At 43.5% G+C, this 125,000-nt stretch overlaps 9 protein-coding genes and 1 long non-coding RNA gene across 15 annotated transcripts in view; 3 read left to right on the top strand and 7 right to left on the bottom strand.

Annotated features, from left to right (window-relative positions):
* The window catches only part of tnnc1a (troponin C type 1a (slow)), a 3,727-nt gene extending 247 nt beyond the window's left edge, over positions 1-3,480 (bottom strand). The window contains exons 1-6 of the mRNA XM_035644972.2: positions 3,333-3,480; positions 1,686-1,716; positions 1,447-1,593; positions 871-985; positions 558-694; positions 1-436 (exon numbers count right to left, since the gene is read on the bottom strand). The exon at positions 1-436 is cut by the window's left edge and continues 247 nt beyond it. Of these exons, the coding sequence (XP_035500865.1) occupies positions 405-436; positions 558-694; positions 871-985; positions 1,447-1,593; positions 1,686-1,716; positions 3,333-3,356 (486 nt within the window). The 5' untranslated portion in view covers positions 3,357-3,480 and the 3' untranslated portion in view covers positions 1-404. The remainder of the gene's footprint in view (positions 437-557; positions 695-870; positions 986-1,446; positions 1,594-1,685; positions 1,717-3,332) is intronic.
* A 15,270-nt stretch (positions 3,481-18,750) lies between these two features.
* On the top strand, positions 18,751-28,597 carry LOC118316785 (sodium- and chloride-dependent GABA transporter 1-like). Its single transcript, XM_035644971.2, has 15 exons — positions 18,751-19,134; positions 20,151-20,648; positions 20,811-20,942; positions 21,062-21,162; positions 21,319-21,428; positions 21,610-21,742; positions 22,709-22,843; positions 22,937-23,040; positions 23,636-23,760; positions 23,900-24,012; positions 25,072-25,203; positions 25,449-25,551; positions 25,830-25,930; positions 26,101-26,268; positions 26,393-28,597. The coding sequence occupies exons 2-15, from the start codon at positions 20,417-20,419 to the stop codon at positions 26,852-26,854; spliced, it is 2,151 nt and encodes a 716-aa protein (XP_035500864.2). The 5' UTR covers positions 18,751-19,134; positions 20,151-20,416; the 3' UTR covers positions 26,855-28,597.
* Positions 25,256-41,402, bottom strand: LOC118316787. The gene is made up of 4 exons (XR_007030483.1): positions 41,251-41,402; positions 32,548-32,635; positions 25,665-25,962; positions 25,256-25,572 (listed from the first exon to the last, which is right to left on the bottom strand). It is a non-coding gene; the product is annotated as an uncharacterized LOC118316787 (long non-coding RNA).
* Positions 41,403-43,100: 1,698 nt separating this feature from the next.
* On the bottom strand, positions 43,101-47,675 carry LOC118316784 (transcription cofactor vestigial-like protein 4). 2 transcript variants are annotated; one of them, XM_035644970.2, is made up of 6 exons: positions 47,523-47,675; positions 46,813-46,971; positions 45,523-45,688; positions 45,232-45,439; positions 44,437-44,545; positions 43,101-44,246 (listed from the first exon to the last, which is right to left on the bottom strand). In XM_035644970.2, exons 2-6 carry the CDS (start codon positions 46,892-46,894, stop codon positions 44,047-44,049), a joined length of 765 nt encoding a protein of 254 aa, XP_035500863.1. In that variant the 5' UTR covers positions 46,895-46,971; positions 47,523-47,675; the 3' UTR covers positions 43,101-44,046. The 2 variants fall into 2 exon arrangements, with proteins under 2 accessions (XP_035500863.1, XP_035500862.1); XM_035644969.2 differs by having other exon boundaries at positions 47,461-47,619.
* Positions 47,676-49,901: 2,226 nt separating this feature from the next.
* On the top strand, positions 49,902-60,393 carry syn2a (synapsin IIa). The gene is made up of 11 exons (XM_035646263.2): positions 49,902-50,516; positions 55,330-55,387; positions 55,888-55,979; positions 56,137-56,293; positions 56,392-56,481; positions 56,605-56,667; positions 56,796-56,938; positions 57,020-57,094; positions 57,180-57,282; positions 57,399-57,545; positions 58,177-60,393. Exons 1-11 carry the CDS (start codon positions 50,161-50,163, stop codon positions 58,309-58,311), a joined length of 1,419 nt encoding a protein of 472 aa, XP_035502156.2. The 5' UTR covers positions 49,902-50,160; the 3' UTR covers positions 58,312-60,393.
* A 3,984-nt stretch (positions 60,394-64,377) lies between these two features.
* Positions 64,378-78,458, bottom strand: raf1a (Raf-1 proto-oncogene, serine/threonine kinase a). 3 transcript variants are annotated; one of them, XM_047331056.1, is made up of 18 exons: positions 77,935-78,458; positions 77,480-77,652; positions 75,102-75,328; positions 74,870-74,982; positions 74,352-74,454; positions 74,094-74,251; positions 73,809-73,898; positions 72,296-72,449; positions 71,134-71,158; positions 70,243-70,358; positions 70,011-70,128; positions 69,780-69,864; positions 69,452-69,628; positions 69,309-69,355; positions 68,474-68,592; positions 68,249-68,380; positions 66,189-66,323; positions 64,378-65,611 (listed from the first exon to the last, which is right to left on the bottom strand). In XM_047331056.1, exons 3-18 carry the CDS (start codon positions 75,300-75,302, stop codon positions 65,471-65,473), a joined length of 1,914 nt encoding a protein of 637 aa, XP_047187012.1. In that variant the 5' UTR covers positions 75,303-75,328; positions 77,480-77,652; positions 77,935-78,458; the 3' UTR covers positions 64,378-65,470. The 3 variants fall into 3 exon arrangements, with proteins under 3 accessions (XP_047187012.1, XP_035501062.1, XP_047187013.1); XM_035645169.2 differs by lacking the exon at positions 77,480-77,652 and having other exon boundaries at positions 77,935-78,457; XM_047331057.1 differs by lacking the exons at positions 77,480-77,652; positions 77,935-78,458 and adding an exon at positions 71,331-71,450 and having other exon boundaries at positions 75,102-75,317.
* Positions 78,459-80,637: 2,179 nt separating this feature from the next.
* Positions 80,638-84,294, bottom strand: LOC118316363 (matrix metalloproteinase-19-like). The gene is made up of 9 exons (XM_035644111.2): positions 84,165-84,294; positions 83,466-83,554; positions 83,220-83,350; positions 82,920-83,132; positions 82,476-82,721; positions 82,298-82,390; positions 82,046-82,210; positions 81,777-81,904; positions 80,638-81,689 (listed from the first exon to the last, which is right to left on the bottom strand). Exons 1-9 carry the CDS (start codon positions 84,279-84,281, stop codon positions 81,450-81,452), a joined length of 1,422 nt encoding a protein of 473 aa, XP_035500004.2. The 5' UTR covers positions 84,282-84,294; the 3' UTR covers positions 80,638-81,449.
* A 2,040-nt stretch (positions 84,295-86,334) lies between these two features.
* Positions 86,335-89,652, bottom strand: pym1 (PYM homolog 1, exon junction complex associated factor). The gene is made up of 3 exons (XM_035644110.2): positions 89,328-89,652; positions 87,736-87,829; positions 86,335-87,325 (listed from the first exon to the last, which is right to left on the bottom strand). Exons 1-3 carry the CDS (start codon positions 89,356-89,358, stop codon positions 86,830-86,832), a joined length of 621 nt encoding a protein of 206 aa, XP_035500003.2. The 5' UTR covers positions 89,359-89,652; the 3' UTR covers positions 86,335-86,829.
* A 2,093-nt stretch (positions 89,653-91,745) lies between these two features.
* On the top strand, positions 91,746-106,709 carry spats2 (spermatogenesis associated serine rich 2). Of its 2 annotated transcripts, XM_035644109.2 has the most exons (14): positions 91,746-91,917; positions 92,640-92,785; positions 94,585-94,879; positions 96,154-96,233; positions 96,848-96,956; positions 97,550-97,599; positions 97,762-97,990; positions 98,896-99,075; positions 99,177-99,312; positions 101,078-101,136; positions 102,449-102,558; positions 102,688-102,790; positions 102,890-103,032; positions 103,119-106,709. In XM_035644109.2, the coding sequence occupies exons 3-14, from the start codon at positions 94,855-94,857 to the stop codon at positions 103,407-103,409; spliced, it is 1,515 nt and encodes a 504-aa protein (XP_035500002.2). In that variant the 5' UTR covers positions 91,746-91,917; positions 92,640-92,785; positions 94,585-94,854; the 3' UTR covers positions 103,410-106,709. The 2 variants fall into 2 exon arrangements, with proteins under 2 accessions (XP_035500002.2, XP_035500000.2); XM_035644107.2 differs by lacking the exon at positions 92,640-92,785.
* A 748-nt stretch (positions 106,710-107,457) lies between these two features.
* On the bottom strand, positions 107,458-120,696 carry pan2 (poly(A) specific ribonuclease subunit PAN2). 2 transcript variants are annotated; one of them, XM_035644106.2, is made up of 26 exons: positions 120,544-120,696; positions 119,764-120,072; positions 119,481-119,650; positions 118,636-118,756; positions 118,459-118,536; positions 118,080-118,350; positions 117,434-117,779; positions 115,240-115,336; positions 114,183-114,302; positions 113,970-114,089; positions 113,733-113,861; positions 113,414-113,613; positions 112,449-112,597; positions 112,241-112,347; positions 112,051-112,149; positions 111,861-111,952; positions 111,266-111,410; positions 111,037-111,174; positions 110,858-110,917; positions 110,659-110,749; positions 110,404-110,561; positions 109,668-109,811; positions 109,285-109,464; positions 109,102-109,195; positions 107,856-108,050; positions 107,458-107,735 (listed from the first exon to the last, which is right to left on the bottom strand). In XM_035644106.2, the coding sequence occupies exons 2-26, from the start codon at positions 120,049-120,051 to the stop codon at positions 107,701-107,703; spliced, it is 3,627 nt and encodes a 1,208-aa protein (XP_035499999.1). In that variant the 5' UTR covers positions 120,052-120,072; positions 120,544-120,696; the 3' UTR covers positions 107,458-107,700. The 2 variants fall into 2 exon arrangements, with proteins under 2 accessions (XP_035499999.1, XP_035499998.1); XM_035644105.2 differs by having other exon boundaries at positions 107,844-108,050.
* Between the last annotated feature and the right edge of the window lie 4,304 nt (positions 120,697-125,000).

Raw genomic sequence — 125,000 nt, forward strand, 5'->3', positions numbered from 1 at the left:
GGGCGCGCTCTGCTCCGTGCGCTCGTACGTTTTTCTTTTCTCCCTCCGCAAAGCTGAAAGTGTAAACTGGGCTGCGACTCTTCAGACGCAAGGGATTAGCCGGAAAACAAAAAAAACGTGGATATCGGAAAGCATTTACTGCGTCGTCCCCTCTGGAAAAAAACCATACGTCACGTTTGGATACATTCACACCGATTCAGTACACGGGGGGGGGGGGGGGGGGGGGGGGGGGGGTCACAATCTGTATTTACAACGATGCAAGAGATGGGAGAAAAATACAGGGACGTTCAGGTACATTAGTATTTGACCAGATCTTTGCAAAGTCGTTGCCGAGGGATCTCTGACTGTTCCTCCCCGCAGGCGACCGGTGAGAGGAACAGCAACGCTCCGGGTCTTCTCTCGTTTTACTCCACTCCTTTCATGAACTCCAAGAACTCTGCGGAAGGAAGGGAGACACACGGTCAGAGACACTTTGACACTTGGCCCCCGTCGAGTCGAGCGCCGCCCGGGGACTGTTTCCCACTCTGTCAGCAGCAAGCCGCTGGGTCGCTTCTCACCGTCGTAGTCGATTTTGCCGTCGTTGTTCTTGTCCCCGTCCTTCATCAGCTCCTCGATGTCGTCCTCGGTTATCGCCTCTCCGGTGGACTCCAGCATCATCTTCAACTCGTCCAGGTCGATGTAGCCGTCGGCGTTCCTGAGAGAGCAGGTCGCAGACGGCGACAGTGGAGGAGGAAGTCACTGATAATATCCTGATGGGAGGACGGTTGGCTTGTGCCTGGATGCTGCGATACTATGTGCACTCTGCTCCCCAGGGCGTCAACTCTTACAAGACATTGAGGACAAACGGTATTTTTCGTAAACGGAACTCACTTGTCGAACATGCGGAAAAGCTCGGCCAGTTCCTCCTCCGTCTTCCCTTTGCTGTCGTCCTTCATGCACCGCACCATCATGACCAGGAACTCGTCGAAGTCCACCGTGCCGCTTCCTGCAACGCGCACAAGGTCATTTTCCTGCAAATGACTCATTCGTTGACCCCGGAAGCCACGGGGCGGCATTTGAATCCAAACAAACACAAATGACGTTCGATTAGCACGTTTAATAATCACAAATATGCCTGTAATTTACATGAGCCGGACGTGTCTCTGTACCGTTTACACCCATACGCATGAGCCTCATCTAAACAAATCCAAGATGCACATTTCTCTTAATATTTCCTCCTCACATCAACATGAGAAATTCAAGATGACTCGAACATCATGTGACATGTTTTTCCTCTCTGACTCAGCCGCACGCGTCCCGTCTCATATTTAAGAATTGCATTCGACCACGTGGCGTTCAGAGGGGTTTGAACCACACAGCGTGTCGGGCGTCTGTGGGGATGAAGAGGTCGGCAGCGTTCAATCAATCCTTTTCCGTTTTTCTTTGTGCGGCGGCGTTTCCATTTACCGTCCTCGTCCACCTCGTCGATCATCTCCTGCAGCTCCTCCGGTGTGGGATTCTGGCCCAGCATCCTCATCACCTTCCCCAGCTCCTTGGTGCTGATGCATCCGTCCTCGGCGTCCTGCACGAAGATGTCGAAGGCGGCCTTGAACTCTGCGCCGCGACGCCGCACAGAGACGCACAGTTAGGAGATATAAGGGATTGAAGTTCAAATGGAGGTGTGCACGTGTGAACTCTGAACTGACCGTTCTTCTGCTCGTCCGTCAGCTGCTCCACCTGTTGAAAGAGACAGTTCAACAGAGTTGGCACATTGTGATGTGTGTAAGTGTCAAATATTAAGTGTCAGGTCACGTTTTTATGTGTATTTCTGTATATGGAGTGACACTGTGGAATTCACCGGGCAAAGACTTTAAATGTTGCTAGACTATTTCTCAATTCTACAAGATTTTCACAAAGAAGATAATAACGACACAGTGAGTACGTACGTATGGAGCAATAATTAAGTTATGATGATTGCTACCGATTAAATATAATTGTATAAAATTATAATTGTTTTGCTACTGAATTGCACAGAAATCAAAAAAACGGGGACGGACATCTGCATTTATGTTATCCATATGAAATTATTATGAAATGAAATCACGAGTTTAAATTTACTTGGGCTCAAAAAAGAGTCAAAGCTACAAAATATGTACCGATTTATTTTTTGGAAACTTGCTTGTGATATCTTTGAATTGTAAAGTTGTGAACCAGCCTCTGTTTTTGCATCATCTCTTATCTGTTTGTTTATTTATTAATATGTATGTCCCCGGGGCCCCGACTGGGCCCTCCCCGAGAAAACACACGGGCGCCCATACATCATGTGAGCGGAGCCAGTAAGAGGAGGAGTTAAAAATAAAGCGACAGGAGGATCAGGAACCGCAGATAAAGGGACACAATACTCAGTGTTTTAAATTAGCATAGCTGTGGATCGGGCCCAACAATGGAACGGTAATCCTGGAAAAGCTGCCACGAATGAGAGAGGGAGACAGGTGCTTATGTAAGAGTTATTGTCTGTCATCCGCCATAAATTAAACTCACAACACATGCAGACAGCGCACTCATAAACACACTCCTCTGGTGATGATATGAAAGAAGAAGAAGAAAAAAAGAAAAACAACTTGTCAAAGGCAAAGCTGAGTAATAAACATTCCTGTGTGTTTTCACTGTCTCGGCTGCGGAGCAACGGAAAGAGAAGAGCCAGCTGAGCGTCGGGGCGGAGGTGGACAGACAGACTCTGGATCTCTGGCTCATAGATAATGCTGGAATTCAGCCCGGGGGGCCTTGGGGGGGCCGAGGGAGGGGGGGGGGGGGCTTTATCTAAACCTGAAGCCCTTCTCTGGCACCAGAGAGCCACGGACGCAGAGGCGTCTCAGCAACTGGCCAAAATTAGTCATGTTGAAGTGGGGAGCGTTCCATTTGAAGTCACCGAGAAGAACGAGGCGGCATTCTGATCAGGGGCCCGATGCGCTTGTCATCGGGGTCGACCCCCTGACCTGGCCCCCGTCGGCCCTCACAGGACCGAAAGGCACGAGGACGACGAGAGACAAATATGGTGTCGAGGCCCTTTTGACATCGGCTGGTGATGGAGGATGATGTGCGGGGATTTGTCAGCCACGCCAGCAATGTCACACGTCAGACGAACCAGCTAATGAGGAACTCTTTTATATATGTACGACAGGAATACACACACAATATTCACTATAACACCCACTTATAATAGGATGGAATAACAAACACACAGTCTTATGCTGTATAAATCAACACGCTGAATGTTAGAGGTTATGGTTCACCCATCCCCCCAGAACACAACAGATTCACTCCACACACAGGTTTTTTTCCGGACGACGTACCGCTGCCTTGTAGATGTCGTTCATGTTGGAGGCTCGTCCGCTGCCGGTCCCGACGGCGTCCTGGCACAGAGGGAGGAGGTACTGTCCGGATCAGGGCAGGACACTGGCCTCATCCTGACACGGTTTTATAGCGAGAGCCCCTGAGCCTCTGTCTTGGCCCCGCCCCCGGCCCCCGGCCCCCGGCCCCCGGCCCCGGGCCCCCCACCACTGTTTGTGCCTCAGCGTGTGTCCCACCGATGTGTCTGTGTATGTGTGTCATTTGGCCAATCTGTCACAATCACCGGGCTCAGATAAAAAATGTGGCAGCTCTTAGGGGGCATACTTCAGAGAGGAATGATGTGAGGGGGGCGTGTGTGGCGAGGCCTAACCCCCGGGGAGGGGGCTATGGAGACACTCAACATTCCTGCAGACCTGGACCAGAGACACAAGAGGGCTCAGGAGCGTGTGTCTGTGTGTAGGTGTGTGTGTGTGTGTGTGTGTGTGTGTGTGTGTGTGTGTGTGTGTGGCCAGGATGGGAGACCACATGTAGAGAGAGAGAGAGAGAGAGAGAGAGAGAGAGAGAGAGGTGTGAGGTGTGTCAAAGGCCTGATTTGATAACACGCTATAAATGCATGTACAGTATGTACACGTGTGTATTATGGACTTTTCGCGTCAAGCGTTTTAAGTGATCATGAGCAGGAGAGTAAGTCTATAAGTGAGGGTTCCGTTTTCCATTTGACAAATAATAAAAAAAAACGAGAAAACAACCCGGAAACTGGAACGGAGCTATTATTAATACTGTATATACTTCTCACTGTAATGGAAGCGAATGGGATTTTCTTTTCTTTTTTTTTATAGTACTGAAGATGACATCAGTGATCAGCTGATCACTGGAAACACCCCTGACCTCTCCCTCATGAACCACTGAGCTAGAAACCAGCACCGCCAAGTGTGTTTGTGAGGAAAAGAATTTGATCAAAGTCTAAAATATTCAGTCAAATGAGCATCAAACACAAAATTCCATTCACCTCCATCGTATTGGTTTGACGTATAAGAGTTGACCGACTACCGGCCTGGCGACGATATTCACCATTTGTATGCGAATTTGCCGATAAGATCATTTCATATCAAAACGTGCCACTTTGTCTCTGATGCAGTCACGACTCTCTGGACTTCATCGACGTCCCGTCCACGTGGGTTTGATCAACCTCATAATTCTGCTGCTGACAGCTCCCTGCTCTTTGTGTGGCCAGGTCATGTTGAAAGGTTAAACATCTGCTTCAGGGCATTTTGAATCACTTATTCTTCTTTATTTGAACTTTATTAAACTTCAGGAAACTATTTTTATTTATTTGTTTGTTTGTTCCCTTGTTCAACTTCATAATAATGCTGCTGATAGGGATCAGGTCGTGTTAAACGGCTGCGCGAATCAAACAAACAAGTTCTGTGTTAAGAGTTTGTGTTTCTAAATGTTGACGCCTTTGGACACTTTTTTTTTTCACTGCAGACAAATATCTGTTTCAAAATACCAGTTAGATTAGTAATAATCGATATCGGTATCGGCCCCGAGTGTCAAAACCATTAAATCCTGTTAGAGGTGATTCTTGTCATCGGGGTGAACATAACCCTTTTATGATTGTTTCCAAATATTTCGCTGCACAAAGTACAGTACCCCCCCCCCCCCCCCCACACACACACACACACACATACACATACACATACACATAAACACACACACACACACACACACAATGATTCACCCTGGTTCTTATTGCTTCAGCACTTGGTGTGAAACACCCACGCGTGGACAGCAGAGGGCGCTGTTCGCTACACGTGCACTGGGTGGAAATGTGTTGCCTCAGGATATTCGATTTATCAACAGTGGGGAAGGTGAGAAATCTGGGTCAAACTAACTAAACACTCGCAGACACGTTTAAATTGAATTCTCTCTTTTTTGAACAGTGCAAGACTTTAAAAAAAAATATATTAATCACTTGACACACGCTCACACACGTGTTCTCACACACACACACGCGCACACACACACACACACACACACACACACACACACACACCGTGGCAGGCATTCCAAGTGACGAGTGATCATGCTGATTTATAATGGGATGCTAATGGGGACTGGCACAGATGACAAGCATCATACAGACACACAGAGAGAGAGAGAGAGAGAGGAAGCAGCTCACGCTCAGCAGCAACATACATGTTCCCCTCTCACACACACACACAAACACACACACACACACAAAGACAAAGACCTCACGTGCGTGCACATCAGTCACGTGCACCAATTGAACCTTTAGTGGGAAGTGGACAGGTGGTCAGGTGGTGGTGGGGAGGAGGGGGGGTCATGGGCTGGAGGTAGTTTTCTGTTGTCCTTGTGTGTTTTCTCTGTCATTTGTCAAGATTTCGTAACACCGGGACACACGGAGGATGCTGCTGCTGCTGCTGCTGCTGCTGCTGCTGCTGCTGGAAGCAGGGAGACAAGGGGAATGAGTCGTCATCAGTGGCATCGTCTCCCATCAGCTGAAACCCAAAGCCTGGTCATGGCTGGAGTGCAGTGTCTTGTGGCTGCCAAGGAGTGACGAGCAGCTCCGCAGGAGGTGCTAGACTCTGATGTAGAGCGCGCACGCACACACACACACACACAAACACACACACACACACACACACAAACACACACACACACACACACGCACACACACACACACACACACACACACACACACGTGGCACGCACACACACACACACACACACATGGCACGCACACACACACACACATGGCACGCACACACACACACACACACACACACACACATGGCACGCACATCAAAGAAAGCTATATGGAGTGCTGTTTCATTGGAGCTCTTCAGCCAATTTCCCCTTACAGGGTGTTGGGGGGAGGGGGGGGGCTGACGAAAGAGCCAACCATCTCTCCTCCACACGAGCGCAATCAGACGCCGCATCTCAAATCCACAATTCAGCGCACACCGCTTTTTGAGGGGTTGCCATAGAAACTCTGCTGGGTTGTAGCGGACGGAGAACGAGAGGAGAGAGGAGATGAGAGCGGGGGGCTACTCCCCCCCCCCCCCCCCGCCCTCCACCTCCCTCTCCACCTCCTCTGCCGCCACATTTTGTCCTCAAGAGTGACTGTCTTATTTTTTTTATCCAGTTTTGGCGTCTTACACACGTACGTACGTGTAGAGACAGCGCAGTTGAATAACACACGTGGGTGAGTGTGTGTGTGTGTGTGTAGAAGCCGTTCATGCAACATCAACAGAAATCCACAAGTCTAAACACTGTGGAGCACATTTAACCAGGTCATATCCAATGTCTTGAAGTTACACATTCCCATTCATGTGACTGACTTCAGGCGTCATGTAAACACGTAGCCATCACCAACCCCAGTCTGTTTTTGTTCTATCCTGCAGAATAAAAAAACCATCCTATATACATTCCGAGCGTGCGGCGTGTCGGAACGCCCCCGAGGGGCCGAAAGACCATCTCACGCCGCCGCTTCCGCATCAGCTCCACTACGTTCGCGGGGATCCACTGACACCACGTACGACGTGTCGGTTGGAACACGGGTGTGATACAGTGATCGGGGTTGACGTGCAGCTGAGCTCGGAGCAGAGGTCCTGTGCTCTCTCCTCCTCCTCCTCCTCCTCTTCCTCCTCTTGTGTCCTCACCTCCTTGATTGCTGAGGGGAGGAGGGGGAGCTGAGCCTTGTCAGCCCCCTTTTCTTATTCTCTCTATTCTTTCCTCCCTTCTTCTCATCTCTCTCTCTCTCTCTGGCTCCTTTCATTGATGACCAACCTGTCAGCAGCTCCTGCTGTGGATCTCCCCCCCTCTATGAAAGCACCCCTGTCCCAGCGAGTGCCCCAGGAGACATTTGTCTTGCATCACTTGACGACGTCTAACCCAAATTGACTGGTTTGTCTTTTGGAGATGAGGCGGAGAGAATAGTCCTCTTCTTCTTCTCCGCCGTGCTTCACTGCGCCCAGCGCAGTGGCTCCTCTCTGGGAGTCTTTGGCGGCGAGGCCCGTCGCGCAGTTCTCCCATACATCAGCGCTCTAATGAGCCAGTGGCCACATTAGCCGCAGCGACGATAAAGCGCCGCGCCACTTACTTTCTGCCAGGGGGCAGCGTTTTCCAGTCCACTGGACCACCACGTTCCCTTACCACCCTTTTTCTACCCAAAGCCACAACCCTCCCCAACACCAACCAACAAAGTTAGATAGATAGATGATAGATGATAGATGATAGATAGATGATAGATGATAGATGATAGATGATAGATAGATGATAGATGATAGATGATAGATGATAGATGATAGATAGATGATAGATAGATAGATAGATAGATAGATAGATAGATAGATAGATAGATAGATAGATAGATAGATAGATAGATGATAGATAGATGATAGATGATAGATGATAGATAGATAGATAGATAGATAGATGATAGATAGATAGATAGATGATAGATAGATGATAGATGATAGATGATAGATAGATGATAGATAGATAGATAGATAGATAGATAGATAGATGATAGATAGATGATAGATAGATGATAGATGATAGATGATAGATGATAGATGATAGATAGATGATAGATGATAGATGATAGATAGATGATAGATAGATAGATAGATAGATAGATAGATAGATAGATGATAGATAGATAGATGATAGATGATAGATGATAGATGATAGATGATAGATGATGGATGATGGATGATGGATGATAGATAGATGATAGATAGATGATAGATGATAGATGATAGATAGATGATAGATAGATAGATAGATAGATAGATAGATAGATAGATGATAGATAGATGATAGATGATAGATGATAGATGATGGATGATGGATAGATGATAGATAGATGATAGATAGATAGATCAGCAGTTACTGATATTTATGTTTTCCAAAAGGAAGAATCCAGCAGGTCAATCCAGTGAAATACTTTATTTCCATTCGTCTTACTTGATGAATTATCACGAATGTTTGTGTTATTTCGTGGTTCCGCGGGAGAATCCCCGTCTTCTGTTTTTTAGTTTGACTAATAGTTGACCAATAACGACTGAGGCCTGCTTCAAAACCAACGACGTTCCCGTCGGATTAACTTTGTGTTAGTGCTCATTAACCGCTGACGGCCTGCTGACATACAGAAGTCATACGGTGGATACACGTGCGTGATAAACATAATACCAGTCAAACCTCTGCATGAACGGTGTCACTCTGAGCAGTTGCTGACATCAGCACTAATGTCGAAGCACCGCTGTGTCTAAGCATACAGCAGATATATGACGTGCAGCCTCTTGTTTGTCACAGACCAGGTATGAACCCCCCCCCCCCCCACACACACACACACACACGCTACTGTATTCTACTGTACTTTTCTGGTCCGGGTATTTGCTCTTGGCCGGCGATGGTCTGTATTCTGTGTGTCGAGTCCAAGAGAAAAAATGTTTTGAAAATGAAACGGGGAAGAGAGTCGGAGCCTCAAACAGACTGTGAGCAACTCGAGCTACACACACACACACACACACACACACACCGATTTTAGTCTGCCGCAATCACGAGTATGGGATGCAACGGAAATTGATAACGTGATTTCATTGGGTTTTGGCGTTCAGACTCGAGATCTGAGGCGCACACGCCTGTCTTCCACGGGAACATGTGGCTCGTACAGGAGTGATGGAATATGGCAGAACCCTGATGGGATGCTTAATCTTTCATACTGCTCATTACGGTTTCAATCAAGCGGCTACAGAGTAAAAACTGTGGAGGAGGCCGAAGCCTCTGTGAGGCTGTGGGTGCAGAAGTATACAGTTTTATTTGTCGCACACAAATCCTGCAAAACTGTCTGTGGGGCGACCGTCCTCCAGAGGCTCATTCACAAGATGAAATCCGTTGGTCCTGCAGACAGACTGTGTCTTTCCCTCTCTCTCCTGCGCACACGTGCAAATACACTCGCACGGACAAACTGTCACAAACACAAGCCTGACACACACGCACAGTCGCCGAATGCCCCCGCGTTCCGCCGCGTTAAGGTTGCAGTGAATTCGGGCCAAAAGGGGGGGAAAAACCAAACACCTTTGCATCCGTCTGCAGAGCTGAAGTCCGGCCTCGGGCCGACCGGGCTCCGGTGAAGTGTGCTGTGATTTGACAAGGCCAGTGACGAGAGGCACTGTAAATATCCGGCTGTCATGTGAGTCACTTCGTGGCCTCGAGGAAGCAAACGAAAGGTCAACGTTCTTTTTTCCCCCCGATGCCATTGCCGACAACTAAATGAAGCGACTTCATCTCTTTTTTTTTGCTCGTGCATCTGTTCCATCTTTGAATGGAGATGGATAACGCGTTGCGTCGATCGTCTCGTACGCCGCGGCGAGCCATGCGTACGCACAGACACACAAAACACAAACTCAGTCACTAGTTATAAGGAAAAAAAAAAAAAAAATATATATATATATATATATATATATGTGTCGGCAGACAGTTAGCATTAGCAGTTAGCATCCACGAGAGGACGGCAGGTGTGTCGGCAGACAGTTGGCGTTAGCAGTTAGCATCCACGAGAGGATGGCAGGTGTGTCGGAAGACAGTTAGCGTTAGCATTAGCAGTTAGCATCCACGAGAGGTGGGCAGGTGTGTTGGCAGACAGTTGCCGTTAGCAGTTAGCATCCACGAGAGGACGGCAGGAGTGTCGGCAGACAGTTAGCGATAGCATTAGCAGTTAGCATCCACGAGAGGACGGCAGGTGTTTCGGCAGACGGTCGGGGCGTTAGCATTAGCGGTTAGCATCCACGGGAGGACAGCAGGTGTGTCAGCAGCGGTTAGTGTTAGCATTAGCAGTTGGTGAAAGTTTTATGGCTGAATCTCGCCGATGTTGCCGCTCAGCTGTCTTGTTGTGCACATTCTTCCACCGGTCGACCTAAAGCACGAGCAGCTGTGGTGGGCGGGGACTGTGTTATTTGCATATCGTGAATATTCATAGTCTATATGACTTTATATTTCATTTCATAAAATCCATCTCTTCGTACTTGTGCTGTTTCTTTTTTCTCAAGATTTTACTACATCACCCTTCAAAACGAAAGAACGATGCAGCCTTGCTGTGAACAACCAACTGTAACCCATTTGGAAGAAACATGCCTCTGATACAATTACAGTGGCCGTGTAATGAGTGAAACAGGATTTTCCATTTTAATTACAATGTGCTTCTAGCAGCCGCGTGGTCGTGCGTTAATTACTGAACCGTAGCGCAGGCACAGGGACCCTGAGGGCTCCGGAGACCCCAGAGGCGGATCCTCATGAATAAAGTGAACATTTCTTACTGGAAAGGCAGAAAGCTCAGAGAAAAGTATGGATGTCAGATTATCTCTTTCTTTTTTCTTTTTTTTGCTATTATCTGTCCTTCCACTTTGTTATATGGAGTCAGATCTAAACATTTGATTGACAAGTTGTGCAGCTGAGGCTGATCCCTCATGACTTTGGGGGTTTCCTGACATGTTGATATTTTGCGTTTGGTGTGAATGATGAAATGAATGTCGGCTGACTTCCATTCATATGCGTCAGTTTCAGGGACGTACTGTAGTCGGCTTATTGTGCGCGTTGGCTCGCTGTCGTACTGTGACGTCGTGTCGTCCATGTTATCAGTAAATGCCCACAGACTGTAAAAAAAGATGGCTGACGTGACAGCTCCTCAAATGGAGGTATGCCTGCGACCGAGAACACGATAAGGACGAGCTCATTCATTGGTTCAATGCGTGTTGCACACGTCTCCTGGAATTTCAAAGATGGCGAGCAACAACGTAACGTTTTCTTTGATTATACACTTTTAAAGCTTTTAAATGCTGAGTTTCATTTGTTTAGGGGTGTGTTGTGGTTATGGTAAGGGTTGAGGTTATGGTTGTGGTTAGGGTAAGGGTTCATTGTCATTGTACACTAAATTTAACATCAACGACAACTTCTTTCTGAACCTATCAAAATGAACAATATCTTAGTTTTAAAAACAAATAAGCACCACAGTAAAAACCACATCCACCGCTCTTCTATCGCTTTTCCGCCACATATTAATATCTGCCACCGACGGAGGACGAGGCGGAAACTCCGGAGCTGAAGGTGCCGACGGAAAACGACAAAGAAGAAGAAGAGTGTACAACCAATCACGTTGCGATCTCTTAGCTGTTTGTGGCCTCAACCATATAGCTCAAAGTGAAGCCAAATCATCATGATCGCCCCCTGGTGGCCGGCTGCAGTATATGTCATACGCACCGCCCCCTCAATGTTAGCAGATGGTTTCTGTCATTTGAGGTAGTTCTCATCACACTGATGAATGTGTAGATTTTGCTTATTTCAGACCATCGCTGTTGACACTGACCGGACTGAAGGTGCCGGTGACCACAACCGTCATTTTCCTTGTAATAATAGGCAACTACTGAAGCTCTTCTCCAGGACGTAGAGGGGGCTGAAGAAGTGGTCTGGGATGGATTAAAGCTGACGTCAACGGCGAAAATGCAAATGCACTTCTCCCAAGCTTTATGTAAAAATGTCTGAATTGGGAGCTTAGTTGGGGAATTTCGTCCACACGCTCTAACCCATTCCCGTCAGTGCTGGAAGGATTGCGGGGTTTCACTGATGGGTTTGGACGACCAGCTCCCTTCAGCTTTGAAGCCGATAAACCTTTTAAAAACCATGACAAATATTCTCCTGCAATTTTGCCTGAGGGAAAAGGCACAGAACTGAAATAGGTAGCAGGCGCATAGCATAGGAAATATGAAAATTTGCTCCATCTACCCTCCAACTCCCCCACCGCACAGCACAAGTTTTCATTTTCAAAGGCTGTGGTGCTCGCTCTTCTACCGAGCGATTTCAAAAACTCATTAATCTTAAAATGGTTCTGCGTCAGTATGGCGGCTAATAAGATCCAATAATGTCAAAGCAAAAGGAGGCAGCATTTCTTCGCGCGACCTCCGTGTCAGCGGCAGACGAGGCCGCGTGGCACCGGTCCGGCAGCGAGGGGCGAGACGTCCAGTCAGTTTCCATAGTGATGTGGTAGGATGGAGGGGGATTAACAGGGGCAGTGTGGTGAGAAAGGTTTCTGTCAAAGCTCCATGTCGTCGTCTTCGTCGCGGTGATGATGATGCTGACGACGGACTCCTGCAGTCTTCTACTCAGGTGTCAAATATTTGACGAGGCCGTTGTACACAGCGACGTACAGTACGAGCCGAGTGCAAACCTCGACGCCACATCCCACCAGACCGACTCGTTTCAAATTCAATTAGAAATAAAACAATTTTTATTTAATTTAAGAGCTGAGCCAGACATACTTTATACAAAAGTGTGTAGAAGTGGTAATGTATCAAACTTCTCCAGATTATATACTGTGTGGATTATTCTGCCTTTTTATTTGCACTGTTAAGTTAAACATTCTCATCACTTTTGCTATTGATTATTTCAAGCTATGATTTTAAAAGTGATTTCCCAGTAAATTTTTCCCATTTAGTAAAATAATCAAATTTTCCCCACCAGCGATCATAAATGTGATTATTGTGGATAAACTGCTTTAATCCTATTAAATATATATATATATATATATATATATATATATATATATATATATATATATATATATTTAAAATCTATTAGTCTGTCACAATTTCATAAGGACTCGTTGGAGCACTTCCATCAGAAAATTTAATTATGGCGAAAATTTCTATTCATCATTCGAGAATTCGGACCTTTGATGTACAGTTTTAGGAAGTTACTTCGCTGAGTTACTTTTCAGAAATATTCAAGTTATCTCAAATATCGTCATACGATGTAGAAAACATTAGAAACTAAAGACCAAATAGAATGAATCCATCTGAATTAATCATCATTAATCATTGATCATAATCTTTCTTTTTTCTTTCTTTTTTAAACCTAAGTAAAGTAAATTATTCTAATTGATGTATGAAAATGCTAAAGCATTTGTGTTGATGTACGTTGTATTAAACTGTTTTCTCCTGTTGAACTTCAGGTTCATATGAAAATATTCATGTTACACATCTGTGTAATGTCGTCGACACTTACAACCTTACATTATGAATCTGTGTCATCGTGAAAGAGAGTCTGTGGTGTTGAGTTTATGATTATCTTGATTTATATGATCAATTATTTAGAATGTTGGTGAACATACCAATAAGTTTGTGCACTTTTCCTTGTAACTAACTATAATTCTATAAATGTTTGAGGCATCAACTCCAATGTCTGAATAAATATGCCATATATTTCATGTAGTTAACATACAAATGTCTACTTTTTCTTTAAATTATTCATTTGAACTTTTGGAAAAATATTAACGTATACATTAAAGTTACATAAACAGTTGTGTATATATTTATACATATAAAGATTGGAAATATTACTAGAATGTTAATGTAAAATATTATAAAACGTATTCTGTGTGTGCTTCCTTTGTGTGTAGTGTGTGTGCACACATGCAAACATTTGTGTGTGACGGTGCAGTTTGAACATCTGTATATATGACTTAAAGCAGAGGCCTTATTAAAGTGTTTGCTCATTCTCCATATTGATATCAACAATAACAGGTTTTGTCTATGAACCAGTGTCCATTTTTTAAATGTTAGTAGCAGCCATTTGTAGCTGCTATTGCTCGAATACAACCAGATGCACAGTTTGAAGATAATTCATTTCCAAAGGGTTTTGACATGCGTTCGTATACGTTGGCATGTATTTTCCTTCGCAGCCTGCAGGAGAAAAAAAAACGCTTTGACCCTCAGAAGCCTAATCTGCACCATTAATGGACTTTTCTGTAGAAGTTAATTAACCGTTTTCAGTGATAGCAGCGCAGCAATCCCAGCGGAGAGGCCAGAGAAGGAGTGGGGTGGGGGGGCGGGGGGGAGACCGATTATGCTGTTGCCTAGCAACACATGTACAAAAAAAAATTTGAAAGCGATTTAGTGCCCCCCCCCCCCCACCCATACTGGTTTATCACAGAGGTCATATGTTGACTAAATGCACAACCGTGTACTGGCTGTCACACACCTGGGGGGGGGGGGGGGGGCGCACCTGTACCCGCCAGACATGTTCAATGTCTCATAAATCACGGATGTGCTGTTGGAACGACATTTGTGTAGAATGGGCTGGCAAACAGAGATGGGGGGGGGGGGGGGGGGGGGGGGGCTCCTCCACTGCAGATGTAGGATTTAACTTCTTTGCATAGTTGATCCCTTCAGGAGGGTAAAAAAAAAAAAAAAAAAACTCACAGAGGAGAGAAACAGAGCAAATGCTCCATAAATTTGGGAGATGATTCACTCAGCATTCCTGAAATATCCTTGTCAGTCCACCTCTACGGGTTCCTTCGGCCCACCACATTCACTCTGCTATTCACTGCACGCAAATAACATCTCGCTGTTGTTTGTTTGAAAAACTGTCCTCTCAGCTTGTTTTGTACCTGAATTGAATTGAATTGAGTGTGTGTGTGTGTGTGTGAGCGAGAGAGAGAGAGAGAGAGAGAGAGAGAGAGATGTATGGAGGCAGAAAGGGAGAGAGAGTCGAGACACAGTCGCTGAGACGACGCTCACTTCACAGCAATTTAGGTCATGCTAAACAAACGCTACGCCAAAGAAGCCGAAGACAAACAGGAGAGCATTCAGCCTGTAAACGCCTGCAGTATCTGCACGATCTTCACAGTTCAGAGGGACTCACGCTCAAATGTACAGGTTCATAAAGCAACATGCAGGCGAATGTCTCAGGTGTCTCTGTCCAGGTGTGTGTGTGTGTGTGTGTGTGTGTGGATCCATGTCATCCATCATCCCCGCTGCAGGAGGGAGGCAGAATATATGATGTGAATGCTTCAAGGAAATGTTGAGTGAGAGGTTATTAGGTTATGTTTTACCCCAGGTGAAACACGAGCATCACAATCTCTCCCTGCATCCGCGAGCGGTGCATCACCGCAGCGATATTATACGCTACAGTCAAGTCGAGGAAAAATGTACAGCGGCAGCAGCAATCTGATGAAAACACAGAGCAGAGCAGTATCTGTCTGACACCACCTAATATTTGAAATACCTCGTTGGAGACTTCCCTCCTGTCAAAACAAGGGTTTTTTATAATGTTGCTTTCACTTGATTTGTATTTGCAGTAACCACATTTTTCCCGAAAAGGTTGGAAGATTGGGGCAATATTTTCTTCTGTTACATCATATCACTATAACATAATCACGTCTTTGTGATCCGCATCAGTTCTCCGAGTGCAGTCTCATGCTATAAGTTGCTGTTATTCATATGATTGCGTTAAAGATTCATTGTCACTGTAGATAAGCCGGCGATCCCCAACCATGACATGTTTACAATAAAAAAAAATGGGGGATGTGTACACAATTTCAGCAAAGGGAGCAAAAAAAACAAGCCTGTAATGAGATGAATAAAATATGTGAATTTCTTATGATTAGCATACTTATGACTAATCATGATGCTAATCAGTTTCACTGTGTGTGCACGAGTTGCAGACACGGTGTTGAGAGATGTGAGTTCATGAAAATGCATCGGAGAAAATGTTCACAGACGTTAAGAAGAAAAAAACATAAATTCAAGGTAGGTTCATGAAAGAAGGAAAAGAAATGGACAGATTCATAAAGATTCATCACCTTCAGGATCATATTTCAACACAAGACTACAGATGATTTCCATTTTTTAAATCTGATTCAATCATTAATTTTTTTTTATATTGCAGGTGATTAATTCAAAAACATATGTATATGTATTGGTTCAATTTATCATTTTGTCTGGTGACCAGGTATGAGACTCAAAGAAACTCAATCTTTTGGTCACTACTGATAGGCCTCGTCACGATAACTAGTTTTTTAGTGGCACGATATATATTGTCCCAGAAATGATTGCGATGAACAATATTATCGTCATTATTTTGATACTGAATCGTGCGGGTCCTACACGAGTTGTGTCGCTGCTGAGAGAAATGTGATGCAAAGTCTAATAAGGACTTGTGTTTTGACTCAAAACAATGCAAGCAATTTGAAGAAAAATATGAAGAAATCCATATTTTCTGACATTTTATAGACCAACCAGTAATTGATTAATCATACGACGAGAACATATGAGAGCTCGGAAGCAGCGAGACTTTGCTTGAATGTTGTCGACGCCCATTCTTATGTCAACAAACATGCACAATGCTTGTTATTGAGGTCAATTAAAATGATTGAGTTCATAATTATGCATCGCGCGATAAGTCAATAACGTAATAATCGTGACAGGCCTAACTGCCCTTATATTCTAATTGAACTTCTCCACCGATTTCTTAAATAATGAAGAAATATTTGCTTTGATTCTACTGTATATAAAAAAATGCAATAATACCCTACTCCCTGAATTTAAAATTTAAAAAAAACAAACTAAAATGAGCACTTGAATTTGTTTTTTCCCTTTTTGACAAACGTACTCACTTCATGGTTGAATGCACTTTTTGTAAGTTATTGCTAAACTAATTAGTTGCAACAGTTAATCGATTAGTAATCGATTACTAAATTAATCGCCAACTATTTTGACAATCGATTAATCGGTTCAAGTCGTTTTTATGAAAAAAAAACCTTGATTCTCTTCTTAAATGTGAATATTTTCTGGTTTCTCTGCTCCTCTATGACAGTACACTGAATATGTTTGGTGTTGTGGACAAATAAAACATCATTTTGGAGTTTGGGGAAACACGATTGGCATTTTTCACCATTTCATGGACCAAACAACCAATCGATCGAATCATTAAATAATCGACATATTGATCAATTATGACAATGAGTAGTTAGTTGCAGCCCTAAAATGTATGTAATGTGTGTGTGTGCATACTGTATTGCATTGGACACAAGAATCCAAAATACAAGCTCCATCCTCAAAAATGAAGATGACCGAGCGTTTGCGTTGAAAACGGAGGCAGTGAGCCGAAGCGAAGCCGAGCTGTGGGGGTCAGGAGGTCAGACATGTCACCAGCCCGTTGGACTCGCCCGTGTGCCGCGCTCCAGCAGCAGGTGGGTATAAATATGTGCCGTGTTTCACACCCCAGCAGTGTCCCGCAGGGGGGACGGGGACGGGGACGGCGGGCCCCCCAGATGGGATCTTTCTTTTTAAATGCTGCATTTCATGTGTGCCATATCATTTAGTAGGTTAGTTCACCCCTCATTGGTTCACCATCTGCTGCCCTGTGTGAGGAGGAGGAGGAGGAGGAACTGTTCACACTGGAGTCTCCTGGTCTCAGAGCTTCTCACAGCACAAAGTCAAACATTGCACCGGTCCACCTCAACTCATTGACATTTAAAAAAATAAATAAAAAAATGAAGATATATATATATATATATATATATATATATATATATGTGTGTAAACTGTCCATCTATATGATTTCAAGCAGCAGCCAGCACACGTACACACACACACACACACACACACACACACACACACACACACACACACACACACGTGGAGGAGGTTTGACAACAAAACTACAAGCATGGAGACAAACTCCAAAGCCCCACAGATGAAGTTCATCTCTGTGGAATGAAGAAAATAAAAAACAGCTGAGCGGAAGAAAAACCTGTTGCCAAATATTAAGAAGTACATCGAACAAGTGGGCCTATTTATAGCAGAGGAATCACTTACCTGAGGTGACGAGCTGCTCCTCAAGGCATTTGCAGATCTTTGTCTCGCACTTTCTTTAGAAAAAAAGACGAAGAAGAAGAAGAAGAAGAGGGGAAAAAAATCCTTCTACCCGTTTGTAGTCCGCGAGTTTATTCTCCTCACATCATCACCCTCCATTGGTGGAAGACCGTCGGGGCTTTGGACGATTTGACAGAGGAGTTGGAAGATGTTCCCTCCCTTCATTGACGAGCTCCCCACAATCAGTCAGATTTGCAGACAGGCGGCTGATGGACTGATGTACACAGCCACAATGTGCTGCTTAATATTTCCCCCTCCATATGTTTCCATTTTCGACAATACATGTTATAACTGGTGGCGGTGGTGGGGGGGAGGAGGGGTGTTCTATTTTTTTTTAATCTTTTTTTTTAGGTCTGGGTGGGGGCAGCAGCAGCAGAGAGAATCCCCAAAAAATGTAAGCAGTTTGATTCTTAAAGTGTCTATGGGGGATTTTAAAAAAATCCTGAAAAAGACTTTATGTAAAATAAATAGAGGAAAATATTGTGGAATGGAAATCCTACAAAAAAAAAATCTACAAAACTTCGTTGGTCTCGTGGCGAGAAAGAAGTGCACCTCATTTTTGATATTTATCATGTAATAAGTAGATTGCGACGTCAGTGCAGCCTATAGATGAAGAGGAGGAAGAGGAGGAAGAGGAGGAGGAGGAGGGGGGCGACGACTTTGAGATGACATTGAGGCTGTAGATGCGAGTTGAGTCTCTGGGTTGTTGATGTTCCACAGTCGCACAAGGCGAAGCGGCTGTTGCCCGTGTTGATTCAGCCTCCTCCTCCTCCTCCTCCTCTTCCTCACTCACTCACTCACTCCTCCTCCTCCTCCTCCTCCTCCTGGTCTTCAGCACTGCTCCCCGCTGGACAGCTCCTGCTTGGACAACATCTACCGCTGCGAGTCTTCTTCTTCTCCTCCTCCCTCTTCTTTTTTTTAATGGAAGTAAAAATCCGTTTATGCTCCGAGATACGCGGGGAGTTTACAACTTCGTCCACGGGAGGATCAATCCACGCACCCCTCGTCTCGGGCTCTGCGGCGGGCAGCGTCCACGATCCCCGGCGGAGCGGATCGCACATCCATTGTGAGTGGGAGAGAAGAAAACACACACACAACTGCTGCTGAATCCTGGCGTCTGTCTGTGCGTGTGCAGCGAGTGTGTGGTTCATTGATTGAATTGTTAAATGAGACATGTCAATATGTTGCTGTGGGTCTGAAGGTGAGCGCTGCACCTATAGATATGGTCAATGTATACACACACACACACACATATATATATATATATACATGTACATGTTATACAGTCAATTAAATGCAGGGTTGATGAGTTGGTGGTTCTACTGGATGGTGCAAAATGTGGAGAGCTGCTCCCGTGCGTCGGGCTGCCAGTCGAGGAGCCATTCGGCGCAGCTCGGCGCGTAAAGCTTTTACGCATTGGACGTCCCTTTGTCTCCACTGTGCGTTATTTTCTGTGTTCCAGTTTGTTTGAGACCCTCTCTTGTGTGTGTGTCCCCCGCTGCTTTGATGCTGTGCGTGTGTGCGTGTGTGTGTGTGGATAGGAAGTATTTGGAGGGGGGAGGGGGGGTTCTGCAGGTGGTAACTGGTGGATTTCGTTATGCTTAATTTCTCATATTCTGCTTTTAGCGCTACACGGTGCGTCTCGCACTTGAGGTGCACGTCTTGAAAACCCAGTTATTTGTCTTAAAGTTTGATTTCTCGTTTTCATTTATTCCTGTATATTGGAGTGCAGACTTTGATTGGGGCTGGTTGTGTGTGTGTGTGTGTGCGTGCGTCGATCTGCTTTCATTTACGCATAATCTTTCTCGTAGTTATGTCCAGCGTGACTTTGCCATCGATAGGTTTTCTTTTGGTGTGATGTCAATAAAATGTTGTCAGGGAGCCGAATGCTCACGAAACCTCTTCAGTCTGAGTTATTACATTTTTATTTTTTTTTTAAATGCACATTTTAAAAGTGTGACTTGAATTGAATTGTGTGGAGGAACATTGTTGTCCATATATTTGCTTCCACAACAACAACAACAACAACGCACATTCTCAGAGAAACCGACCAATGTTGCTCTATATTCACGATTCCTGCAGGTTGACGGCGGAGCGGCGAGCCCGCGTGTGCGCGCGCACGGGCGTCATCTCCAGACACTCGTGTGTCCAGAGGTTATAAGGCTCTTGAAAAAAAAAAAGCAGGGAGGAGGGGGGGGGGGGGGAGAGACAAAACAACAAAAAAAAAGACCGTGAAGCTGCTGTCTACGTGGACCGGTGCTGAAGCATCCTCGCGTCCGACGGCCACCAGGACCCTCTCCTCCTCCTCCTCCTCCTCCTCCTCCTCCTGCTGCGCCAAACCCAAAGCCATGGCGACGAACGGCACCAAGGCGGACGGAGCCGCCACGGAGCTGAACGAGGTGGCGGCCAACAGCGACAAGCCCACGTCGCTGGACGTGAAGCCCGAGAAGCAGAAGAAGGATCTGCCCGACAGGGAGACATGGGCGGGAAAATTTGACTTCCTCCTGTCGTGCGTGGGTTACGCAATTGGACTTGGCAACGTGTGGAGGTTTCCGTATCTGTGTGGGAAGAACGGCGGAGGTAAATGCTATTCTCTTTGCAGATAAAAATGACACTTCTCCAGGATGCAACGTATATATGTGTGCAGCCAGCTGTGCATGATGTTATGGGGTGGCGTGGTGCTGATGTGGTCCATCGGTGTATAGTTTCCATTCTGATATTCTACTCTCGTCCACCACGCAGGAGCCTTCTTGATTCCTTACTTTTTGACCCTCATATTTGCCGGGGTCCCCTTGTTTCTACTGGAGACCGCCCTCGGACAATACACCTCCATTGGAGGGCTTGGTGTGTGGAAGCTGGCTCCTATGTTTAAAGGTATATATCCATAATCTTGGAAATCTATATATCAATCCCAGGCACCTTTAAACTATTTTGCAACAAATCCATACGGGAACATTTCCTTAAAATGGTTTATTTGTGTGTGTGTGTGACAGGTGTGGGCCTTGCAGCCGCCGTCCTCTCCTTCTGGCTTAACATTTACTACATTGTTATCATTAGTTGGGCCATTTACTACCTGTACAACTCCTTCACCAGTGTAAGTAGTGATCACCCAGAATAAATAAACCAGCGTAGGGTCAAGGTTGCTCTATCTTTACGAAGCATGTGGAACCTGTCAGAAACCTGTTTGTACTTTGAATCCCTAAAGTTTGGTTTTTAAAGATAACGTGTCCTTTTCTTGTTTTTTTTCCAGCAACTTCCATGGAGCTCGTGTAACAACGCATGGAACACAGAGAAGTGTTACACCAACTACTCCATCATAGACACCACCAACCTCACCAGCTCAGTGGTGGAGTTCTGGGAGTAAGACATTGACTTGGCTTTTCTGTTGCTTTAACGACTGTGTTCTGAATGCATCGCAGGGATTCGTGCTCGTTTCCCCTCCAGTGTGTGTGTGTGTGTGTGTGTGTGTGTGTGTGTGTGTGTGTGTGTGTGTGTGTGTGTGTATAATAGACTTATTGTCCACTCGCTCTGACTTGTATAGGCGCAACGTTCATGAAATGACCGATGGCTTGGAAAAACCAGGCCAGCTTCGAGTGCCACTGGCAATAACTCTGGCCATCGCCTGGGTCCTTGTGTACTTCTGCATCTGGAAAGGCGTTGGCTGGACGGGGAAGGTAAGAGGCCCCGGCTCTGGATACACGCAAAGTCCTGATCCGTATGCGACAGCTAATATCATCTCATCGATCAACATCATTTTTAGATTGTAGTCAGCGTCGTTCAGATTGATTTCAAAATAAGAGAGGCGACATCAAACGCTCTCGTGTTCACTAATCCTGTCCTCTCCCCTCGTGGCGGTTTTGCCTTCTAATTCCAATTCTCCTGACGCGCGCGTTCATACCGAGTGCGGATCCGCGATAGGAGGAGCGACAGACCGCCACACTGCAATCTGGGGTTTTTTTTTGTCCTCGCTCCCTCCACTTGGAGCAGTTTCCCTCCCTCGTGGTGCCACATTTCGAAAAGTGGACTGCGTCACGTGACCATGGCTAATAAAATTTGTCTTGGTTCCAAACATCCCCCCCCATCCCCCCCTGCACAGTTTGCTCACAAATTTGCTCGAACTGTGTCATAAATGCACAGAGACAGAGAGACGGAGCTTTAGTCTCTTCATCCCTTTTATTTATTTGTCTGGAAGAGAAAAAAAAACATCGAGAGGCCGACCAATAGGGATTTTTGGGGGCATATGCCGATATCGATATTTGGCAGTACAAGATTCCCGATACCGATACGTCGGCCAATAGATATAATTTTACATTCGTCAACAATTTACAAAATGCCATTTTCAAACCCTTCATGACAAAGACATGTAATTGAGGCTGGGTTTTTTAGTTTAACCATGAACTTTATCATATATAACTATAAATTGAAAGGAAAAATACAACCAAATACATCGAACTTATAACAAACAGACTAAAGCCCGACCGATATATCGGTTGGCCGATAATATTGGCCGATATTATCTGCCAACCGATATATCGGTCGGGCTCTAGTCTGAATATTGGCTGGATTAATTCATTAGCAAAATTTTTTAAGATGCAATATGTGTGTCATCCTGCTCGATAACCATCTCGCGCTCTCCATAGGTGGTTTACTTCTCGGCCACGTATCCCTACTTCATGCTGTTCATCCTCTTCATCCGCGGGGTGACTCTACCCGGAGCTAGTGACGGAATTCTGTTCTACATCACCCCCAACTTTGAGAAACTCAAAGAGTCCGAGGTAACAATATGTCATTATGCTGAATCCTACATCTAGCAGGTACGCAGGTCGGCCTTCGCGCAGCTAAACCGCTCCTTTCTCTTTCTCCGTCAGGTCTGGCTGGATGCAGCCACCCAGATCTTTTTCTCCTATGGATTGGGACTGGGGTCTCTCATCGCTCTGGGCAGTTATAACCCGTTCAAAAACAACGTTTACAGGTGAGACTGGTGATTGATCGCCAGTGGGAGATCATCTACGACAGTGAGCAGAGAATCGTGTCAATTGTAATATTGTAAAAAAAAAAAAAAAAAAGGGGCAGTGAAGTAATTAGCTGCATTTTCATACGTGTATATTCAGGACAATATTAAAGGATCTTATTAACGTGAAATGCTGGCTTGAATATGAGGAGAAGGCCGTTTGTTGCAGGCAGTGTGCACACTGGGGAGAAAAAAGAAACTACAAGGATTGCGAAAACCTGAGTGTTTTTTCCCTCTCTCCTAGAAGCCTCGTGGTTCTAGGTCACATAAACAATCGGTTATAAAAAAATAAAAAAAATACATTCATTTCTGTGTGCTGGTCTCAAAATGGATCTATCTTCTCGTCGTATATATGAGGAGTTCATTATTGGATACGAGTTCTTAAATGAAATCCGTTTATGTCTGACATAAACAATAAAATTGTGTGTTTTTTTACTGGACATGTGATATGATCAAAAGGAAATAATTCGTGGCGATGGCTCCTCCGCATCTCAGTCTCTCCCGTGTCAACTTAAATCTCTGACCACAGCCGCCTGTTTTATATCCCCCCCCCCAGAGACTCTATCATCGTGTGCTGCATCAACTCGTGCACCAGCATGTTCGCTGGCTTTGTGATCTTCTCCATTGTCGGCTTCATGGCACACGTGACAAAGAAAGACATCGCCGACGTGGCAGCTTCGGGTAACCACAGATTCTTTTTGTTCTTCTTCTGTGATTAACAAAGAAGGTGCACTGTCATTAACACTGACTGCCATGTGATAATCAGAGGTGCTGCGAGAATGAAAACCTGACGAAATATGATTTTTTTTTTACCATCCAGGTCCTGGCTTGGCCTTCCTGGCCTACCCGGAGGCCGTGACCAAGTTGCCCATGTCTCCTCTCTGGGCCATTCTGTTCTTCTCCATGTTGCTCATGCTGGGGATAGACAGCCAGGTAAGCTCGCTCGTGGGCTATGACCTCAATATTCAAATGTAGGTACTAGGCGCGTATCACATGCAGCATCACCCCTGCTCTCTGCATGATAAGCATGCAATTTGCTTCTTGTGCACAGATATAGCTGAGCTTTGACACCAGCTGTCAGCTCTTCTTAATGCAACTCTATCACCTCCGTGTTCCCCCCCCCCCCCCCCCCCCCCCGCAGGTTTTCTGTGTCTGCGTTTGATATTTGGCTTGGAATAAGGCCACGGAGACTAAAAAAGAAAAAGACATATGCTCGTGGCAGTGCACTGGCTACGACCACCACCAGCAGCGCTTCAAATTAACAGGCGTAAATCATAATGATCTTTATGGGTTTTCTAATTCGTACCGCATGGCGCAGCGACAATGCATTGGAATCAGATGAGGTGTGACACCAACGATGAGATGTTTTTATTAAATAGCTGCTTTGGTCTTTTCCAAGATCACGTTGAGGTTTTTTTGTCCCCATTGTTTGAGACATGAGTTGTGTCATGTTTTATCGTCAGTCAGACTGATCACACAAAGACTACATCCATGTAGAGATGTTCACACACCTCTACATGCTAAAGTAAAACAATAAGTAAATATACTAGAGCTGCAACAGTTCATCGATTAATCGATTAGTAATCGACTAGTAAATTAACCGCCAACTATTTTAATAATCGATTAATCGGTTCAAGTTGTTTTTATGAAAAAAAAGAAAAAGGCAAAAACCTCTGATTTCAGCTTCTTACATGTGGATATTTTCTGGTTTCTTTTCTCCTCCGTGACAGTAAACTGAATATCTATGGTGTGTGGAAAAAAACCAAAACCATAATCTTGAGGGTTTTGGGGAACAAACATTTTTAACTATTTCATGAACCAAACAACTGACTGATAAATCGAGAAAATAGTCGAAAGATAAATCGATAATTAAAATAATCGTTAATTGCAGCCGTAAAATATAAAAATACTACATCACATAAAAAAGCAGCGGCAAAAAAAATCCACATTCCTGAATGCTAACGCGGTTTTTCATTCATTCTGCACCTTCAGTTCTGCACCGTCGAAGGCTTCATCACCGCTCTGGTGGACGAGTTTCCCCGAGCTCTGAGGGGCAGACGAGAGATCTTCATCGCCGTCGTCTGTCTGGTGTCCTATGTGATCGGACTGTCAAACATCACGCAGGTACGGCAGAGCCGCTCCTCCACCACTCCCGGTGACTGTGAACCAAAAGAAGGACGAAGCAAACGCAGGAACTATGTGATTAGAAGATACAAGTAAAAATAATACATGCATCTGTATGTCCTGGGCAAGACCCAATTTTAAACTCTGGACCACTTCTTCCTTGCTTTTTGGCAACTGTTACATTTACAGAGTATCTTATGCTGCATTCTGCACATTTGTCTAATCATTTTTTTTTTCTGAAACAGGGTGGCATCTATGTGTTCAAACTGTTTGACTACTACTCTGCCAGTGGAATGTGTCTGCTCTTCTTGGTCTTCTTTGAATGCATCTCCATATCCTGGTTCTACGGTGTGTATCGTCAACGTTTACCTGAATAGAGCAAAAGTGAAAATGATGAGAAAATTGGTGAAATGTTGTTTTTTCACATATGAATAAGATTTTTTTTTAAATGCCACACCTACCCAGAGATATTTTGTGTGGCTTCAAAACGCTGTTCAAGCCTTCAAGGTCGCGAGCACTCGTGTGTTCCGCCTCGCCGTCCTCATCGCCATGCGTGGCGGACCAGCGGACAAATTGAAATAAATTGGATATGAATATTTCGATCACGGACTCATCTTGTCTCGCAGGTGTGAACAAGTTCTACGACAACATCGAGGAGATGATCGGCTACCGGCCTTGTATATGGTGGAAGATGTGCTGGGTCGTGTTCACCCCTGTCATCGTCGGTGTGAGTCCTTGCGATCTGACGCAACAGTACATCTAAATGTCGTGACATGACAAATGAAACAAATAAATCAAAGTCAATATTAGCTGCCCGCAGCCACGTCGTGGCCCGAGACAGCGCTGTTCGGAGTCGGCGGTGTCAGGATGCATTAAAGCGTCTCGTGTCTCCCACAGGGGGTGTTCTTGTTCAGCGCCATACAAATGGTTCCTCTCACCCTGGGAACCTATGTGTTCCCAGCCTGGGGTCAGGGAGTGGGCTGGCTCATGTCGCTGTCCTCCATGATTCTTATACCAGGGTACATGATCTACATGTATCTGGGACTCAAGGGCACTTACAAAGAGGTAAGGAGCCTCGTACAGTAAGCGAGCACCGCAGGCCTTCGCTCGCTCGTGTTGCCATTTTTTCCAAATCTATTCCGGGTCTCCGATGTCATTTCGTTTGTGCTTTGCTTCTCCCCCCCAAAAGCGACTTCGGATAATGCTGCGGCCTCCTGCGGTCGCCAGGCGACCTCAAGAGAACGGACCCGAGCAGCTGGTGGAAACCAACACCGCCAACCTATCCAGTCCAGCCGATCCCGCCAGCGCCGCCAGCCCGGCTCCCGCCGACGCCGCCAGCCCCGCCAGCCCGGCTCCAGTCGCCGCCATCAGCCCCGTGACGCCGGCTAACCCAGCTCCTCCCCCAGCAAATCCAGCGGTCGCCGCCGCCAGCCCAGTGAACCCGGCGACTAGTCCCACCACCATCACCACCACCACCACCACCACCGCCGCCGCCGCCTCCACGACCAGTCCAGTAAATCCCACCGCCACCACCACGACTGTTAGTCCAACTAGTCCGCCGCCCAACGCAGCAAGCCCGACGGAGCCCGCTAACCCCTCGAACCCAACGAGCCCCACCTCTAACCTGACCAATGCCGAGGCCAATGTGTAGACAACGAAGAAAAACCCACATGGAGCGTGTAGACAAAAAAAAAAGAGAACATTGCAAAAGGACTTCCAAGATTTTAATTGACCCACCTACCTCCAGGGGCGATATGTAATCAAAACACAGATCTTCAAACCATGTCAAATTTTTCTGCATTTGTATTTGTTGCTTTGCATTCTGAAAACAACATGAAAGACTGTTGGTCACAAATACAACCATAAATCTGAGTTTCAAAAAAAGTAATTGTAAACTTACTGTGTAATACTGTGAGAAAAGAAGAGGAAGAAAAAAAAAAATACCCCACAGAGATATAGATTAGAAATTTGTCGAGTATCTTCATGAATCCAGTAAATACTGTGTGAATATAAGTAGATGAAGTAGTGAGCGAAAAATTGACACCACTGAAGAACGCAAAGGGGATGGCGTCGATTCTGTTGTGGATGTTTACTGAACCTCACACAGTTGTCCCTTTTCCAAATGTTGCACTCTGTGAGGTACAAAACCACCGGGCGCCCGGCGGATGACGAGCTCTGAGAGAGAACAAAGCCAATGAGAAGTTCACGATTAAGAGCTCTGCAGCAATCCAGTAATTGTTGAAAAAAGATATTGTCTGCGTGTGAGAGAGAGACTGTTAATTTTTTGTATTACTTTTTCCTTTCTTTTTTTTTCAGTAAAAAAAAAGAAGAAAAAAAGAAGAGAAAACTTTTATGTGATCAAAGCATTTTTAGAATTATTTTTAGGATGTTTTATACTATACGTGTTTGTGATGGAGGACCAAAATCAAATGAGGCAGACAGAAGCAAAAACTATGCCGTTTAGTGTTCGGTTGGTAAAAGCACAGGGTACAAAGAAGTACACACAAAAAAAAAAAAAGACGAAGAAGAAGAAAAAAAGCACAGGGTTAGAAAAGTGATTTTACGAAAACTTGGACGATCCCTTAATGCTGACGAGTCAATCCTGTTTACGTTTTGCATGCATTCCTCAGGAACTATCAGTGAAAACAAATCTGAAACGTCTCCTGACAAAAAAAAACTAAAACTGAGAAAGGCCTTAAGCCAATGCGCAGATTCCAACTAAGCCATAGTCTGTTTACACGACTGGGCACAAGTATGAAAATACCACTTTTTATGCGAGCACACACACATACATACACACACACACACACACACACACACAAAAAAACCTGGACCAACTCTGTGTCGAAGTACAGTCATCATTATTTTCCTTTTATGTGTGATGATCAGTTATAGTTTGATCAACATGTAACTCAGCAATACATATGTAGATGTATAAGTGCAGGCCAGTAAGCAAGTGGCCTGTTTCCTGTTTTCCGTTATTGTCTTTGCTTTACTAGTGAAAAGCACAAAGCTTTAATTCCCCCCCCCCGCCCAGACGTTTGCCATCGTGTGTTAGGACAACGTTAGTTTGCTTCTACGGCAGCTACTGTGAAAAGCATCGGGTCGAGCAGAACACGTTCACTTCGGAAAAGCAACAACAACGCGAGCGAAGGTGTGAAAATGGCTACTGCAGTTCATGTCCTGTGAATTTTGTATAAAGTTACTCTACCGCAGTTTTCTCTGGAACTGTTGTCGTAAAAACTGTACCGTGTAAAACGTGTAACTGTGAATGTCTGTAATACATTGGAAGTTATTGTCTAAATGTTGAAGAAAAAAAAAAAATGGAGTTGCTGTTTTCTGCAATAATATTTTGACCGAGAAGCTAAAGCACATATCTTACAGAAGTATAAGAGATGACGACGATGACAATGAAGATATCGACGACTATATTAAAAATAGAAACTATGTCTAGTAAAAAAAAAAACAACAATATTGTTTTGTATATTTTTAACTGTCTCACTGCCTAATGTAAAACATATAAACATGATATGTATCTAAATGGTGTCACATGATAAAGCACGATTGTTATGTTATACAAACAGAAAAAGACTGGAAAAAATAAAGAATTATAGAAAGTATTTAAAAAAAACAATACATGCCTGGCAATGTGTCCCTTACAAGCGCGTGTGTTTAGTGTAACGGCACTGTGCTCTTTTCAACACGTAGAAATGAGGTCGTCCCCAATGATCCTATCAAAAGATGGATGCCGCGCTCCGTCCTCCTGCAGTGATTGGCTATTATCTCCCTGTTGTTGTCCATTAAAGTATTTCTACCTCACATAATATACAAAAAATGTGAGAAACAATAAAACTACACATAGGTGGAAAGAAACTGTAGCATAGCTAGGATATGTCTTTGTGTGGTCGACTGAGGCCAAGTGGGACGTGTAAAAAATGAAACAGAACTCGAGCATGAGGGTAAAAAAAAAAAAAGAAAGATGTAAACACCACAGTAAAATAGTTTTTTTTAGAATAACATCAAAAGGGAATGAGAGAAAAAGCGTCTGAAGCTTTTTTTTTTACTTGTGGTTTATGAAGTGTCAGAAACACAAGCTGATAGAGAGGCTTCGACAAACAAGAAAAAACATCGGCACAAAACAGCTCCCGCCCCGGGGCCTGGCGTGCCCGCCCCATCTCCCCAACCTCTTATGGCTCTGTGTGTACTTCTGTGTGTACTTCTGTGTGTACTTCTGTGTGCGCGCGTGTGTGTGTGTGTGCGCGCGCCTGCATCTTCTCCCCCACCTCCTGCAGTCGCTGCCTCCATTAGCTTCCAGTGTGATAAAAGAGACAGCACCCGCTGACACCACCACAATGACTCGCCGTGGATAAAAGAATGAGATGTCCCCTCTCGTAGCTCGTGGCGAGCTCTGTGTGTGTGTGTGTGTGTGTGTGTGTGTGTGTGTGTGTGTCTAGAGAGGGAGAGGGAGAGAGGTTAGGGACAGAAAGCTATATGTTGGAGTGAACTGGGGTTTGAATAATGCCCCTAATGGCAGCTCATATTAACTTGCCCCTGATGGATGACTTACTCGCCTCCCCTCTATTCCCACTTGTGTAATTTAGCATCATTACCTATGAAAACCAGTCGCCACAGAAACAAACGGATGTGCTGCGGCCACAGGAGCCATAGATCATGATTATTTTGGGGGGGGACACGACGAGGGAGTTCTATATTAGCTGGGAGCCATCGAGCACACAGCACAATCAGGGTGCAGATGTTTTCAGTGGCTCCAGCAGTAATAGACTGAACCTCTTCATTTTCTCATTACCAACATTTTTTTTTATTTTCATACAATGAACATAAATCCACATTTTATGCTTCAAATTGTTATTATTCTATTTCAAAAACTGACCTATTTAACTGACACTTCCTGTGTCTCATTGAATTCTGTGAATATACGGTGTTGTGTGACCCGATTAAGGAATTTCAGCTTCATGTCCACTCCGTATATCTTTTGACACTGATAATTCTTGCCTCCGTAATACTTTGTTAATTTGGATAAATGACGATAGCAGAGGGTGGTGCGGGATGTTTGGACGATCCGTCAGTGTTTTGTGTGTGTGTGTGTGTGTGTGTGTGTGTGTGTGTGTGTGTGTGTGTGAGTGTGTGAGTGTGTGTCGACCCTGATGACAGCACTGAAGATGAGGGATGTGAGGAGGGGGATGTATGTCAATAAACCTGACCATAAACTGACACTGCATTATGCATCAGCACTGTCCAAAGCTACTTGATATAGATTAGAATGAGTGAACATGACACAGTTTTTTCCCCCCTCCCTCTCTCTCCCTCCCTCGTGAGAGAGAGTCTCAGCTCCCATTTTGTGGCCAGATCGGACCAAGGGGATATCGTTTGGTGTTTCTTGGCGCTCTCTGTCGCGAGCGCCTATTTTTAAAGTAAAAAAAACAAAAGTGCCGGCGGTGTGGCCGCCGGAGAGGACACTGAAGAGGCAAACTGGTGATCCATGATGCTTTTATGAAGGGATGACAGAACGCCACCGCTTATAAAACTCACACGGGCTGCAGTGATTAATCCTCAAAGGCCACTTTGAGCAAGAAGAAGAAAAAAAGAATTCTGCCGTGAAGATGAAACGGCTGATAATTATGTTTTATACTTTCTCAGTTTTTTTAACCCCAGGGCCAAAAGGATTCTTCTTGATCACAACGCACATTATGTGGGTTTATGTTGTCGCGGGTCACCGATCCTGGCATATTTCTGATGTGGATTTTCTGTGATCATTCGGGACATTTTTTCTCTTCTTTCCTTTACCCTCCTCTGAGGAAATTCGGTTTCGCCCCAGACTTCTGTCTGAGGTACACTCGCCCCGAGAATTCAAAGCAAATACATTAATGAATAACTAATCTTTGCAGATGCATGAATCTACATATCAATGTAATCAGAGGATGTTGTGTGCTTGGCTATTTCCAGCGGAGGGCTGAGAGGATGTCAAGCATGCAAAGCTTCTCTGCATATATGCTAATTTGGCCCCCCCCTTTTTTTTTTCCAATCTGAATATGAACCGTGCTGAAACTCGCTTTGTGTACCAGTTCACTTTCCAAGGGGACCAAAGAGTCTTTTCTTCTTTTTCTTTTGCACATGCACACAGAACTATGCAGCACACACGTGTACACGTATACGCCGTGCAGCTGGGTTGAGATCTGAGGGGAATGGGTGCACGCTGGGACACGTAAAAAAATATCCTGGATTCCCAGGGATTCTTTTTTGCCGTTTGATGATATGTTCTTGTGACACAGCAAAAAATATTGCAGTTGAATCAGGCAGCAGCGACAGCTCGCAGGCAGTGCAGTGCAGAGCGGAGCGGAGCGGAGCATACGATTTCTGTACACATGCAAATATATACGCCGGTGGAGGAGGTTACCCATGTCACAAATCCTCAGGGCTCGACACGCTCACTGTGGGAATATCTATGGGTTCAAATTAACAGATCTCCTTCTTTTGGAAATTATACCGACCCTTCCAAAAGGGGGCTTTCATTTACAGTACATGTGACCCTCCCCCCCCCAAACTCTGCCTGTGTTGGAGCTCGTAAACCTTTACAGCAGCATATGAAGAAACCTGCACCAGCTAGTGTCAAAATGTAAGCATTGTTATAATAAAGCATCATATTTCTACTGTTTAAATTTCTACTGTTTAAATTTCTACTGTTTAAATTTCTCTTATGCTATATATTCATTTAGCCGAGGCTTTTTGTCCAAAGCGACTCACAGTAAGTGCATTCAACCATGAAGATATGACCCAAAAAATGTATCAAATAGGCAAAATATGGCTTCAAGTGCTCCATTAGTGTGCACCCCACGAACATATGCACCTTAAACTGTAACAGCCGCTGTACATTTAAGCCATCTTATTAATAATATATACCTCGATGCCACAATACACCTCACATTATATTTTTGTTATAGCTATCTGCCCTGAATATTTGCACTGATGCTGGCATCTTTTGAATTTGTACAGTTGTTTGCCTTCATTTTTATGTGTACAGTTATTTGCTTTTGTTGTTGTTGTTTTTGTCTCGTTTCTATTTTGTGTGTACAGCTACCCTATGTGGCCTTGAATTGCTCCTCGGGGACAAATAAAGTTTCTTGAATTGAATTGAATTAGTGCTCTTCTGTACAAACAATGTTTTTTCTTTTAATAATGCACACGGGCAAAAACAACAATTTTAAAATTAAGGAATGTTGTCTTTTGTTAAGCAACGGTGATTGAGATGAGTCTATGTGCACGTGAGAGTCAATTTAAAGTCACAATGAAGAGAACAACTTGATTCGATCAAGGTGACTCTCCTACCTTCGGTCTGAACTCTGTCCCGTCGTGTGCCAGAGGTTTACGGGTCGAGTCGTGGTCGAACACTGAACGTGAATCAGGGCCGAGGAAACTGGGGAAGTGAAATACACGAGAATAGAATCAGGGTACAGACAATTTCAAGAAAAGAAACAGTCGTATTCTCTACATCCCTAATATCTGTGAGTATAGTAGAGCCCGACCAATATTATCGGCCAACAGATATGTGCCTTTAAATCTGCATTAATGTTTTACAATTTGGGTTAAATAAATGATTATTTTCTGAATTCAAGTTCTGTATATTTGGTTGTATTTGTGTTTTCTTTGTATTTATAGTAATGTATGAGAAAGTTTACGGCTAAACTAAAATATCAAGCATCAATTACATTTCTTTTTCATACAGGTTTGATGATGACATCTTAGGAATCGGCCTCAGTAATCTTGTACTCCCTAATATCGATATTGTCATTGGCCCCATGAAATCCATATCGTAGTATATATACTGGGCGTATGTTTCACTATTATCAAAGGCAGTTCATTTTAGGACCGAATGGCTCCATAGCAAACTTCTGCCAAGGAGATGAAATTCCACATGGTGAGCAGGCGGACATTTTGCTGAGCCTGGATGTCACGCACAAGTGGTGGGAGGGGGATGGGAAAGGGCGGCGTGGATGATCTTGTGCCCTGATATGAGGCCAGTGGGGGGAATAGGCTCGATCTGCAATGAAGCTCCTCTAATGGCCTCCTCCTGGATTCCCCGGCCCAAAGGGTTTCAGGCCCTGCGCTCCACCGCGGGCCTCTTCCTGCTGGAGTTCAGGTCCTGTGGGACTTTGACAATAGTTGACAAATGATTTTTTTTCTGCTGTTGCTTACACAGAAACGACAACGGGAGAAGAAAAGAACAATATTCCTGTGTGAGTGTGTAGAAACAGGAGCAGGGAGATTTTTAAGTAAACATCTGCATCTTCAATAGAATTTTTTTCACCTCAGGGTCTTGCCCAGATTATTGGAAACAGGAAGTGAGGTGGACAGTGAGCAGGTGATTAAGGAAGTGGCTGATCCTAAACTATTTGTCATTTCACTTCGAAATAACCTTTAACAGAATCTATATTGGAAATGGACAGCGTGACTGTGAAATTATTTGTGTTTCGTAAATAGATAGAGTTTTTTACGCAAAGCAGATGATGATTTGATTATTATTTTACATGCAAACAGTTGTATGTGACCGAGTGACCTCCACGCGTGCTCCGCATGCACCATCCTTCCCGTCGCATGACATTTTCACTCGTGCCAGTTTTGCCCTTGACTGCACATTTTGACCGTGCGGAACAAGACGCGGATAATTAAGGCCGACCCACATGCATAAATACCGGCTTCCCCTCAAATAGGAACTGAAAACTGAGGGGGAGGAGAAAAAAACACACAAGACGAGGTACGGGGCACAGACATCGGACATTTCCGAGGCCTGTTGTTGAGATGCACTTTACTCTTTGTGACACACTGGAGAAAACACATGGGAAACTTTTATAGAAGCACTGTCACATGCGAACAAACTCATTCATTCCCTTGTCTGCCTCACTCCACACACACACACACACACACACACACACACACACACACACACACACACACACACACACACACACACACACACACACACACACACACACACACACACACACACACACACACACACACACACACACACACACACACACACACACACACACGATGATTAAGAGGTCGGAGGGCCTTCAGGACACGCTTTGACTCGTGGGCTGCACTGAGTCATAGCTATGATTTGCTGCATGCTTTCTATTCTGATCCGTCAGAGGTTCGGAAACTGTGCTCACTGATGAGTGAGTCCGACCGGGCAGAGCCACGGTGTCCTGACGTGTCTGCGTCCCCTCGTCGGCCTCCGGCCCCTGAGCGCTGCTCTCTCCATCCCCCCTCCCTGAGCTGAACAGTGACAGGTACGACACCGGAGAGCAGCATGCAGGGGTCGACGAGGTCAAGGCAGAGACCATTTTTCCAAGTGTTACCTCACAAACACACACGTGAATGACAGGAGCTGTTTCAGCAGCACCGAATGCACGTGTTGACATTAAGTGTGTTCCAATATTGATTAAATTAGATCAAAACATTTTTTCCCATGATATTAATCTAAATATCGGGTTAAATCATGGAGGAAATTCAAGTCCATATTCTGAAGGTCTAGGAGGCAGAGTGTTGTGGCTGGACTGAAGTCGCCGTGGCCCGTCGAAGGGACCTAATGTGGCGTGGGACACGTCGCACCCCATCACTCCGCCTCGCAGATGACCGGCCGCTTACGTTTCGCCTGCGTTGCGCCACTGGATCCCGAACCAGACACTGTCAGGTGTGATAACGGTCCGAGCACCCAAACCCACTGTGAAGCCTTGCCCTCTCCCATTCCCCCACGATTCGTCTGATGCCGCAGCCACGCGGCTGTGCACCTACTGCAAACATGTGCCGTGTCCTAAAGATGCTTTTTATTCCTGGTTCACCTGCACATCCCCCCGCAGCCCCCAGGCCTGACGGCCAGAGATAACCCTGCCAACGCTCGGCTCCACCAGCGAAACCACTCTCCCATCGCCGGGTCGGGGTTCTAACGCAGATAAGGACGGCTGCTGATCGCAGCTCTTTGGGAGGGAATCAAATACTTCTACATCAGCTGAGAGGGGGCGCCGAGACAGCCAGTGCACAATGCATGCGATATGTATATAACCCACATGCACCAAATATAACTCGTGTCATTTGGATTATTACAACACCACTGTAGTTCCCCCACCCCACTCCTTTGGGAGCATTTATTTTCCCTCAACTCCAAAAGGGCTCGTAGCTTTTTGCTGTGTACTTTTTAAAAGTCACTGTCTGCACTCGGCACTGGAGGTGAATGTTCCCGCAGCACACACTCATTATTTCAATCCTCACAAGGCTGTGGACAGGCCCTGACACTCTGACAGCATTCGATGCTCTCTCGCTCATTCTATCTCTCTATCTCATCACTTCTTCCACTTGATGGAGACCTTTGGGTTTTGTTTATGTGGATAACAGGGGATCGGTTCTCCCTGTGAACATTTAGTCATATTAGGTTATTTTTGTAACGGTGGTTATTTGAGCAGAAACCCTTCATCACAAATGCATCAGTTCTGTTTTGAAGAGCATTTTTACAAATTTAATCTCTGTCACATTCTTGATTTTTCTTTTGCACCTGGGTTGAACTTCCCCACACTATATAAATATATGAGCGTACATCATGAAAAGGCATGAGCTCCGGAAACCTGAAACATCTTTATCATTCACGTTGAACCACCCATCATCCCCCCCGTTTGCTCTTCTTGAAGGGAGGGGGGGAGCTGAAGCAGATAATAACACAGTCTACTGTACAGTCTCTGGGTGCTGAAAGTCTGATGAAGCGACGTGATGGTGGAGGAAGAGGAAGAGGGGGAAAAAAATCAACAAGGAGCAATTTTTTTTTTCTGTGCTGGTTTGTTCTCTTTGATCTGGAGTGCAGTAAAAAAAAAAAAAAGAGGAGGGAATTATGTAACGTCTTCAGCACACACATGGCCGACTGTGTGACTGCCAAACACACGGGAGGGGTGGTGGTGGTGGTGGTGGTGGTGGGGGGGGGGGGGGCGAGAGGGTGGTGGGGGGCTGTTGTGGCAAATGGGGGGAGGCAGACAGACAAGAGGAAAAGAGATAGGGGGGCAACGGGAAGACAGAAGTAAATGGACGTGAGAGGAAAAACATGCTCATACTATTGGTGTTGGGTCACTTTCCTTATTAAGGCTGCTCAGTCGGGCGGCAGTAACGCAGAGCCTCGTAATGAGACATGAGAATGCCCCTTAGTGACGGTTCAAACATGTATCCTCTGCTCACTGTCTCAACAAACATTTGAATAATTATATGGGATCCGGACCGTGTATGGGGGGGGGGAATATGCAGGAAATATTAGCCCCATCATTTTTTATGATGTCCTAATTGGAAGCGATTCATGATCTCCGAAGGAACAAACAGTTCATTCTGCCGTGGAGCAGATGGCCCCTTTAAATCAATCATTTACACACAAAAAAATCAATCAATAATATATCAAATGAAATGATTCTCAAGCCAACGGCCGCATCACCGGTTGTGTGCCATGCGCGGTAACAGACTACCCAGGGCCCAAGGGTGAGGGGCCCCCTGGAAAGCCTGGAATTAAAAGTTTTTTAGTTTGTAAGAAGTGTTTTATAAGTAATTAGTGTCATAACATAAATTACAAATTGGCAGAATACATCGGTTGAGAGACTGAACTATGTATTTCAAAAAATGGTGGCGGTTCTCTGAGTATTTGTCCAGTGACTTTGTCATGTCTTCCCTAAAGAAAGTAAAGTCTTGGTCCCGGAAGCGAAAGGGGGGAACAGAAAGAGGAAAAACAAACTTAGGAGAAACAACAATTAATTTCTTTCAAAAGACAGGTGGCTAGCTATTAGCAAACTCCTACAACGACAGCTCGCTAGCAGCTACCTAGCTGAGATCAACACAGCTGCTATTGCTAGCTAGCTAGCTAGCTACAGTAGGAGTTAGCTAGCTAGTTACAATTAGAACACAAACGCAGTATCGTAAATGAATCAGCAGCATAGCTATTAAGTCATATACAGAGACTGCTTATGTATAGAGGCTCAGAGTTTGGTGCTACAGCCTTGGTGCCGGGCGCCATACGGACACGGGGGGCCCAATGGAGCACAAGTTGGAGCTGAGGGCGGCTAAGGGAGAAATGTATGAAGAGGAATCCTGCCAAAACCGAGGCGCATGAACGTCACACGGGACGTCCTCATGGAGACGGAGCTGTCCTCATGATGGAAGCAGGACGTAAGGAAACGAGTATGTGCGTGTGTGTGTGGTGACGTTGAGACGGCCTGACAGAGTCTGTTTCTCTTCATTGCGAGACCGTTATCCAGAGTGACCGCGTTGTCTTCCATTCCCTCCACAAAGGTTATGCCATCGCCAGCAGTCCACATGACACAATGAATGAGCCGCTACAGCTTGAGTCGGAGACGCTCGTCAGGTCTTTAAGGCCCTACGAACCTCTGCTCCTCACTATCGACGCTATCGTTCAAGAGTGAGTAATTATGGAAGAGGGGGAGAAAGAAAGTGCTCAGTGTTTCCCCCCCTCGTTTTGTGAACTACATAGCGAGGCCGCGGATGCGTTTTATAAAATGACATGCTTGGTAATCGGGTGTGTTGTGCTGTCAGCTCTGGGTGCATGATCTTGCCAGCATGACTCAAGTCTGCCCGTGAGCGGCTTCCTGTGCCTGTGCATCTACCCCAGTTGCCTGTATGATCTATTTAGGGCCCGAGCACCGACCAGCTGGAGGCTTGCGAAGGCCCTCTTGTATATGCTCCGTTTATTCTTCTTATTAGGGCCCGAGCGCTAACTAGCGCGGACTAGCTGGAGGCTGGCAAAGGCCCTCTTGTATTTGCTCCGTTTATTCTTCTTATTAGGGCCCGAGCGCCGACCAGCTGGAGGCTGGCAAAGGCCCACTTGTATTTGCTCCGTTTATTCTGCTTATTAGGGCCCGACTGCCGACCAGCTGGTGGCTGGCGAAGGCCCTCTTTGTATATGCTTCCGTTTCTTATTATTAGGGCCCGAGCGCCGACCAGCTGGAGGCTGGCAAAGGCCCACTTGTATTTGCTCCGTTTATTCTGCTTATTAGGGGCCGACCGCCGACCAGCTGGTGGCTGGCGAAGGCCCTCTTTGTATATGCTTCCGTTTCTTATTATGAGGGCCCGAGCGCCGACCAGCTGGAGGCTGGCAAAGGCCCTCTTGTATTTGCTCTGTTTATTCTTCTTATTAGGGCCCGAGCGCCGACCAGCTGGAGGCTGGTAAAGGCCCTCTTGTATTTGCTCCGTTTATTCTTCTTATTAGGGCCTGACCACAGACCAGCTGGTGGCTGGCGAAGGCCCTCTTGGATTTGCTCAGTTTCTTATTATTCTCCATCTCAATTGAGCTCATTTTGCACTGATTAAGCGTGCATGACAAGTCACCAAAATTTGGAAAGGCGTGTCATACGTTGCGAAATTAATCTGCATGGGCGTGGTAAAATGTCTCGAAAGCGCCCCCTAACACATTTCTCGCAGCTTTAAGTTTGACGTAGATGAACAAAATGTGGAACGCATGTGTATCATGTCAAGACCTAAAAAAAGTGGCCGCCATTATCTCCGACCAACAGGAAGTGGACCATTTTGATTTCCTTCACAATGAAACAAGAAGTTGTTCGTAATCCAAGGTACGAACTGACCCAAACTTCTCAAGCATGATAACAAACCCGCCCTCAACACATCTACATGTCAATGTTGAATCACAGTTATAGCGCCACCTTGTGGGAACAGGAAGTTACAAGTTTGGTACTTTAACATCCTCTGCCTTCCAGGTTCACCAGATCCACCTCAAACTCAGACTGTCATAACTCAAATCCATGTGGTCATATCTTCACCAACTTTCTCAGGAATGATAACAGTCCCGCCCTTAACACAACTACATGTCAATATTGAGCCATGGCCATAGCGCCACCTACTGACAACATGAATTTATGACATTTTCATGGTGCACTCAACACATTATGTCGTAAACAAGGAAACTGAAATCCCCAACAAATCCCAACCTGCAACACACCCCGACCCGCAGAGTCCACTTGAAAAACTGCGCACTGAAACGTGTCACATTCTAGTTTAAGATACGAGCGCAGCCTCAACAGAATTGGGAATATTGCAAAGAAAAAAAAGATCAATATGGGCCATTTGTGCAAGCTAACACATGTAACATGTGTGTAACATCATGTGTGATATTGCGAGGGTCACTTTTCCCCCCCCATTTAGCCTGTAGTAAGATCATGCATTTATCCAACTGGATTAAGTATGACTCCGTATACCGTGACCAGAGTGCACTGTGTTGAAGCATTTTCATTGGCTCTTTGCTCCTTTTTTTCGTAACCAGGAGAGGAAAGCGGAGAGGAGGACGGGCGCTGCACAAATGTGTCTTGACCACGTCTGAAAGTTGGGTCTCTTGGGTCTTTTCTCAGAGACCAGCTCCTCCATCACGGGCACAGATGTCATGCTCCTTGTGGCCCTCACACTCTGAAGGGGCCAAGCTGAGTTTGGCGTGACCCTGATGTGTCATCCTGATTTAGACACTAGTTTCACGTCAGCCAGCAATGTGGCCTGATATTTGTGCGTGCGCGCGCGCTTGTTCGTGTCTGTCTGTTGAAAATAATGTGGATCTGCTCTCCATAATCCCGCAAGAGCAGGCTTCCTTGGAAAGGCATGGTGCAGCAGAAGCAGGGGCATTGTTGTTGGTGAAAGGCTGGGGCTAATCTCACAGAGGCAGTGGTCTGTTGGAGGCTTTTGAGCAGATTTGAGCCCGAGGGGTGAAGAGTAACAACAACCAAAGAGGGAAGAGAAAGAAAAAAGAAAAAAAAGCTTTTTCTTTTCTAGTGCAAAGATTTGCGTTATGAATTAGCCAAACTGAAGAAGTGGAGTTATACACTCATTTACATTTTCATTCATCAGCCTTGAAGGATTTGATTTTTTATTTCTATTTATAGATAAATTTTGACTATATACATGCTAATGTCACAATGTTTACAGTACATGAATACACATTTCAAAGATGATCCTTAAGCTGCACAGTGATTGTGCTCTCAGCACCGATGGAGGTCTCGTTACTTTTAGATCCATTTTTACATGTAAAAGTAAATTTTCACATCACTAAGTCGATACAGAAGAAAAGCTGCATCAACATTAATCGCTCTGTCTTTGTTTGGTCTCCAGGGACTACAGAGAATCTATTGTGTGGTTCAATAGCGCCACCTAATGGCCGGGGACGAATAGACAACTACAGCCGTCTCATTACAGTGTCACTCATTTTTCCCATTATGACTTAATCACGTGTTGGCTGAAAGGCTTTAGGTCAGACGTCACTAAGACGTCAATCATTATTTCTCGTTTTCTGACTTTAACAGTAAAACTGACTGCACTCTAGAGCTGCAACAGTTAATTGACTAGTAAATTAATCGGCAACTGTTTTGATAATCAATTACTCGGCTGAAGTATTTTTTTTAAAAGAAAGTCAAGATTAACTGATTTTAGCTTCTTAAATATTAATATTTTCCAGTTTCTTCACTCCTCTGTGACCTTAAACTGAATATCTTTGGTGTGTGGACATAACAAAACATCTTCTTGGGGCTTTGGGGAATCACTGTCGTCATTTTTTACCATTTTATGACATTCTATGGACCAAACAACTACTCGATTACTCGGGTGAATAATCTACAGATTAATCAAACTCCAAACTGCTGCCTTCTCCTTGTCTGAATTGCTTCTACTGCACCATATGCAGTCTATTTTATTTTTATTGGTTTTTATGTATTTATATTATGGTTATTTATTACTCATAACGGATATCGCTATATTATTGTCATTATTACTGAGACCTGAGTGCTGAATTTCGTTCTTTCATGTCTCACGAGCAGAATGACAAATAAACATGAATCTAAATCGAAAAAATATATATATATATATTATTTATATTATATATAGGAGCAATTATTTGGTCTTTTGTTGCCATGACACCAAATCAACCAAACGGCGTCTGACCAAAGACGTTTCTTCTGTAATATCTGAGGGAACCTCAAATCTCAAAAGTCTCACCCTGAAAGCCAGCGGCTGCTGATTGCTCGGTTCGGATGAAGGGCGCTCCAATCAGTGTGACCACCTCGTCGACTTTGACTCGAGTATCTGCAGCACTGAAATTACAGGGACAAAAGAAAACCACAAGCGTTTCACAATTCATCAATCCAGAGGTTATTTGAGGGACGAGGAACCATCTCCTCAGTTCTTATCAGAAGAGAAAAAGAGTTGACAAACACAATATTAAACATTTCACTTGCTGCTACGACTGCGGGACATCACGAGATTTCATCTGGTGAAACAGAAGACAAGAAACACGTAAAGAAGGAAGGCATTTCATTTGTATGTTTATTTGGAAGAAATTAGGTACAGTGGCATTTTTTTCTTCCAGAGAAATAAGAACCAAAGTGAACGTGTTTTCCACGTGGATGACACCAGGAGCAGGTCCTTTTCCTGCGAAACAGTCCATGTGATGCAGAGAGTCGCAACACACAACAGCAATTTAAATAAACAACGGAACCAAATCGCACCGCGAAACATCTACTTGTGTCAAACAAGCAGATCCCCACAATAATCCCTAAAGTTCCCTACGGAACTCAACGTCACCGTCGGTGTAGACGTTTCCGTTCTGACGCTGCACCGACAAAAGACGGAGCGTGTTCCTGCACTTTTATCATCAGAAAAAACTTTTTTAATAAGTCACAACACGTGGTTAGAAGATAAATCAACGTCGTTGCACACGAGTACAATCTATAATCATTCCGCGCGGCGCAATGATGGTCTTACATGGCTAAAATAAAATAGAAAAGACAGGAAAGTGTAGGTAACATTTAAAAAAACAAAAAAAAGAAAATATTAATAAATGTTCAAATGCTTTCACAGACAGTATATTGACGGGGGAAAGTCCACATTTAAAATACTCTATCTTAATCAGTGTCGACAAATATGCTACTATAATTTCAGAAGGGTGAGAGATTATTTTCCATAAAACTCAACTACATTTTTTTATTTTTTTTTTAAAGGGAAACTTTTGTCCATAACTAGGAGGATCATATCAATCCAAAAAATAAAAAGACCAACATGCTTGTAACAGTTTTTGATAAACACAACTGAAACGACTGCCAGGTAAAAACGGTGGAATGTGAATAATTCAAAACTTATAACTCAATTGTTCCTTTTCAAGGGAAGAGAGAATTTTGCTGTCAACAAATCAAAATAAGAATTGGGTTTGTCTCGACGCTTGGCCAACATGAAAGTATGAACATGCTGAGAATAAATAAAGCCACCGCTGACAAGAGTGTTGTAGAAGGTCAGACATCGACTTGGGACTCGTGTTAAAAAAGTTCAGAAAGCCTTTCCAGAGGCTCTGACGTGAAAGATGGATCAGATAAAAACCTACATAACTATTCATGAAAAGCAGATACAAAAAAATATATTGAGTAACTGTACCAGCAGTGAGTATTTTTCTAAAATGTTACAGATAAAAAAAAATTCTGAGTAAATTTGTTTATAGAATAAGGATTGTAATAGAAACCAGCTATTTAAAAAAACATGCTTTCTAGTTTAAGGATATGTACTAAAAGATTGATATTAGTTCACTACGTGAGCATATAGACAAGGAAACCAACACTTAAGTCCAGTTCAGGATCATAAAGAATTAGCAGGGGACCAGAGTCTTGTTAAAGTCCCCCTCCACTCAATAAAGTGTTTCTCTTCTGTTTCTGTCCTCTAACATGTCTGACATTGACTATAGGGACTTGTATCTTAGCACATATTGTCACTATAGAGGTGTTTTCACATTCCTCTCCTGGAGGAGGAGATTTCTGTGCACTTCTCTGCAATTTGAAATTCAAACTAATCCTGGGCAAAGCTAGATTTGGTACGGCCACAAATACAGAAAACCAATCGCTGTCCAATATGCAAATGTGAGGCAAAAAAACCTGAAACTTCCAGTGCAGCAGAGGCAGCACATCATGAGAGGACGGCAGGTGTGTCAGCGGACAGTTAGCGTTAGAATTAGCAGTTGGCATCCACGAGAGGACGGCAGGTGTCAGCAGACAGTTAGCGTTAGAATTAGCAGTTGGCATCCATGAGAGGACGGCAGGTGTCAGCAGACAGTGAGCGTTATCATTAGCAGTTCGTTAAAGTTTTAGGGCTGAATCTTGCCGATGTTGCCGCTAGCCGTCTTGTTGCGCACATTCTTCCGCCGTTCCACCTAGCGCGAGCGGCTGTGGTGGGCGGGGCCTGTGTTATTTGCCTATCATGAATATTCACAGTCTCAGAATTCCTCAATGAGGGAGAGAGTGGATGGTTTCCAGCCCCAAAAATGTTTTTTGGTAAACAATGTTAAACAAAATATTAGGCATAGCAGATTATTTTCACATACTCTAAAACGTGACTGGAGGGGATCTTTCATCATTATGGCCATTTTTAAAACACGGCGCAAATAAGACAAGTAACAGAAACAAAGAAGAGTGATTTTTAGAAAAAAAAATGTGAGAGCAGATCTATGGCTTATTTGTTGATTGAAAAAGGCAGGGGAACCTCTTCTGCTATCGAAGAAAGAAGTAAAATATAACTAAAGAAACTATGATATTTAGAATTTCCATCATCAATCCAACAATGGTGTGAAATATTTACTTTCTCTTCTATTGAGAGACAATTCCTGATTCGACAAGTTCTAATGAGGCGTGGATCTCTCCACGTCCATCAGGCGCCACAATACAGCGTCTGACATTGTTCTTGGCTAAAGGAGAAGTTAATGCAAAGACAAAAAAAAAGAAAGAAAGGCGATTGAAAAGTTTTTACTCCGCTGCCTCACGGATCATCGGCGTCGGGGGTCTGACGACCTCCACCCTTGGCCTTGATCTGGAGCCAGGCGTCCCCCAGGGCCTTGGCGAAGTGGTCGTCCACGGAGCCGGTGATGGACACCGAGTCGGACACCTCGGCTTCTCTGTAGTTTTTCCCAAGGCTGCGACGGAAGTGCTCCTCGATGACGGGATCGCAAACCGTGTTAGCTAGAGGGAGACAAAAAAAAAGGTTATTACCATGCATGGAATATAAAAATGAACATAGTTATGATTTCACTGTGGGACAAATAACGAAAAAGTTAAGGAATAGGACAGACAGGAGGACAGTGTGTGTGTGTGTGTGTGTGTGTGTGTGTGTGTGTGTGTGTGTGTGTGTGTGTGGTGATGACAGACTTACGGTCGGTCTTCCTCTGGTCAGCAGGCGGCGAGCAGCCGTTCATGTGGCACTGAGACAGATTACAGTTGCGGCTGTTTGCTGGGGCACAGGTAATAACTGAGGGACGATTCTACAGGTGAAAATGAACACATAAATCAGCCAACGCAGACAAATAGTCATTGGAATACCTTTGTACAACACTGAAGATAGACAAAGAAATGATATACTGAAAAGTCTTACAAGCACATCTGTTTCTGCCTAATAAGACTTCTAGAATCTCTCTCCTGAAGAAAAGCGTCTACATTCATCTGTACAGTGGAAGTCTAACATCCAAACAGAGGAGCTGGAACAGAAAACCTGTAACGTTCACTGTGCTACTCAACAATAGGGTTGTTGGAACCAATTCTGGGGGTCGGGCTTAAAAAAAAAAAAAAAAATACTATTATTCAGATGCAGATTTTTATTTATTTTATAAATGTGTCGGCTCTAGGACTCAGGCTCGGCCTTCTTGCCTCGACCTACACGCATGTGAAAAAGTAACGCCGAAAAAGAACTGGGTGCATGTTACTGGTTATTTTCACTTAAAGCAATGAAATGAATAAATAAAAAATAGTTCATTTTTGCTAAATCTCAGTGTTTTGGTTCTCATGGTCATACGGATGAAGCATGAATGAGGCTTTAATTTATCCAAATGACACAACCCTATTTAGGATCAAATACTTGGATTTGTGTCACCATGACCATCACGTGTACCATATCTATAAACCATCATATCATATATCATATATATATATCTGTGTGTTGCAGTTGACATACCTGCTGCCGCTCCACTGTCCCGCCTGCGACACATCTCTCTCTGCCCCCACCTCCACTGTCGTGGCTGCTCTTGGTCAGAGGCAGCGGCTGCTCGACTGCGAACCCAGAAATGGCGGCGTACAGGTGGGTCCCATTAGAAGACGTCACGTGCTCCACGGGACTGAGACTCCAGTGCTCGTTACGGTCGTCTCCAGCTGAAGGACGGGCCCTTGATAAAGAAAGTAAAATCTAAACATAGACGAGGCATAATAATTTAATAGCTAACACTGTAAATTGTCGAAAGGCACTTACAGCTGACTGGCAAACAATCTGCTCATTTTGGTCATGTGGTCGTCGTCGTCACAGTTCATCCGCTCGTCCATTTGTTCTTCGCCGTACTTCCGTTTGCTCGGACAATGCGGAGTTGGCCCGGGTATGTTGGACACAGAGGTGGACAGGGAGGGTGTCCTGCACTCATCTGTGGGGAAAACAATCAGCAAATCATTTAATTAAATTTAAGATTCAATCTTATTAAAAAAGGAGGTGGGACCAAGTCATACAAGTAAATATTGTCACTCGATATAAAGGCTATTTTAACAGCGGCGTGATCATATATTTACATTTACACAAATCACAGTTGCTTCTCAGTTCTCGATCTGAGGGAGCCTCATGGAATGAACTACAACCAAGACCAGTTGAGCAACACTGGCCCCACCCCAGGGAACAGTCCTGTCACCATTTTCTGTTCACGCTCTAAACCGCAGACTAATTCTGCCTCAACTTGGGAACATGCCATCTCCAGAAGTTCTCAGACGACTCCTCCACTGTCGGCTGCATCACAGATGATGATGGGGAGGTGGTGGAGGAGGACAGAGACCTGGTCGAGAGCTTTGTAGCCAGTCTTTATCCGCCGTGGCTCAATTACTGCAAGTCACCTTTGCGGTTTCAAAAAAAGAACTCTGCAACCAGCAACACCACGGGCCAAGCAAACATGACATTTGCGCGCATGTGCCCGAGCGCATGTACAAAGTGAGGAGAGCAGTGGGGCGGGTGGCAGGTATTTTTAATGTTGTTATGAGAGGTGTAAAAATATTTTTTGTTCCATTCTGAGTCTGTGGAGAAACACTGCCATGGAGCAGTTAGCTATTATAATCAAAGTTTTTTAATAATAATAATAAATCAAGGTTCATGTTTATAAATCAAAGTTAACGATTGTAATCAAAGTTAAAGTTTTTATCAAAGCCATAGGGCTGCAACCGACGATTATTTCCATCATCGATTCATCTGACGATTACTTCAGCGAATTAATCGATTAGTTGTTTGGTTCATAAAATTGTGAAAAATGTTGATCGTGTTTCCCAAAACCACCAAGATGATGTTTTGTTTTGTCCACACAACAAAGCTATTTAGTTTACTGTCACGGAGGAGCAAAGAGATCAGAAAATTACACATTTAAGAAGCTGAAATCAAAGACTGTTTTTTCATAAAAACTACTTGAACCGATGAATCGTTGCAGCGACACAAAGTTAGCAGCTCAGTGAAGTTGGAGTTTTCGCTGACAAGTTTAAAACGGTGTGGAGAAGGTTGGAGTCACACACTCACCGTCATAGTGAAGTCTCCCGATGTTATTGTTCATCTTGTCCAGGAACTGAGAGTTCAACAGGTCCATTCTAGTGAATAGCATTTACACCCACGGGCTAATTGCTAACATCGATGTTAGCAGGCTCGACCAGCGGAGGGGAAAAACAACAGGCTTCTGTCCTGATGGGGGGAGGAAAGAAAACCCCACATGATTGACACATGAGTTAGTTAATGAGAGTGAATCAATGCACCACTTTTCTTCTGACATCGACTTTGAAACGTCGTGAGCGATGCAGCTGACGTGAACGACTCAGATGCTAGCAGCTGCACTAGCCAAACACGCTAAGCTAACCTGCTGGGCTAGCTTCAACCAACACACGATTCAGATATGAACGTCGCCGAGACGGAATTGATATTTATGTCACGCTATTTCACGGTTATTGTACAGCTTCAATCGCAGCGTTCAATTGTTCTTTACAGGAGCTGGGCCGTTAACTAGCGAACGTGAGGCTAGCTACTTTGTCTGTGGCACAAGCTAACGTTAGCCACTGACAGCTCGCCAGTAAACTTCGGAGAAGTTAGCGTCGTTAGCTTTAAATGCTCCGATTTAATTGGTGAAAAGTCGAACAAGCGTTGAAACTAACATTCGACCTTGGTGACTAAACTTACAGTTCAGTGACGCTTATGTCCTCGCACAGTCGCGTGTGACGTTAACGTCGACTGTTACTCACTTCATCGACAGAAGTTAGCGTCCGATCAACAACAACATCAACGGGCCCTGTGGCTCGAACCAAAGAGGCGGAGCGCCGCCCTGGTGGAGACGAGGCGGAACAGCAAGCCACCGATCCAGAGCCGTCTAATGAGAGTCGCGACAACTACGGACCCTTTTTCTTTTTCTCCAGCAATGGCGGATCATGGAGCCTCGCAATAGTTCCCGGAAGTGAGCAGCAGCGCATTATAGTAGCAGCTGAATGGAGTCAATTAACTTGGTTTACAAAGTACTCAAAATGAAATTGTATCCAAATTAAAAGATAATGAAGTATAAACCATACATGTCAAATAAATAGAAATATAGAGATTATTTGAACATTTGCCTCAACTCCAAAAATCCAGCCCATCCTACTAGTTACCCCAGGTCTTTAAAATACTTGAAAGTGCAGGAATTACATGGTGTTGTATTTACATTGTTAAAATACTAAGTTTAAACCATATACTGTCTATGGTTTTGACCATTTTTAATCTTGTCAGACACGCCTATGTATTTCTCCACCGCTATAGGTTAAATCACACAGGTGTTTAATATGTCTGCTGACCATTTGTCATGATTTTTATTAGTTGTTTCTTTAAGCGCGCTCATCATGCCAGTCTGTGACCAGAAAAGGGAAAACACAAAGATGTACAGTAATCATGTGTATGTAAGTGCAATTACATAGACATAATATACTCATTTTTTTTCAAGGTTTTAGCAGCATAGTGTTGGTGTAAATAGCACAGTGCAGTCCACACAGAGGTAAGCAGGGGGCATGTGGTGCTGTTGGATCTTCTCAAACTCTGTCTGGAAAAATCTGGACTATAAAGATTTTCAGAAAATGGAAGTTAATGTTCTTTGTTTGCAACACCACTATATGCACTCGATGAAGCGCATGCTACAGCTTCTACTGTATTAATAAAGTCTTAATGAAGTCCATTCTGATTATTGTATCTCTTGACAAATATTCAAAAAGAAAACAAGACTCTCAGATCTAGTTTCCATGGATATTAAGCCAGGAATGTATGCACCGCACTTTCAACCTATACAAATCACACTGTGATATAATATGCATAGCATATAGCCCGAGAATCCTAAATCAAACACTTGCATTCGATTCATTTATTAATTAATTCTGATACAGTACAAAAAAAATCTACACACGATTAACAGGGGAAAACAACAACAGTTATTAAAAAAAGACAAACAGAGAGACTGTCAAATGGCAATATGGAGAAACAGATTGAAAATGGTAAAAAAAAAAAGAATAGTGCAAACATACAAACTATAATTAGACCTGGAGTTGTCATATTCAGCAAGACTCCACTATTAATGTGGAGCTCTACCACGACACATATTATTATTTCTGCTGCTCTCTTATGTTTCATTTCCTAGAAATAGAGAAGCTTGTACTGTACAATCTCCATACAACTCTAAAGTTATATTATATATAAAAATATGTGTGCAATTCACAGTCTTACATTCTACAAATCAACAAACAATCAACATCATCATGAGTATTCATGCATCTATCATTATGGACCAAAAAACTAAATGGGACTTTTTAAAAATATTTAATAAACAATGCATCAGTTTCAGCTGTTAAGTGTAAGTGGCCTGACGTTATATTTACAATATTTTATTTGATTATCCGTTATAATTTTCATCATATTAAATTCAGTGTTGTGGCCTAATGTCCAACATTGTAGAAGGTGAGATTTCCATTTTTTTTATTTTTTTTTGCCATTTGCATTTTCCGTTGAGTTTAACCGAGCTGCAGTACAAAGGCTAATTGGCATTTTTTAAAGCTAATTAGCCAATTAATGCATTTCATATAGAGGAATAGCACATGCTATTCTGTTGTCATCTTATAAAATTAGAAATGAAGTGGTTAATATGTTTTTTTTTTGCACATATATGTGCATTTACGCATTATTTATGTGATTTACATGTGTAATTCATTCACGAATCAATTAAGGCTGAGCGTTTTGCTCATGTTAACTCAGTGCTGCGGACACTTTCCCTCTCATTCAACATTGCCCACTAGTCCCAACAGCCATTTTAGATTTCATGGCTGCATATTGCACACACACACCCGCACACACACACACAGACAGGCTGCGCATAGAACCAGGGCAGAGAAAACACAAGGGGGCACATGGCACAGCAGTAAGGAAACCACGATGCACTGTTCAGCTCACCCTCCTGCACTTACACTGGAAACCCCTCTGTTTTCCATGCAGCAGATGAAAAAAAAAAAAAAAGCATGACGCCTGTGAGGCAGTAGAAAATGGGGGGAGGGGTAAGTGAGGCAGGCATGCCAGTGAGTGAGAGTGGAGAGGAGGGAGGAACGAGAAGAGGAAGGAGGAGAGGCACCAGCCAGAGCATCGTTTGCCGTGGTGGAGGAGAGCACGGTGTGAGGGGATTGGCTGAGCCAGAGTGCAGCGTCACGGCCCGTGAGAGGGAGCTCTGAGGATGCTCTGCTGAGCTGGGATACATTCACTGGGAAGCTCGGCCATTGTCAGCTGTGTACGCTAAGGAAGAGAGACTCCGCTGCAGCATAATTTTCCTCCACACCCAGTGCTTTTGTCGTTGACTCTCCTCCTCGTCCGGCTCCAGCCATGAATTATTTGCGCCGTCGCCTCTCGGACAGCACGTTCATCTCCAACCTGCCCAATGGCTACATGACAGACCTCCAGAGGCCTGACCCCGCTCAGCCTCCTCCACCCGCCGCCGCCGCCACCACCAGCACCATCCCTGCCAAGTCCCCAACAGCGGGGCCTACGCCTCCTGCCACTTCGCCTGCTCCGGAGAGGAAACCCCAGCAATCTCAGTCGACCGGCGCAGGCTTCTTCAGCTCCATCACCAACGCTGTCAAGCAGACGGCCGCCTCTGCAGGACTGGTGGAGCAGACCCAAGTCACGACACCCAAGAAGTTCAAGGTTCTCCTGGTGATCGATGAACCTCAGCAGGAGTGGTAAGACGAGACGCTGCTCTGCTCATACAGTCATATATTTCATCATGAATCATGCGTACGCCACGAGTTGTTTGTCTGCTTCATCCTGCTGATGCTGATGCTGATTCTCTCCTCACGATTCCTTTGAGTGTAGTAGGTAAGGTAAAGGTTGAAGGACCACCACATCCGTGTGATGCGTCCTGCTGATGTGAATGGGCACCGCTGCTGGTTACAGCGCGGCTCACTTACAATATTACATGGAGGCAGCCTGTACTTAAGGAAATGCGGTCCATTGATTCTCAGCAGTAATGACATTACACCAAGATGGAGGACTTTTTTTCATTTTTTACTGTCCTCTATTCCACTGCTGTGGTTAATATTTTCTACTGTCGTCTTTGGTTTCGTTAGACATAATGAAACAGTAGAAACTCGGGTTTGAAACATCAACATTCAATGTATAATTTGCTGAATTGAAAACTAAAATTATGCCGGAACGATAGATATCGCTTGGTTTGGATATGAGCCTTTTGCAGACATATCGGAATCAGCGCCTATGTTTACCGATATGAAATCTTTTATTGTACAAGGTAAACAATGCAGAAAAAAAGAGTATATATATATATTCAATATATAATTTGATGAATTGAAAACTAAAATGATTAGCTAGTACTTCATTGTAATTATCAAAACATGAATGTTCCACAGGTTGTGGAGAAAACACTGCAGTGCTTTCCCCCACCCCCCACCCCTTGCCCACATGATAGCAGATCACATGACATGCCCCGCACATACATACTGTAAGGAATGATTAATGTAAATTACCGCAGAGCATAGTGCAGGTTTCCATTAGTCCGGCCTGCCTCGGAGGAGGAGGGAGCATCTTCTCATTAATGTGACGCGCGGGCTCAGGACGAGGCTTTGAAACCGTCACAATGATGATGCCCTCGGGGAGGCAGAGACGGTCAGAGGAGGCTTCAAACAAGCGTCTCCGTCTGTGTAGTGTGGTGAAGATATGACGTTTCATTGTCAATTCTTTCTCCTCGTGATCAACGTTTGTTTACATATTAATTTTTTTCCACAGCAATATGTGTGCATATACGAATAGTACACCGGAGGAGGAGGAGGAGGAGGAGTCACCTGATTTCTGTTTTGTGTATAATGCATGGACCTTATTAGTTTCCACTGAAACTCAAGCCTGTGATGGGCAGAGGGACGAGACCTGAGGCATGGAAATAAAATCTGAATTAAATCCACAACCCCCTTCTTATTCTTTTTTTAAAAGCATTGGACAACATTTGGTCTGATTTTAAAATCTAACCTTATTTCTGAAAATGGTTCGCAATGAAACTGAAGCTTGTGCGACTGTCTTCTGTCATACAGTATTTGTGGAATGCCCGTTTTGCAAAAAGCCATTCTGATTCATAATTGCAGGCTGTCACGTTGTTTACATGCGTGTCACATCAAGGTTAACGTGGAGACCAAAACAAGACGCTCACTGTGGCAGGATTTGATTTATGTATATTTTTACACTGATTAAGATAATGTAGCGAGGGTTGCAACTTATGGTTATTTTCATTATCGAGTCACCTGTCGCTTATTCGATTAATCGTTTCGTTGTTTGGTCCATAAAATGTCGTAACATGGTAAAACAAATGTCGATCGTGTTTCCCAAACCCCCAAGATTATGTTTTTTTTGTCCACACACCAAAGATATTCAGTTTACTGTCACGGAAGAGCAAAGAAACCAGAACATATTCACATTTAAGAAGCTGAAATCGGAGGATTTTGACTTTTTATTTTTCCTAAAAACGACTTGAACCGATTAATCCATTATCAAAATAGTTGGCGATTAATTTAGTCGTCGATTACAGACGGATTCAAACTGCTGCTCAAAAATAACAGATATGAGGGCGTTGGATTTGCATCATCCAGGCGCATGTAAACAGAAACCCTTGATAATTGAATCAGATCCGACTCTCGTCAGTGGGATGGACGCCAGCAGCATGAGTGCAGTCGTTATCTGAGAGTACAGTGTGATGAGCCAGATACATCGACACTGGCCTTCCGTCCTGCCAGAGGGCCACAATAAAAAGCAAGAGTCATTCTCATATATTGATACTGATATTTTCTTTCACACTCATTTTTTTAACTGATATTGGCTCTGATAAGAAGGTAGTTCATGTGTCAGACTATCGATGGTGCATTAATGCTTTGCTCCATGATATTGTATCTCTAGCACACATCAGCTAAGCTCAAACGACTTCCTCTGGCATCTGTTTTTCATGGCTGCTCAGTGTCACTGAGGCAGCGGCCGTACTGTACATTACATTTCCTCTCTCGAGGTTTGGCTTTGACCCAGCCTTTGACCCAGTGCTTGTAAGTTACTCCAGGAGGGTAAATCCGTCTCGGTTTGCATAGTGTGCTGTAGGTTTTTTGGTTTTTCAGCTATGAAATATACCACACAGAAACAACAGGTGGACTTGAAATACTAAGAGGTTTGTATTCAGCTCTCAGGGCAGCAGGAGGAAAACCATACAAAATATATCTGTTGGCTCAGAATATGAATAAGTCTGAGACTGTGGCCCTGTCGATCATGATTATGTTACTTGATCTCCCACACTCAACAATTGGGTTTGTGTAAAAACAAAAATTTGGCATCACCAAATTAATAGGTATTGTTTACAGGTTTGCAAATATTGTCAAGTTGCAATTGAAAACTATGTTCATCCAATGTAAACAGGGACGGAAGCTCAAATCAGAAATGTCAAAACGACAATGCTTTCTTGGTTTGCATTGTCACTGTGATTGCTTGTGTTTCACGGATGAGTCGTGTATCTATTTACTGTATCGAATTAGATTTAAATGAATGTATAAATGCCGGCAAATAGGGAAAATGCCAAAAGTGCAACGAGTTCTCCAGATGCCAATCACCCACATAGAGGAAGAAGAAAAGAATAGATTAATTAGTATGGACTGGTATTTGAACAGGGACCTTGTGTACCAGGTTGTGTTGACAGACTCTTCCTGTCCTGCCGTGTTTGTAGTTGACAGACGAGGCCGCTGCTCGTCCACACAGGTTCGTTTTGTGTTATGAAAGTGCGGCTATAATATTGCTCTCATGGCGAGAGAGGAGCAGATGCTGAACTGTCTTCCTGATCAGACTAATGACAGAGCTTCTGTATTCTCTCCACACTGTCGCTCAGTTTTAAAGTAGAGAGCCTGATAATTTCTTTTTATCCAAATAATCGTAGATCCAATTGTGGAAAAAAAAAAAAAGGGAATGTTTTAACTGTTATCGGGTAAATAATGTTTCCTGTTGTGAGCGTAACCTTATTAAAACGGAATATTAAGCAGGTTGAGGGGATGAGACATTAAAATTGACGAGGGGCTCCCTGGGTGACTCATCTGAATTGGCAATGTATTTGCACATCAAACATGCAATCATTAACAAAGTCGCTTCTCTTTTGCTCTTTAAAATCACAACAGAGGAACTTATTTTATTTGGTTTCTCATCTCATCTTTCATGTCAGGCGCACACGATGCTCACGGACGAATGATCAACGCCACCATCGACTCCCGCCTCTCTCTCTCTCTCTCTCTCTCTCTCTCTCTCAGTGAATAACTTCACAATAACAATAGTGTAAAACTACCACGACGACAGTAACTGCACTTGAACGTCTCAAGATGTGAACAAGAGGACGGGATTGCTTTTGAGATATACAGATACATATTAATGCGCAGCGTTGACGGATCTTGTCAAAACATATTGATGGATGATGTCTTCTTTGAATGTGTTGACTGATAAAGCATTAGAGCTGCAACAGTTAATCGATCTATCGATAATTAATGGACTGCTTAATTAATCTGCAACTATTTTGCAGTTTTTATGGGAAAAAAATGTCAAAATTCTCTGATTTCAGCTTTTTCAATGTGAATATTTTCTGGTTTCTTTGCTCGTCTGTGACAGTAAACTGAATATCTTTGGTGTGTGAACGAAACAAAAAATCCTCTCGGGGTTTTGTTAAACATGACGGACATTTTTCAAAAACTAAGTAACAATAATCAGACCAGATTACATTTGAAAAAATGTGTAATTAGATTATAGTTACATTATCAAGGCCTCAGGGATTACTCAATTGTTAAATTGTGATGATGTCTTTAAAATATTTTTTTAGTATAGTATATTACTGTATACATTACTCAACAGATCATTACTGTCTTCTCAGTTTGCCAGTTTTGTTCATGTTTTATTGTATTTTTCTATGATTTATAAATAATGATAAAGCTTTTTTGTTTGTTATGTGACTGCTGAATTTCCTCAGCAGTCGTCCAGGAGAAAGAAAGAAAAAAGCTGTGTCAGGACAAACAAGTCTTCTCTTTCTATTCAATCAAGAAAAGCCAGTTTTTTTTAAAAAGTGCTGAATCACAAGGGATGAAAGGTGCAGCAGCCATTTTCAGAAACTGTGAATTCAGTGTAACGTATGACCTCACTGGGTTACACTGCAGATGTAGTAAAATGGACAATATTAAATGTATCTGCGTGTATGTGAAATGTTTGCCTTTTAAAAAAATTATTCTGTACTTAAAAGTGTTGTAATGTTTAATAATCATTGTTTTAAGGGAAGAATTTTGAAAGGGAACATTTGTGCCGTGTGGCCTGTATATTTGACAGTAAATTCATGTTGCAGGTTGTTGTAAAGTGATGATAAGTGAGGGATAGTTTTGCAGTTGGTTCGGTAAACAACTTGAAATCTTTGTGTATGAGGACCAACTCAGGAATTCAATTCCTATTCTGTAATGACACTAAAGTTTAAGTGTTTCTGTTTTCATCCAGGGCTAAATTACTCAAAGGAAAGAAAATTTTCGGGGATTATGACGTCAAAGTGGAACAGGTTTGTTTTCGAGTATCAGTTTTAAAGGTGACGTATCTTGCTCATATTCAGGTTCATATTTTTAATTTGGGTGACCACTTGAAAATGTTTACGTGCTCCAATGTTCAGAAAAGGCATCAGTGTTCTCACACTGCCCATTCCTGCAGCTCCTCTTTTCACCCTCTGTCTAGAACACCTGGATATATTTTAGCTCCTCCCCCTCCCGATAAACCCTAAGACTGCTCTGATTGGCCAGCCGGCCCCAGTCTGTTGTGATTGGTCAACCGTTTTCAAAATGTGTAGGAAATGTCACGCCCCTTAACCAGAAAGTGGAAATTCTAAGATTGCAGGCCGGGTTACAGGTTGGTCTTTTTTCACAGTTTGTGGGCCGGCAGGCTCCACAGATACACTGAAAAACTGATTTTTGCATAAGATGTCACCTTTAATATTTATGTACAAACAGAGCAAAAAGTCATTCAGATACTCACGTCCCTTCTCTAACTATCTGTCTAACTCCTCAGGCCGAATTCAACGAGATCAATGTTGTGGCTCATGCCAACGGGACCTGCAACGTCACCATGCAGGTTCTGAGGAACGGCACCAAGGTTGTCAGGTGAGAAACACACTCTGAACACAAGAACATAGAAATACAGATTACTATTGTTTTCATTCGGTTCCAATGCTACAGTGCCGACTGCCTCATTCTAACCCCTTGATTTGCCCGACTGTCTATATATATATATATCCAAATATATATTTCTATTTTCTAGGTCATTCAAGCCAGACTTTGTCCTCATTCGTCAACACGCCTTCAGCATGACCCAGAACGAAGACTTCCGCGACCTGATCATTGGTCTGCAATACGGAGGCGTCCCGAGCATCAACTCGCTCGAGTCGATCTACAACCTGTGTGACAAGCCCTGGGCGGTAGGCGCTCGGCCGCAGCCACGGAGACATTCACTGAATCTTATCGTAACTTTTGATGAATTACTGTTTATCTAAATTTATCAATTCTGTGTGTCCAGTTCGCTCAACTCATAAACACCTACAGGAAACTGGGCGCCGAGAAGTTCCCGCTGATTGAGCAGACCTTTTACCCAAACTACAAGGAGATGGTGAGAACCTCGTCACCCGTCAGAGATATTTTTTTTTCTTAATGTTGGAAAAACCGTAGGATGAAATCACGAAGCAGAATTTAAGGCAGCAACTCAATATTGTATTTTTCATATTTGCTGTAGGTAAGCATGCCGTCGTTCCCTGTCGTTGTGAAGATTGGACACGCGCACTCGGGTATCGGAAAGGTATGGAGATTTTTCTCTTGTTGCAATATGAAAGAATGCGTCATTTTTTAATGATACAGAATATATCAGCACGTTGCGCAGTCTGACTTTAAATGCTGGCTATCGTTGCTCCGTCTGTGTTTGTGCAGGTGAAGGCCGACAATCACAGTAAGTTCCAGGACATAGCCAGTGTCATCGCTCTCACGCAGACCTACACCACCACGGAGCCGCTCGTCGACTCCAAGTACGACATCCGGATCCAGAAGATCGGCACCGACTACAAGGCCTACATGTATGTACAAGTACAAGATGTCGTGTGTAGCCGTTAATAAGAGACGTTGTTTCAATGTGTCTGTGTGTCTGCTCACTTCAGGAGAACATCTATCTCTGGCAACTGGAAGACAAACACAGGCTCCGCGATGCTCGAGCAGGTGGCGATGACCGACAGGTGAGTGCTCGGTCTTAATCCTACAAAGACGAATGAGCTCATGATAATCAGGTTTTGAGTTGATGTCGTCGATCCTTGCGTTCAGGTACAAGCTGTGGGTCGACACCTGCTCAGGGATTTTCGGGGGCCTGGATATTTGCGCGGTCAAAGCCATCCACGGAAAAGACGGCAAAGATTACATCACAGAGGTAGGAGTCGACGATGAGCCGAACTTTCAGATGATAATTCAGGGAAAAATACTGAGCTGTGTCAATGCACAGAAGTGTAAATGTTAGCTTTACATAAATCACTTCTCACCATCCAGGTGGCGGGCTCGTCAATGCCCCTGGTGGGGGAGCACCAGGCCGAGGACCGGCAGCTCATCGCCGACATGACCTTGGCGAGAATGAACCAGCTGGCAGAGAACGAGGCAAACGCTCCCCAGAGACCCACCACTGTACAGCCGTCCCAGGTAACGATGCCCCCACCGAGATTGGTCGAAAAACATGGCCACTAGTAGCCAAAATGTCGTCGCAAAGGGGCGGGGCTTATGGGAATATGCGCTATAAGTCATTAACCATTCTTCCAATCATCACAAATCTCGGTAGATAACTTACAGCTGTGATTAGCTACAGTTCTACCTAAAGCATTTTGTTACCAACCTATAGGGGGCGCCACTAATGCCACTAACGTGTATCTCAATAACCACAGAACAGAATTTCACAAAAAATTGTTGTGCATGCTCTGTGGCCAGGTATTGAGGCGCCATCTTGATTTGTTAAAGTGGGCGTGGCCTATGGCATATATGCTAATAACTCAAGATGCCTATTACCTATCATGACCAAACTCACTGGCGACCTCTCACACAATCTGTTGAATGAACACATTGAGTTTGGTTCACATCCCATGAAGGGGGGACGGATGACAGAGGGTTTGAACCCTCCAATCGCCGCTTGCGGCTACATTTATCATTGTAAATATAATATTAATGTACGATATATGTATGTTATCACTGACTGTTAGTTCTATAGCAATATTATAATAATCTCACTGTAACATAGTTGTTGATGAATTATTATAAATTATTATCTGTGTCTGTTTAGGGAACTGGCCTCAAGGGGGAGATGGCCGGCGAACTTACCAAGAACGGTGCTGGACGCCCGCCTCAGGGTTGTCTGCAGTACATCCTCGACTGTAACGGTGTCGCGGTGGGTCCAAAACCGGTCCAGGCCAACTGAGTCGCCCGGGTAGACGCGGGGAAAAGTGTCCGAGTCTAGATAACGATGACGAAACGAAAACCTTTAGCCGAACGAAAGCGCAGACTTGCGGGCGTGTGTGTGTGTGTGTGTGTGTGGGTGGATGCCGATAGCCGATGGGATCCGACCTGGGTGACATGAGCTCGGTGCAGCCTGGACTGTGTTTAACTCTATGCAGTGTCAAAATGTACTGTCTACTCTGTTGACCTGTTGGTTTGTGTGCTTGTATGGGTCACCTCTGTTTCAGTAGCTGTGGGTTTTTCTTCCTTTGGGGCTGTTGTTGTTGATGATGTAAGAAGCAGATTGTGCCTACACTGAGTTCAGTGCTGCTCTGTGCTTTACCCGATTGACCCGGTTGTGGATCTTTTGTTTGCCCCCTCTCCTCCTCCTACCCCATCTCTCTTTTCTATTTCGGTGTGAACCTTTAGATATTGTTCAAACTGTCTGACTGTCGTGCAGTTTGAAGTTTTGTGTATTTGTCAATGTGTATACAGTACGTGGGTGCGTATGGCCGTAGTGGTATTTATTTTTTATATTTTCACTATTACATGCTTTATTTTTGGGGGGGGGGTTGCATGATTGGTACAAAAAACAGGTGCAAAGTCAGCTATACGTGTTCCTGTTATGACCCTGTGACCTGGAGGACGTTCATTATCAAACATGCGTGAACAGTGCGAGTGACAGTGAATACTCTCATCATCCACTTTCAACACTGACGTGCAGCGTGTTGCCTTTCGTAACGTTCATTTTCACAGTATAACAAGAAATATAGATGATTTAACGTGATTTTAAAGATACTAACAGATGGATATATTAAAATTCAATGTATCTAATATATTTATGATGCAGGAGGTTTGTGCTACATTATTTAAAAAAAAGATTCGTCTAATTTTGAACCAAAGAATGAAATATTTACTTTTGACAAAACGGTCTTTGCACTCCAGCAACTCCATAATGTAAATATGATATCAGCGAGGGGACTGTTCATTCCTGCAAAAGTGTATAATTCAATCATACGACAAAACACGCGCCAAAAAAACAAACAAACAAAAGAAAAACTGTTGTTGTCTTTTTGCATTTGGTCGCGTGGAAGCAGACAAATACGACTGATGAGGAGGAAGCGTATAATGTATGATCTGCCATGACCCCTCCCCTCCCCTCCACACACACACACACACACACACACACACACACAGACACACACACACACACACACACACACACCACCGCGGCGGTGCTGCCATGACAACAGTGCAAGTGCTCTGAGGTTCAGTGATGACTTCTGCTACTGCCATTCAAAGAAGATTTTCCTTGTTTACCATCATCACACTCTTCCACTGAGGTGATGGAAAAGTGCAATGTCACTCTTTGTCTACTTCTCTCTCGCGCTTTCTCTTTTTTAAATTTTTTTTTTACTAAATAATATATTTATTTTGAAATCAGATCTTCCATCAAGTTAAATCAAAAAGCTATATTCATCCTCTCACTGTATTGTTTAAAAAAAATGATGGTCACAATGAGTTGGTTGTCGATCTTAAAACCCCAAAATGATGACAGAAGTTCAGAGATTGTAAAAAAAAATTGTTTATTTCTATAGTATAAAATGTGTTCAGCGAGCTCTGTGTGCAATTACTTTCCAAGTTGTATAAAGTGCCATTGTATCTGTGAACGTATCCTTGTAAAGAGCCATGCCTGAGGCTTTATGGATGTGTTGTTCTCTTCACTAGGAAAAATATGCCATTGACGTTGATCGACCGAGGGAGGGAACGTGCCGGGGGACCCCCAGTTTTAATAATGGCTGCATGGTTAGGGCCTTTGGTTTCGGTGAATTGTGACGCCTGAATATTTGATAAATCATAACTGGACGTGTCGTTTCTTTCTGCCATTGTGTTGGGGTGAAAAACTTATATCTTCAGACCTGCAGGACTGTAATTATTAAGGGCAATGGTGAACCTGCTAAATATATGTGTGCATTGAAAAACCGGTGTTGGACTGTTTGAAACAAGATCAGACTACTATATATATATATATATATATATATATATATATATATATTGTGGGGGGGGGAATTACAGTCTGGATATTTCCCTTCTGTCACTGGCAATAAAGCTTAATTTGCAATATATGTCCTGTATGTTTGATGTTGTGTTAATGACACACAGATACACATTGAGTGCGGAGGCCGTATGCTATACATTAGTTATAGTGATTATCATCAGTAAATATTGTGTCCTACAGTGGTAATTTAGACAATAACTTTTACCGGGCGCCACACGGTAACAAATGACATGCATCTAGATTCATTAAAAAAAAAAAAAATGATTCAATTATACCGTAGCTCATAAAGTGCAGGAGATGAAAATGTGATTACCCTTTGGTTGACATATGCAAACCGAATCACCGACACGCTTCATATTACATTGTTGTTCCTGACACAGCCGATGTCATTTGTCACATTCGAAACAAAAGTTTATTTCATTTTTCAGATTTAATGTTTTATTATTCTTTTTTTTACGTTTCTGCAGCATTACGGAGAAGATTAAGAAAAACAGTTATGACCTCATGTGTTCGGTCTTACTATTCTATATTTATAACAGTTTTTAACGAGCACCTTTCTCGACACATCCTCTCTCGGAGAAAGCGCGGCGATGCACGACGAGGAGAGAATCATACTTTCGCATAAACAGTGTCGGGCTGCAGACGGAGGTGGAGAGAGCGAGTGTGACGGTTGGTCGCCAGCCAACTCGTCTGAGAGAAAAGTGTTAGAAAGAGCAAACGGATTTTCTTTTTTAAGAGTTACATTTGTTCATCTCAACAGCAAATTGTTTGGGGAAAACTCCCCGTATGACTTTAAGGAGCATTTGCGTCTCCTTCTCCCTCATTTAAAAATCTGGAATATATAAATATCCAAATACCGTTCATTTAAAAAGATTAAAGCTACAGGGTGTAATTTTTAGAAGAACTCATTCACAGAAATTGAACATATTGTGTTCATATATGTATAATCACGCTGCTTTATCGTCAACTTTGAATGAGTTAAAAATAGTAACATGAGGTGGACCCGACCTCTGTGTGTGTCTCCATGTTAACTACGTCATGTTGAATACAGTTGTCGCACAAAACGGTCCAGAATACGTCGCATTTGTGTTGAAATTTCAGACGCTGCCGGAAGAAATGGAATCACCAGATGCCGCCAGAAAATAAAACAAAAATTACACACTGGGGCTTTAACTACAAAAAAAACAACTTTAAAAAGATTGATCCCACCTCAGTGAAAAGTTTATTCTATTATTGGAGACTTGAGGTTTCCACATCACACATCAAACAGTGTGAAACTCAGATTGAAGGTGAGCACATATTACTTTCCGCACTCAGCAGCGGAGTGTGACACACACACACACACACACGCACGCACACACACACACACACACACACACCGCATGTCTGCAAGATCACATACGATGATGTAAACAGCATGCAAAAGAAAACACAATTATGAGTTAATGTTGTGCATTCTTCATTTTTCGTAATATATATAATATAAAACCGAAGCATTTAATCCAAGGACATGTTCAAAACAAGTCATTGTGTACAGGACGTGACGGTTGTTATTCGTGCGGCGAGGGGGCCGGTCTGACCATGACAAACTCACAGAGGTCTAATCACATCTGTTATTTGTGCCGGGAAAAGGTCACGGGTTATTACTGTGGGTCTATTTGTGCTGTTATAAATATCAGCATCATGTACTCACGTTCACCATGATGTGCTCTCGTGATGTTTTTCCCCTCATAACATGGACTCTGGCCTCCTCTGGCGGAGGAGAATGTAAAGATGACGCGTGATAGGCATGGGGATCTTTGGAGATAATGCAATGCACCTCATACATAACAAGACGTAACATAACTTGACACAAAACGACATACTGTTACATGACGTGACGTGACGTGACATGGTTCACTGCTTTAGCTGGTTTGACAAAGTGTAACACGATGATTCTTTAATAATCTGCTGAATCATTTTTTTTTATATATATTTCAATTTTCTAAGGAATCTTTTAGCCTATGACAAATTCCCACAGCCGAAGCTGTCTTGTTCGTTCCAACAAAAAGAAACATATTCAGTTTTACACAAATACGAGAAAATGCAGCAAATCATCTCACGTGAGAAGTTCGATCCAGAGAATATTCAGAATGTTTTTTTCCCACTTTTTCTGCATGAAAAATTAACTGAAACGATCAATCTGAGTAGCTCCTGGTCATATTCACATTCAAGAGTAAAATAACACCATGCAAAGATGCACCAGTGGAGCACACTGTATATGGACTGTACGTCTGTGTCCTTGTTGCCATCTGGTGGCAACGTTGAGACACGTCCTGTGTGACAGCGACATAATCATCTTGAATTGTACGATTGCTCCTCTTTTACTGCTGGAGAGTGAGAAAAAACCACTGACGTGCACAGTGAAGAGAAAGTGAAGTGTTCTTACCCCAAATATCATATTCATATCATATTTGCCACCTAGGCCAAGTACAAGAACAAGTATTTTTGACATTTTAAGTATATCTGGTCCATAATTATACTTTGTGTATGTCTTACTGAAATAAAGATTAAAACATATGTAAACCAAAGATGTGTTTCAACAGAAGGAGTAAAACATTTGGAATTCTTTTAGATGAGAAACTGAAAATGTGTCACACGCTACAAAGATTTAAATAAAATACCACAGAAAGAAAAGATGCTCAACAAGTATAAAAGTGTATGGCGGCGTGTATATGAATTGGAATGTATTTTGTTTTGTGTATTTTGTTTTAACTTCTGCAAGTTACATGAGTGTTAATATGTAATATTGTATGAGAATACAGAAACTAATAATAATGAAAATAATAGTACAAAATAATACATTTAATAAGATTGATAAGATCCTGAGGGACCTAAGAAAAACATTTAAATAAAATACCATGTAACTATGTGATCGAAATAAACTAAGCTAAACTTATTTGAATGTAGGACGGTTTAATTGTCGTGGAGTCATTTTTGTTTTCATCAGTGAAGGATCTGGTGGATCTCACACACACACACACACACACACACACACACACACACACACACACACACACACACACACACACACACACACACACACACACACACACACACACACACACACACACACACACACACACACACACACACACACGGCATGGAGGAACATTCACTAGATGGAGCTGTTGTAGCACCGTGTCGCTCCTCACAGTAGAAATAGAACAGATAGAAATCATAAGGCAAAACTTAATGAGTTCTAATAGAGAGAGACAACTAATGGTCGGCTGATGGTTTTTACTCTTGTTGCATTGCTCCACTTTGGATGATGATGATGATGATCAGGCCCATTTCACTCTGTGATGGGGCTTCTTCTTCAGACATGTGATTCAAATGCGATTAACTACTTTAAAAAGCTTCAATCATTTTTTTTATATATATATATATTTTTTGCCTTGAGCTCATTTCAAAGAGCCATAAAACTTCTTTCAAACAACACTAGTTCCTTCACATGTATTTAGGTCACACAGCAGATATTCCCCATATTTATACGATACATTCGCACGTGGCGCAGCGCCGGCAGCAACTGCTGTACTGTACACGTTGGATGTTTACACTAACACAAAATATACAAATGTCCTCTCTCTCTCTCTTTTTTTCCACCTCGTCCCTCCACTGGCTGCTGAGTGATGGTTGTTCCACTGGGTCTTCCCGGCGGCGACGCAGCAAACGGTGGCATCAGCCAACGGTGGAATCCCTCCCCTGGTTGTTTTGTCTGGATCCCCTGTGAGCTCGCACCACGTTGCTACTGCTACTGCAAACATTACACCCTGCCACAAAGTCTTGCGTGCGTGTGTGCGTGCGTGTGTGAGAGATGTTACTGTTAGTGAACAAGAGGCAGTATAATGTCATGTCAACTGCATCCACGTACAATTAACTTAAAGTGATATCATGCCATCAATGTTGTTCCCCCGAAAAATGTGACCGACACAATTTCTTCTGGCAAAAGAGATTTAACTTAAATTTTTATTAAAATATTGAATAGACAACTTTCTCACCGCGCTCACGATAAAACGTTTTTAAACCTCCTGAAAGAGACACGATAAAGAAAAGAAAAAAAAACAACATCTTTGTTTGCCCCCCCGAAAAATGATTTTTAAATATTTTAAGACGACCGGCAAAAGAAAAACAAAAAGTCCAGCTCACGATAAACCGACACGTGGAAGAAGGACGGACGAGAAACGTGTCGTACATTATCTGAAACCGCAGTGTTGAAACATAAAACGTTTTCCCATGGTCGCTCATGTTCGCTGTATAGTTCCTCCAGAAAGACCCCGCCCCGAAAAAATAAAGAGAAGTCAAAAAGAGAAGAAAAAAAACATCATGACAACAAAAACAAGAAAAAAGAAAAGAAAATACATTTCCCATATCTACTCCATCGTCATTTAAGACAACGAAACAAAAAAAACGCCTACTACTGTGCAACTAAAATGGACTAAATCGACAAACGCCTTTTTTGTTTGTGATAAGAGAGGAATCGAAGTTGTGCAGGAGCTTTCGTCCAGGCTTGGTTTTCCTCTTAAGGCAGGTTCAACTGTAATGGGGGTCGTCTTCATCAGAAACCCCCCGACAGACGGGCCGGGGGTGTGTGTGGTTGTGTGTGTGCTTCACATCATGTAACCCAAATTTTAAAAAAGACATCTGTCCTTTCTTTTTGAGCTTCCTTCAATGTCCATCCATCGCCATCTTAGGTAGGTGTAGGTGTGTGTGTGTGTGTGTGTGTGTGTGTAGGTGTGTGTGTGTATTTACAACATTTAACGAAACGCATCGCAAAACCACGGAGCCTCTGCGAACTTCTGAATGCGTGCAGCAGCGGTGAAGCGGTCTCACACCAAACATCTTCATGTGTCCGCCGCAATCCGTCGCCTCTTCCCCTTCTCGTCTTTACAGATTTCATCGATTAGCGAACAGTTTTATGATTGATTGCATGTACGGTACTTTTTTTTTTATTTTTTATTTTTTTAACGCGTATATTGGCGTATCTGCACGGAGAGTATTTGGTTTCTAAGTGGCGAAGGCCGGCCGGTGCCGCCGGTCGCCTCTAGAACTCGAGCAACCTCATGGACATCAGAGTGCAGGCGTTGATGTCCTCGGTGTGAGCGGCTCGGTGCAGGGACGGCTCGGAGGCACTGCGGTTTATCTTGGGCAGGGCGTGCTGGAGGAGCTCGATGGAGGACAGGATCTAAAGAACATAAATGCATCAATGAGAAGAATTGTTTTGTTTTTTTAAATGAGTTAAAACATTTTTCCTTCAGCTGAAATCCCTGCACAGTGAATTCCCCGTTCATTTACCCCATTGACGTTTAATCCGGAGCAAAAGAATAATTGGAAAACGGAAATTAGAAATTATTTTAAGATCGAAGGAAACTACTTGTCTCATAAGCCATTGCAAATGCATTTCCAACGACTTCCAATCGACTGTTTAGCTTCTTCTTGAATTTAACCTTCATCATCATCACTGTAGTGTTTATATTGTCAATAAGAGTCTTGTCATGTATAAAGCGATCGTAGCAGCGGGTTCCATGTCACTCGTGCTGCGTTCCATTACATCTCGGAACACGGAGCTCGGAATTCGGGGCTCGGTGAAGTTCCTCCGACCGCCTGGGCCGGACGTCCGACTCGAGGAGTTGCGCCCGAGTTGCAACCTCCGACTCTGAGGTCTGTAATTTTCCAGCCCTGAGGTATACGGGAACGACGGCCTCCGAGTACAATTGAACAGTTTCCGGAGAACCGGCATCACTGCGAGAGACGTAACTCACCTGCGGGAACAGCGGCCGCTCGTCCTTGGACTTCTTGATGGTGTCGGCCACCAGCCGTTTCATGGCCTTGGGGCAGTTCTTGTAGAGCTTACTGAGGTCCGGGGACAAGTATCCTCTGCCCACCATGAAGATGATCTGAGGAAGGACGAGTCACAGAGAAGCGATGAGACGGAGGGAGCGTAGACAGACTAATCTGGAGAGTTTAAAGTATCAAAGGGGCGGTAAGCGATTCTTTCGGATGTTTTTTTCAGCGCGCGCACGGAGGCGACAGCTAAAGGACGGAGAGGAAACATTCGCTGATTTTTACAAAACGTGTGTTGCTTCAGAATCGCTCACTGCCCCCTTAAGCCGAGTCGGTGCGACAGCAGGAGACAACCGGGTCAATCCTCCACCTCAGAGATGATTTATAAATATGGCCAGAGAGTCGGAGGTTGACGGGCGTTTATTTAAAAAAACACTGGAGCTATTGTAACGGCGCGAGAGCCTGATGCTGCACAGATAAAAGCCCGATAGTGGGACTCTTACGTGCCTGCCAGGTCAGCTGAGTACAAAGTCATTCTACAGTATTGAGGAGACCAGAGGTACAACAGCAGATCATAACAGAGCTTTATGGGCACATTTTGTACAGCAGCCCGATTAAAAACAGACAGTAAACTGAAGCGAATAAGGAGCCAGACGTGATCTAAACCAGGTCTTGTGGCCCCGTGTGAGAGAGGATGAACAGAAAAAAGAACCACTGACCACATATGTGCGTGTCCGTGCATGCACCCCCTCCTTTTTCTCTCACACATACAGGGTTGTGTTACGGGGTCTAAAATTAGGCCAGAGGCTCCAGGGCGTCCGCCTCTGTTCCACGGCGGGCCTCGGGCCAGCTCCACCAACCCCCTTCAGACAGCGAGCCAGTGTCTTTCCACCGCCTTCGCTCGGAGGGTTTGACACAGGGACCCAGGCGAGGACCGGGAGCTCAGACAAGTGTCTGACTGTTGGGTTACGGCTCGGTCTGACACAACCAAATCTAACAAGGTGGCAAAAACCTGTAAGGCTCAAAGTTTGTTCCCAAAAATTGTCATTATGGCCTCTTAAAGGGGCAGTAAGCGATTTTTTGAGGAAACTTGTGTCTCTCTCTCTGTTGTTGCTGTGAGTTTACTGCTCTGGCCGGGCCGGGAACCCACAGCCTGGGGTACGGGAGACCGACGCGCTTACCACGACGGCAAAACCCCTGAGTCGTAGCGGGGAGTGATGTTTACAAACTGCACACACAGAGCGGATCCTGATCGTCCTTCCTATCGTGTTTTCCCATCTACCAATCCTTGTCCGCAGTGGAAAATGTCATGAGGTCAAGGAATGGTGTAAAGGAGGATTCATAGGACATCAACAGCGCTGCGAAAAGAATCCGACTCCACTTTCACTAAACTTTGAGATTGCTTTTAGCAATGAAAAGTGCTCTAGAAATGACATTTATTATTATTATTATTATTATTATAAACTACGTCATCGTGGTGAAACTACACATTTCCTAAGATGGACTACAAAATGCGCGTCTTCGCCCCCATGTGTTCTTTTGAGCTGGTTGATTCATGCTAAACATGGACGACACGGTGAAAAATATAAATTTATTACCAAGGTTGGAACTGCAATAAAAACAGTAATATAGGCCACGAAACTGAAAGGGAAGGGTGTGACAGTGAGAATGTTTTTTGCTCTCGCTCCTGTCCACTGATATTTATCGTCTATTTCTCCGTTCCTTTTCGCCTAGGAAGGTTCCAGTGTACCCTTTGCTGAAGGAGATAGGAAAGGAAGCATCAAAGCACGTTTCCTAAGCATTTAGAGCATCCGAACAGCTGTTATCATGGCTGCCGACAAAATACTTCAATGTCAATTCGGTATTTAGGAAACTTCCTAAGAAAATTTGAAAAGTCTGCACCATATTTTATGTTTTCGATTTACAGAGCCTGGGCTGAGCAAAAAAAGTCGCTCACTGCCCCTTTAATAGTACTTGCATGAACCAGCATTATCCACAACAGTGCCTGTTCGACACGGAAACACAACGAGACTTTTACCTGATCTCTGTTGGCGATCATGGCGTACGGGAGTTCTCCCGTCATGAGCTCGTACAGAACGATTCCATAGGAATAGACGTCGGACTGGAAGCTGTAGGGATTGTTGTCCTGCATCCGGATGACCTCGGGAGCCTGTGGACGTGAAAGCACAAAGCACAAGGGATATCAATATTCATTTTGTGCCGTTTGTTTATTGTTTCTCGTTGCTGGTAGTGTGTTACCGACCATCCACAGAATGGATCCAGACGGCTGCTCCACCTGATGAGAGCCGCTCCACCTGGCCTTCACCGTAGCGAGGCCGAAGTCGCCGATTTTCACCGTAAGCCCTTCGTGTAAGAAGATGTCTGCGCTGCTGTCAAGGAAATGTCACAGCCAATGCCAAGTTCACAGGCTACACGATTTTAAGCGCCGGATATTCAGCTCGCCGACAAAGTGCTGGAGCGGCGTGAAATCTGCTCTCGATCGCTACGTGTGAAGTGGCAACGACGCGACGTGGCACAACAACACAACAACACTCTTCACCCATTTTCTCTGCCTTTTCCATGCGTCTGGAAAAGAAAAATCATCACGCAGACTATACGCGGGGCTTTTTAATCTGTCGTGTTGTGCGTTTTTAAATGCAACAGATGACGAGCGTAAACTCAAAGCACATATTAACACTTATGTTATTTCTCCCCGTCCGCAGAGCGTCCGCTCAAACTACTTCCTGTTTCTGACCTTTCAACATAAGTGTATCCCGCTATATATTGATCACAGTTTTTTTATTTTATTTTTGACGTCCATCGTGAAAGTGACGCTGCGTGTATCACATATTTTCCCGTGTCACGTCTCGTGTGTGTTTTCGTGACAAAATGTACTTTGGAGTCATTTCCCCCGGTTGAAGGATCGTGAAGTGTGTGAACCCCCCCGTCCGTCGCCGACGAGTCAGGTAGTGTGAACAGCACCGGCGACCGAGAGCCTCGCGATTACACGACAGCACGTGGTGTAGTGTGAACGGTACAGAGATCTTACGTCTTTGAAAACCGTGTACCGCCAAAAGACAGCTGACGAAAAAGGATACTGTTGGACTTCATGTCACGGTGAATGATGTTCTTTGCATGCAGGTAGCTGGAGAAAAAAAAAAGAAGGATAATAGATGCAATTTGATTACTTTATTACTCTTTTTTGTTGTTGTTGTTGACAATACTTTTTTGAAGGACTTACTCCATGCCCTGAGCCGTCTGCCTGGCGATGTCTATGAGCTGGATCATCTTCAAGTTGGTCTCCAGCACGTGGATGTGTTTGTAGAGGCTGCTGCCCTCGCACCACTGCGTCACGATGGCCAGGTTGTCCTTCGTCATGTAGCCCATGAACAACAGGATGTTGACATGTCGCGTTTTCCTGCGACGGAGGAAGCGAGAGAGGGCGAGGGGGGGGGGGAGAAGGAAAACACCGAAAAACAGTTTGCGTTGAAGATGGTATTCACGAAGAATTTTAACAATTTGCAACTGTCAAAAACACAAACGCCTGTATCCGTGTGCTGAGCTCTCACCTCAAGACGGCCACCTCATTCCTGAAAGCCTGCAACTGCTCCGGCGTGGGGTCGGTCACCTTTAATATCTTCACTGCCACATCACCTACAGTACGACAAAAAACACTTTTTACTGTAGCTACACGTGATCAATTATGCTTTCAAATTGTCACGGGGAAAGTTTTTGGGAGTGTGAAAGTGCGAGCGGTTCCACCAGAAAGTGCCCTGCCCCAATGTGAAGTGCATTCCTACCATGCCATTTCCCTTTGTATACAGTTCCAAAGGAGCCCGAGCCGATGCGGGAGTTCAGATACACCTCGCTGGCCTCGATCTCCCAGTAGTAGCTCGAGTCACGCTTGTCCCGAGGCCTCTGTCCCAACAGAAACCCCAGAAGATGACGTGACATTGATCATAAGACAATATTTTGCGGTTTCGATTGCACAAAATCGGGGTCTAGAAGCATTTAAGCAAAGATAGAACTTACAATTTTATTCTTCTCGTGTGTTTTGGGGGACGGGGCCCTCTCGCGCTGGGCAGGTGCAGGGGCTTTGGCTTGGGACTGGGACCAGCCGGTGGGGCTTTGGTTGGGGGAACTTCCTCCTTTAAATTAAAAAAAAAACATAGATTCAGGACTCATGGTTTTCCAAAGAAAGTCCTTTCGGGCTGCAACTAACGATTATTTTCATCATCGATTAATCTGTCGATTATTTTCTCGATTAATCGATTAGTTGTTTGGTTCATAAAATGGTGAATGGTGAAAAATGTTGATCGCGTTTCCCCAAAACCTTCAAGATGTTTTGTTTTGTCCACACACCAAAGATATTTAGTTTACTGTCACAGAGGAGCAAAGAAACAAAACAATATTCTAGAGCTGCAACTGTAAATCGGTTAGTAATCGACTACTAAATTATTCACCAACTATTTTTGATAATCGATTCAAGTCGTTTTTATGGAAAAATAATTCTCTGATTTCAGCTTCTTACATGTGAATATTTTCTGGTTTCTTTGCTCCTCTATGACAGTAAAATGAATAGCTTTGGTGTGTGGACAAAACAAAACATCATCTTGGATTTTGTGAAACACGATCAACATTTTTTTACCATTTTACGGACCAATCGAGAAAATAATCAACAGATTACTAGATTATGAAAATAATGGTTAGTTGCAGCCCTAAAATATTCACATTTAAGAAGCCGAAATCAGAGAATTTTGAAAACATTTTCATAAACACTACTTGAACCGAGTAATCGATTATCAAAATAGTTGGTGATTAATTATCGATGAACTGTTGCAGCTCTACTGTCCTTAACTAATTACTTCACAATAAAAAGGGGGAGATATGGGACAAGGTGGAACAAACACAGAAGCAACTCACCCGAGTCGTGATCACGCATCGCATCCTAGGAGGGGGCAAGAAAACAACACACACAACAAAGTTCCGTGAGCTCGTTCAAACAGTTGCGTCTGTCACTCATGGTTTCACTTCAACACTGAGATGTGAATGCAGATAGCCTGTATTGCAAGGCATCGTGCCACTCAAGACTGCACACACAAGACACTCTGCTCTCTAACCTTGTCTGGGTTCTCAGGTGAGGCCTCAACAAAAGACTGGGAGAAGTGCACAATACCTACTTTCCTCTTCAGCCAGAATCTGTGGCACCAGGAGCCGGGGGAGGCACTCAGGCATTCTAGCTACTCGCCCCCCGACAAGGTACAATACAACAGGGCCCAGTGAGGACAGGAGGGAAAAGGGACAGAGTAAAGGAAAGTGAGGAAGGAAGGAAGGAACAATGACAAGACTGATGCTCTGGACAGAAAATATATGGGAAATGTTCTAGTAGGTAAAAAGTAGCGACCTAATTGTGCAAGGACACTGGAAAAAAGGTGGAAAAAGGCAGAAACTAGAAGAGAACATGGCCTGTCACGATAACTTCTATTTGTTGCACGATATATCGTCCCAGAAATGATCGCGATAAACGATAAAACCTTCTTTTTCTTTTCATACTGAATCTTGTGAGCTCGCAGTTTGGTGCAAGTCCCACACAGTTTGTGTTGCTGCTGAGAGAAACTGTTATCCTAAGTTTAGTCTTTGCATTTAGGCCAATTTGAAGACACAGTGTCTTTTAGAAAAATACTAAGAAATCCATATTTTCTGATATTTCTTTGATCAAACCAGTGATTTATTAATCATACGACGAGAACTAGAAGCAGCGAGACTTTGCCGGACTGCTGTTGACTTTCACTCATATGTCAACAAACACGTAACACTGGCCGTAGTTCATATTCACGTATCGTACGATAAGTCGATAACGTAGTTATCGTCACAGGCCTACGCACATTTTAAAATCACAAAAAATAAGATGACATGGGGGGGGGGGGGGGGGTTACAAAAAACCACCTCAGCCACGTTCAGGTGGATTAGATACGAAACCAAATAAGGATGAGTTGAAATGAGATGTGCACAGGAGGGTAGGAGGTATTTCTGAGGAGCGTCTGCCTGAACCTACTGAGGAAACCCCGTTGTGGCGAGTAGTTACCTCAATCATGCTGCTGTCGACAGGCAGGGTAGTGCTAACCATGTGGACGTTGGGCGTGGAGGTGGAGCGCTGCCTCTGGGAGAGGCCGCCGCCCGTGGGTGGGTAGGGCGCGGTGTAGTTGAAGGCGTGAGGGGTGGAATATCGGTGGGCGGAGCTGTAACGGATCAAATATGGAGATTTAGATCGAAGCCGCTGCTTGGAAATTAGAGCACGCCGCTGACGTTTGACACAAAAACCGGCTGACCGCATTCTGTCACTTCTTTAAAAAACTGTGTGGGTGTGGTGATGGTGGTTGGTGCAGGAGCTTTCTGGTTTCATTTCTGTTATTTTATCTCACTTTCCCCATTTACGAATCATCTAGTATTGCTGTGCCTTCAAAGAAACTACTACCACACATGGAAAACCAATTTTAAACAAAAACGGTATATATTAAAAAAAAAAAACTAAACTAAACTGAAAAAGAGCAGAAGACGCAGTTAGGGGGTTTAGGGTTCTGTCTGCCAAGTTCAGTACGGCTCAGCTGAAGTGAACAAAGCTCATCCGCCAAATATGTTAATCTCCAAAACAATCCAAATATTGGTCTGACTTATGACGTTAACTTTTTTTTTTTTTTTTACAAGAACTTTTGATTTTAACAAGCTAAAAAATCATTTGGAAAAAAATCAGCTCTCCCTTTAACATTTAGTCGGGGATGTGCACCTCCTCTTCGTGGACCGGGACCTTTAACTGTGTGGCTGAACGAGGTACGTAAACAGAGATCACGTTGCATCACGCAGGAGAACATTCCGCCCTTTTGGCAACACGAAATGTTTCAAAAGAGCATTTGAGCAACGTGACGGTTTTGTTTTTTTTCGAGCGCTAATTTGGCAGCTCAGAGTGATTTATTTATTTATTAACTATTTTAAGAGCTCGTGAAACAAATGGCTCTTGTCACGCCTTCTCGTTACATCAGCCCCTCGGACTCGTAAGCCGCCCGCGTAAAGCCGAGGACGTCATTAAAAAACAGGATTTGATTCAATTGAGATTAAGGTTCTTGTAGAAATGAGAACACAACATACACTCCTCTACGGAACATTGGTCTGGCACTGCCATCCCTTCGCACAAGGCGACTTCCTCCCGACAGATAACATCATGGAAATCTAAACACTGTAAATGCATCTCTAATCCACTCTACAGTAAACTCATTCAACGCCTCAAATCCTTTATCCTGTAATCTACAAGACTTTAAAAAAAGGTGCATTTATTTTAAAGTAGTGTCTCATACTTCCTTCTTTGACCAGGGGTTGTTAAGTCACAATACCCGACTGTATTTTCACATTAATCTTTTTATTTCGTGTTGTGTACTGGACATGGCATGTTGTCACAATCGTGTCATATTCGTACCACGAATGTGGGGGGAAGAAAAAGAGGTTTGCTCTTGAGCACAACACGAATCATCAGCTGTATGTATATGAATGTATCTGATGTTAATTTTTTTTAAAAACAATAGAAAACAGCATGCATGTCGCGTCACCTTGGAAACCGTGTTAAGGACTCTCTCATTCGCCGTGATGTCAGCGGAGGCAGTGACGGGGCACCGCTCTCACCGGGTGTCGGACACAACCTGAAAACAGAGAGAAACAGAGAGAGTAAGTAAGTAGTAATATAGAGTACATAATAATATAGCAATATATATTTTATATATATAATATAAATTATATATCAAATAAAAGCTTACACAAACATAAGTTATTGTTATAGAATGTACTGGCCTCTTAACGTTATGTTTTTTTTTGATTTCAACCTGAAAGACACTTACAGCAGTTGCCTGATGTTGCTCCAGTCCACACACATCGTGGGCACTTTGGTGCTACAGTGTTCGTGGAACTTGTAGCCGCATGTTTGACAACGGAAACCGTTCAAGAGAAACTTCTGGCAGATGTCGCAGAAGGCCAGCTTCAGATATGTTTTCCGAACCTGGATGGATGTGATGAGAAAAAATATATATGTTTTGCGTGTGTTTCTTTAGCAAGCGGACTCTTTCGCAATTAGCACGCTTATATTTCCAGATACTCACAAAATTATGTGTCGTCAAAGGAACGTGATCTAAAACCTCCACCAGCAGCTCTTCCCCGATCAGAGAGGTGGAGTCGGTGTTCCAATCCATCCGTAGTTTCTTACTGTTAATAAAAAAAAACAGACACATTTTACATCACTAAGTGATATCAAAGCAGACAAAAGGACTGAAGCAGGAAGGAATGTGACCAGTGCAAAGCCTGATCTTATTTCAAATTAGGGGTCGGCCGATTATCAGCGTCGGGACACACACACACACACACACACACACACACACACACACACACACACACACACACACACACACACACACACACACACACACACACACACACACACACACACACACACACACACACACACACACACACACACACACACACACACAGTAGAGATCCTCCATTCATGACACAATGACAGGACGTCTGACGACAGTGACGGAGGGAGGATTAATTAGGTAATTGGCTATCGCGTCACGCGAATATTTGATAGCGACAATACTGAAGCGACTGAGCTCACCTCCTCTGTCCTGGATGAAGCCTGAAGACGGCACAGCACTGCGGCTGCAGACCTCGCACCTTTAACGCTTTAATCAGGCAGTTGTGCAGAGTCATGCCCGGTCGCACATTTACCTGAGGAGGAACGACAACAAATAAAACATGAAACCTGCATCTCTCTCCTGCCGCCAGGACGTAAAAGCAGCTCTGTGTCTACTGGAAGACTTGAAGAAAAAAATAAAACTTCCGCCCACCACAGTGCGTTGCTGGTTGGGGAGGTAGACTCTGATAGTGCTGCTCGCCTTGGAGTCGGGCATCTTGCTGTCATCCGAGGAGCGTCGCTGGCAGGAGAAGCCCTGCACCGAGGTCGGCGAGAGGCACGGGCCCTCGAACGCCGAGTCCTTCATCCCGAAGCCGTTGCTCAGAGTCTTCCACGCTCCCTGGAGGTGCTCCATTAGTACGGCCAAGTGCTCTCAGTGGTCTGCGAAAGCAACACACATACACTAACAGTATTAGTGCTCAGCAAGCTTGAAAGCACACATCAACAATTGACTTCTTAATTAATATTACATTAGCTCCCTCTCTTCTTTGTGAGGGTACTGTTGTTGTTGGTGGTGGTGGCGTGCAGACTCTGCATCATCAACGTGTAAACCAGATTTAACGTAAATGTTTTTCAACATCGAAATAACTAATTGAGTCCGATCTGCCGCCAATCTGCTCCGAGTAAGTGTTTAAATGGATTCATCTGAAATCTATCTTTGGAGAATCAAACACTGTATGTCCTGTGTTTTTCACTGACCAAACAGCTGTGTGTGTGTGGGGGGGGGGGGTGGACGGAGCAGAACGACGATGGATTCATCGGGGACCTATTAGAAGTATAACCTCCAAAGTTATTGAAGTAACGAGAACACGGATGGGCTCATGTAACTAGTATGTTTAATACCACATGTGAAGGGTTCCCTTCTCTTCCATGTGAAAAGCAGCAGCAGCAGCCACTTGGAGACAAACTTGAGCTGCAACAGTTTATCGATTACTAATCCACACGTGAATTATTCACAGACTATTTTCATCAAATCGATTCAAGTAGTTTTCATTGAGAGAAAAAAAGTCAAAATTCTCTGATTTCAGCTTCATAAATGTGAATATGTTCTGGTTTCTTTGCTCCTCTGCGACAGTGAACTGAATATCTTTGGTGTGTGGACAAAACAAAACATCATCTTGGTGGTTTTGGGAAACACGGTCGTCATTTTTCTCCATTTTACGGACCAGACAACTAATCGATTAATCGTCAAAATGATCGGCAGATGAATCGATAGTGAAAACAATGGTTAGTTGCAGCGCTGAGACAAACTAATCCACTCAGACGAAAGGAATCTGAGGCCAGAGGTCAGTCGAGTTATCTACAGAAGACTTGAAGCTCAGCAGCTTTTATAACTTTCACAAAAGTTAATAAAATGAATAACAAAATCCCCGTACAATAACAAAATAGAGGAAAATAAATACTAAAAACTTTAGTTGTTACAACTCAAGCTGGACCGTCACAAGTCATCAGGGCTGCAGCTGACCATTATTTTCATTATCGATCAATCTGATGATTATTTTCTCGATTAATCGATCAGTTGTTTGGTCCATAAAAAGGTGATGAATGTCGATCGTGTTTCCCCAAAACCACCAAGATGATGTTTTGTTTTGTCCACACACCAAAGATATTCAGTTTACTGTCACAGAGGAGCAAAGAAAACAGGGAATATTCACATTTAAGAAGATGAAATCAGAGAATTTTGACTTGAACCAATTAATCGATGTTCAAAATAGTTGGCGATTAATTTAGTCGTCGATCACTAATCGATTAACTGTTGCAGCGCTACACTATGTGCTCACACACACACACACATTGTGCATGCATGCTAACACTGCAGAGACGATCTCTACAGTTGATGATTCGCTGTCACAGCACGAACACACGTCAAGTGAACTCTCTCTCTCTGTGTGTGTGTGTGTGTGTGTGTGTGTGTGTGTGTGTGTGTGTGTGTGTGTGTGTGTGTGTGTGTGTGTGTGTGTGCGTGTGTGTGTGTGTGTGTGTGTGGAACAGAAAAGAAAAGAAAGCAGGAACGAGTAACTCTTCCACGGTTCACACACACACACACACACACACACACACACACACACACACACACACACACACACACACACACACACACACACACACACAGTGAAGCATCAACACAAGCATAACTCACATTTGGTCATGACACACACACGTAGAGACAGAGAAAGACACATACATACACTCACGCACGCACACACAGACACACACGCACAGACACACACACACGCAGACACACACACACACACACACACTCAGACACGCACGCACACACACACACACACACACACACAAAGACACACAAAGACACACGCACACACACGCACGCACGCACACTGACAGACAGACAGACACACACACACACACACACACAAAGACACACACTCTCACACACACACACACACACACAGTTGGTAGGTGAGATCAATGTCAGCAGGTTGGACGATGTTAGCTTGTTTACTCGCTGAACTTTGGACACGTTCACGTTTCAACCAAACTTTTTTCTTTTCTTTTCTTTTCCCTCACTGAAACAACAAATGGAGCCGAGACGTGAACAAAGTGTCGAAGCTGTCGTGAGGACGCTGCGTCGAGGCCTGACTCCTCCTGCCGCTGCTGGTGGGTTCACGTCCGACTGCGAGCGTCCGCCTGTAGGCCCCTGCTGAGGCGTTCAACGGCCACTGCGCCGCTCGGGCTTTTCTCTTCACAAATACACACACACACACACGCGCACACACACACACACACACACACACACACACACACACACACACACACACACACACCTCCATTAACACTTCATGCGGTTCTTCTTGTCGTCGTGTGGCTCTTCCGGGGGGAGAGAGAACCGCGAGTGAAACAGCTGTAAAGTTCGCAGTTTTGTACACAGACACACACGCGCGCGCGCGCGCAGTCACGGAACAAAAAAAAAGAGAGAAGAAGAAGAAGCACGAGCAGCGACGCTAACAGCAGTCAACACTCACCAAGAGAAGTCGGGAAAGTTGCGCTCCGCCATAACTTCAGGGAAAAGTGGCGTCGGTGACATCATCATATCTGAAGCGCGTTCAAAGAAACGAGGAAAAAGTGGAACTCGCTAGAGAGGGAGAGAGAGAGAAATTGAACTCGCTAAATAATGTCGAATCGGGTCAACTGTAGTTTTAAAAAACCCGTCAGGCGCAAGAGATCGAGGTGGGTCTTTTTGTTTTTTTCAACGAGCCGCCGAAAATGATATTAGGAACAGTTTCTGATCTCCGGAACAAGAAGAATCCGTCGGACCCTCGAAGTGACACGACGAGGAGGGATGTTTTTCCCGTGAGGCTCTTTCAAAATAAAAGCTCCACACGCTGCTGCTCCCGCGGTGTCCCGGCGGTGTTTCTACCCGAGCCTGCACGTCGTTCAGGGGGAGGAGGTAGAGGAGGTGGTGCAGGAGGAGAACGGGTTCAAGTCTTTTTAAGAAGAGAAGTCGGCTCGAGTCGCCAGAGACTGAAACACGAGTTCCAACAGTCACAACAAGAGGCCGCGCACTGCGCAAACTACCGCGCACGGCTGATCCCTCCCACTGCGCACTGCGCCGCCTCTGGTTGGTCGGATCTTCAGTGTATGATGACGTGCATGGTTGGGTCCGATTACTTTTTGAAATTTAATCAATTACTGATTACAAATGACACGGCAATTTTTTTCACCCTACATTACTATTTCATGAAAATTATTTATTTGTGTGGTCCTTATTCTCGATATATATTTTTTGCAATCGTATATTTTTACAGTTGTTTGTATATATATGTATATTTTGTAAGGTGTGTTGTGTGATTATTGCTGCTTGGATCAATAAAGTTTCTATCTATCTGTCTCTCTTTCTATCTATCTATCTGTATATCTATCTATCTATTTATTTATCTATCTATCTATCTGTATATCTATCTATCTATTTATTTATCTATCTATCTGTCTATCTATCCATCTGTCTCCCTGTCTATCTATTTTTTGTCTATCTATCTGTCTGTCTGTCTATCTGTCTATCTATCTTTCTTTCTATCTATGTATATGTCTGTTTATCTATCTATCTATCTATCTATATGTCTGTCTATCTATCTGTCTATCTATCTATCTATCTATCTACTCCATTGGATGGCAAAAGTAATGATATCTAATCTGAATACTTTTGGATTACTTAAAAAAAATTAAACTTTGAAAAAATAATATTACCTTATACCAAAAAATATGGACGAAACCACAACATTTTGAGTTCCATGAATTAAAATCTTAAAAACAGTTTGAACATCAAAAACATTCTCAACGCAAATAAAATTTAAAAAATTTGCATTTTCAGCATGTACAAAAACAACAAAAACCATAGAAAATAAAATAAAACAACAACAAAACTGGCAACCTAAGAGGAGTAATGTACACAGTAATATACTGTTGAGTAATGTACACAGTAATACATTATATAATATATAAACATAAGTGTATGTGTACTGAATACATTATTAGAAACCTCATTTGAGTTGTCAACAGCATCTTTTGAAAAGCGGTTTGGAGTCAAATAAATCATCCATGGTTTAATCCAAGTGCGCCACCGTGTGGAGACACGGAGACAGTGCAACACTGAAGCATCATAATTTTGTTGCAGCCTCCATGACATTCATGAGAGCGATATTTAAGATTTTATAAATAATTTAAAAAAGACAGAAAAGATTCGACTTCGAGTAAGATCTGAGAGACGTGCATCATTCTCTCACTCACCATGTGTTCACCACCATCTCTGCAGCATCCCAGTCCGGGGCCGGGTTCCCCGAGGGCCCCCAAGGGCCCCAGAGGTCCCCTGATCACACTCGGTCCTCACACTCCTCCTGAGAATAAACCAGCCTCAGAAAGAACCCGGGTGATGTGTCCCGGTGGCCTCAGTTGTCATCGTTTCCATAAAGTCATAACTGACAATTTCACATAGAAATCTGCCTCATAAATCCACATTACATCATCGGTCAATGTGCGTTCTGTCCCCTTTTAGGCTTTTACTTAAAAAAAAGGTCTTAACAGTTTCTGCCAGATTTTTTTTTCTTATTTTTTATTTTAAACGAAAATTATTTTTTTTAAATACTCCGGTTTCGTTTTTTGTTGTTGTTGTTGTTTTTTAACAAATACATGTTTTTATTTGTCCGTATTGGTTTGACCAATGAGGAAGAATCCTCAACTGTGACACGGAAGCAAAAGTAAAAGTTTCAAAATAAAAGCCCAGATGATAACGGTATAGTAGAATAAATCGTCAAAAAACTAACAAACAAACAAACAGAAATTTATGAAAACTTTACTGCCGAGATATGGTAAGTGTTACTGTGCAAATATGTAAAAGGCAAAAGCCAACAGGATAAAATGGTAACAGTAGAATACACAATATATAAATATGTAAATTATTACATAAAAAAATGAATCCATGCATATGCAGCACAAACAAATGCCTTACATGTTGCTGTTTTTTTGTGTCATTTAGACATAAACATAGACATTAACTAATTAATTAATGTGGGAATAGCCAGTGACTCGAACACGGGTGAGTACAGATGTCCTTTATTTTGATTAATATCATATATATACAATTATATAATTCACAGGGCTCCCGTGTGCATTTAGTGCCATATAGGAGCCAGTTTATAAATATAAGAAAATAGAGAAATATATTATTGGAAAGTAAAATATAATAAGTTGAAAAAAGTATTTCGTTGTGGAAGATATTCTGATCATTAAGTTATGTATTATTATGAGTAAAATAAAAATAATAATAATAAATAATACAATAAAAAGTCGAGTGGCCTCTGTTAGTGTAATAAAATTATATTATTGGATGAGTATTAGTAACACATTTGGATATAACCAGTGGTTGTGGAGCTCATTTTAAAAACTTAATTTAATGTGGGGTGTTTTAATCTGCACCAATACAACCTTCATAATCATAAGTTTAAAATGTCAAATATTGATCCCTGAAGCAACTAGTAATTATCAATCTGTCAAAATATGCATAGTTGAGTGTAGAAATTATTGATCTCTACTTCTAAGACATTAAAGCCTCAACAAATTATTTTTTTAAAGAACTGCAAAGCCTAAAAATAGAACAAAACAGAATATCATAAAACATCCATATTCACAACAATGTAGACACAGTGAGTTTCGATGGCTCTTAACCAAACAATATAATGGATATGGTGTTAAACATCAATATTCTGTTTTTTTTTTATTATTGATAGATTTTTTTTGTATCTTATTGAATCAAACAGCACAAAGTCTCAATTGAAATATGAAGATCCTAAATAAGCATCTCATTATGCAAACATGATTTTTGTCCAAAAAATGAAAAAAAATACTCTTGTTCCTCACACAAGGGATTCATACAGTACATGTTCAGAGCATTTTGTCGGGCCCCAGATAAATAAGCATCTCTCACTGTGTTTATACTGAATCACTGCGCAGGTTTGTGCCGAAGCCTCTGGCGGCCTCTGGCGGCTCAGTCGTCACACTGCATCCAGTGTGTGGCGGTGTCCAGGGGAGAGGCCTTCTCCACCGTGTGGTGGTTTTGGTTTACGCGCCAGTGCCGAGCACCTTTGAACACGTAGATGTGTCCGTTCGTCCACGCGACTGCAGCGTCGCTGTCGCTCGGTGCCCCGTGGAAGAGTTGCCCGATGGGTTTGGGGTACGAGCCGAAGTCTGTCGGACCAATTTCATCCCACTGCCAGTATCCTGATCCCTAACATCAGAGGCAAATTAGTTTGTTTTTTTACAGAAACTGGCTATCGAACGAAAGAGAAGCGACATTTTATTTTTAAGCACTTACTTTGAAAAACAGCAGTTTTTTGTTCTTCTTGAAGTACAGGGCCGAGTCGACGTTCGCAGGGATGTTGACCAAGCGTCTGGGGAAGCCCAGGTCAAGTTTGAAGCCCGTGTATCTCCATACTTTGTCGTCTGAGAAGGAAAAGTGTTCCGTAGCAACCGCAATCACAGCTTCGTGAGCTTTCTAAAAATGTTTAAATCCGGCCTGCGTGATAAATCGTGGCCCCTGGGGGTCACGGTTAGACATTTTTGGAGACTATGAAATGAATCCACCTTTCAGGAAATAGGACTTGCCAGTCCGCTGAGAGTGAACAGCTGCACCGAGGCTCCCTGGAAGCTCCTTCCACAGCGCAGAGATCGTGACGGGAGAGCTGTGGCCGGAGTTGGACACCGTCCACACGTACCGACCGCTGAAAACATACGTCTTATGCAAAGGACCTGTAGAGCAGGAGAAATATATATCTGTAGATACAGTTCACTGATGGTGCAAATTAATGAAAAAAAAATATCTAGGACTCCCCATACCCAACATTACTGCATCCAATGTGGCCTTGCACGGATCTCCTCCTGGCACCGGCTGACTTGGATTTCTGGGTGGAGGAATATTCTCTGGCTTTCCTGGAACAGGGGGACAACAACACTGCACCACTTACAATCCAATGCGCGGACATATCACAGCAGAGTGCCGGTTCTCCGGCGTTACCATATAAAGCCTGGATCCCTCGTACGTCGTCCGCATGCAGCTTGAAGTCCGAGCGGTATCCGTTGTACACGGGCCCCATGACCGCGCCGTAGCGCTGCGAGTGGCCCAGGCCGAGGGCGTGGCCGATCTCATGGGCGGCGACGATCCTCAGGTTGAAGCCGGCGCTCTTCCCTTCGGTCCACAGCTCGTCGCCGTCAAAGTGGACGATGCCCGACTCGGGGGCGTCGGCGTGGGCTAGAACGTGGCCTTGGGATGAAGCGAGAACTCAAACACTAGAACGGATCATTTACACCTGGCATTGTGGAGGCATCCAGGGAGTGTCAGACGGATCAGTGTGAACATATTAGGGGTTTAGGGTTAGGGTTGGGTTAACGTCATGTTTAGGGTTAGGATTAGGATCAGGGTCGGGGTTTGGATCAGGGGGTTAGGGTTGATCGCTCCTACCTCGTCCATCAAAGGGAACTGGACACGTCTTCTCCTTCCTGTGAAAGGATATCCTGATGTCCGCTCTCCCCTGCTGCAGCTCCCTGAACCGCAAAGGCGACGCGTCACTCCAGTACTTAAACGCACTCTGGACGGCCAAGCGGGTCTTTGCCTGACCCAAGTCCGGCGTGTAGTTGTAGATGCGGTAGGTCAGCGTCTTCTTACGCCAGTAACCTGTTCAATTAGGGGAAACACTTCAGAGTCACACTCTGCATATTCAATACGAAGACATATGTATCACGGAACCCGGCGGCCACTCGCCCATGACCCGATATTTGAGAGACTTGTCGTTGAAGGAGTCCTGGAGACCACATCTGGGTCTGTTGATCATTGCCAGTGTGGCTGAATCTAGTTTTCCTGATACTTGCAGGTTTGTGGCTTTCTGAAAGATTCTGACAAAGACCAAAGACATTTTAAAATGTGTACAGAATAAAACATAATTTTAAGCAACAGACTTGTGGCAAAGCTAAAAACATTTGGAGGCGTGATTGTATTTGGAATAGTCACCTCGTCGCCTCAGCTATTGCCTCAGGTGGATGGTGTTGGCCTGTACTGTCCAGTGGGATGTGCAGGTAGCCGTAGTTCTTCAGATACGCCTGAGGAGAGAGCAGTCGTCGGTAGTGGAAGATATTCTGATCATTAGGTTATGTATTCATGACTATTAGCAAAAAAAAGTACTCATTAAACCCAATGCAGTGTCCTCTGTCAGTGTTATAAAAGTATATTATTGGATGACGAGTAAGGCAGATATGCAGTGTTTAAATGTTGTAATTGGTCGTGGAGCTAATTTAACAATTTAATATAATGTTAGGTGCATTAATCTGCAACAATACAACCATGATCATAAATTTTACATGTCAAATCTTAATCTCTAAAGAAACTAACAACTTGAAGAGGCTACAATTGGACCAAAAGCACGACCTGAAGAAAAACATACTAATTTCTGCAAAGAAAAATAATATGAACTTTATTATTTACAATATAGGTTTGATGTTGCTTAACACCAGAAAACCCAGGAATCCTCTTTGATTATCATAGTTTATGTCATAACGAGGTTTTAGAAGTAGAAACCCACTTCCTGTGTAATAGGAGAAATTAAAACTATAGGATGAAAACTCCAGCTGTTTTTCAAGTGACTATGACAAACCTCTTCAACTCTTTTTATTTTGACTGTAATATTTATTCATGTCTCCAGTTGTTTCTCACCACCGCTTCTGTAAGTTCTCCTCTGCTCGGGGCAACAGAGGAAACTGGCGCCATCAGAACAAGAAGCACCATTAACTCCGGTCCACGTCCCATCTTCCGGTTTGGGTCTTTTTCCATCAGCAGACAAAAAAAATTCTCCGCACCGCATCCGACAAAACAAGTTGATCCTTTCACTTAGTCGGCGGGGACCTTTCTAAGCGTCACCACTGAGGACTGCAGCGCCTCCGTGCACCGTCCATCGTCGTCTGTGCATTAGTCCCGCTTCGTTCCCCCGAATCAGAGCCGGAGCTGCTGGTGTCTCAGTTTAGAGGTTCAGTTTTTATACCATCAGTGTCCTGTTTTCGAGACCTGCCTCAAAAACCACTGTCGTAAAAACCTTTCACGAGGAATGTGTGGACGACACAAACCCAAAAACATATTTCCGACGCTGACATCGTGATCACCGCCCTCTCACACCATCATTTAGTGTCAGAGTAACCTCTTGAGCGATGCTGTTTCAGCCTCCCACCGTCGGCTAAAGGTGAAGACTTATGTCACTGTGGTGGAAATAAAACTTAATATTCAATACGAATATTCGACATTCAATTAAGCATGCAATACTTTATAACGGGAACTATTCTCCCAGACATGTGACACACGTACCAGAAAAAAAAAAACTGCTGCTTCTGCTGTTGCTCAATTGTGATTAATGCTTGTGGAAGATGTTCCACATAAATCTGAACATTCTTTCACTTTATGGATGCAGCTCTGTGAAGAAAACAACTCTGACCGCACATCCTCCGCGAGGGAACGAGGAGTTAATTACAATGTTGAAAATGCATTCAGGCCCATTCGAGGAGAAACAATGTCGCCCCCGCGTAAACAGGGGGCTTCAGTTCAGATGGCGTCCTCAATGGGGACGGACGACACCAATTGCAGTGGACAGTCGCTTTCCTTTCCCTCGGTTCTGTCTCACAGGTGCAAGAACAAACCCTCCCTCCTTTTTTGAAATTCAACTGATGATATTTCATAGAAAAATAAAAACCGTAAGCTGTGTCCCATAATGCACAATTGTTAGAAGCAGGGAATGTGCAGTTTCAAAACTGTAAAAAAATTAAAATTTGCCTCTATCAAAATATCAAGATGTTTCTGGTTGAGATTGAAATGAAACTATATTGTGTCTAGGAGGAAAACAAAAATTGATTTTATTTTTAAAAGAACATGTTCTGGTGGTTCTCTAAAGTCGCAGTTTGACATCGGTCTGCATATGTTTTGTCAAAACATACTATGATAAGTACAGTGTATATTGTGTAGCAATTAGTATGTAGCATCGAATCAGGACACGGCTTTAGAGTTAAAAAAGGAAATTCCACCAAATTTCTGGCAAAAAGATTAGTTAAATAGTGCAGAGTTCCTCAGGGCATGAGGATCCAACAGAAGTTACTACTGAACGGCCTCATGGGAAATGTAGGAGCCAGTGTTTTGGGGTCAACACCCAAACAAGGGACGGAAAATCAGGACATCTCCAGCTCTATTGATTCGATATCAACTATTCTTTTTTTTTCTTAAATCATTTTTTTTGTGAGTTTCCCAACTTAAAAAAAATACAAGAAATTCATTTTTCGTTTGTAAGGAACTGAAAAGGTTCCTGCAGATTATTCTTCGGCCATGTTTTGTAGCGATAACCACCATAAGCCAATTCCTCTCCAGTCCACCGGGTGGCGGTAATGTGATAAAACCACAAAACAATGTTGTGTGCGATGTAAATCAAGCAACAGCAACAACGACAGTAAACATGGAGTCGATTCAAATCATGCTGCTGTTAATCATGAAAAGAGACAAGCACTGGTCGTTAAGACTTTTCCGAATCGTGCCGAGATTGACTGGTTCAAGTCAAACTCTGGAGTGCTCGACCAATCGGGCGCCTGGAAAACGGTCCGGCGGAATCAACTTCATCAGGCTTCGGCTGCACAGAAAAAATACTTATTAAGATCAATTCATCGTTGGTTGGTGTTTGTTGACGATAAGTAAAATATGAAAATATTACCACTCTCATCCATCAAGAAAATATCGTTCCCATAACAAAGAAATACAGTCGTGTACCTGCAAATGTACGTCTCCCAAAATAAATCCCCAGTTATTCATGTCACTCTTAAACTAAAAAACAAATAAAAATCAGTAAGAGATAAAAGTTTTTACGCAGCGTGTAACTTTAATTAATGTAATGACTGTATAGGCTCTACACCGATATGACAAGAGGCCAATCCAATCATTGACAGAAATGTTAAAGCTCGACAAACTACCCGATGCTATGAAAAGGTACAAAATGGAAAAAGACAGACATGCACGAAACAATTTTACATTTATGATGGTTCTTTAAAAAGATGTTTACAACTGAACGGCCGATACGAGTGTATGAGAAGGAGTCGTCACATATTTTTGGGACATTTTGAAATTAGAAAACAGGCTCGTCGTCGTCGTCGTAGTCGTCGTCCAGCCGCTCTCTGCTCGAAAAGGAGCGGAGACCGTGTTCGCCTTTCAAAGTTCATAATTAATATCAAATAGGTAGAATATGTGTAAATGGAAACTATGATCATGAAGCTGCAAACGGTCCTTTCCCCCCGTGTTTCAGTATGTAGTTTGTATTTTAACGTCCAGTCTGTCTGACTTCTTGTCCTTTATTGCTTCAAGAATCGCTCTCGAGTTGCTCGATCTCGTCGCGTAAGGCCTTCGCCCGACCCAACTTCTCCAGCTGATCCTTTGTCGGTTGGTTTATTTCCCCAGAGTCCACTTTCTGCTGCAGTTCCTCAATTTGACGCAGCTTCTTTCTCAGGTTCTTGATCTTCTTGGACTTCTCCGCTGCCACGGAATCGTCAGGAACCGTCGAGGCCGCTGCCGCCTTGTTCGAAGACTCGCCGCCATCCGAGATGGACACGTTCTCCATGGCGTCGCTCACCGATTCCACGTCCGCGTCTCCGTCCTGGCCCGGCTGCTGCTGCTGTTTCCGCTTCTCTTTGCGCTTCATGTTGCGCTTGGCCGACTTCGAGAGGCCGGCGCCCTCGCCGTCCACACAACCGGGAATCTTCTGCTGCTGCTGAGCTTGTGGCGACGCCTCAGACGGGCTCATACCAGGGGGCAGGTCTGGTTTGCTCTTGAAAAACTTCACATACTTGTTTTCATAGCTAAAAAAAAACAAAAACAGCGAGAAACAGAAGGGGAGTGAGGATCATGAGGAGAAGATGTTCCACTTCATTCAAAGTTTATCAGTCTTTCTAATCGATCAGAGGTACATACTATTTGTAGGGTTGAAACTAACTTATTTTCATGCTGGTAATGTCTTCCGTGAATCCATTAATCATTTTGTTTAAAAGAAAAGTAAAGAAAAAAGTTAAAGCTCTTGTTATAACTTCCCTCAGCTTCCCTCAGATGTTATTACTTCAGTCCAAACTTATTACAATTCCTACATTCAAGAAGCTGGTGGAATGGTCTTCCTTCTTAAAAACAATGAGGGTGTTTGACATGTAATCACTATGAGATATAATTATAAATCATATTCGTGGATGACTTATGAGGAAAGAAGACGCGCGCTTACACGGGGACTTCCTCCTGTGGGACATAACCCTCCTTCACCCGCCTCGTCTTCCTCCACGTTCCATCCGGTCGCTGGGTGGAAGCGATATATTTCCCTGAGGGAACAGGCACAACATTTTTAAAGAATAAGGTTAAACCTTTTATACATTTTAATGTATATTGTAAAACTGTGGGCTGAATCCTGCTGCTTTCATGATAAAAAAAATGATATTTATTTATAAAGTCTGTACTGTTGAAGTTTCCAGACTACCTCGCATCTCTTCTGTCATTCAGATCCTGTAACCATAGCACCCCATCCAGTCATTACTTAACCTCAAATATCCCTCACTTACGCACTCATGTTGGCAGAACTGGTTTCAGATACTATGTATTTTATAGAGCCTGGGCTCACACAGAACCGAGAACTAACGGACGGTGAGGCAATATTCGATGATTTTTACAAAAGCGTGTTCTGCTTAAGAATCGCGTACTGCCCCTTTAAGCTAGAGTCTTACATTGCCCTGGGAAATGTTAAAACTTTATCATCTAGCGTTTTTTGTATCTGGTTGTTGATTCATGAATGTTTCTTGTTCTCAGGTCTCTTTTGAAAAAGAGATCCTAAACTCAATGAGACTGTCTGATTAAATGAAGATTAAATCAACAACAAAAAAAGGAAAGAAAGAAAGAATCATTCAGAGCTCACTGGATCTTTTATTTTGGAGGTTTGTCAAACTAAAAAAATTACAGTCACTTTCCTGTTTCAATGTATTTTAATAGGAGACGTGCATGCTGATCATCAATGCCTATTTATATTGTGAACTAAAAATCTATATTCTCCTCTCCTTTTGTCATACATACGTTCGATTTTTCAGGTATTTCAGATCCTTTATCCACCGTCACACAATATGAACACAGTGACATCTGATTTATTCCCTACACTGATCTGTGTTATGATACATATTCATATCATGATGTGAAATTATTGTCTTTTCCTATGGTGGGAAAACATTTTCAGAACTTAGTTTGCAGTTGTAGCTCGTGAATGCAATATCAGTAAATGCAATACAATACAATATAAATATGAATGATTTAGACATCAAATGCATTTAAAAGTTACACCTGGAAACTTTTGTCAATACGAAACAAAACAACTGGGTCTGTGATTGAAATTTCGCGATGATTGAAATATCGCGATGCTTGTTTTTTGTTTTTTACGTGACTATTTCGATTAAGCTAAAGGAAGCTAATCAGCGTTAGCAGCGGGGCTAACGCGACAGGTCGTTTGCAATAAAAAGTAAACTGGCTACTTGAACCTGTTAACCAGGGAGTTACACGCGTGCACGTTTCCCCGCCAGTCGTGAATATATATCACACTTGTTCCACACTAAGAGAAGCTGAGGACCAGAGGTTAGCAACAAGCTATAGGCTAATGGTTAGCACCGCGTTAGCCGTATGGGCTAGCATTAGCATCAGCTCGCAGCAAATCAACGTCGCTCAGTGAGTTGCTCATTGGTGACGGTTAAATCTGCCCCTGTTGTTGTTTTTTAATGTTTATTGGAGCTGGTTTTGTTTTTCATTCAGACAAAGGTCTGGCACATGCAGCAGCCTTCTTACCGGAGTCGTCTGTCACATACGGGGTTGCCATTTTGGTGTAAGTGTGCTGCTCCGCTCCCCTCAGTCGGACGGGTAACGGTGTCCTCGAACGCCCCTCCACCCCGCTCACAGTAGACAACTACAGCGCCTTAAACATGTACTTCTACTGAAGACGCCTCTTCCCTCCATGTGAGAGCGGTCGTCACGGCATCTACATGCGGCTATCAGAGCGAGGACCGCGGGCCCTTGGACGACAAACAACGACCGCTAAAAAAAAAAAACAACCCGTGTGCATACGATCCGGGGGGTCCGGAGCGACAAACCGAACGAACCCTATTCTTCAACTTCGGAAGTGACGACGTGGACGGTGGGTTGCCAGGTTTGGCTCTTTAGCCGCAAGTCAAAGCATTCAAAAATGTTTTAACCTAAGAATAGAAGAGATGAGATAAGATATACCTTTATTCGTCCCACAATGGGGACATTTGGGCATTACAGCAGCAAAGTGGACAGAAGAATATAGAAAGAACTTTACAAAAATGGTTAGTATGTACAAAATATAATAAAATAATAATATAGAAAAAACGTATATAAATACTATATACATAACAGTAGCAATAGTTGAACACGGAGACTAAATATAAATATTGCCCAGTTGGTTATTGCACTTTCAGTGTATCCGTGAATTACTTTGTTGCAAATACATGTATTTGCAACAAAATATATCTGGCAGATAGAAGTTTTGGGCTGGTTATGCATGAATAAAAAGTACTTAAATGCTCCATTACAAATACAAGTCCTGTATTGAAAGTACAATCATGTAAATAGAGTCAAGAGTTTTTACTGTCTTCTTTTAATTAAAAACAGGTGTTGTACCGTACCATGGAATTCTTATTTGCTAGTCCTTCATTGACACAGTTTGAGATTGAAATTTTAAATATTGAAGTAGCACAAAATAAAAGATAGAATATATTTTACATAGACACTTGCAAACATATATACTAGTGCTGTCAGTTAAACGCGTTATTAACGGCGTTAACACAAACACATTTTAATGGCGTCAATTTTTTTATCGCGAGATTAACATTCTTTTTGGCCTAGACAACTTTGTAGTTTTTTCACATGCTGTTGCAACAATTAGTGACATTAGAAAAACTACAACACCACACTGGATCTAGCTAGACCGGAAGCAAAACAACAGGAACGCCGCACACACTTGTTTGGGCTTGCAAGGCGGCCAAAGGGTAGGCGAGCGCGAGACGCCGAAATGGATGCCAATATGATTCTGAATGGAAAGTTTACTTTTAAAAAGTTGCCAAATGGTTCCATTGACAAGACCAAAGTTATCTGTGTGTTTTGTCGTTGTGAACTGAGCTATCATCGCAGCACGTCCAGTTTGAAATACCACTTGATGGCCAAGCACACGGCTGATGCGAATTCTACGCCCCCTCAGCAAAGCCAGGCGACATTGGATGACTTCAGACAGAAGCCCATGTTCATTCATCCTGGAGAGAAATAAGAGGCTGGGTTGATGACTCTCTGGTGAATGAAGAGCAAGTAGCCTGACTGCTATGTTCAAAGCAAACTTAAGAAAGTATTAAACCATGGTTTAACTGCACTATGGGCTGAGTCCTAGTTTACCTTACATGTGCACTTTGTAATTTTATTTTGTATCGCCCTGTTTTGATCCCTTAGAAAGGGCTGTTGAAGGGGCTGTTTGTGTGACAAAGTATTTTTTTCACCCTTTTATTGATGGACAGTGTTACATTATGTGAGAGATTATTTGCTCTAAGTGTGAATGTTAGTGTGAAATTGAACACTACAGTATGATATTAAATCATAATGCTAAAAATTATAAGACACTACCTGAAAGCCAGACTAAATGCATTTCATTTTTTAAAATTTGCTAATTATTTTAATGTATTATTTTTATTATATTTTTTAAATTATAATAAAATAAAATATTGTATTACATTTTATTCAATTGTATTTTCATATTTTATTACTTATTTATTATTTTATTTTTATATAATTTTATTTCATAAAATTCATTTAATTTTTGTATTTATTATTTTATTTTATTTAATTTTATCAAGTTTTATTGACTGAAAGTTGTTGCTGTTAATTAGCTGTTTTTCCTCAATGTGCTTTACAAATAAAGTTTGACTTGATTTCATTGTAAAGAATAATTCACTGGTACAAAAAAACTGCAATAACCAACTGTGAAATATTTATATTTATTCTCCATGTGCAACTATTGCTACTGCTCTGTACATAGTATTTATATTTTTTTATAGTATTATATTTTGTACATGCATACTGCCTTTTTAAATGTCTCAAAATGTCTTTCCCCATTGTGGGACGAATAAAGTAATATCTCATCCTATCATATCAGATCTCAGATCCTCGGCTGTACGTGACTACTGAGAATAACGCATTGAAAAAGGGGGGATTCGACGCGTCCGAACCTGGCAACCCTCGCAGCGGGCTGGTGGAGGAGCGTCTCTCCAGCAGCAGACACTCGGCAGCGGAGACTCTGTCGCTGGTGGAGCTGCAGGAACCGTGTCCAGAAGCTGCTGCTGCTGCTGCACAGCTTTCTCTTGCCAACTCTCAAGTACGTACTTAATCCTGTTTGAGGTTTTTTTCCAGCGGCGACCTGATCCCTGAAATGTCTCAATAGTCTTCTATATTTGCGCAACCGAGTTGCTAAGCGATGTTAGCCTCGCAGCAGAGCATTGAATCAAAAAAGAAAAAAAAAAAAGGGGGAAAAAAAGAAGAAGCCAAACAGTCCGCTAGCTGCGTGCTAGCTAACAATCAGGTCCGGCTGTTGAGATGGAAAGACATAACAATAAATCCGTTTCTTCTTCATGCTGCGCTGAGTCTGTGTCGCAGTTGTGATCTTTTTTAAACGTGAAGTGTTTTTTGTGTGTGTGTGTGTGTGTGTGTGTGTGTGTGTGTGTGTGACTGCGGCGCAGAGCTGCGCAAAGCTGCGCAAAGCTAATCAGGCAACGTTCGGTGACGTTAGCTAGCTAACGTGAACGTAACCTCCGGACTCGAGCTCCACCCCCCCAAAGAAATATAAAATAATAATAATAATAATAATAACAATGTGAAATGATGCTGAAATGAATGTAGAATATGTTTGTTGGCGGGGGAAAGAAACGTGAGCCAGTCAGGTTGTTGAGTTAGCTTCACGTCCACACGGAGTTTGGCTTCTTTCAACCTGCGAGTCGTCGAGATTTAAAGGGAAACCCCGTGTGTGTGTGTGTGTGTGTTGTATAAATATCTATTTTTTAACAACCAATGAGAAGGTGTGGTTTTTTTTATCGTCTTGAGGTGTTTAGCGACGCGGTGGCGTCAGGTGACAGGCATCGACATCTGATTGGCTCGCTGCCTGGTTGAATTAGGGCTATCGAACATCTTCAGCCCGGGTCGAGAGCCATCAGTTTGACAGGAAGCTCCTCTCACATCCTCATAATCTGGTGAGCTCCTCCCCTTTACACAGCTGGTCACCCATCACTGCCCACCATGCAGGGGTCGGGACACCTCTTGAGAAAGAACTCGAGCACCTTCCCTCTTGATCAACACAGGTGCCTCTCGTACCAGGGTTGTGTTTGCATGACTGGCCAGTTAAGTGTCACTTGTTGATTTTGTGTGTGTGTGTGTGTGTGTGTGTGTGTGTGTGTGTGTGTGTGTGTGTGTGTGTGTGTGTGTGTGTGTGTGTGTGTGTGTGTGTGTGTGTGTGTGTGTGTGTGTGTGTGTGTGTGTGTGTGTGTGTGTGTGTGTGTGTGTCATGCAAAGTCCTGATCGGGAGGAGGAGGAGGAGGGTGTGGGTTTGTTCAGCAATTTTTTTAAGTTTCCCTTTCTGCAGAACCAGGAAAGTGAAACCTAGAAAAAACAGCTGGCCCCATAAAAGCACAGATCCAGATTGGTTCAAGGTGGGGGAACGTAATTAAATCAGATATGTCAGATAAGTTGCATGTGATGACACCGTCTCCAAGACACACGCACGCAAACCCAAGATTTGTTTAAGAGATGTCCCATAATTATTGTTCCGGTTATGAGTCTTTCACAGACGTATCGGTATCAGCGCTTATGAAAACTTTTAGTGTACAGGATAAGCAATGCAGGGGGGGTTGCATTTGTGGTTATATTTTACATAAAATAAATCATGTTTATTTCCTTAATTCAAGTTCAAATATTTATTTGAGTTATTTTTGCTAAAGTTTATGGTTAAACTAAAATATGAAGCCCCAATTCAATTTCTTTGTCAGAAAGGTTTGATAAGGAAATCTTAGGAATCACTGACAGATTAATATATATATATATAAAAATCGGCCAATGTATCGGTATCAGAAGTCTTGTACTCCCTAATATCGATATCAGGGAGAAGCCGATATCGTCTAAAATATTTCTGTGGGTGTTAAAAATATTAACCTAATAATAAGAAATGCCCATAAAGTTTTACCGAATTTTGTTGGCGTATTCTGGAGTGAAAACATTTGCCAAAGAAAAACAAACAAGCGGCCTCCTGCAGGATGATTGCGACAGTCCGGGGCCGGTCGGCTTCCATCCTCAGTAGCCACTGTACCGTTTGACTTACAGGATCCCAATAAAAAAGAAAAGGTGAAATTATTAGAACCACATGTTGAGGTGAAATTTCGTCCAAAAGGCACACAGTCAAAACAAGATTTTCATTTCGCATTCCAAAAAAAATAATTGGATGATTGATGATTCATTAAGCGTCCGAGGCCACGAGTTTTCAGGATGCAGGCAAAAACTCGAGGTAGTTTTGTGATCGTGCCAATTTTGTTAACAATCAAATATTTTAGATTTACAGTCGTCACCGGTCCGTTAACGACGCTCAGACGGTGGATAAACGATATGTCGTCTGTGTTCCCCCCAGAACATTATCAACCCACTGCTCCTGCTGGGAGAAAAAAGGAAATAACCCTCCGAGGACGTGTTGCTCCAAAGCCCCAAATAACTTTTTGCTTTTCTCCCCCAAAACTGAATTCAGCGCTTCTGCCAAGGACGATATTAAGATCAGATTTTCTGGGGAACGGCTCCGCCACACAGACAATGATTCATTGAAAACGGTTTTTCATTCATATTCTTTTAGCCAGGGGGAAAATGAAAAGGTTCTGGTTTGGCATATTTTTTTGTGTCACACAACAACGTGAGTGCAGTAAGTTTGTTTTCTATCTTTGAGAACCTGCCATCACAAGTTCTTATTGCACAGCTGACTTTTCTTTTTCTCCATTTTTTTTTTTTGACACAGACTTGGATCAACTTTGGTGAAGGAACCAGAGGAAAACCTGAATCTTTGCCCTAAACGGTGGAGGACTGATCTGGACGTCTCGTCGCTCCAGACCTCCTGCCGGTCGTGAGCCTCGTCTCTAAAAGTAGAAATATACTGTAAAGGCAAGAGCGACGACAAGAACTCTGATCCATCGCTCGAGCACCAGCTCACAGCTGCTTTGGACGGTTATTTCACCGTCTGGAGGGAAGAACAAATCCAAGCATTTCTCGGATACATCTGCGCAACAACATGGCAAAGAAAAACAGCCAAAGGGGTACGTATTGATTTATTGAATAAACTTTTTTAAAGGGGTATGTATTCATTTATTGCATCAACTCTTTACAGGAGAATTGGGATAAATAGAAAACTGTATGTATTGCTTTGTACACATAAATTGTAAACTCAGAATTAGAACTGCAACAGTTAATCGATTAGTGATTGAATAATGAATGAATTGCCAACTATTTCGATAATCGATTAATTGGTTCAAGTAGTTTTTATGGGGGGGGGGAAGTCACAATTCTCTGATTTTCACATTCCTAAATGTGAATATTTTCTGGTTTATTTTCTCTTCTATGACAGTGAACTAAATATCTTTGATGTTTGGACAAAACAAAACATCATCTTGGGGTTTTGGGAAACATGATCGTCATTTTTTACAATTTTATGAACCAAACGACTAATCCATTAATTGAAAAAATGATCAATAATGAAAATGAGTTTTCGCCCTAGTCAGAATTTCTCAGTCAAAAAATCATTGGTGTTTTCATGGCTACAGCATGAATTCATCAAACCTGTGTAACTGTTCTTCCATACAACTACAGGAGTATTCTCTGAATTATGACTGTGGACATTTACAGTGACATTAACCTACTTCCATCATGCACAGGATGAAAAACAACCTTTACAAGGGTCCAGCTGCTGTTGTTGTCGTTTTTTTTTCTCCTGTGTTGTCTATAATTGACCATGGATTATCTTTGGACTTTACCCAAAGACTCCTCACACTCAGCTGTTTCTTCAACGGCCCAGTTCCTTTTCTGCCTTCGGTGGAACGAACCCCGAGGTCTTTACCTCTCGCAGGAATGTCTGCCTGGAGACCTTCGGCAGTTATTAATCATTTTAATCCGACGCAGATTCCAGACTGTTCAGACACAGATGTGATGCTTATTATTATTTTTTATTTGTGTGTTGCTTTGTATTTGCATAAGTGGTTTTGCTTCTTGTGCTTGAATAACTACAGCAACGTGTCCTCTTACCTCCGTGTTGCCGGAGTCGTCCTTTCTTTGCCGTGAGCGTTGTTTCAGTCAAATTATGCCTGCAGGAAAAGATCAAATCCTTTTTCAAACTCAAAAAAGAGTCAACAGTTTTCCGTGACTCGTTCGTGTGGATGAACTTGATTCTCTGCAGCAAATCTCTCAAGACGCTTGGACGGAGTTTTGTTTTGCAAACGACATCTGCAGTAATCGTTTGCAAGTTAGATTTAAGGCCTGACGAGGAAATGGAGATTAGAATTCATATTCTTTTTTTTCTTTCTTTCTTTCTTTTCAGATACGTCCGGGGTGGTGTTTGACACTCGGTCAAAAATGGCCATGTCCCAGGGAGGAACAGCCGAGAGGATGAAGGAGAAGGTGAGAAGTGTCCACACGGCCGAACACAAAGAGCCTGCAGTTGGTTCGCTTTTGTTTTTTTGAAAGGTCGCCCTCTGCCTCTTTAAAGCTGTTAATCTGTAATGGAGCGAATTGAACGTAAGGTTTTATGGATTTTGGATTCTACTCATGTTTTGTGGGTTTTTCCATGTTTTACGTTGTAAGTAAGTTGTAAAGAAGTAATGTCACGGCTGCAAACACTTTTTTTAAAGAACAAAAAAAGGTTGAAATATGCTAAAATGCAAAACGGGAAGGCAGCGAGCTGCCGTAGAAGAAGAAAGAACTGGAAACAGAAAAGGCTGAATTTGAAGACACGCTCGTCTACAAACCAATCGGAGTCAAGTGTGGGGAACCGCAGCAGGACGTAGGTTTGTCTAGAAGGGGCTTTAGTGTGCTCGCAAAAAAAGGGAAACGTGATCAGACTAACCAGATCAGAAACAGGAGAGTTGGTTCACACCTTGGTCTGGACGTTCAAGTGTGAAACAACAACACCTAGAGTAAATGTTGAGTTATTTAAAATGGTGTTTAAACCTTGTTCCTCTCACACACTTTGTGCTTTTCTGTTTCGCTTTTTTTTTTTTTTTTTTCCTGTACAGATCGGTGCTGTCAGAGCGGTTGTCCCCAACAAGAGCAACAATGAGATCGTGCTGGTGTTGCAGCATTTCGAGAACTGCGTCGACAAAGCTGTTCAAGCCTTCCTGGAAGGTACGGTGACGTCGGTGCTCGTCGGGGAAATGGCTGACCCTTTAAGCTTCTTTGTATAAACGCCACACTACTATTTCCCATTTTAAACTAGTGGGATTGTAAGATTGTAAGAACAAGATTTATTGCTTGCGTGTGTGTGCTGGTTTTGTGTAACGCCCACTTCCACAAACACTCCGACGGTGCCTCTGGAATTCCACAGATAATCCCAACAGTTTAAGTCTGTTGTCCTGGCCTGCTGCCCACAGTGCGTGTGCCTCACCTTGAGAGCGATTTAAATTATTTTTTTTGTCAAGCATTCCATGCTCTTTGCATTCAGAAGTTGTGCGTCACACACGCACATGCCGTAGGTTTGGCAGGTTTAATAATAGAAGCAGGAGGTTGTACCCGCACGTCAGACGGCTTTGTTTGACTTTGAGCACTTTCCTACTGTCCAAACAAACGCCTCAGGGCTTCTCCAGCGCCAGGATGTGTTTGTGTTGCAAGGTTATATATATATATATATATATATATATATATATATATATATATATATATATAAATAATCTGTCGTGTCACTGAGTACCTTCGTCATCGTTGTTTGCTTTGTGCCGTAGGGAGTGCAATTGAGATCCTGAAAGAGTGGAATGTCACCGGCAAAAAGAAGGTATGAGCCAGAAAGTGCCCCTCGTTTATTATGAACTATGGTTTAATGGAAGTTTTTTTGATCTGAACCCAAAACAACTCGAGTCACTTGATAAGGAAAGAGATAACAGAACAAAGAGGAAACGAAACAAAAGGAGTCTGACACTGATATTTCCATGTCCAGCCCAAGAAGAAAAAGAAGCCCAAGCCGCAGCCCGAGCCCGAGACCTCAGCGGAGCCCGCTCCACCCGAGGCCTCGCCGCCCGGCGAGGGCAAGGACGAGGTGAACGGCTTCCACGCCAATGGATCTGTGATGGACGGAGAGTCACTGGACTCGCTGAGCGAACAGTTGGACTCTGCCTCCCTGGATGCAGCAGAGCTGGACTCTGAACCCGCCACATCTGAGACCACCGGTAAGAACAGCTCTGTGGACTTAATGTGAGGAATGATGAGGAAGGATTAGTTCGTCAGGACTGGTTCGTTCTCACAGAAAAAAATGACAAATAATCTCTCTGAATCTGTCCTGTTCCCCTGAACGTGATATCTTGGGAACGCCTCGAGGGAATCGCTTCAGATCTGGTTCAAACTTTCTCTCTGACTCGATGGTGACGTGATTAGAATGGTCAAAGTTCATGCGTGCTGTGACCTAGAAAAAAACAGAACGTGTTTTTGGCCACAACTCAGAGAATACATATGATATTTATGAGAAAACCTTCATACAAATCTCTAATAAGAAAGTTTTTCCTCAGAATTAATCAAGTATCTATCGATCTAATCTATTTTGCATCCAATAGGTCAAAGATCAGCTTCATTGTGACATCATAATGTTCTACCAATACACTTTTGATTGATCGATGATGAAAATAATTATTAGTTGCAGACTTTGACACTTAGTTTGGTTTATAATTTAAACTTCACCAAAAAAAAGTAAGACAACTAATCAACAAAAATATAAAAATTGATAATATCCCTAATATCTTTTCTGTCGTTTTTTGTATCACTGAGTATATTATGCTGAATGTCAAATTTTACTTTTAAAATTCATGTCCATATCAAAATCAAAACTGTTCTAATCAAAAAAGTTCCGTCGCCACATACAAAAAGGTGATTGAAATATATTTTTTTTTCATTTTAAAGATTGCAGGGACACTTGAATAGGAAATATTAAGCAAAGCTCATTGTCTCTAATGAGAATCTTTGGTTTATTATTCTGGCTGAACCCTGTTTTTGTCAGTTTTGGGGCTAAAGTCAGTTTTCAGAATCATCTTTTTAATTTTTTGTTGTAATTTGCTGTCAATGACCGTGCGTCTTCCCACAGGCGCAGAGGCAGAAAGTCAAGGCCGAGCTCCGAGTCCGGCCTCGCAGCCAGAGGGGAAGTATCACCAGGGTCCCCGTGGCAACAAGTCCCGACGCAGACCAGGCTTCAATTCACATCCCACCACTTCCTCATCAGCTTCCGCCACCGATGAGCACGGACCAAAGGCAGTCAAGAAGATCGGTAAGATGACCGTAACGCTAAAATAACCCCCAAAATAATCTTCCCCCTGAATGTAGATTGTAACCAGGTCACTGGTAATTGTTTTTTTGTCCGCCCCTCAGCTTCCAACATCGACCGCTCCATGAAGGACCTGCAGAGATGCACCGTCTCGCTGACTCGCTACAGGATGGTGGTCAAGGAGGAGATGGACTCGTCCATCAAGAAGATGAAACAGACGTTTGCCGAACTCCAGAGCTGGTACGCCCCCCCCCCCACACACACACACACACACACACACACACACACACACCTTGTTTGAACCGAAATTGCAAGTGTGAAAGGGCCAAAATGTGGTGGTCTCAGAACTCGCGATCTTAATCCTGCCCGTCAACAGAAAAAAAAAAGGGCCCCAGATTAAATTTATTTCCCTAATGAAAGGGAAATAAAGAAAAAGTCCCTTCAGTCCTTCGGGTGGATCAGGAACGATAGCTGCAGGGCTCGTCGTCAGCAGTTGCACAAACACAGATGCCACAGATGCTTCAAATTGTGTCGGATTGTGAGTAGTGAGTAGTCAGTTTCGAAGCAGTGTCATGGTTATCAAACCGCAGCGTAAAAGCTGGACAAGGAGGTTTCACTCACCGTGACTTTGTGATCAAACGACAACCCACGCAGAAGCAGAATGAAAGAATTTGACTCGCGTATGGGACGATGACTGAAAAATAATTTCCCGTCCTCAGATAGAAGATCACTGATGACAGTTAATCTGATGGTTATGTTTATCGATAAATTGCCTTTAAAGTATTCAAAAACCGAGAAAACAATTATCTGACAGTCTAAAAGCAACGAATGCCCGCGTTTGAGAAGCTAAAACCTGACAATATTTCTAATTATTTTTCTTTCGAAATGAGCCAAAAGATTAACAGATTATCAAAATAAGTGCCAATTAAATTTCTACCTAGCTACTCAACCGTGAGTCTCAGTAGATGTAAATCATGTCGCGTCCTTATGAGGATGTTTTCATCTTCTCATTTTCGCTGATCTTCCTGGTTCTTCAGTTGCAGTTGAACAGTAAACACACGCGAACAAAAGGCACTTTTAATTTCCAGGTTAGTTCCTGGGACAATGTGTCTGGTGATAGTTTTTCTTTAGTTCATGTTGAGTTTCATTTCAGAGTTTTGGGCGTTGCTGCAATTTTTCGTAGGTTTTCTTTAACATCAGTGAGTCAAAGGGCCTTTTTTTTTTTTTTACCTTTTTCCTACTGGATGATACTAGGACAGAACATTGCATAATGGGAAACAGACTGTTCCTCCATATGTTGAGCTTCGGTTCAGTCAATATTACATATGGCCAAGAAACGTTTACATGATGACAAACATTACAAAAGGAAGAAAAACAGATCGGAGCCAAATCTGGGTTATTTCGACAAAACGATGCACGTGAAGTCTTCAAACACTCGAGACACGTCGCCGCTTACGACGAGATTTCTAGCAGGTTAAATGTCCCGATGAATCGGCGAAAACTGAGGGTTTACTCCCGGTGAGCGATCACTGTGTTTGTGACCTTTTGGTCACTCGCAACGACTGCAGGACTCGTGTTGTGTGAACTGCACATCGATCGGACTATTGCGAAAGTCGTGTAGTGTGAACATCGTTAAGAAAAACCTGCAGCTGGAACGTGAGCTTTCTGTGTTTCGTCACAGATACCAGAAATTAAACTGCTGTGTAATATCAATACTACAATTCGATAATCCAGCATCATGTGAAAATGGTATGAGAGCAGCAGCGCACCCACCACTTCTTCTTGTGTATCATTGCCTAAATATTGTACCAAATGCATCTTGTACTGTATCGTTCTCGCTGTTTCATCGGTGTCGCTGACCGACACTGCCTCTGTCTGAGTCAATATGCAGCCGCCTCTGTTTGTTTAAAGTTGTCATAACCACTCTGTAATCTCGGAGCAAAGTCAACGAGGACAATCTGACCCTTTTCTCTCGCTCTCTTTTTTTTTTCTTTCTTTCTTCTAGTTTAATGGACAGAGAAGTGACTCTTCTTTCAGAAATGGACAAAGTGAAAGCAGAGGCCAGTAAGTACTATTTTCCTCCAGTAAATAGACTGAACCGAAGCTCTTGATTGTCACGTATCACCCAGAAGCCACTGGTGTCAGTCGAACGATGTGCTCACCCGACTCCACGGCCCCGGGAATGTGACCTCGGTCACTTCCGGACGATTCGGTAAAAAGAAATTGTTGTGGAACAGCCAGTCCCAGTTTCTTCAAACACGCAGCGGAGCCCCGAGGGGTTCTGATAAACCTGGAACATACGTGTGTGTGTGTGTGTGTGTGTGTGTGTGTGTGTGTGTGTGTGTGTGTGTGTGTGTGTGTGTGTGTGTGTGTGTGTGTGTGTGTGTGTGTGTGTGTGTGTGTGTGTGTGTGTGTGTGTGTGTGTGTGTGTGTGTGTGTGTGTGTGTGTGTGTGTGTGTGTGTGTGTGTGTGTGTGTGTGTGTGTGCGTGCGTGCGTGCGTGCGTGCGTGCGCGTGACATGACAGAGCAGGAGTGCATACTTGTACAAGTAGGCCATTCTATCCTCTGTCCTCGCAGTGTCGAGTGTTGTGTGGTCCAGTGAATAGTGTCGCGGGAGACTCGCAGCTCAGCGTCTTTGTGGAGGGTGTCCTCAGTGTGTACTGAGGGGGAAACTGAGAAACTCAAACCACCACTTCTGCTTTTCAAAAGCCAGATTTCCCCTCAGACTGTGTCCATCTGTGTATCTGCTCCCTGAGGACGACTGACGTGTTTTATTGAACTCTGTCACAGAATCCACGTGTGCTAATTTGTGGCTGAACAGAAAAATACGTTCTGGATCACAGTCCAGGAAATCATGATCCTTATTCATCCTTATTGTGTAAATGCTCAGGGATGCAGCTATTGATTATTTTCATTATCAATCATTCTGCCATCGTTTTCCTAATCAACTGCCTCATGACTTGGTCCATAATAGAATAGAATAGAACTATATTGTCAATGTTTTTGGAAAACAACGAAAGTTTCTGTTTGCAGAGCTTCAGTGTGCAGCAGTAAAAAGATAAACTTCAGCAATATATACAATTTCCATCACAATTTATTATAGTCTCATCATTTTTTATCCAAAACCAAGAGATTTTCACTACATCACTTATGGATCAGACGAACGTACAAACACGTGACTCGACCGAATTAGCATTAATTAAAGGTTTGAGAGTGAGTTTTGATGTCGAGGACAAACCAGATATACAAGGACAACTAGTTCTGAACCGACCGATATGTCTGAGAAGAGAAGATTAAAAACGCTGAAGGTTTCAACTTTGAGCATGAAAACGAGCCCGACCTCTGCCTAACGTCACATTTGACCTCTGTGCCCCAGTGATGATTCTGGACGCTCGACAGAAGCGAGCCGAGCAGCTGCGGCGGCTCACGGACAAGTCGGCGTCCATGTCCGAGGAGCAGCTGAGCGAACTGCGAGCGGACATCAAGGTAAAAGCGCCGGTTTGCTCTTGGCAACTTGAAATACATCGACCTGCAGCCTCCCGGTGAGTGTTTTAATGTTTCATTTAATATGAAATAATTCACACAGTGTGTCTGGGTTGTTGTTGTGGTTTGCAGCACTTTGTGAGCGAACGTAAATACGACGAGGACCTCGGGAAGGCCGTGAGATTCACGTTTGACCTCGAGCCTCTGAAGACGAGCATCACCGGGTTCGGATCAGGTAACGCGACGCTCGCAGGAAATATCTATGATTTAACGATCGTGTGACCGGGTCTCGGCTCGTGTGATCGGTGGTTTAACCTGCTCGTCTGTTCCACAGTTTACCACCCACATACTGGATACTCAAATCGCTCCCGTTGTAGCTCCACGTCGTCCACCGTCGCCAGCCCCGGCCTGCCGGAGACTCCTCCCACCCAGACCCAGAGCGCCCCCAGTGAAAACCGGCCCCCGCCGAACAAACAGGTGAGCTGAGGAGCAGTTCTATACCTTTAATTGCACACTAAGCCTCACTCTTCTCGGATGTAAATAATTTTTAATTCTCCCCTCAGATTTTCCATGGCAACCGGCGCACGTTCTCGGGACAGGGTTACTACTCGGGCGGTCAGCGGTACAACGGCGGCTCCTCGTACCACGACAGGAGCGCCGGCCGCGCGAACCACCGCTACCACGACGGCGGCGGCGGCGGCAGCAGCAGCGGTGGCGGCGGTGGTCACGCGTCGCAGCAGTCCGGCAGCTCGAGAGCCCCCTTCCACTCCTCCTCGTCCACCCACAACGCCCCGACCGACCGACCGACCCACAACGGGCTGCCCCAGCGGCCTCCGCGGACGCCCTGCCCTTGACATTGAAAGACGCTGTCGTCGTCCTGATCAAACCCCCCTCACCTCCCTCCCTCCGCACACTCTCCCTCCATACTAACTCCTTCCAATGAAGAATAGAATACATGTTTACATATATCCATCCGTGGAGCCGTCGTAGTGCCGCCTCTCGACATCAGTCCATCCTTCAGACTTGAAAAGCTCCTCACTCTTCTGTCGTCGCGCTTCTTCTTCTTCTTCTTTTCTTCTTCTCCTTCTTCCTGGTTTAGGAAATTGTCTTCTATCTTTAGCTTCCTCGTCGCTACGCTGTCGTCGCTCTCTGTTCAGCCATCTGCCAGAGCCCGACAGGATCGTCGGCAACAATCTGAGCACCATTGAAGTTGAACTCGCTCGTTTTCTATTTTTGCTGTGGCTCATGTCGGCTCTCTGAATTTGCACCTCAACTCTTTTACTTACCATTTCATTGCCTTCACCGAGGAAAGCGAAGTGAAAAAGTGCGGGGAAAAAACAGGGATTTTTTTGTCTCCAGGAGAGTCGACGTGCAATCAACACTACGGACTATTGTTCAATCTTTACAAGGTAAAAAACATATCAGAGTGTAATCCAGAGCTTTTCTTGTGGCTGCTACCGACAGTAGGGAATTTGTTCACGCTACACGTGTTCGAGAGGACTGTTCTGTGAACGTCGCTCTTAAAGGAATTAGTTCCCATCGATTTTGGAAATGAGCTCATTTGCCGACGGGCCGAGAGTCGGCAGACAGGAAGTAGTGGTATCCATCTCTAGTGGCGGAGCTGCCGGCAGCAGCTGCTTCGCTCGGCTAAGAAACAGGAAGCGGCTCCGCTTCGTTACCCGTCACACCTAGTTCATTTCGTACATGTAAAAACTACAAGTTGTGTGGTGAGTCGGGACCAATGCTGCGTTCCAGTTGCAACTTCCGACTCGGAGGTTGGTTAATATAATGGAACGCAGTGTCACTGTGTCCTAAAGCTAAACTACTCGTCTCCAGCTTCATATTTACCAACCGAGCAGACACGAGCATCGTCTTCAATCTTTTTCATCTGACTCTGGGCAAAGAGAACCAATCATTGGATTTCACAATATGTTTCCTTTAAACATCCCCCCCCCGGGCGGTGACGTCGCAGACTTTTTCCACGCGTGTCGTGGTTTCTCGGCTCGTTGTCAGTTGCTTCCGAACAAAGCGAGGGCTCATTAGCTTTTGTTTTTTTGTAGATCGACGTCATAGGATGTGTTGAAAACCCAAAACAGAAGGAAACCGTCCGCACGATGTTTCGTAGTTTAGTGCTTGACAGTTTTTAAAAAAATTTGTTTTATGCACATGAACGGCATTTAATGACGTTCGCCTTCGGCCACAGAGAAGACTTCACGCTTGCCTTCGTAGAAACACGGACGTCTGCGTCGCGACGGGCGATTCATAAATGTGTGCGAGAATAAGATTCAAGATCCTCTCTTCCTCGAACTGCAGCGGATCTTTTCTATCGCTTCCAAGTAAACGCTGCCCGGCGGTCGACGGAGCGAAGCTTCTCTTCGTAGCTTTACCTCATCGCCGACCTTCTGACACGGACCTGTTCTTTCGAGCCGGTGTTTCTCGCAGCGGGCTCTTTAGTAACCGGGACGCCGCCTCGTCTCTTTATCTTGTGCGAAGCTGTCGAGTGAAAACCGGCCGTCACGTTATTGCTGCATCTTCGCCGTGCGTCGTCTTCCCTCGAGCGGCCTTTTGGAAGAAAAGAGGGAAGTTTTGGAAAAATATTATTTTAGTTTTCTTCCCTATTTTTTGTTTCTTCAGGTTTTCTGATCACAGGGAGGTATTTTTTTGTTTGTTTGTTTTTTCATATAAGATAAAACTCCAGTAAAGATTATATTGTGGAGATAAGCAGTTTGCGAACGTGTTTGTAGTCTTCGGGAAAAAATTGTGCTGTAACAAATTACACTTGGACTTAAAAGGAGTTTTACATTTTTGGAAATACGCTTCTTTGCTTTCTGTTTTGTCCAGAGACAAAACAAAAGAGACGCCACGCGAGGAAAAAAATCTCCCGGACAAACTGCACGAGTGAGATGTTTTCAGTTCCACCGGAGAGAGAGAGACGGTTTCAGGGACGAAGAAGAAGAACTGGTTTGGATTTGAGCGAATGTTCAGTGTCAATCCATCCGGGATCATCGCGTCTAAACAGGGTTCGTAAAGCAACGCTTTGAACGACAATCAGTTTCACGTGGAGGGGGGAGGGGGGATCACGGCCGTCATGTTGTCACCAAATATCTTTATTTTTATTTTGCCTTTGTCAAGTAATTAACACAGAAATCCTTGAAAGTAAAGCTGCAACCAATCCATTGTCATCATCCTCGCTTTTGTCTGATCAGCAGTTAAACCCCCAAAGTTGTTGAGGGGTTTTTTTGCAGAGGAGAGAAGAAGAAGAAAAGAAAATAAGGGAAACGAAGCAAATATTCACATTTCAGAAACTGGATCAAGTGAATATTATTTTGCTTTAAAAAAAAAAAAAAAGATGAATGAATGAATCAACTTATCGTCTCTCGGTGAGAAAGCGGGAAGAAAAAAAGTGTATTTCCTAAAATGTCAAACTGCTCCTTTAAGTGCTTCCTGGGGTTGAGATTTTTTTTTATTATTATTGACTGAAGTTGTTGGAAATTTTTAATTTAGTTTCTCCATGAGTCCTCTTTTATTCCAGCGACTCGTGTCTTCGAGACGCCGGAACGTGTTTGATCAAAGTTTTCTCTGTCTCACTTTAATCACTTTTTTTTTTTTTCGTTGCTCCACATTCCAAACCGTAGGAAATTATTAGATTATCGCCAAAGAAAAAATCTCGTCCTGTTTAAAATGACAAAAAAAAGAAAGAAGCTGCTGCCTTTTTCTTTTTCTCTTTCAGCCTGTGAACGTTTCCAAAGGAGATGAATCCGACACTTCACCTCCCGTCTCTCTCTCTCTCTCTCTCTCTCTTACTTTCCGACTCCTTCACTGTATATATACATATATGTAGCTATATAATTTTTTTTGTGCTCACATAGGGCATTTTGTATGTGATATTCATATTAGGCATAATAACTAATGGAGGTTTAAAACATCTAGTTGGTTCATTTCTTCCAGTTGAAGACCCAGTGTCCCTTTTCTGAGACAACTGTAAAACTCAAGTGCCTTTTTTCTCGTCTCCCGCCGATTTCATCGACTATCTCTCTGCCAGAGTTTGGACCAAAGACATCAACCGTCCCCCGACACCCCCCCCCCCCCCCTTTCTTTCTCCCTCTCACTGAATGGCACACTTTTCATTTACTACAAATAAACCGTTTGCAATACTAACCGTGTACGTCTTTTTTTTGCAGTTTATATAAACAAGTGTAACGGCGGCTGTCAGACGGAGCTGAAGTACAGTAAAAGGTGCGAGGGGGTTTCGTCTCCACGTGCAAAAGAACAAAGGTGAAACTGCGAGTTCGAATTTTAAGTGTCACCAAATATAATCAAAAAATTGGGTGACACTTAGGGAGCAGCCAGCAGAGGGCGCCGTCACACGGAGAACAATACTGAGCAGAGAGAGAAAGAGGAGTGTAATCAGCTCTGGTGTTTTTTTTTAATGCAAAGATTCATAAGAGATGCAGAAGTCCTGAGGAGGAAGTCAGCAAACGAGGCAGAATTATTCGACTACGTTTTGTAAAATAATTCTTTCTTTTTTTTGGATTCACTGGACACGGATTTAGGAAAATCGTGTTTGCAAAGAACCAGAATCCATTTGAAACGTTATGAATGTGTATTAGAGGATGTTGGACTGTTCAAGTTTTGTTTTCACTGCAACTGGATGTTAAAACATAATTCAGTTTGGACCAAAAAATCTGCCAGATGTTTTTGGAGGACTCAGTTGACAGGGAAATCTGAAAACTAAAATTTTCACAAAAAGGCCTGGAACCAAAATCTGAGCTCATCGTTAAATCCTCTGAAAGACTAATGTAGAACGAGCATCTTGTTTTGATAAAGTGTATTTATGGAAATTAAAAGTTTTAATGTGAGATATATTTCTCACCTACTGGAATAAAAACCAAGTATGTCACAGTGCTCAAGATGCTTTTATTTATTTACATTCATCCCCCAAAAAAACAACACTAAGTTCCATTGTTTTGTTTTTTAAAGGCTCCAAAAATCGTAAAAAATACACATTCTCGCACTTTTTCTGAAAAACCAAAATGAAAAAACTTAATGTGGACATGATTAAAACCCGAGCTGCGTTTTCACTGTACAGGCCACAGACGAGTAAGAAAAACCACGAAGGCGCCCGGAGCGACCAGGAGAAACGGCTCACAGCCCCATCACAGAGGGAAACACCGCCGCACCTGTCGGGCGGAAGCACAGAACTTTTGAATATGACACGTTTCCCATGATGTTCTTCTGTCCAGATCCCATCACCGCTTCATACGTCTAAGTGAAACGTGGTGTCGTACTTTTCGGGCTACCTTGACCATCTCCCGCGGCGTCCGACTCCGGGGCTTTCCAGTCCAGCTGGCGGCCCTTCTCGTAGAGCCCCTTCAGCACCTTCCTCACCTCGTCGTTGCCGCCGCTGCGGCTCAGCTCCAGGTACTTCCTGTACAGCTGCAGGGCGGTGCGGGCGTCCTCAATGCTGTCGTGGGTTTCCCCCTGGATGTTGAGGTCTGCGGAAAAAAAACGGGAGAGACGCACAAATGAAGACGACGAATCGGGAATCACTTGGGTTTCGGTTTACAATCAGGACATTTTGGGGAATTAACGTCTGAACGCTCACGTGCAAAACATGAACTCGCTTTTGAATTATTCAAAGAGATCTTTGGAGGAAGCTACGGAGCCCTTAAGGGTAAATGGGCAAAACTTAAAGTAAATGAACGTTGGCGTTCAGGAGAATATCTGGTGCATACTGGCGGCATCTTGGCTTGTTGTGTTTCAATTTGGAGATGACGGCGACAGTGCAGGATTTAGTCGTTTCTAATTTTAACCTTGGACTTTCTTATAATGACATTGTTGCTTTGCTTGCAAGTCGTCACCATTACATTGTCTCTGAACATGTCATTTCAAAACGCATTTTGAAGTCTCAATCTGTTTCTGCGCAAGGGGTAGTGTTGACGACGTTATTACTTTTCGAACAAAAAACAATTACAAAAATCCGTCCAACTCCATGGGGGGGTATAGGTGGATGTGGAGAAACGGGTGAGGTTGTGTTCTTTAATAATCCATGCGAGTCCGACTAATTCATTTTTTTAAACACAGTGACATCATCACTGGTGGACTATGTAGTCCTTTTTAGTGTGGCTCCAACTAAACAGGGCAATAAAAAAAAGTTTCTGGTGCACACCAGAAAGTAATCTATTTTTTTTATTATTATTATTTTTTCAGGAGGCCTCCATAGGGAAGTAGACAGGCCTCTGTTTTTAATATTTAAGCCAAAGGTGAAAAAAACTTGAAAGTGTCAGATGATCAGTTTGTGACAGGGTTCATGTAGAACGACAGAGCAGAGGGAACAAATTCTCTCCCGGCCGTGATTTCTACCAATGGTGACGTCACGAAGTCCGTTAACGTTTGAAGAACGACTCAGTTTAACTTCGGTTTGCTGAACAAAAATATGAACTTTGCCCAAATGTTTGCATGAAAACACTTCCTGCGGTTGTTTTGGCTTCTTTTCATCTGCCCTGCACAAGTTTCTACATTTATTTTTCTCTCATTTCAACTGACCTAAAAAGTACCAGGCGAGGAACCGGAGAGAAATCATCCTTTTGCGAGGCAGGTGGAACAGGTAGACGGTGTCGACCACTTGGTCTTTGAGAACCTTGAATGAAAAAAGCAAAGAAACAGAAACGTGAGAAAACGTGATGTTTTCCTTCCTTTTGTCCCGTGACTTAACAGTAGTCAACACACCAACAAATTGATGACCCTGAAGTCCTTCTGCAGGCCGTGGCCGGCGAAGCGAACGCCCGTGTCGATGAGGAAGCGCAGCTTCAGGTAGGTGGACTTCAGGGTGGTCAAGTGCTTCGAGGAAATCTTGGCGTCCAGGTCTCCCGGTTTGATGCCGGAGTACTGAGTCAGGTAGTCGACCACCTGGAAGAAACAAAGCAGTCGACGGTTGTTACGGTGTCACAACAGAATATGTTCCTGTGATGATGGAGAAGCTGACAGCGACAGGAGGAAGTAACGGGCGACGGTGTCGTCCCTGCGTTGCAGTTCACTCGAGTTTCTACAAGAGCGAGAGAGAAAAAATTCCTGGATGGATTTTTCTCTGGTTTCACTCTTGGCGTTCTCACCTGCTCCTGGGTGGAGATGTAGTCGTCGATGAAGGGAACCCCCTCGTTGGGCCCCTGGCCCCTCACACACGTGATCCTGGCCACCGACATCTGACTGGGCTTGATGGTCGACTTGGTGCCGTCGCTGCGCAGCTCCGCCTCTTCCTGCACACACACACACACACACACACACACACACACACACACACACACACACACACACACACACACACACACACACACACACACACACACACACACACACACACACACACACACACACACACACACACACACACACACACACACACACACACACACACACACACACACACACGGTTTAAAAAATGATATCTTTATAAACATATTTACCACTGAACCCATAGCCCCAAGATTAAACCTCATTTACTCAAACAACCGTTGACACTAATAAAAAGAAACAGTTGGTAATCTGTTGAGTATCAGTATTTCCACATTTTTTGAGGCAGCAGAGGGAAGTCATTTAAAAAAAAATATGAATATGAATTTTTCCGCTTTAAAAATAAAAATCTCTGATCCCAGTTAGTCAAATGTAAAGACTTTGCATTATTGTTAATTTACTTATTTTGGGTTTGACTCTGCAAAGTTACGAGGGGACATTGTTTACACAATTTGCAGATGTAAAAAAAAATAATAATTGGCACATCAGTAATCAGTAATGAAAACGATCGGGTGACTGAGAACTCGGGACGGTGTGAGGTTTATAATCCCGACTCACCTGGTTGAGCGTGACGAACTCGGCATCCAGCCCCACCAGGTCTCCGGCCTGCGGCATCTCGCTGACCATGAGGGGGATGAAAGTGGCGTGACTCTTCCTCTGTTTGCGAGCCAGCGACGCCTCCGTCAGCAGCACGCTCGCGTCGATGGGGTTTTTAACTGGAGACGGAGCGAAGAGCGGGCAAAATAAGAGGCGGACGTAAAAAATGGAAAGTTAAATCACCACCCGGTGTGTCCTCGTTGTCCTGAAACTCACTGCGGAGGTCGTATTTGGTGTGGTAGTTCCTCTTGGCGTAGTACAGGATCGCTGGAACCTTCCAGCTCACGTCGAACTGTGCAGCTTCGGTCTTTGACGAAAAACAAAATACAAAGAAAGGATTATTTTAAAAAAATGGCTGCACACAAAGAATTTCTTCCCCATAAATTTGCTAAAAAAGTGCTAAAAAAACATTTACCTTGTCGATTGGCTCGATTAGAAAATCGTTGAACAGGTACCACTGCTGGTGCGTGACTCCCTGAAACAAACACACATTCTCAAAATCAAAAAAATATCAAACAAATTTTGGACTTTGCAGAAAGGGAAGAATCTCTCGGGTCGTGTGTTTTTTTTCTTCCCGTCGAACGCGTCGCTCACCTCTTTCCTCTGGTGGTACGTTTCTCCCACTTTGATGTGAGCGATCAAGTTTCCGCCCGTGCGAGCGTCCAGGACGTGAGGCACCGTGACGACCAGGTCGTAGAGGGAAGCGCCCGCGTCCTCTTCAGCGGCGCTCAGCTGGTGGGAAAGACGACGCGACGAGTCGTTAATTCACAATAAATATAAAAATAAAGAAAATCAGCAGATAATCTTTTTCTCCCTCCCTCACCTCCTCCCCCTCGGGCCAGCTGCTGATCTCCAGCCCCTGACTCTTGCTGATGGACATCTTGAGGGCGAGCGGGATCCAGACGTGACGCATGTCCTCCGCCCGGGTGTCGAGGGCAAAGCCCTCCATGCTGCACACGTCCTCCCCGCTGCACGTGGAGGATGAAGACACATTCAACTCACGTACACGGTCAGTCGATCGACAGAATATTATCTTTTGATTTATCAAAACAAAAGAATTCACAGCTCCTGCAACTTGTTATTCTCTTGTTTAAATTTTGTTTCAATTAATTATCTTTGCATGTGGGACTAATGACAGCAGGTATAACTTAGTGGGTTACACCACTGTTTTTGGTACAGAAGGTCAGGGCTTGGCTAAAAAAAATCCAGTGTGGACCCTTAAGGCAAGGCCCTTAATGCTAATGAGTCAGAAAAAAGTGATGATTGTAAGTCGCACAAAAGCGTTTGCTAAATGAATGTAATATAAATGAATGAACGTTTTAAATACGTGTGGAAAATTATAAAGGATAAATTCTCACTTTATAGACAGAACAAAATGAAAAACAAAGTTGTTCATGAAACCCTGTGTGGGATCTTACTCTAAGCACCACTCGGTGGGCATGGGCGGCGGGGGCTCCTTGGGTTTTGGAGGTTCCATCGCCTCTTTCTGTTTGGCCTTGTTGAAGGCAAACTGTGAAAACAATCGTTTAATAATTCATGTTAATATCAACTTTAGCAAAAATGCTCAAAAAGTGAATTTGAGACTCGTCAGGGACAAACTGAACTCACCTCAGCCTGAACCTTCCAGAACTCCGCCTCTTTAGCACTGTTCACCTCACAGTTGATGACCAGGACGTCGGGCAGACAGCGGATGTTGCGCGTTTGCACCTACAGAGAAAAGAACACTGCACATCTGATAATCTGAGCTGCTGAATGAATGAATGAATGGATGGATGGATGACTGGTGGCTGTGACTCACAGTGGGCTGATACTTCTCACAGTTCTCGCACCAGGCCTGAGTGCTCTGCTCCAGACAGATGCTCTTCTTCAGGATCTCGGCGAAGTCGTACTCCTTCATCGTCTTATCTGACGAGTCACAGGGGTAAAGAATATTTGTTTGCTGGTCGTTCCCGCAAATAGTCTTAAGCTTTGAAGCACAGCGTCGTGTTGAAGCACCTTGAACTCACCCTGAGAGTTGTGTTCGGGGTAGTGCATGGTGAAGAGCAGCGTGAGGGATGAGCGCACCGTCTCCTTGCCGCAGCGACACAAGCTGCTGTTCTCCACTTCGCATCCAAACAACTTTCCGATGGCCGACTCGCCGGAGGAGCCCAGAGAACTGCGAGAACACAAACATCACCAAAAATAAATATATAGCATTTCCCCTTGTTCAGGGAGTCATTTGGCTCCACACTTAAGCTGTTTTTCAGACATGACAACGACGCCCTGTCACCACAACTCCTTTTTGATAGAAATGATTGCGATAAACAACATTATCGTCATTTTAAGACAATTTTTTGATACTGAAACACGCTTGATGTAACGGCCGATTGGATGTTGCGCGTGCAAGATTTGAAATGCTATCCAATGTTTAGACTTCCGTTCAGACCTCAGTGCACAAAACAAGCAAGTTGAAGACTCTGTGCCTTTTGAAAAATATTAAGGAATCCATATTTTCTGACATTTTATAGACCAAACCAGTGATTTATTAAACCATACGACGAGAACAGACGAGAGGACAGAAGCAGCGAGATTTTGCTGGACTGTTTTCAACGGCTGCTATTGAGGTCAATAAAACATTATTGAGTTCATATTCATTTTTCGTAGGATAAATCGATAACGTAATTAACAGACCTAACGACAACATTCGCAAAATTGCTTTCCGGACATTTTCCGGAGTTTTGACAATCATGATGTGACGAATGCGGCGAGTCGGACGTGTTCACGACAGCAGGAAAATCTCCGGAGCGTCCGGTTGCGTCAGTGTGGAGCAGCAGGAGGAGGAGGCGGGACGTGATGATAACTCCACTGCGGAAAGTTTTTGTGTACACTCATCGACACGCCCACTCGCTCGCTGTGAATTCTCCAGAGATTTGCCGTAAACGATGTGGCAATGGCAGCTTCACTAACGTCCGTATCTGTCAGTTGCTCTGACCTGCTGCTGGCGCCCCTGTAGGCCTGCGGACCCTCCTGCTCCTGCGTCTCCTGGTGCAGCTGGGTGAGGATGAAGCGGTTCCAGCTCTGGATCAAGCGGCCGAGTCTGGCTTTCCCCGTCTGCTCGTCCGAGTCCGCAAGGATCAGGCCCAGCGCCGACGCCTCGGGGATGGTGCGGAAGGCCCGGAGGAAGTTACTGGCCTTTTGAGAAGAAGAAGAAGAGGAGACGGGGGGAGAGAGAGGGGGAGACGTTTGGGGGAACGTGAAATACGATACAATACACCATGTCTATTTCACAGCAGAGAGGACTGTCGGCTCACCTGACATGGATCTCCTCGCGACAAATCCAACATGTGGAAGAGGAAGCCGAGCTCGCAGGCCAAACAGAACTCTTTCTGGCACAAGTGGTTCTGCACGAGACACCGGATTGGCTCCAGGAAATACAACACCTGACGTGACACAAAAAAAAAAAAGGAGAACGACAACAACTCTGCGTCAATATTACAAAAATATAATTTCACCAGACTAAATCAAACGTATGCTTTCCGGCGACTCACCTGAATCATGCAGTTACAGTAGGCGTTGGGGATGTGAGGCTCCAGGCCCGCGAACAAGGTTCTGTTGTAATGTTTGAAGTCAAAGTCCTCCAGGCCCAGTTTGGAGTATTTGATTGTGACCTGACGCGGCAGAAATACGTCTTCGTCACATATACGTCAGCAAGCAATACTTTGCATAGTTAAAATATATTACATTAAAAAAATCAATTGTACCTTTCTGTATTTTTTGGGCACCATGTAGAGATGTGGCTCTTCGTCGCGGCCGATCGGCGACTCGGGGACCTGGTTGTAATTATCATAATCCAGCTCAATGTCTTTAATCTTATACGGAACCTGGAATCAGCAGAGAAGATATAGATGTTGAGTAGCTGAAAGTCACATAAATATAAACATGAAATGTTTTTCATTCCTTAGTGTTTCACACATTTCCCAAAGACTGGATTATGTGAAGCAGCTGAAGATGTTCGGTACAGTTCAAAGGTTTAACTCTAATCCATCAGGGATCTGTCTCATCTGTGATGAGATAAATTTTTGTTTGACAATGATCCTGAACATTCAGGCAGAGTCATGAAGATCTTCAGAGACAAGAAGAACAAAGTGTCCTGCAACAGATGATGTTGCTCCGACAGAGTCACAATGTAAACGCCGGGACACTGAGACCGACGGTGCGCACCGCTGATTCCATTTCCGGTTTCCGGCTGCGCTAAAGGTTAAACTTATTCTGGACCGTTTTGTGCAACAACCGTTTTCAACACGACGTAGCAAACATGGAGACTCACGCGGAGGTCGGGTCCACCTCATGTAACTATATCTAACTCATATATTCAATTTCTGTGAATAAGGTCTTCTAGATATTCGAAATTTCTGATCCGTTTTCTTTGCTCTTCGTGCTGTTTTCAAATGCTCTACACAAATAAATACAACACATTGTGTTCTTTCCACATTCCGACTTCAAGGCACATGAAAAGACCAGAGTCAGAACAACAACTTAACAACTCGGGAAACAAGACTTTCCGTGGAACACAAGATTGAAGACGGACCTGCCACGTACCTTGAAAAACTGGTTTTGGGTGATCACACCGAATGTTAATCTGTTGTAGGGTGTTTTTCAAAAGGTGATCACACCGAATGTTAATCTGTTGTAGGGTGTTTTTCAAAAGGTGATCACACCGAATGTTAATCTGACATAGGGTGTTTTTCTTGTTATGTAATTGACATAAAAACTAATCACAGCGTTCTGGCCTAAAACGCTTTTTTTTTATTTACGTGCCTGGTTGCGAGGGCGGGCTCGGGGATTCGCCGCGTAACCGATGAACCCAACGGTTTTCATCGTGCGCAGGATCTCTGGGTCCACGGGAGGAGCTCGTCTGTTGAGGGGGGGGGGATGTGGGATGAAAACTTTTGATAAACAGTAGCAGGTACGGGAAAAAAATAAGAAAAACGATAAACACTAACAAGCTAAACGTTTTAAATGATAAACACTCAGGTAATTTTGCGTCACTACATCAATATAAATTAGGTTCAGATAAATATTAAAAACACCGGTAAACAAATTTAACAACAGCGACTACAGTCTCCAAAATGTCTCAATGTTTGACAAACATTTCGAATTTACCGTTTAGGAATTATAGCCATATATATATATATATATATTTATTTCCTCATTTTCAGGAGGCTCAAAAGTAACTGGACAACCTAATCTAAATGTACATATGAGGATTATGTTTGTCACTGTCCAAATACTTATGGACCTGACTAATCACACTGTATCTATATTGCAAAACTATATTGATTTCAGTGACTGAACATCAGAGGATTCATGAAGCCGAGATGTTGTGTTAAGACTTCTTCCTGTTGCATAATTGGACAATTTAAAATAAAAGGTTCAAATGTGCAATTCTTGGAAAAGCAGGCTGGCGATGTTCTACATTTCTGTTAATGTCAACTGATCCCATTTAAAAAGACCAAAAAAAAACACCAGTGTGTTTGTGCGTCTGTCTCTCAATACTTTCCAACTTCCTTATCACGACTGTGGCCCAGTGCGTTCCCACTGAAGACCTAAATCTTTAAGAGACAGAACTTCTTCTCTTTTTTTTTTTTAAACAAAGACAATTGTTGTCTTAACAGCTTTGCGCTGTAGTTTTCATTACTACAGGATTACAACATCACTAAAGCAGAAGTAAACAGAGTGAATGACGGGAATTATGTCAAACACCACACGAGGTCACGGTCAGAGGATGAGGTCAGGTTGTGGCAAAGGTTCAGTGTAGTGAAGAGGAAAACGTCACCCAGGGAAATATCACAGTAATGTTTTTGAATCAAAGTTCTTTACGGCTAAGAAAAATAAAAAGTTATCGGGTCACTGGGATTCATTTATTGTTGATTTTCAGGTCATTTAATGTACTTTTTTTTCTTTTATGTGCAAATGTAACTTCACTCTTCGAAGCACTTTTGTGAACAGATCATTACAGTAAATTCAATAATCAGTGTTCTTAATTTGTGTCGCCACTAGCAGAATCAGTAACTGAAGTAAATATACATATGACTGTAGTGGTGATGGGCGATCTGACGATCTGCACGGATGTTACAGAAAACTGCGTTCATTCATTCAACAGAATTTTTTTTTTTTTAATGGAGAGCATACCTAATTATGTAAATACAGTATTTGACAGAGCCTTGCATTGTGGGATATATGTAAGGCTGCAACAGTTAATCGATTAATTGATTAGTAATAGACAACTAAATTGATCGCCAACTTTTTTGATAATCGATTAATCGGCTCAAAATTCTCTGATTTCAGCTTTTTAAATGTGAATATTTTCTGGTTTCTTTGCTCCTGTGACAGTAAACCAAATATCTTTGGTGTTTTGATAAAAACAAAACATCGTCTTGGGGTTTTGGGAAACACGATGGACATTTCACCATCTTTCACCATTTTATGAACCAAACATCTAATCGATTAATCGAGAAAATAATTGACAGATTAATTGATAATGAAAGATTATATGTAGCATTTTGTGTTGCTAGGCTAGTGAGTGATTTGAAGTCCGTCTACAGTATGTCTGGACCAGTTGAATCCGCCGGAGTCTGTGTGACGACAGCTGCAAAAGAAGAAATAAACTGCCGACAAGTGAAAACGGTCTCTGAACGTCTCCCGACGTCTTTACTGCAAAAAATGAACCACAGAGAAGTAATCCAGACTCTAGATTACTGGGGGGGAACCACTTCTAGATTGTGGAGTAATGTATTTGCTTAAGTAAATCATATGGATACTTATTCCACTTAATAACTGTACGAACACTACTATCACTGTGGAAGTATTGTGCTGGTGGTGCTGCTGTTTTTGAAATACATTTTATTTTTATTTGTTATTTTCTGACATAAGATGCTCACTTGATTGTGATCGTGATTCTATCCCAAACGATCGTCGTGTGCCCACCCCCTGTACTGTATGACTGCATTACCTGGGACTGGGTGTGGCCATGGCAGTCGACCAGTCCGACAGCAGCTGCTCGGTGCTGGTCAGCGGCGTGGGGATGAGCGAGAGTGGCAGCAGGTCGTGGTTCCAGTCCAGCTGAGGCAGCGAGTCCACGAGGCAAGGCAGAGCGAACTCAGTCTCCCGGGAGTAGTCGTTGAACGAGACCTCGGGGGCGTCGGACCACAGGTGCACACAGCCGCCGGAGTCCCCGAAGGCCAGGGCTTGTTTGCTGGACGACACGTCGAAGCTCATGAGCAGCTGCCCGACGGTGTTGACGTGAAAAATGTCTGCCATGTTGGCGAGACCGGTGGGCTCACAGAACTGACACTGACCTGGAGTAAGAAACGGGAAATGGGGAATTATACCCGAGCGACGGACGTGTATTAAGGACACATTTTCACAAAGATATTTATCTCGTCTCTGGTGGAAATGATTCCTAAACACTTGTACATGTGGCCTGGAAGATTATTTCCAAGGTACAGCATTCCTTAAAACATTTCCACTGTATTCACTTACGTTTTTTGAGCTTGATTATAAAATATAAATCACATATTTATTGCCCAAACTCTCCCAGAATTAACTTTTACGAGCCGACAAACAGACACAACCCCCGACATTCCCTCTGCCGATACCTGTCTGCGAGATGATCGCCAGGCGTGACGTGTAGGTGGGAATGAAGCGCAGGAAGAGCGGGTCGACGTGCACCTGGAGCGGCGTCACCGCCCGCATCATGCGGAGGTCGTACACCATGAGGAAGCGGTCGCACGCCAACCCGTTCATTCCTCGGCTAGAGAACCCGCACGCGGCCAGGAGATTCCCGTGAACGTCAAAGTCCGAGAGGCTGCCGGAGAACGCGTCGAACTCCTGCTCCGTCTTGAACGTGCGCAAGTCCCGCAGGGTTACCTGGCGTCAACAAGAGGGAGCGACCGTGAGAGTTGTGTAAACTCGAAAGAAAAAACAACAGCAACAACGCATCTCATCACAAAGTGATTTGATCAGAGTTATTTTCACCTTGCCAGATGTGTGTCCGCAGAAGAAGTAACGACCGGTCTGACGCATTATTGCCACTCCCGGTACCTCGACGGTGAACTGCCGAGTACAGAGGAGCAAGCGTTAAGTCAGTCGCTTGCTTTTTAAAAACAACTTATCTAGTTCCAGCTGTGGATGTTGATAATCTTGACATTTCACCCTTTGAGTTTCTTGAACGGTGTTCAAGTCAACTTCAACCACGTAGTTTTGCAATCCGCCCATGAGCGACATGTTGTTGTCCGTCATGAGGAGACTGTGCATGTCAGCTCCTTCCTCCATCCTGGGAATGCACATGTAGATTATTAATCATCATAAACTTAAATCAAAAGATTCAATAAGACAATGAATAATCTTTACGGCTGTGGCTGTCCACCATCAATCTCTGCACAATAACAATAAGTTCTAGAGCCCGAACGATATTATCAGTTGATATTGGCCTTTCACAGACAATATGTTGTCCATAACTATGTGGTCCTATATGTATAATCACAGATGTTTTTTAGTCAACTCTGAATGAGTTAAATATAGTAACATGAGGTGGACCCGACCACCGTGTGAGTCTCCGTGTTTGCTAAGTCGTGTTGAATATGGTTGTTGCACAAAACGGTTCCGGCATACGTCGCATTCGCTTAGAATTTTCAGCGCTGCCGTAAAACGGAAATTGAATTGGCAGTGCGTCACCATAAAGTGTCCCCTGTCAGTTGCTCAGTTGGTTGCCCAGATGCCGCCAGAAAATGACACACTGTAGCTTTAATTCAAGTTTTATATATTTGTTTGTATTTGTGTTTTCTTTTTATTTATAGTTATTTATGATAAAGTTGATGGTAAGACTAAAATATGAAGCCTCAATTACGTTTCTTGGTCGTAAACAACATTTTCGTAATAATTGACAGATGGAAATATACATATTACACATATACATATATATATATATATGGGCAATCAGCCCCCCCAAGATCTTTTACGGAACCTGGAATGTTCGGGCTCTGGTGAGTGACACTTACGGATAATCGAACATGACGATGCCCCCGCGGGTGTAGCAGCGGAGGTTGCACTTGGAGAGGAACAACACGCCTGTTTCCAAACTGTGAATGTGTCTGATGTCGTCTGTCGCGTGCACTTGGAATGAAGAATGCCGGCCCATTGTAGGTCCAAAGAACGAGGTGGCGTGGCCCTGAAGAAAATGAAGAAGAAAACAAACATAAAGAGTATTAATGCAGTTACATGAGAGTGGACAACGCCTCAGAAACTCTCTGTCCTCCACGATCGAGAAGAAGACTCTCTCACTCTGTGGTTCCCCATCCAGAGCATCTCCTCCTGTAGGTCAAAGTGTGTCGCCGTGACCGGCACGCCGACTTCGGACGCGGCACTGTGGAGCTCGGAGAACATCCCCTCCATGAGGTGCACCGACTCGGGCACTGTCACCGCCAAGCCCTCGGGGTCGAGCTCCACGCCCTGCATCAGGCTGGGGTTCAGGTGTGGATCCATGGAGGGCTCCATGCCCGCCTCCAGGGTGCCGTGCAGGCTGGCAGGGTAGTCCCCCATCCCGGCGTCGAGACCCTCGAAATTCATCATGGGTGCAGCAGCCGAATCAACCTGCAAGGAGAGAAACGGCAGCGGTGTGATCGTGAACGCCCCTCGCTCTGTTCAATGCTAACAAGGTTAGCATTGTGGCTTGGCTACCAAGCTAGCTAGCCACCAAGCTAGCCCCCGGAAGCTAACGTTACGTTAGAGCTAGCTAAGCGCTAGCTAGCTGGCTAAAAGCATCCGCCGCTAAACGCAAATAATAAAGAAACTTGTACTGAAAGTTTGTAGGACATTTACTTCACTTAACAACATCAGCGACTCGCTGTACTTTGTTGTGGTCAAACCACAGTTGCAGTAAAGTAACGTGTTTGGCTACATTAGCTAACGTTAGCAATAGCATCGCGTCACAGCTAAACTGGCACGTAAAGTCACTTTTCTACTCGGATAATAAATGTGTAAACTGAAGACTGACTGTCTATAAGTTTGTTTGTTTTATTTTTTTTAAAAAACAGGCAGACTCAATGTAAAGTGTACACCGACCTTTCATTGAGATGTGTTTCACAGCACAGGGCTCCATGCTCTCTCTTCATTCACAACACAGAGGAGCAGACAGGGATGCGTTCAAGAGCCCCACTGGTGTTGTTGTTGTTGTTGTTGTTGTTGTGATGCTGGATAACCACCAGGCCCCCAGGGTTCGCTCCATCATTTTTTGGAGTTGCACCAATTGAGTACAGTATCAACTCTTGACAGGCCATGGACCTCGAGCCGCAACAGTTAATCGATTAGTAATCGATTACTAAATTATTCGCCAACTATTTTGATAACGGATTAATAGGTTCAAGTAGATTTTATGGAGGTAAACAGTAAAAATTCTTTCTAAATGTGAATATGTTGTGGTTTCTTTGCTCCTCTGTGACAGTAAACTGAATATCTTGGTTTGGGAAATACGATTGACATTTTTCCCCAACTGTTTGATTGATCGAGAAAAAAATCAATAGATTATTCGAGAAAATAATCGATAGATTGATCGATTATGAAAATAATCGTTAGTTGCAACCCCCCACTCACCATTTTAAAATCTTTAATTGCCTCAGTATATATTCGGCTCATTTGTTGTAAAGGTTTTAATTTTATTGACTTAATCTTTTGTGTTTTTGTCAAAAATACACACACATTTCTCTGCAAATGCTGTAAGTCTGTATTCAACACATTTTCAATAATATAGTAAGACAAAAAAGTAAGACAATTGATTATTTTCTTTTTAATAATCATCTGATGGTTCAATTTATAAATTAATTGAATGGCTATAAAATGTCAGAAAAACCAACACAGCTTCCCAGACAAACTCTTCAAATGTCTTTTGTTTGAAAAAATCAACAGTGCAAATCTCAAGGATATTTAGTTTGCAATTATTAAAAAATAGAGGAAAGACAGAAAATCGAGTGGGGACGATTTGATTTTTTTGGCATCTAATCTTAAACAACTCCAAATTTTGATTGTCCAATTTGATTTTACCTGCCATCTGATGACTTACACTGTGTTTTCCGTGCCGTTAGTTTCTCATGGCTGGATTTCTGTAATGATCTCTACACAGGTATTACTCTGGGGTTTTCCTACATCACCTTCAATTCATCCAAACTGCCGCTGCCACGATTTATCAGCGGTCGGACAAAACACAATCACACAACAACACATTCTGGCCTCCCTGCGTTGGGCTTTGTGTTCATCAGCTGATAGTGGACTGATGGTTGTTGTCAGATCTCTGTGTGTTAGTTCCACTCGAACCGCACATATGCAATGTTTTATTTACAATAACCATCATGATCCTTCTCGGCACTTAATCACACCTGAGAGTTGCTATTCGCAGATACTGCAGACTAACTGGATTAAATCGCCCCTTTAAAAACTGCATATATCTTTACTTTACAGTAGATGTCAAATAAGCAGCAGATGAGACATCTCTGTTTTAGTCTTTGCAGAAAATATCTGAGATTTTCCCATTAGACTTTTTTTTCCGACTCGAGCAGAAAAGTTTATTCTTAAGATTTTTCATTCATTCACAAACAAACATTTTGACCATGTACAATTTGTGTATATTTGTGAACAAGGTGTGTTTGGGACATTGAACATAGAATAAAGGAAATAGAAGAAAAATTGTAGAAAAAAATGGGGAAAAGTTGTAAAAAACGTAAAGAAAAAAATGTATAAAAATGGTGTTGAAGTTAAGACATTAAAAAAGTGTTAGAGTTTAATGCAAAAATTGATAGTTGATCTTCAGCTGGCGGCAGTAATCTTTTACAAACCATTAGTCACAGCCACGTATTTTTTTATATTTCTATTGTACAGAATAACAGAACACGAATGGGAAACATAAAGGAAGTACGGCAATCTCGTCTTATGCCTTCCCTAATCCGTTTCCTTCTCTGAAGAGGGAGAGAATTCAGACGAACTGCAGAGGGTTGTTTTCTTTCTTTCTCTGGAAGAGCAGAAGGGGGCAGATCGAGGATTCAGACGGAAAGTTTGTCCAAAATCTGTGAATTCAGCACATTGTTAATGTGAACGTGATCAAATCAAATCACATTTTAAGGTTTATTATGGTGCACATTTCACTAAGTATAACAGGTAAAGGAGGTTGGAAATTGTGGACATTATACAATATCAGATAAAGATATCATGTGCTCATAAATGACATTTAAAAAGAAAAGTGACCTCATAGGTTAGTTAAAGAGCTGTGATGACGTCATAGGCAGGCTTTGTAATATAATATTTTGCGGTTATTATCTGACCACATGACTCACACACACCATCAAACACTCACCGGCTCCGACTCTTCCTTCCTGAGCCTCGACGTGCACTCGACGTGAACTCACCTGCGGCTGCAGGGATGCCCAGGAAACCCCTGCACTGAGTCACTGCACGGTCTGATGGCGCTTTAAAAAGCAGCAGCCGGAGTCCGATGGCTCATCTTCATCACTGCTGACCAGGAGTCGACGAGACGACTGACTGCACGCAGCAGCTCCACTGAAAGAGAACCACCACCATCATCATGACTTCTCCCCTCGCCGCTCTCCTCCTCCTCCTCTCGCTGATTGCGGCCGCGTCCTGCGCCCCCGCCGCGGCCGGACGCGCTCTGCAGGGCGCATGTGCGGCGGTGCAGGGCAGCGCGCTGGAGCTGAATCACATTGCCCAAGCTCTCTACCTACAGGTGATTGTGTTTTTTTTTTATCCTTAAATTAATATTAAATTAAATCACAACACACATTATTGCCTCAAGGCGTTTTTTCTAGTGAAAAAAATCTTCTAGCAGAGCCGGATTCAGTTTGTGGGCGGAAAGATCTGCCGCGTCCGGTTGGGCTCTTGTCAGACTGGTTATTATAATTACTATAATGATACTGAGACATGACGTTGTTAATAATCATAATCGCAGCCATTGTAACGATAAATGTAATGCTGAAGATAAATAACAGAATGATAATAATAGTGTCGTATTTGGACATATATACAGACACGTTTGGAATAAACCATGCAAAAATATTTGGAAACTATACAGCATCTTATTATCAGTGTTTTTGATATGTTATAGAACTGCAGGTTATAGCAGAACCGGACTCAGTTTGTGGGTGGAAAGTTGTGCCTCGACCTCTTGGGCTCTTGTCAGACTGGTTATTATAATGATTATAATAATACTGAGACAAAACGATGAAATCACGTTGTTAATAATCATGATTGCAACCATTATAATAATAGTAAATGTAATGCTGAAGATAAATAACAGAGCAGTAAAAATATTGTCGTATTTGGACATATATTCAGATACGTTTGGAATTAATGATGCAAAAATATTTGGAAACTATACAGCGTCTTATTATCTTATTTATTGTGATATGTAATTTTTTTTCGTAGATGTGAACTATACAACGATTAATATCAACAGAATATTGGCTTTGCATTTGCTGTAAATTGCAAGGCGACTAGCGCATTTCAACAAGGCAATTCAGGGTGCTTTACATAAAGCCAAATTAAAATATGCTAAAGTAGAATGAGACATGTGACAGAAGTTACATTGCACTACAAGAAATGTGTGAATTGTTTATCGACTGATAAAACTATACAGCGTCTTATTTTATCTATATTGATTTAAAAGAACTGAGAGTTGCAGCAGTTTTTTTCTGGGACTTTGTTCCAGATATGTGGAACATAAAAAAACCCCGCATTGCAGCATTTATTGCTTTACAATATTTATTTGGATGCCTGTATTTTTATACAGGTTTAAAAGTAACATACTGACCCCTTTCTTTGCTCCAATGATCCACACAGGCACAAAGTGGAGAGAAAGAAGAGGCAGGCTTCTACAACTCGCCCGCCTGGATTGAGGCCAAGGACATGTGTGACCCCGCGTCACTCGAGCATAATTCTGCAGTAAGCGAACAGAATGCCAAGAAATTCCACAGTAATGTCAGCATGTATGCCAATTGCACCAGGGAGAAAGTCTAGCAACTTCAAGAGAAAATGAGTTCCTGATTGTCTTTTCTTCCACTTCCTCTCTGCATCTGCAGCCGTGTGTTGGGAAGATGCTCGGTGTCCTCACGAGCTACAACGCCTTGGTGGAGAGAGTCAGCGGTTTTGAAAGCCTTGCCTGCAAAGAGTTTGCGAGCAAAGTGCAGAAAGTGATGCAGAAACTGCACAAAGAGCTGAGCGCGTGTGTGAAGTCGAGGGGGGCGATGGATCACGCCAAGGTGAAACGTCTGGTTTTTAGAAAAGTCACATTTTAAAATGTTCATGTTTAAGCCACAGACGTATTTATAACCTTGTATATCTGTATTTTTGTTGTTGTTGTCTGATTCCACAGCAGGCCAACGTGAGTGAAGAGGAGACTCCGGTCACTCCTCGCTGGCAGGTGACTCCTCACTGGCAGGATCTGCAGTGCAACTACACCAGGAACAGGCTCTTCTCCTTCTCCATCCTCACCGCCCGCGTCTTCGCCGTCGGGGATCCGG

Source organism: Scophthalmus maximus, chromosome 3, assembly GCF_022379125.1.
Source record: "Scophthalmus maximus strain ysfricsl-2021 chromosome 3, ASM2237912v1, whole genome shotgun sequence".
Classification (NCBI taxonomy): Eukaryota; Metazoa; Chordata; class Actinopteri; order Pleuronectiformes; family Scophthalmidae; genus Scophthalmus; species Scophthalmus maximus.

What these genes read in the sequence shown, in the direction of transcription:
- LOC118316785 (XM_035644971.2), top strand. Translation starts at nt 20,417, where the DNA reads ATGGCGACGAACGGCACCAAGGCGGACGGAGCCGCCACGGAGCTGAAC. An exon ending in GTGTGGGAAGAACGGCGGAG is followed by an intron (nt 20,649 to 20,810) that starts GTAAATGCTATT and finishes TCCACCACGCAG; the next exon opens with GAGCCTTCTTGATTCCTTAC. An exon ending in TCAAGGGCACTTACAAAGAG is followed by an intron (nt 26,269 to 26,392) that starts GTAAGGAGCCTC and finishes CCCCCCCAAAAG; the next exon opens with CGACTTCGGATAATGCTGCG.
- LOC118316784 (XM_035644970.2), bottom strand. Translation starts at nt 46,894, where the DNA reads ATGCTATTCACTAGAATGGACCTGTTGAACTCTCAGTTCCTGGACAAG. An exon ending in AGATTGTTTGCCAGTCAGCT is followed by an intron (nt 45,440 to 45,522) that starts GTAAGTGCCTTT and finishes TTCTTTATCAAG; the next exon opens with GGCCCGTCCTTCAGCTGGAG. An exon ending in TGACCAGAGGAAGACCGACC is followed by an intron (nt 44,247 to 44,436) that starts GTAAGTCTGTCA and finishes GTCTCCCTCTAG; the next exon opens with CTAACACGGTTTGCGATCCC.
- syn2a (XM_035646263.2), top strand. Translation starts at nt 50,161, where the DNA reads ATGAATTATTTGCGCCGTCGCCTCTCGGACAGCACGTTCATCTCCAAC. An exon ending in ATGACGTCAAAGTGGAACAG is followed by an intron (nt 55,388 to 55,887) that starts GTTTGTTTTCGA and finishes CTAACTCCTCAG; the next exon opens with GCCGAATTCAACGAGATCAA. An exon ending in CCACTGTACAGCCGTCCCAG is followed by an intron (nt 57,546 to 58,176) that starts GTAACGATGCCC and finishes GTGTCTGTTTAG; the next exon opens with GGAACTGGCCTCAAGGGGGA.
- raf1a (XM_047331057.1), bottom strand. Translation starts at nt 75,302, where the DNA reads ATGGAGCACCTCCAGGGAGCGTGGAAGACTCTGAGCAACGGCTTCGGG. An exon ending in CACCTGAGAACCCAGACAAG is followed by an intron (nt 71,159 to 71,330) that starts GTTAGAGAGCAG and finishes GCCCCCTCCTAG; the next exon opens with GATGCGATGCGTGATCACGA. An exon ending in GATGCGTGATCACGACTCGG is followed by an intron (nt 70,359 to 71,133) that starts GTGAGTTGCTTC and finishes TTTAATTTAAAG; the next exon opens with GAGGAAGTTCCCCCAACCAA.
- LOC118316363 (XM_035644111.2), bottom strand. Translation starts at nt 84,281, where the DNA reads ATGGAAAAAGACCCAAACCGGAAGATGGGACGTGGACCGGAGTTAATG. An exon ending in GAGAACTTACAGAAGCGGTG is followed by an intron (nt 83,555 to 84,164) that starts GTGAGAAACAAC and finishes CTCTCTCCTCAG; the next exon opens with GCGTATCTGAAGAACTACGG. An exon ending in CAAGTCCTATTTCCTGAAAG is followed by an intron (nt 81,905 to 82,045) that starts GTGGATTCATTT and finishes TTTCCTTCTCAG; the next exon opens with ACGACAAAGTATGGAGATAC.
- pym1 (XM_035644110.2), bottom strand. Translation starts at nt 89,358, where the DNA reads ATGGCAACCCCGTATGTGACAGACGACTCCG. An exon ending in GTATGTGACAGACGACTCCG is followed by an intron (nt 87,830 to 89,327) that starts GTAAGAAGGCTG and finishes CTGTTCCCTCAG; the next exon opens with GGAAATATATCGCTTCCACC. An exon ending in CCACAGGAGGAAGTCCCCGT is followed by an intron (nt 87,326 to 87,735) that starts GTAAGCGCGCGT and finishes GTTTTTTTTTAG; the next exon opens with CTATGAAAACAAGTATGTGA.
- spats2 (XM_035644109.2), top strand. Translation starts at nt 94,855, where the DNA reads ATGGCAAAGAAAAACAGCCAAAGGG. An exon ending in CCGAGAGGATGAAGGAGAAG is followed by an intron (nt 96,234 to 96,847) that starts GTGAGAAGTGTC and finishes TTTCCTGTACAG; the next exon opens with ATCGGTGCTGTCAGAGCGGT. An exon ending in AACTGCGAGCGGACATCAAG is followed by an intron (nt 102,559 to 102,687) that starts GTAAAAGCGCCG and finishes TGTGGTTTGCAG; the next exon opens with CACTTTGTGAGCGAACGTAA.
- pan2 (XM_035644105.2), bottom strand. Translation starts at nt 120,051, where the DNA reads ATGATGAATTTCGAGGGTCTCGACGCCGGGATGGGGGACTACCCTGCC. An exon ending in CCGTTCAAGAAACTCAAAGG is followed by an intron (nt 118,537 to 118,635) that starts GTGAAATGTCAA and finishes TGTACTCGGCAG; the next exon opens with TTCACCGTCGAGGTACCGGG. An exon ending in TGCCCAAAAAATACAGAAAG is followed by an intron (nt 114,090 to 114,182) that starts GTACAATTGATT and finishes CTGCCGCGTCAG; the next exon opens with GTCACAATCAAATACTCCAA.